The sequence below is a fragment of the Vipera berus genome (assembly GCF_964194415.1).
Source record: "Vipera berus genome assembly, chromosome: 6".
NCBI classification, from domain to species: domain Eukaryota; kingdom Metazoa; phylum Chordata; class Lepidosauria; order Squamata; family Viperidae; genus Vipera; species Vipera berus.
The window spans coordinates 45,258,435-45,380,330 of record NC_138208.1 but is presented as its reverse complement, the minus strand read 5'-3'; the positions used below and the strand labels follow the sequence as shown (position 1 = coordinate 45,380,330).

Here is a 121,896-nt window from a genome sequence, read left to right as displayed (position 1 = left end):
CCAATAGACCAACTTGCCTCTGAAGATGCCAGGCACGATTACCAGGAGGAAATCTGTCTGGACTACAATCATAACCCTGAAACTTAACACTGCCCAGCAGATATTGGCTGTAAAAATCTACACGTTTATACTAAGAGAAAGTTTGTATTATTTCTTCTGATGGAAAAAGAAACCTTACAAACTTCATTTTGCAGTTAAATTACAAGAAGAATAGAGAATATTCTGGAATTGCCGCGAAATATGTCTGAGAATTAAAGCACTAAATGATCCTTCTGGACTTATTGCAAATTTTATTACAAATTACATGTTTAAAACATCAGTAGAAAAAAACAACAGTATTTACAATCAGCAGAAATTTACATATTTACAGATCACAAATTTAAACAGATATGAGCTGGAAATAGAAATCTAGTAATTAAAGCAACATGAAACTACATGCCTTATTTTCATATTTGAGTATGATTTCACTATAAAGATAAATAATTCTATATTTACATATTGTGTTTTAAAATCTTCTCTGAAATGATTTTTAATATTTCCAAATTATGCTTGAATTATTTTTAAGCAATTTAACAATATTATGCATTGTATTCTGATTTATGTTATCTGCTATTTAGTTTTAATATTAAAGTAATTCTTAAATGGTTTTATTTCACTTTTTAAATTTGTATAGAAATGTAAATGCAGTCACAAGAGAAAATTTACATATTACCAAACCACTGTGAAAAAATTAAATAAAATAGTAAGATATGTTTTCAAGAATTGGCAGATGATCTCTAATTTGACATGGTTTGAAGAATAGACTTCCAGCTCCAGGCTTCACTGTTTCAAAATATAAGATTTTATAACTTATGACCACAATTAAGCCCAAAACTTCCTTTGCTAAGCAAGAGTTATTAAGTGAGTCATGCCCCATTTAATGACTTTTGCCATAGGTGTTGAGTTACTGCAGTTATTAAGTGAATCATGTGGTCATTAAGTGAATCTGGCTTCCCCCAGAGACTTTGCTTGTTGGAAACTGGCTGGAAAAATTACAAATGGTTATCACATGACTCTGGGACACTACAACTGTCATAAACACATGCCAGTTGCCAAGCAACTGAACATGACCATGGTGATGCTGCAACAATTGTTAACTGTGAAAACCAATCATATCACTTTCTTTCAGTGTTGTAACTTTGGACGGTCACTAAAGGAATGGTTATAGGTTGAGGACTATCCATATTATTCTGGTCCAAAGCTGTTTTTTTAATGCTGTTGTAACTTTGAATGGTCGCTAAATAAAGCAGTTGGTTATAGAGGGTTACCTATATGTAGGATTTTTTGCCGTATTATTCCCTCTCTAGTTTCAGTAGTTGAGTGGAAGTTTCATTACAACAAAAATATCCCCAGAAGGAAACTTTCCTTAGAATTTGCTTTCCTCCTCCTCCTCCTCCTCCTTGCTCCCTTTGCAAAATTCAGAGTCAATTGCATAAATGCTACCAGCCTTTCGAATTTTTCAGGATACTAAATGATAACCAGCATGTGCATTTTTCAAAAACCAGGTAATATTTGGTATGTACTGAAATTTCACAATTTCAGTTTTATTTCCTATAAAGTAAGAGTAGTTGGTTGCTTCTCTCTTTATAAACAATACATGCACATTCATCTATTTTTTAATATTTTTTTTGTAAACCTCACCAATACCTCTGAAATGAAGTTAGTGGCATGGGACAAATGTGATAGATGAAAGGTTGCAGCTTTCACTTAATTGGCAGGATGATGGCACTACTGGATTGCTGGGAACAACATCATATGATATTCTGGCACTTGCAAAGGTTACTAGAGCTTGGGTTGAATTACATGACTGTTTCTCTGCATCCTCTGAATTGACAGAGAGCAAACTAGCATGTTTCGATGTTTTCCATCCAAATGACTGCTTTTGAAAGCTTCCCAGGTCTTTCCTGAAATGAGGATTAAAAAGTATGTAGAGAAGTGGGTTTAGACATGCAGGAAGGGGAACAATCACTAAAAGTATAGGTTTGATGACTTCTGGGCCAATAAAATGCAGGTTTAATAATGATGAAAATGATAAGATGGCCACAGGACAATAGAGAATGCAGTTAATAAAAAGTAATAAGGCTATGTGTTTGATCATGGAACAATCCAAAATACTGTCCACTTCTCCCTTGTCCAGACTACAGTAGAGTTTTGTGTATGCTACTGTCATTATAAGAAAACAAAAAGAGTTCATTAAGACCATTGCTACTGTATAACCGACACCTGATGGTCTTCCAAAAGGTAGTGGTATGCATAAGGGAGAACCTCCATATTCACTCTCACTGAGCACTGGAATCACAGCAACTATTAAAGCCAGTACAAAACAAAAGATGATGGCTATTTTTATGTTAGTTAGAGTGTGTTTGGTTTCAAATTTTGTTCTATATTTCACAGAGAACACACGCTCAACAGTTGCTAAGGTGAGCAAGAAAATAGAAGCCTCTGAAGCAAAGACAGAGATAATTCCAATGATATGACAAACAATTCCATCTTCCCACCAAGTTCCATATTGAGCAAAGACTCCAGAGGTTAATGCATCCACACTAGCAAGCACACTGCTAGACACAACCATAAGAGTATTTACAATAGCTATTAGTCCAATTATAAACTTTATGGAGGAGATGAACAATGGAACTTGGAAGATTGTTGCAATCACCAATATATTACAAATAAAGGCTAAAATTATTAAGGTCCAAACTCCAACTCTGATCAGCCAACTACCAAAGAGGCAATCACAGGGCTTGAAAGGTCCTACAAAGAAAATACAGAAAAAGTAAAGTCATGGTAAGCTTAGCTATGTCTAGTTTTCATTACGTTTTGTGGCAACTGCACTGACAAATACACTATAGTGAAGGTAATCAGTGAGACAGAAACAACACTGTTCACACTTGTCAATGATCTTTTGTAAGAGCGGGATGGGGTAGTGTATCCATACTTACTCTCCTTGACCTGTCAGAGGCCTTCAGATATCTTTTGGGGTCGGCTGTGAGATCTGGTGCTGGGCAGCACAGTCTTTCACCAGTTTGTCCCCTTTCCCCAAGGCTGGTCCAAATGGTACTGATAGGGAGTAAGAGGCTGTTCTTTTGTGGTGTACCACAAAAGCTCAGTACTCTCTCCACTCCTTTTTAACATCTATATGAAGCTTCTGGGTGAAATCATCCACTATCATAGGATGAGGTACCATCAGTATGCTGATGATACTCAACTTTATATCTCCATCCCTGGTGACCCAATAATATGTCACTGCTCTTCTATGGTACCTGAAGACTGTGGGAGTCTGGATGGGGGACAATAGGCTTTGGATGAACCCTGATAAGACTGAGTGGCTTTGGGTGAATGTGGTTTCAGGATCTGGAACTTTAACATCTTTAGTTCTGGATTGGTGGCACTGCCCCAGGCAGACTCTGAGGGCAATTTGTGGGTTTCTTAGATTGTTACTCAATGAGCTGGTGGCAGTCGTGGCTAGGAGCTTTTGCACAACTTCATCTTTTTTACGTTTATATTTGTATATCTTGTGAGCCAGTTGCCCCCCTTCCTTGATCTTATGCTCAGTCATTCAGGCCCTGGTCATGTCATGTCTGGACTACTGCAATATGGTCTACATGGGGCTACCCTTGAAGACTATTTAGAAGCTTCAGCTGACACAGTATGCAGCTATGTGCATAGTTCTTGGGGCCCACAATGTGGTCCATGTAACACCACTGTTGTGCAAGGTGCACTGGTTGCTAATTTGCTTCTGGGTCAAAGTCAAGGAGTTGGTCATTACCTTTGAAGCCCTTTATGGCAACAGTCCAGGTTACTGAGGAACCATCTTACTCCAATGGGATTGGCCTGCTGCACACACACCAGCAGAAGGAGAATGGTGCAGACCCCATCAGTCAAGGAATTGAATGGTGGGATCCAGGAGAAGAATCTTTTCTGCTGTGGCTCCTGCTCTCTGGAATATTATTCCCCTCAAGGTGACATACCACACTCTTACCTTCCATAGGGGCATTAAAATCTGGCTCTGCCATTTGTCCTGGGGACACTATGGGAGCATGTCATACTGGTGGTGGTTAATGGATAGAGAGAAGATTGTATCTCTACCTCATTTGCACCTTGCTTCTTTCTGTGCTTCTTTGTTAATTTTGTTAATATTTATTATCTTAATATTTTATATTTTCTCTTGTTTTTTCAAGCATCCTAGAGTCACCTCTAGGTGACAAACAGTTTCAAGCTTTATTCTCCCCATACGTTTTTTGGCTGAATTATATATCAAAACCATATATCACGAAACAAACCAAATAAATTACAATTAAAAGTAAAATAAATTACCGGTAGATGAAGAATCATTAGATATTTAATAATATTCTAAATCCAGCACAGCTGGTTTGCTGAAATAGCAGTAGATCTATTTCCCTCCCCGCCCCATTATTTGAGACTCTAAATTGAAGTTAAGTTCTTAGACGTAAAACTTGTTCTTTTTCATCTTTTGCTATTTTCTTCCTTTTGAGAATGTTTCTTGAACGGGAATAGCATAGGTGATGCTTTTATTTTATTCCTTACAATGTACTAAAGGCAAACTAATCTTATCTTTACACTGCTTTCAAGTAGATACTAGGAAAAGGTTAGGTAATAGTTGTCCAGGAATTCAGTTGTCCCAAAATATCAAGCACTGTACTTTGGACATTCTGACTATAATTCCCTGGTGGTCAAATTTCCAGATAGTAAAAGTTGCAGTACTGGACTAGGTTTTCAATGGTACATGAAGACTTTTTAAATTATTTTCAGCTATTTAATTCTCTGGAACTTCTGTTTCTATATTCATTTTTAAGTACAGTGTTGTTTTTTTAATTTTGGCTTTTAAATTCATTTTAATTTATGCTTTATGTCATTATGTTTTGGTTTGCTTTATATATAGCCTAGACAAATAATATTTCCCAAGGAATTAATCATTTTTTTAAAAAAATAAATGAATAAGAAATGAGTATATGTCCTGTACTACAGAGGCATACCCAGGTACTCCATGTAGCTTCTAAAAGGTTTTTTCTCCTTAGAAAGTATAATAAAATTTCACAGGATTTTCCCCCCCCCATAAATACACACTCACAATTCTACTGAAACAATTTTATTATTACCTGGAGAAGGAGAACACTGAATTAAATGATGAGTTTTCAGATCATCATTGAAGTCAAGAGAAAAATCCTCAAAATCATATTCATCTATAGGAAGGAAAATCACCGTATTTAATCACTAATTTTGATAACAATATTTAATATGTAGTTATAGTGAGAATTAAGAGCTTTTAAACCTTAATTAAACATCAAATTTGTCTTCTTCATAAGTACTTAGAATTATAGAATTTCAAGAGTCATTTAAGATAACTCTTTTATTATCAAGCCATGGAAACATTGCAGGAAATGTAAATTTTTTACAAGTTTTTTGCAACCTGATTACAATAAAAAAGATATAGATTTACAGGGATTAATGACATGTTATATTGATATTCAGGCACTAAAATGGTAAAATTAGAAAAGACATATATTTATTTGATCATCAATTATGATAGCCTAATTCTAAACAAATCCTTTTTAAAAAATATGCTTTAGTGCATGTTTACAGTGCTTACCGTTTGTATGGAATCTGCTACTGTCTTTCTTTTGAAATTCATCAGCACTGCCATTCTCAGCTTTGTTCAATTGATTTTGGATTTTATAGTAGTTGTCATGTGCTCTAAAGGCACAGCATTGATAAGGATAAGGCATTTCTATCACTCTAAAGAATAACCGACATGTCTGGTTATACACATTCATTTTGTTATTTTGATGTAGACCAAACTGTTTACATATATAAGCCTATCTCAGTACACACTAATCATTTTTGTTAAACTAGTATTTAATATTACAGTGAATCAATATCAACTCAGGATTCTTGACAGATATATTAAATTTAGTTAACTCATTCTTCCAAAACCGTCTATGCTTCAGAACATTGTGTATATGTTGTCATTATTCTTTTCATTTTTGGTGCTAGTGTTGTGAGTGTTCTTTTTCTCACACAGGATGAAGGTGTCCCGGGTTTGAGAGAATCACAAGATTTAATGCTATACAGAGATTGTTTAAAAGAAAAAAGTGAAGTGGGAGTTTGGTCCAATGAGAAATAACTGCACTGCATTATCATTTGCTGACTGTTAAGAACAGCATATTTTCTGATGATCACACAGTATTGTGATGTTTGGCATCCATTACCCAATATTTATGAACACATTTCCTTTGATGATGATAGATGTTATGGCAGATGTACAAAGCACCTTTCCATGCTAGCTAAATATCCATCATTGGTTCTGGATGAAGGTACACTGTAATGCTTTGGGATCCTGTGTCTTTATTGACAGTTCTAAAATATAGCTATTTGTTATATATTCTTAGATTCCAGCAGCCTGCCCAAAATAACAGAGCATGAACAATCTCTGTGACTGTTGATTGAATTATGACAGTTTTGTTTTTCATTAAGTGAATATGACAAAGTATTTTACTTCTAAGAGTGATGTAACTATATAAGAAAGTCAGTTTGATCTAATGGTTAAGGCACCAGGCTAAAAACTAGGAGACTGAGAATTCTAGTCCTGCCTGCTGGATGACTTTGGGTCAGTCACTCTCCCTTAGCCATCTTGTCCAATTTCTGTTACAACCAATGGATCAACACTGTTGATCTGAAAAAGTGGGCCCTGCACTTTCAGGAAAATGATAGGAAGAAAGTAAAGAAAAAAACGAGCTAACTATATAAGCCCTTTTCCCCTCCCCCCCCCCGCATTGCTATATTTCTTCCACTCTAAAATATTTGTAGTTTATGAAACAACATTTAAGAAAGAGGAAGCATTCCAGTATACAATATAATATATACAAAGTATTTGCAAGTATAAATATATTCAGAAGTACTGCTGAAAAACAGGTGTATTTTAGAATGAGCAGCTATCAAGATGTTCAAAAGCAATTACATTTTTTCAAGATAAACAAGAATATTTTGCGGCTATAATTTTTACCATATATATCTTAGTTTGACTGTTGCGTTTCAAAGACTTTGAATAAGAAGTAGCACACATTATACAGTCACACTCCTTCAATTGCACATGAGAACAACTGTGCCCTATTAATTTTAATGAGGTACTCACTTGAGTTCTGGAAAGTTTTCAGATGATATTAAACTTTGGAATGGATAATTTCCTGTTAATTTTAAATGAGTTAAGCCACGTAGACCAGTTATAGGAAAAGAAGACAAAAGGTTGGATGACAGATCCCTGCAAAATAACAAAGTAACAACAACAAAAAAACAGCTTACAATGCTACAACAGGATTTTCCCCCCATATGTGAATATTTTTTATCTTTTTAAACCAACAGAAATATTATTCCAGACAAATATATATTCCACTTTCAGAAAAATTTATCTGGACTCAGTGAAAATCTCTCTCTCTCTCTCCTCCCATACCTGGGTTTACGGTTAAAGTTGTTTCACAACAATGTATAGCCATGCCTTTACAAGGTCCACTGCAAATAACAGAATCCAAGGAAATAGCAGATTTTTTTTTTAGTTTTCATATGCAACAGTTTTTATAACACTTGGGGCACTTTAAAGTAATACTTTCTTAAGAGACAGACAGTTCTGTCCCCAGTTTCTATGCCATTATATTCCTAAAGACCCTAAGCTTCAATAAGCCTTTTCTCCCAGATCAAACTCCCAGATCAAACAATAAGCCTTCTCTCCCAAATCAAATACAAATATAATAAAATAAAATAAATAAATAAACTGCAGACTCAGTGTCAGAGGCATCCAGGCTCTGAGACATATAAGGCTTTAAAAGGTGATAAACAGCACATTTAATAACACCCAGAAGCTTAGTGGAAGCAAATGCTTCCTTAATAAAGGATATTATTTTGCAAATATTTATTTATTTATTTATTTATTTATTTATTTATTGAATTTATATACCGCCCTATTCCCGAAGGACTCAGGGCAGTTCACAGGGCAATTAAAACAGTACAAAAAGAATAAAATAGAATTAAATTACTAAAGCCCACAATTCCTAATAACAATAAAATTTAAAATTAAAAATTAATTTAATATAATTTAATTAAATACTTTAAAATTTAAAATCCATCAGTCCAGGCCAGACAATTCGAACAACCAGGTTTTAAAGTCCCGGCAAAAAGAGCGAAGGTCGGGGGCAGTCCGAAGCTCCATCGGCAGTTCGTTCCAAAGGGCGGGCGCACTCACAGAGAACGCCCTCACCCTGGGAATCACCCACCGGCAATCTCTAACCGGCAGAACCCTAAGGAGCCCCTCCCTGTGGGCGCGCACAGGACGATGGGATATATAATATAGCCCATGATTACTTAGGCCACTGCAGTACTGACCCAACTGAAACTTCCAAATAGTCTTTCACATAGTGGACATTGAAACTGTACACAAGTTGCAGTAATGCAAAGATCTTCCCAGCCAATGCCTCCATCTATTCTTCAAGATAAATCTTACTGCATTTTTTGACAAGGTGACAAAATTAGTGGACCAGAGGAATGCTGTGGATATAATTTACTTGGACTTCAGTAAGGCATTTGGTAAAGTAGACCACAACCTACTACTTGATAAGATAGAAAAATGTGGGTTAGACAGCATTACCACCAAATGGATTCGTAACTGGCTGAACAACTACACTCAACGTGTAGTCCTCAATGGAACTGTATCTACATGGAGGGAAGTATGCAGTGGGGCACCCCAAGGCTCTGTTTTAGACCCAGTATTCTTCAATATCTTCATCAATGATTTGGATAGATGGGAACTCATCAAATTTGCAGATACCAAGCTGACAGGAATAGCCAACACTCTAGAAGATAGGCTTAAGATACAGAAGGTTCTTGACAGACTTGAACATTGGACGCAATCTAACAAAATGAAATTCAATGGTGAAAAAGGTAAGGTTCTATATTTAGGCAAAATAACCCAAATACACTGGTATAGTATAAGTGGTACCTTACTCAATAGTAGCAACTGTGAGAGGGATCTTGAAGCCCTACTGGACAATCACTTAAATATGAGCCACCAGTATGCTGCAGCTGCCACTTTATGTATGGTTGTTTTCAGTTTGATGATGACAAAATACTTAGTTCTTTGGTTAAAATTTTATACCGCCACTTTTGGCAGGAATAGCAGTTTTCAAATATTTCCTTTTGCTAGCTTACAATCAATTCTTGCTTTCTTATTTTCAGCCCCCCCCCCAACTTTGCAGAACTTTTCTAGCTCAGAATAAAGGTTTTGAATGGCCTTCACAGCCCCCAAATTTGAATATGAGAGGAATATAAGAATATAAGATAAGATAATCTTTATTGTCATTTTTTACTTTGGGCACAATGGCACACATTATTATTATTATTATTATTATTATTATTATTATTATTATTATTATTATTATTATTATTATTATTATTATTAATTTGACTTGTCCTATTCCCATAGGACTCAGGGCGATTTACAGGGCAATTAAAACCATACAATACAAAAGTTAAAATAAATTTAAAATAATTAAATTTAAGCCCAAAAGTTAAAACTTTAAAACCCAATTAAAAACCCCTCAGTCTAGGCCAGACAGCTCAAAGAGCCAAGTTTTTAGGTCCCGGCGAAATGAACGGAGGTCGGGGGCAGTCCTAAGTTCCATAGGAAGTTGGTTCCAAAGGGCAGGCGCACCCAGAGAGAAGGCCCTCTCTCTGGGAGTCACCCACCGGCAATCCTTCACTGGCGGTACCCTAAGAAGGCCCTCCCTGTGGGAGCGCACAGGACGATGGGGAGTTAAAGTCGGCAGCAGGTGTTCCCTCAGATAATCCGGACCAAAGCCATTTAGGGCTTTATAGGTCATCACCAGCAAAAATGAAATTTAGTTGCCTACTCTCAAAGTGAAACACATACATGACACACACCTAAATCATACTATGAACAACATATGTGTAGACCCACACCCCTACATATACATAACAATAAAATATTAAATATTGGCCAACTTGAATATATAACGGAAGGAGGAATCCTGAGAGTTCACAAGGTTACTGCTGTATGGAATGAAACTATGGCTGAATCTGGATGTTCTGCTACAGATACCATGAAGCCTCCTCCCAGAAGGTAACAAGGAAAACAGGTTGTGAAGAGGATGAGTAGTGTCCCAGATAATCTTACGGATCCTGTTCAAACAACGCTTCTGTGCTATGTCCTGGATGGGAGGGAAGGAACTGCCAATGATCTTTTCGGCCATCCTCACCACTCTGCACCGCCTTCCTGTCTGAAGCAGTGATGCTTCCAAACCAGACTGTGATGCTGTATGATGTGAGGAAATTTAAAACATACAATACATCAGAGTTCTCCAACCTTTCCGGCTTTGTGGATCGGTGAGGTGGGGAAGGGGATGGTTCTGCGCGAGCGGCGGGCAAGCACACATGTGCATGCAGCTCCATTTGCACAAGCAACGTGCACTTGTGCCCACCAGGTCTTGAATGCTCTGTGGAAGGTTAGAGTGGGGACCTGTCAGCCCCCCAGGAGGGAGTATTCCAGAGGGCAGGGGGATGTAACAGAAAAGGCATGCTTTTTCATATCAAGCTACCAATCCGTTTGTTCTGTTCCTATTCCAAATCTGATAAAATTGTTCTATTGTGCTTCCAGTGTGGACTCAGTAATTTGTTCGCAAGCAACATTATTCATTTTGAAGATTCTAGGTTATTAACCTCTTTGACAGAGGGGTGTAGACAACTTTTACTCCAAAGGGCATGGCTTATTTTGTTATTTCTTTAACTTATTTGTCTTACTGATGCTAGGCGGAAACTAATAGTATTCTGAAATGCTTTGTTTTTGTACTTCAGCGTAAGATTTCTAGAGGTAAAAAAGCATGGACTGGCCAATGTTCACTTCACAGATATTAAGAAAACTAAGAATCTAAACCCCAAGGTTGGGCACTTGTTTTACCCCAAAGGAAAATTCTTCCTCTGCAGCATCTAGTGAGAACTATAGGACTACAGCTGAAATAGATAGCATAGCCAGAATAAAACTGTAGACCGAAAGAAACTGAATTGTATCATTGTTGCACTTAAGATTCTGCTTTCAAAATATTAAGTACTGTAGTGTGACTTCCTGCAATGTATCTGGGCTTTTTGCAAAGGGAAAAGATTTACATTTTCATTTGTTCTAGTGCCTAGAAATACACATCTGAACAGAAATGATATCATCTCATGTCCATACAATTACATGCTTACATAATGTCTAATACAAATATATAAACTGAGGCATTTAGAAGATGCAATTATGCACACGTAGTCAATCTCCCTGCACTGAAGATATCCATGAATATACTAAACCAAGGGAATGTTACATGTTCAGATGCAAGGTGACCTGTTATGTAGACCACAGGCAATTGAGCAGGGCAGCACTACAATGTGGCTGTATATCTGATGAGATTGTGGATACTTGAAAATTCTTTTCATTTTCAGGAAGTTTAGAATTGTTGTGCAGTCTTTGCATTGAAGTAAAAATGTGAGGGAACAAATAAGATATGTTTTCTTGCTTCTGAGAGCTTCCAGTCATGTACTTGTTAGAAAACATTCTCCCCATAGAGGTGAACAATATACTAGTGTAATGCATATGTTGGTGGTGTCTTTAAGGACATTTTTTTATATACATGTGGTAGTGTTTACTTGATCAGCACATTAGTGAAGACCAATCACCTGCACTAAACTGAAACAAGCTCAGCTAAAGACCAATCAGAAGTCAGGTCATCTGCTTATAAAGATAGGAGAATCTGTCTCTGCTCAGTTGCCCAATAGACCAACTTGCCTCTGAAGATGCCAGGCACGATTACCAGGAGGAAATCTGTCTGGACTACAATCATAACCCTGAACCTTAACACTGCCCAGCAGATATTGGCTGTAAAAATCTACACGTTTATACTAAGAGAAAGTTTGTATTATTTCTTCTGATGGAAAAAGAAACCTTACAAACTTCATTTTGCAGTTAAATTACAAGAAGAATAGAGAATATTCTGGAATTGCTGCGAAATATGTCTGAGAATTAAAGCACTAAATGATCCTTCTGGAGTTATTGCAAATTTTATTACAAATTACATGTTTAAAACATCAGTAGAAAAAAACAACAGTATTTACAATCAGCAGAAATTTACATATTTACAGATCACAAATTTAAACAGATATGAGCTGGAAATAGAAATCTAGTAATTAAAGCAACATGAAACTACATGCCTTATTTTCATATTTGAGTATGATTTCACTATAAAGATAAATAATTCTATATTTACATATTGTGTTTTAAAATCTTCTCTGAAATGATTTTTAATATTTCCAAATTATACTTGAATTATTTTTAAGCAATTTAACAATATTATGCATTGTATTCTGATTCATGTTATCTGCTATTTATTTTTAATATTAAAGTAATTCTTAAATGGTTTTATTTCACTTTTTAAATTTGTATAGAAATGCAAATGCAGTCACAAGAGAAAATTTACATATTACCAAACCACTGTGAAAAAATTAAATAAAATAGTAAGATATGTTTTCAAGAATTGGCAGATGATCTCTAATTTGACATGGTTTGAAGAATAGACTTCCAGCTCCAGGCTTCACTGTTTCAAAATATAAGATTTTATAACTTATGACCACAATTAAGCCCAAAACCTCCTTTGCTAAGCAAGAGTTATTAAGTGAGTCATGCCCCATTTAATGACTTTTGCCATAGGTGTTGAGTTACTGCAGTTATTAAGTGAATCATGTGGTCATTAAGTGAATCTGGCTTCCCCCAGAGACTTTGCTTGTTGGAAACTGGCTGGAAAAATTACAAATGGTTATCACATGACTCTGGGACACTACAACTGTCATAAACACATGCCAGTTGCCAAGCAACTGAACATGACCATGGTGATGCTGCAACAATTGTTAACTGTGAAAACCAATCATATCACTTTCTTTCAGTGTTGTAACTTTGGACGGTCACTAAAGGAATGGTTATAAGTTGAGGACTATCCATATTATTCTGGTCCAAAGCTGTTTTTTTAATGCTGTTGTAACTTTGAATGGTCGCTAAATAAAGCAGTTGGTTATAGAGGGTTACCTATATGTAGGATTTTTTGCCGTATTATTCCCTCTCTAGTTTCAGTAGTTGAGTGGAAGTTTCATTACAACAAAAATATCCCCAGAAGGAAACTTTCTTTAGAATTTGCTTTCCTCCTCCTCCTCCTTGCTCCCTTTGCAAAATTCAGAGTCAATTGCATAAATGCTACCAGCCTTTTGAATTTTTCAGGATACTAAATGATAACCAGCATGTGCATTTTTCAAAAACCAGGTAATATTTGGTACATACTGAAATTTCACAATTTCAGTTTTATTTCCTATAAAGTAAGAGTAGTTGGTTGCTTCTCTCTTTATAAGCAATACATGCACATTCATCTATTTTGTAATTATTTTTTTTGTAAACCTCACCAATACCTCTGAAATGAAGTTAGTGGCATGGGACAAATGTGATAGATGAAAGGTTGCAGCTTTCACTTAATTGGCAGGATGATGGCACTACTGGATTGCTGGGAACAACATCATATGATATTCTGGCACTTGCAAAGGTTACTAGAGCTTGGGTTGAATTACATGACTGTTTCTCTGCATCTTCTGAATTGACAGAGAGCAAACTAGCATGTTTTGATGTTTTCCATCCAAATGACTGCTTTTGAAAGCTTCCCAGGTCTTTCCTGAAATGAGGATTAAAAAGTATGTAGAGAAGTGGGTTTAGACATGCAGGAAGGGGAACAATCACTAAAAGTATAGGTTTGATGACTTCTGGGCCAATAAAATGCAGGTTTAATAATGATGAAAATGATAAGATGGCCACAGGACAATAGAGAATGCAGTTAATAAAAAGTAATAAGGCTATGTGTTTGATCATGGAACAATCCAAAATACTGTCCACTTCTCCCTTGTCCAGACTACAGTAGAGTTTTGTGTATGCTACTGTCATTATAAGAAAACAAAAAGAGTTCATTAAGACCATTGCTACTGTATAACCGACACCTGATGGTCTTCCAAAAGGTAGTGGTATGCATAAGGGAGAACCTCCATATTCACTCTCACTGAGCACTGGAATCACAGCAACTATTAAAGCCAGTACAAAACAAAAGATGATGGCTATTTTTATGTTAGTTAGAGTGTGTTTGGTTTCAAATTTTGTTCTATATTTCACAGAGAACACGCGCTCAACAGTTGCTAAGGTGAGCAAGAAAATAGAAGCCTCTGAAGCAAAGACAGAGATAATTCCAATGATATGACAAACAATTCCATCTTCCCACCAAGTTCCATATTGAGCAAAGACTCCAGAGGTTAATGCATCCACACTAGCAAGCACACTGCTAGACACAACCATAAGAGTATTTACAATAGCTATTAGTCCAATTATAAACTTTATGGAGGAGATGAACAATGGAACTTGGAAGATTGTTGCAATCACCAATATATTACAAATAAAGGCTAAAATTATTAAGGTCCAAACTCCAACTCTGATCAGCCAACTACCAAAGAGGCAATCACAGGGCTTGAAAGGTCCTACAAAGAAAATACAGAAAAAGTAAAGTCATGGTAAGCTTAGCTATGTCTAGTTTTCATTACGTTTTGTGGCAACTGCACTGACAAATACACTATAGTGAAGGTAATCAGTGAGACAGAAACAACACTGTTCACACTTGTCAATGATCTTTTGTAAGAGCGGGATGGGGTAGTGTATCCATACTTACTCTCCTTGACCTGTCAGAGGCCTTCAGATATCTTTTGGGGTCGGCTGTGAGATCTGGTGCTGGGCAGCACAGTCTTTCACCAGTTTGTCCCCTTTCCCCAAGGCTGGTCCAAATGGTACTGATAGGGAGTAAGAGGCTGTTCTTTTGTGGTGTACCACAAAAGCTCAGTACTCTCTCCACTCCTTTTTAACATCTATATGAAGCTTCTGGGTGAAATCATCCACTATCATAGGATGAGGTACCATCAGTATGCTGATGATACTCAACTTTATATCTCCATCCCTGGTGACCCAATAATATGTCACTGCTCTTCTATGGTACCTGAAGACTGTGGGAGTCTGGATGGGGGACAATAGGCTTTGGATGAACCCTGATAAGACTGAGTGGCTTTGGGTGAATGTGGTTTCAGGATCTGGAACTTTAACATCTTTAGTTCTGGATTGGTGGCACTGCCCCAGGCAGACTCTGAGGGCAATTTGTGGGTTTCTTAGATTGTTACTCAATGAGCTGGTGGCAGTCGTGGCTAGGAGCTTTTGCACAACTTCATCTTTTTTACGTTTATATTTGTATATCTTGTGAGCCAGTTGCCCCCCTTCCTTGATCTTATGCTCAGTCATTCAGGCCCTGGTCATGTCATGTCTGGACTACTGCAATATGGTCTACATGGGGCTACCCTTGAAGACTATTTAGAAGCTTCAGCTGACACAGTATGCAGCTATGTGCATAGTTCTTGGGGCCCACAATGTGGTCCATGTAACACCACTGTTGTGCAAGGTGCACTGGTTGCTAATTTGCTTCTGGGTCAAAGTCAAGGAGTTGGTCATTACCTTTGAAGCCCTTTATGGCAACAGTCCAGGTTACTGAGGAACCATCTTACTCCAATGGGATTGGCCTGCTGCACACACACCAGCAGAAGGAGAATGGTGCAGACCCCATCAGTCAAGGAATTGAATGGTGGGATCCAGGAGAAGAATCTTTTCTGCTGTGGCTCCTGCTCTCTGGAATATTATTCCCCTCAAGGTGACATACCACACTCTTACCTTCCATAGGGGCATTAAAATCTGGCTCTGCCATTTGTCCTGGGGACCCTATGGGAGCATGTCATACTGGTGGTGGTTAATGGATAGAGAGAAGATTGTATCTCTACCTCATTTGCACCTTTCTTTCTGTGCTTCTTTGTTAATTTTGTTAATATTTATTATCTTAATATTTTATATTTTCTCTTGTTTTTTCAAGCATCCTAGAGTCACCTCTAGGTGACAAACAGTTTCAAGCTTTATTCTCCCCATACGTTTTTTGGCTGAATTATATATCAAAACCATATATCACGAAACAAACCAAATAAATTACAATTAAAAGTAAAATAAATTAGATGAAGAATCATTAGATATTTAATAATATTCTAAATCCAGCACAGCTGGTTTGCTGAAATAGCAGTAGATCTATTTCCCTCCCCGCCCCATTATTTGAGACTCTAAATTGAAGTTAAGTTCTTAGACGTAAAACTTGTTCTTTTTCATCTTTTGCTATTTTCTTCCTTTTGAGAATGTTTCTTGAACGGGAATAGCATAGGTGATGCTTTTATTTTATTCCTTACAATGTACTAAAGGCAAACTAATCTTATCTTTACACTGCTTTCAAGTAGATACTAGGAAAAGGTTAGGTAATAGTTGTCCAGGAATTCAGTTGTCCTGAACATTCTGACTATAATTCCCTGGTGGTCAAATTTCCAGATAGTAAAAGTTGCAGTACTGGACTAGGTTTTCAATGGTACATGAAGACTTTTTAAATTATTTTCAGCTATTTAATTCTCTGGAACTTCTGTTTCTATATTCATTTTTAAGTACAGTGTTGTTTTTTTAATTTTGGCTTTTAAATTCATTTTAATTTATGCTTTATGTCATTATGTTTTGGTTTGCTTTATATATAGCCTAGACAAATAATATTTCCCAAGGAATTAATCATTTTTTTAAAAAAATAAATGAATAAGAAATGAGTATATGTCCTGTACTACAGAGGCATACCCAGGTACTCCATGTAGCTTCTAAAAGGTTTTTTCCCCTTAAAAGGTAAAGGTAAAGGTTCCCCCGCACATGCGTGCTAGTCGTTTCCAACTCTAGGGGCCGGTGCTCATCTCCGTTTCAAAGCCGAAGAGCCAGCGCTTGTCCGAGGACGTCTCCGTGGTCATGTGGCCGGCATGACTAGACGCCAAAGGCGCACGGAACGCTGTTACCTTCCCACCGGAGCGGTCCCTATTTTTCTACTTGCATTTTTACGTGCTTTCGAACTGCTAGGTTGGCAGAAGCTGGGACGAGTAACAGGCGCTCACTCTGTTACGCGGCACTCGGGATTCGACCCGCCAAACTGCCGACCTTCTGATCGACAAGCTCAGCGTCCTAACCCACTGAGCCACCGCGTCCCTTTTTTCCCCTTAGAAAGTATAATAAAATTTCACAGGATTTTTCCCCCCCATAAGTACACACTCACAATTCTACTGAAACAATTTTATTATTACCTGGAGAAGGAGAACACTGAATTAAATGATGAGTTTTCAGATCATCATTGAAGTCAAGAGAAAAATCCTCAAAATCATATTCATCTATAGGAAGGAAAATCACCGTATTTAATCACTAATTTTGATAACAATATTTAATATGTAGTTATAGTGAGAATTAAGAGCTTTTAAACCTTAATTAAACATCAAATTTGTCTTCTTCATAAGTACTTAGAATTATAGAATTTCAAGAGTCATTTAAGATAACTCTTTTATTATCAAGCCATGGAAACATTGCAGGAAATGTAAATTTTTTACAAGTTTTTTGCAACCTGATTACAATAAAAAAGATATAGATTTACAGGGATTAATGACATGTTATATTGATATTCAGGCACTAAAATGGTAAAATTAGAAAAGACATATATTTATTTGATCATCAATTATGATAGCCTAATTCTAAACAAATCCTTTTTAAAAAATATGCTTTAGTGCATGTTTACAGTGCTTACCGTTTGTATGGAATCTGCTACTGTCTTTCTTTTGAAATTCATCAGCACTGCCATTCTCAGCTTTGTTCAATTGATTTTGGATTTTATAGTAGTTGTCATGTGCTCTAAAGGCACAGCATTGATAAGGATAAGGCATTTCTATCACTCTAAAGAATAACCGACATGTCTGGTTACACACATTCATTTTGTTATTTTGATGTAGACCAAACTGTTTACATATATAAGCCTATCTCAGTACACACTAATCATTTTTGTTAAACTGGTATTTAATATTACAGTGAATCAATATCAACTCAGGATTCTTGACAGATATATTAAATTTAGTTAACTCATTCTTCCAAAACCGTCTATGCTTCAGAACATTGTGTATATGTTGTCATTATTCTTTTCATTTTTGGTGCTAGTGTTGTGAGTGTTCTTTTTCTCACACAGGATGAAGGTGTCCCGGGTTTGAGAGAATCACAAGATTTAATGCTATACAGAGATTGTTTAAAAGAAAAAAGTGAAGTGGGAGTTTGGTCCAATGAGAAATAACTGCACTGCATTATCATTTGCTGACTGTTAAGAACAGCATATTTTCTGATGATCACACAGTATTGTGATGTTTGGCATCCATTACCCAATATTTATGAACACATTTCCTTTGATGATGATAGATGTTATGGCAGATGTACAAAGCACCTTTCCATGCTAGCTAAATATCCATCATTGGTTCTGGATGAAGGTACACTGTAATGCTTTGGGATCCTGTGTCTTTATTGACAGTTCTAAAATATAGCTATTTGTTATATATTCTTAGATTCCAGCAGCCTGCCCAAAATAACAGAGCATGAACAATCTCTGTGACTGTTGATTGAATTATGACAGTTTTGTTTTTCATTAAGTGAATATGACAAAGTATTTTACTTCTAAGAGTGATGTAACTATATAAGAAAGTCAGTTTGATCTAATGGTTAAGGCACCAGGCTAAAAACTAGGAGACTGAGAATTCTAGTCCTGCCTGCTGGATGACTTTGGGTCAGTCACTCTCCCTTAGCCATCTTGTCCAATTTCTGTTACAACCAATGGATCAACACTGTTGATCTGAAAAAGTGGGCCCTGCACTTTCAGGAAAATGATAGGAAGAAAGTAAAGAAAAAAACGAGCTAACTATATAAGCCCTTTTCCCCTCCCCCCCCCGCATTGCTATATTTCTTCCACTCTAAAATATTTGTAGTTTATGAAACAACATTTAAGAAAGAGGAAGCATTCCAGTATACAATATAATATATACAAAGTATTTGCAAGTATAAATATATTCAGAAGTACTGCTGAAAAACAGGTGTATTTTAGAATGAGCAGCTATCAAGATGTTCAAAAGCAATTACATTTTTTCAAGATAAACAAGAATATTTTACGGCTATAATTTTTACCATATATATCTTAGTTTGACTGTTGTGTTTCAAAGACTTTGAATAAGAAGTAGCACACATTATACAGTCACACTCCTTCAATTGCACATGAGAACAACTGTGCCCTATTAATTTTAATGAGGTACTCACTTGAGTTCTGGAAAGTTTTCAGATGATATTAAACTTTGGAATGGATAATTTCCTGTTAATTTTAAATGAGTTAAGCCACGTAGACCAGTTATAGGAAAAGAAGACAAAAGGTTGGATGACAGATCCCTGCAAAATAACAAAGTAACAACAACAAAAAAACAGCTTACAATGCTACAACAGGATTTTCCCCCCATATGTGAATATTTTTTATCTTTTTAAACCAACAGAAATATTATTCCAGACAAATATATATTCCACTTTCAGAAAAATTTATCTGGACTCAGTGAAAATCTCTCTCTCTCTCTCCTCCCATACCTGGGTTTACGGTTAAAGTTGTTTCACAACAATGTATAGCCATGCCTTTACAAGGTCCACTGCAAATAACAGAATCCAAGGAAATAGCAGATTTTTTTTTTTAGTTTTCATATGCAACAGTTTTTATAACACTTGGGACACTTTAAAGTAATACTTTCTTAAGAGACAGACAGTTCTGTCCCCAGTTTCTATGCCATTATATTCCTAAAGACCCTAAGCTTCAATAAGCCTTTTCTCCCAGATCAAACTCCCAGATCAAACAATAAGCCTTCTCTCCCAAATCAAATACAAATATAATAAAATAAAATAAATAAATAAACTGCAGACTCAGTGTCAGAGGCATCCAGGCTCTGAGACATATAAGGCTTTAAAAGGTGATAAACAGCACATTTAATAACACCCAGAAGCTTAGTGGAAGCAAATGCTTCCTTAATAAAGGATATTATTTTGCAAATATTTATTTATTTATTTATTTATTTATTTATTTATTTATTTATTTATTTATTTATTTATTTATTTATTTATTGAATTTATATACCGCCCTATTCCCGAAGGACTCAGGGCAGTTCACAGGGCAATTAAAACAGTACAAAAAGAATAAAATAGAATTAAATTACTAAAGCCCACAATTCCTAATAACAATAAAATTTAAAATTAAAAATTAATTTAATATAATTTAATTAAATACTTTAAAATTTAAAATCCATCAGTCCAGGCCAGACAATTCGAACAACCAGGTTTTAAAGTCCCGGCAAAAAGAGCGAAGGTCGGGGGCAGTCCGAAGCTCCATCGGCAGTTCGTTCCAAAGGGCGGGCGCACTCACAGAGAACGCCCTCCCCCTGGGAATCACCCGCCGGCAATCTCTAACCGGCAGAACCCTAAGGAGCCCCTCCCTGTGGGCGCGCACAGGACGATGGGATATATAATATAGCCCATGATTACTTAGGCCACTGCAGTACTGACCCAACTGAAACTTCCAAATAGTCTTTCACATAGTGGACATTGAAACTGTACACAAGTTGCAGTAATGCAAAGATCTTCCCAGCCAACGCCTCCATCTATTCTTCAAGATAAATCTTACTGCATTTTTTGACAAGGTGACAAAATTAGTGGACCAGAGGAATGCTGTGGATATAATTTACTTGGACTTCAGTAAGGCATTTGGTAAAGTAGACCACAACCTACTACTTGATAAGATAGAAAAATGTGGGTTAGACAGCATTACCACCAAATGGATTCGTAACTGGCTGAACAACTACACTCAACGTGTAGTCCTCAATGGAACTGTATCTACATGTTGGGAAGTATGCAGTGGGGCACCCCAAGGCTCTGTTTTAGACCCAGTATTCTTCAATATCTTCATCAATGATTTGGATAGATGGGAACTCATCAAATTTGCAGATACCAAGCTGACAGGAATAGCCAACACTCTAGAAGATAGGCTTAAGATACAGAAGGTTCTTGACAGACTTGAACATTGGACGCAATCTAACAAAATGAAATTCAATGGTGAAAAAGGTAAGGTTCTATATTTAGGCAAAATAACCCAAATACACTGGTATAGTATAAGTGGTACCTTACTCAATAGTAGCAACTGTGAGAGGGATCTTGAAGCCCTACTGGACAATCACTTAAATATGAGCCACCAGTATGCTGCAGCTGCCAAAAAAGCCAATACAGTTCTAGGCTGAGGGATAGAATCAAGATCATGTGAAGTGTTAATACCACTTTACAATGCTTTGGTAAGGCCACACTTGGAATACTGCATCCACTTTTGGTCACCACGATGTAAAAAACATGTTGAGACTCTAGAAAGAGTGCAGAGAAGAGCAAGAAAGATGATTAGGGGACTGGAGGCTAAAACATATTAAAATACTGGAACACTGATATAATGAATGGTTGCTGGGATTGGGTATGTCTAGTTTAATGAAAAGGAAGACTGGGGTGACATGATAGCAGTGTTCCAATATCTCAGGGGTTGCCACAAAGGGGTCAGGTTATTCTCCAAAGCACCTGAGGGCAGGAAAAAGAAGCAATGGATGGAAACTAATCAAGGAGAAAAGCAACCTAGAACTAAGAAGAAATTTCCTGACAGTTAGAACAAATAACCAGTGCAACATCCTGCCTCCAGAAGTTGTGAATGGTCCAACACTGGAAGTTTTCAAGAAGAGATTGGACAACCATTTGTCTGAAATGGTATAGGTTTTTCCAGGGCTTTTTTGTCATAGAATGCTCAGAACAGAGTTCCGGCACCTTTTTTGGATGGAACCTTGTAGGGTAGGCAAGGCGGGTTGTATGACTTGTGTGAGTTCCGGCACCTTTTTCTTTTACAAAAAAAGCACTGGGATTTTCTGCCTGACCAGGGGGTTGGACTAGAAGACCTCCAAGGTCCCTTCCAACTCTGTTATTCTATTCTATTCTAAGAAGGAGCCACAAGTCCAGAGGGGCAAGTTCCGTTATGGACTAAAGATGGAGTGTATATCTAGAATTAATCATCTTGCTAGGATTCAACCTGAATCTATTTTTCTTTATCCAGACCTAAAAACCTCCAGACACCATGTAATACAACTTCCTATGCAAAATTCTGATTTGCATGGAGAAGGAAACCGAGGGACCGTGATGATCTGCTGAGAAAACCCTTCCCATCAACCAATTTCTTTTTTTATTTTCTAAAGGCTCCGAAAGAAATAGCAACCCTGTGAAAGATACTCTACACAGCTGCTATAGCTACCAGTAACCTCTGCTGCTTAATTTTATTCCTTTCTAGCAAGCTTCCTTCCACATTTGCTGGACAGAAGAGAAAATAGCAAGATTTCTTCCCCATTCCAGTAAGCCTCCATTCTTGCAAGATAGATGAAAACTATACTAGAGATTCTTCACCTTTCTTCCTTCTCTCCTCTCCCAAACTTTGCCCTTACTGTAATGCTTGCTTTACGGCTCACAGCTCCACCTTCATGTCAGGGCAATAATTGGGCTGGGTTTTGCACAGCAAGAACAATGTAGGACCGGTGATTCTTAAAACTGTGTACTTTCCTCCAGACTTGAGAAGAGTTTTAAATCTTAAGAAACATAAAGTTCCAATGTATTTGTTTGTTGGATTTATGTCACACCTTTCTTCCACATTAGTGATACATGACATGCCTTCCTCCAGATTTTTCTCCCCAACAACTACATGAGTATGATTGGGCAGAGCGAGTGAATGACTGTTCCCCAAATCACCTAGTGAGCTTAATGGCTGAGGGTGGACTAAAAATGTATTCTTCCTGGTTCTTGTTCAATATTTTAACCAGTACATGTTTGAGCACTCATAGGAAGGAAATGTTTATGCATTCCACCTATACTATTAAATAGTCGATTATAAGATATAAAATATCTCTACCATTAGCAGGGAGATTCTAACACAAAGAGGAAGGAAATTTTTGGAAACAACCTCTTGTTTGACTATAAAAGATTTCATTTAATTTAAAGCATTTCAGTTTTGCCCTATTACAGAGGTCCCCAATCCTCAGTTCGTGGACTGGCACCGGACCGCAGCATGCCAGAAACCAGTCCGTGCAAACAAGCAAAGCCCCATCTGCGGGATGCAGGCAGTACATGAAACCATGCCCCCTCCGGTTGGCAGAAAAACCTCTCTTCATGGAACCGGTCCTAAGATTCCTCCCATTTAATCTTCATAAGGAGGGTACCAATTTAATTACAACTCACAATGACAATTTAAACATAAAAATAGCAAGTTGATGTCGACACTTTCTGATGTAGGATTCTGTTGCAGCACTGCAGTGTAGAACTATAAATTTATTGTTCAGTTAGAAAGAAAGAACTGATTACTTTTTATATTGTTCTTCTATTTTACAGTTATTTAGATTTTTCTACTTTACCTCTACCCATATTTCTATGATCATAGAATCAAACATTAAAATAAGTAATATAATCAGATACTTACATTGTAATAAGGGATAGTAAAGAAGAAAATGCATTGGCATGAATAATAGAGATTTTATTCCAAGCTAAATCCCTACAAGAAATAAAATGTCATATGCTTAGTAATGCATAGTGTTGAATCTTTTTATTAAAATAGAAAAATGTGCCTAAATTAATGATGAAATGGTTTGAAAGTCACAAAAGTTGGTGAGAACAGATTTTAAAGGCACTGATTTACAAAGATATCACTATTCCAGAATAAGTGAAATAGTGAACACGTCTGAATCCATGCTAATTAATTAATTAATTGATTAATATTTCTATGCTGCCCATTTTCTCGTGATGCTGCAGCTCTTCAAAATTTGTGGAATTATGTTTCCCCATTTTTCATTTCATTTTTCTGTTCCTGGGTTTCAACCACTAAAGCAGGTTATTCTAATAGAAATATAGCTTGACTGCAAATGAAATGAAAATATGGATGAACAATGTTCATGCATGTAAGCAGTTTGTTTTCATTTTGCTTTGAGTGAATGTGAGTGTGTGTTTATTGCGTAGCAACTTGGGGCAAGGCAGTAATCTTTGTGCTTTGTTCTTTCCTCAGCTTTGCTACATTAATGGCAGCAGAGAGTCTCAGATCTACCTTTGAGTTTCAGTCTTAAACTACTTTTGAAGCACTGAAAGCAGAAACAGTAACAGTATGAAAGTCCCCTTAATCTTTAAATGAGGTAAAGCCGTTTCCCCCTGAGTAAGAATTTATTAATGTCAAATTTAATATTTTCAACCAAATTTTAAGCTGGTCAATCAAATGTATGCATTCTTTCCCTATTTTATTCCCTCCCTACCAAATCAGGAATTGATGGGCAATGTCTGCCCTAACTGCAATATGGTGATACTGTTCCTATAAATCATGTAGAGCAGGGGTGTCAAACTGCCGGCCTGCAGTCTGGTTTCATCATACCAAAACCACACCCACCCCATTATTGGCAATGCAAAAAACGTCATGATATGTAGCAACATGTCATGTGAGGTGGCGAGTTTGACACCCATGACATATCATTTTCCTTTCATCTCTCACACATCCATGCTCATAGAACACTTCTTATCTACTAAATCACCTTTCTCTCTGAACTGGAAATGTCTTTTAAGTACTGCTTACTTATCTGACTTGGTAGTCAGAATCAAGATTATGATCTGCAATTATGGTTCACAGCTAGTATTATCTTTACTAAACTGTGCAAGAGAATCAGTGACAGACAGAGGTGCACGCCTGCATGTGACTGTATTTCAATAAGCCAGTTCTACTGTTTCTGTTTCTCATTTTGGTCCATCTGTTTCTCTGTCTATCCCTACCAATTTTGTCCAATCTGCTCCTATTTGCAACATTTTCTCTCACATTTTTTGGCCCTACCTCTATTATATACCTGCTTATTTGCAGCACATACATTATTATAGGCATACAGTGGACATAAAAAGTCTACACACACTGTTAAAATGCCAGGGTTCAGAGATGTAAAAAAAATCACTTCAGAATATTTTCCCTCTTTAATATAACATGTAAGCTGTATAATTCAATTGAAAAACAAACTGAAATAATTTACAGAGAAAAATAATAAAAAACTTACAATACAAAGTCTAGTCATTCTTCTGCAATTTTGTAATCTATTCATTAGATTCAAAATCTATTCAAAAGGTTTTATACATGAATAATTTAAACTGTTTATTCTTCAATGGTGTCTGTAAGAGAAATCTACTTCAAGGATGCTTTTTCTCTGGATGCATGGCTGTGTGAATTCATTACTGCAAACTGTCAATGTCAGAATCTTTGTTTCCTTTTTGCAAATCAAATGCAGCAATTTGAACAATCAAACAGAAAAAAAACACAAAACTTTTAAGCTTCCATGCCTCTCAATATCAAGTACTGTAAAGAACTATTTTTATGGTGATACTCACAGAGAACGGAGGGCTACCAGCTGTTGAAATGTACCCACATGGATTTCGTATATTTCATTGTGATGTAAAGCACTGAAATGGCAAAAAATGAATTTATAGACAAAAACTTTAGGAAAATTTCTATTGATGCCCCAAATTCAAGAGTAAGTTTCAGGACTACTGAACATTTTAGCATACTGCAATCTTGTTTTTTAAAATTTGCCTCAGGTAAGGTAAAAAGAATAATTCCAATATTAAACTCCGGCACTTTCTCAAACACTTTTCTGCCATAAAGCTCAAAACGTTGTTGTTGTTTTTCCTCACAGAGCTTATACTCAACTATACATGCCCAAGCAGTGAACAGTTTGGTAGGATATTTTAATTTTAAAAACATCAAATTCTGAATAAAAGTAAACATCCACATATAAATTCTTTGTACTGGAAAAGATAGGGAATCTTGCTCTTTCTGGGCACAGATACAAAGCATTGAAGAAATCTTACATTTTCTGAAGTTTTTCACAAGCTGTGAAACAGGGCAATTCTTCTAGATGATTATATGAAAGATCTCTGAAAAACAAATGTAGAAATCCAAAAAGGCATATGGTTCTGCTAAAAATTAAAAACTTATTTTACAACTTCTTTTGCAGAAAGATTGTTATTAGAAGAATACTAGATCGTTTTCTTATAAAACATATTTTTTTTTAAAAAATGGTTTATATAATCTACTTCTTTTGTTTTAGGACAATCCCATATTTTTAGCAGCAACCAAAGTGAAATTTAATAAGCTTCCCAGACTACACTTTAAATTAAGCAATCTTGCATCTGACCTTTAGAACGGCTATATCTTGAGTAGTGAAAAGTTCTTTGGGAACTAGAAGTCACTTTGAAAATCAATCATAACAAGGGGGAAAAGCCCTTCAAATGTTCTGAGCCAAAACCTAACAGATTACAGAATAACTGAAACATCTGGACTCATTTATAGTATAATATAACTAATCAAAAACAACCCATGGTAATTTTCAAAAATTGTAAAAAGGAAAAGGGGAAATGGATTTGTATCCTGTATTCCTTTGTGTAGGGTAATCTTCTATCACTTTATAAGACTTTCGTCTCTGTAAACAACGAGAGTCCATTGTTTCCTTTTAAAGCCATAAATAGTAAGATTTTAATCCTATACTAATTTTTAAAAAGATAAATATGGTTTTTCATACTTCAAATTCTTTAGATAAACATTGTTAAACAGCAGTTATTTTTATACAAATGAAAACATTTTACATTTCCCTTCCTTTCCAATAAGATCCAGGAAAAGACTAATGAAAGAGACTTACTTAATGAGTTGAAAGTGAAAATAAAAAACCAAACCAAACCCCCAAAATCCATACTTATAGAGCCCTGCAAACTTTCATACAGATAAATATTTCAGAAGCATGAAGCCATAAAGAAACACCTGGAGAATGCAATCCAAGGTCAGTTACAAAAATGATCCAATGCAGTAAAACTGGAAAGTGGATTAAAGAAAGGAACACCTATTATTGTATCTCTATATCTTGGTAGGAAAGATTTGAGGAAGGATGTGGTTCAGAGCAAGGAACAATCTGAGATGATGCATCTTAGTTCACAGAGAAAGCCAGTCCACATCTATTAATTGAGACTTGGCTATCTTGTTGACTAAGGGACAGGTGAATAGGAAGGAGTAACTCCAATCAATACATTAGACAGATAAATGTGTAACATGTACAAATGGCTGACCTCTCTCTCTTTCTCTCTCTCATGTCTGCCTGCCTGCCTGCCTGCCTACTTATCTATCTATCTATCTATCTATCTATCTATCTATCTATCTATCTATCTATCTATCTATCTATCTATCTATCTATCTATCTATCTATCTATCTACCTTTCAAATCAGTTTAGATTAATGGTATTAGATATTTGCAAAGAGGCATTTCAATAATACAGAGACATCTGACTAACTATAATTAATGTAGTTCCAGTAAATTATTTTCTTTTCTTAGAATTGTAGCTACTTTGTAACATACTTTGGGTGTATGTTATAATTAGTGTAGCTAGAATGTTCACTGAGCAGACTAGTACCAGATACATTCATCATGATGTAATGGTATACGGAAAATATAGTTGGCTGATTCACAAAGAATGAGACAGAATTATTTTGATAGTGATTAAACTACTTCCATAGAGTTCTTGAAAGTTACAACAATATACTGGTTAATCATTATAAGAAAAGAGCTTTCTCAGAGCTACTATTCAATGTTCAAACTGAAAAAATGTAAGAGAGAAAAAACGTTACAGAACATTATGTTGCAAATGTGGACTCCTTAATAGCATATCTAAGTAAGAACATAGTGTGTACTCTGTTTCAGTGTAAATATGTATTAACATGTAAAGAAAACATATTTCAGTAAAACATCCTGTCCTGTAGAAAGATTTTGAAGTCTGAATTTGATATAAGGTGAAGAAAATAGGATATTCCTGTCATCCAGGGTGCTTTCCAAAAACTGATGACTTTTAAAAATAATTTGAAATACTGTATAGGAAGAAATGTAAATAACTGGTTAAAATTATGATTGTACACATTCTTAAAATTTTCCCCTTAAAACACTTATAAATCAGTTCTGATCTGTTTACAGTATTGTTTATCTTGATCTACCAGACTTATCCAATTCTAGTAATATTTTCTTCTACCCTATAATATTAACTTGATTTTTAAAAGCATCTCATCCTAAAATAACACCATCCAAATGGGTAAAGTTTCCTGGGAATTTCCAAGAGTTATGATGTGTCACATCTTGTCAGGCTTATTAGGCAGATCACATAGAAGGCAGGACAAGCTAAGCTAGTTCTACCTCATTGTAAAGATACATTAACAGAATCTTGCAAGTCTGAAAGTATAATTTTCCTGCTGACTGATAAACTTGAGTGAGTCCCTGTCCACTCTCCAGCTGTAGCCTATGCTATCTCTTATCTGTCTGTTCCCAAGGCAGCACCTCTTCCCCCCATTTTATAAGGTCTTTCCCAATACCAATACACATCTGGACAGTACAAAGTTAGGGAGCATTGTTTCTAGATTCTTTATTCAAATTAATATAGTAAATGTATGGCTAATTTCAACCCAGATTTCCCTTTCTAAGAAGTCATTATACTATTGATGATTTATCATTTAGAGAGTTGTAAACCTCCCTGTAATCAATATTCTATGTATTCTCTGAATCAGTGGTATGATTTTACATCCTCTTTCTACTATACTTACAGTATTTGGAGATTAGGGAGATGCTCACAAATTGATTCTGGAAGAGTTGTGATCTGAGCTCCTGTAAGGATCCTATTAAGATAAGAAATTTCAAATAGTTAATAATTACAATAGCAATAGTCCATAGCAGATTAATCTGAAGTCCTATTTGGTGCTATTAGTCTAATTCATAAGAATTAAGAATTAAGAAGTGTTAATTCTCTCACTGTTGAAGAACAGCATATCCGAATCTGTAATCAATATTATGTGCATACATTTAAGAGGATTACTACAAGGATAAGGCTGAGTGATAAAAGAAAATCATATCAGGAACCTATAGATTCACCTGATTCTCCACTATGCAATCAGTGAGTAAGTCAGCCAGCCAAAAAGCTTAACAGCTCAATAAGCATATATACATTAGATCGTAAGCTAATTCAAATCCATCACAAAATTAGGATTAATGATTTTGTACACTGGGCTACAAATAAATTACTGATTGAAGGACAGTTCCTTTAAAGAAACTGGACATCTAAAATAACTGCAAACTGTAGATCCAATACTTACAAGCTTTCCAGGCTTGTAGTCCCAGTCAAATCAGGAAATTCTGTCATCTCTGAAACACCATTTAATGTTCTATAATTACAAACACAACATATTAATGTTATGGTTTAAGGAGTGAAAGAATTTTTGTTTGGAGCTCATGTGCTTTTAAAGGTATAAATACATACAGGGTTCTGAGTTCAGGTAAATGGTGAAAAGCAGACTTTCCCACAATCTGGATAGGATTATCATAAAAATGGCTGTGAAGAAAATGAATTTAACACTGTAAGATTTAATTCTTGAAATTCTGATGCAATTTACTGGATATTCTCATAAAAAGATTTATGACCTTACCGGCAATCTTTTTACTGAATGCCTATCTCCAGAACTATTTGCTTCTCAAATTATAGATACTAAATCATTTTTTAAAAATAAACATGAGCAAACATCTCTCTTAATGTTCAGGTCCAAAATCTTAATCTAGGTTAATTTTTCCCCCCAATCTATTGTTAGGCATCCTTTAAGGATTTCTCTTGCCTCCAGGGGAATAGAAAACCACTCCCTTTTTACTGTTCTGGCTCCCAGAACTAAAATGCTTTGTGGTTCTAGATTCCAGACAGTTTAACTCAACGAAAATAATTGTAAAACAAATATTTATTGTCCAGGAATTTTAAGCAAAGACTTACATTTTGCAGTAAAGACATCTGGTCGTGAAAACATATTCATATTACATATTTGTTCATTCTTGTAGAATAAAAAGGGAGTGATTTTCTCCATCTCAGCTAAGCACTGCTAAGCATTGTTACAGATGCTGATCGATGTATGCAGCATGGTTGATTAAAACAACAGGCTTTGCAACCTGGCATGTAGCCAGGATGTCCTGCAATAAACTTTGAAACTCCTCCCACTGACTAGATAAGATTTAGGACTAACAGCTAGACTACATTTCCCAGAAGCCATCTCTTAAGGAAACGGTGTTTAACCCTGTAAATGCTAAATGTTCTTACATACAGTTCTCTCAATGATACAACATTAACCCTGTAAATGCTAAATACTCTAACACAGTTCTTAATTCCTAAGCTAGCTATAATAATGGACCAGCTGATTATATACTGGTCCAGCACAAGGATTATCATAAAAATGGCTGTGAAGAAAATGAATTTAACACTGTAAGATTTAATTCTTGAAATTCTGATGCAATTTACTAGATATTTTCATAAAAGGATTTATGACCTTGCTGGCAATCTTTTTACTGAATGCCTATCTCCAGAACTATTTGCTTCCCAAATTATAGATACTAAATCATTTTTAAAAATAAAACTGAGCAAACATCTCTCTTAATCTTCAGGTCCAAAATCTTAATCTAGGTTAAGTTTTATTTTTTCCCATCTATTGTTAGGCATCCTTTAAGGATTTCTCTTGCCTCCAGGGGAATAGAAAATAGAGGCAAGAAGTATAACTGTCTATGAAATAGATAACTTTTTTACCCAGAATTTGAATGACTTTATATAGTAGTTTCATATAAATGTAAAAAAGCATAAGTGGCTTCTGCAGCATTGATTATCCACAAAGTTGAACACTAATTTGAGTGAATCCAAATAATCAGTTCTTTCTGTAATATACTAACATAAAAAAACAGCCAGTAAAAAAAATGTAATCTGGGGACCAAAAAGTTTATGCACATTCTAGCTTAGTAAAATGAAATATGTTACAGTTATATCAGGAATTTTTATAAGCGTTTGCGTTCAAAGTTAAGTTCAGTGTAAAAGAGTATTACATAGATACATGCCAATGGTTAGAACAGAAAACCTATGCTCATCAGGCCTCGCTGGAACAAATGTAATTGTTACCTCAGCTGGCAATGTGGTAAGACGAGTACAGAATGGCTTATCAAACTAAGGAATATGGAAACTAGAAAATGGCAGATGGCACCAATGAGTAGATTCATATTAAAGATTCAATACAGCATATATAAAGGAAGGTAGAATTTAATAATATTTGAGAAACAACATATCATTTAAAATATTAAAAAAATTAATCTATAATGAAATAAAGTAGTTAATAGAAAAAGAAATAAAAGTTTCTAAAAAAAGTAAACTTTTATAACTTACATTGCTGTAAGTGATGGGTTGCCCATAAATGCCTGTTCAGGTATTGACCTAATGTTGTTATTATGAAATCCGCTAGATAGGAAATAACAGAAATAGAGTACATGCCCACAATATATAGAAACAAAAAATTGTTTAGAGTTACCCAAAGACAAAGTTATTCTAAATAAATTAGGTTATAGAAAGGGAGCAGCTATCACAATATAGGAGATGTTTAGTTCTCAACAAGTTCCTCAAAGGTACTATAGGGATAAAGTAAAATCTCCTTTGAATCAAATTTGGTTCCTGGAGAGTTCATGGATATACTCATGTACCTTTTTGGGCAAATGGAATTGATTTACCAATACATCTTTGCAGGGCTTTTTTTCTCATAGAACGCTCAGAACAGAGTTCCGGCACCTTTTTTGGATGGAACCTTGTAGGGTAGGCAAGGCGGGTTGTATAACATGTGTGAGTTCCGGCACCTTTTTCTTTTACAAAAAAAGCACTGCATCTTTGTAAATAGTTTTTGTTTTCATTTTACTTTCAATATACTCCGGTACACTTGAAACTCTGGTATTCCAGGATGTATTTCCTCCAAGTTCTAAACAGGCCCAACTCTGCTTAGCTTCCCAGCCCAATCAGATGCTGTCAACTGACAAGATCAGTAAATGAATGCTTAGATTAATAAAAGTAATTTTTAGCAATATTATCATTTTTTCAAATGTTTCATATAATATGCAAAAATTAATTTACTTACAACATTATTACTTCTCCCCAATAACCACAATCAAACCAAATAATAACACTTCCAAGTACATTAATGTATATGAACAGATGTACAAGTCTCAAGGCATATGGTTTTTCATAACATTCCCATATGAGAGTTTTGTTAAATGATAATGTAAATATTGTCATTTAAGAAGTAAGCAAATTATTTCCAAATTAACTGAAGTATATTATTTACTTGCATAACAATCTAGAACTAGAACAAAAGAAGGACTAAAGTTTTAACAAAAATAACAATGATTGCATGGGAAATATTTGTTTTTCCACTGAGGTACAAATGAAGTCACTCAAGTTTTAATTGAAATATTGCATGGTTCACTAAACTTTTTTCATTGTTTGGGCTGCTATTAGTGACTATATAATGTCTGTCTCTGGAAATTGATTGCCTAAGAAACAATGTATTTGTAGGAAAACAAAGTGAAAATGAACAATGAAACAGTACAAGGCTGTCAGCATTTGCAGAAACTTATACATATTTTTAAAATGCTATTATTATCAGTTTCCTATTCATTTCCTATTGATTTTGACAATATAAAAAAAATCAAGTTTTACCCAAGATATCTTTTTCACCTAGACAAATTTACCATCTTTCTTGCTTTTTCTTTCTAACCTCACAAATATGCATTTCTCCCTATATATGTATTTATGTGGAAGTGTATAGCTATTTAAACTTTTTCCCCCTTAACAGATTTTGTGTGAATGAAAAAAACCTGGACATTATTTCAACAATCTCAAACTCAGGCCCTTGCATAGCAGAGACTTTGTAAGCATTGCCAGTCACACACAACTGTCGTGTTTCCCCGAAAGTAAACCTGCCCCCCAAAGTAAGCCCCAGCTGCTTTTTGGGGGAGAGTGGATGTAATATAAGCTGTCTCCCAAAAGTAAGCCGTACTCAAGGGCCTGCACGGACAGCCTGCCTGTGATGAGGCGAAGCCGATGGGGAAGGGGGGGATCTGACCCACGGTACCAGTATACTGGTTCCTTACCGCCACCTGCAGCATTGGGCAGGTGTTGGCAAATGGCTGTTTTTGGTGCGATGCAGCCATTTGCTGCCGTCCGCGGTCGTTTGCTGCCTCATGTGTCGCACCCAATGCTGTTACCATGAGGCCTGGCAGATCCTCTCCCCTTCTGAGCCACGTGCCATTATACTGGTTCCCTTCCTCTGCCCAGCTTGTTCTGTGGCCCCATGGGTGCAGCATTGGGCATGACGCACGAGGCGGCCAATGGCCAGTTTTGGTGCCCAACTTTGTGAGATTTGTGGGTTTTTTTGCAAGAAGTTGGAATTGATTGATCCTTCCCCCCCGCCCGCCCCAAAAACTTTGTTTCCCTGCATGCAGCAGTGGTGGATCGCGAAAGAGAAATGGCACGGGGCTGGGAGTCAGATAAGTAAAGGAAGGCAATTCCTGGGGGAAGTGAGGATTTCTTTCCTTACTTGCCCAACTTGTTCCGAGGCCGCTTTCCGCTGAACCGTGTTGCTCTTGCCAATGGCCCGACCATTCACTTCAGTACCCTCCCTCCCCGAGCCTCTAACGCTCCACCTGCTGCTTTGGTCGGCCTGCTGGCCCCCACCTCAGCATCCTGTCCGCCACCGCGCAGATGCCCTCGCCCCCCCAAGCATCCATTTCTCTGTTTGCTTTTCAGCCTTTGCCATGTATTTGTGGGACTACCAGTAAAAAAAAAGTTCAAACAGACTTTCTAACTTGAGATCTCACGAGAAGATAGAAAGTCTGATTGTACTTTTTTTTTTGCCCCACAAACATGGGGTGAAGGCTGAGAAGCGAACAGAGAAGCAGAATGCAGCTGAAAGGCAGGTTAGTAAGAAAACGCTTGGGGGAGGCGATGGCATCTGGCCAGGGGCAGGCACGGCAACCTTACTCTGCGCGATTTCGGCAGGTGTCTGGTAGGGGTAGGGAAGCAACTGGTCCGCCACCACGCTCTCACCATTGTGTTGCTTCTCCAACCCATGCACAGTTCCCACCCCACCCCCCATGCGCTCACAACCTACTGGTGCTGGTAGCAGCAAAAAGTAAGCCCTCCCTGAAAGTAAAACACTGTGCTTACTTCAGAGCTCAAAAGAAAATAATAGAGTGTCTTACTTTTGGGAAAACACGGTAGGCTAATGGAAATACTATGTTTACTCTTCCCCTGCTCTCGATAGAAAAAAGGAACCCTGCTCTATTGCCCACCACATTTAGCAGGACATTTTGGTATATATTGTAAGTAATGACATGGGGAAGAAGAGGTAGGGGAACCAATTTGGCCATCCCCAGATATTATAAAGCAGATTCGGTTGGCAAAATATAATTTATCTTTCAAACTACAAACCATAACAGAGAAACAAATATGTTTAACAATGTACATTTCTCTAGAAATGATGTTTTTACTGTTTAATCTACTTATATTATTTAATGAACTTATTTCAAGACTTTAATATTTAACAATAATCTAATTTAATATTTGTAAGGATATTGCATTACAATTCTAAAATTGTACTAGGACATTAAGCAAATATTCCACTATTACAGATAGCCTCAATGTATCAGAGTATGCTGCTTTTTTATAATTTATCCCTGCATTTTCATTTCAGACAACTAGAATTACCAATTTAAAAAACTATCTACAAAAGCTGAAATGAAATGTATATTCTGAAAAATAGGCAGTGATTTTTGCTGTAGAACTGCAATAATAAATATGTCAGGACTTAAATGAATCAAAATGAACACTGGAAACTGAGGAGCTAAAGATCAATTCTGTACTCACAGTTCTTTCAGGTTTCTGAGGACATTGATAGAAGTGGGAAATTCATTTAGATGGTTGTAATTTAAATCTCTGAATTGGGAAAAAAACAGCCCTTGTCAGATGCTACCCAGAGACATGACCCTGCCAACAAAAGTGCAAATAGTCAAGCCCATGGTTTTCCCAGTTCCAATGTATGGCTGTGAAAGTTGGACCATAAGAAAGGCTGAGCGCCAAAGAATTGAGGGCTTTGAACTATGGTGCTGGAGAAGACTCCTGTGAGACCCTTGGACTGCAAGGCTATCAAACTGGTCAGTCCTAGAGGAGATCAACCCTGACTGCTCTTTAGAAGGCCAGATCATGAAGCTGAAGCTCAAATACTTTCGCCACCTAATGAGAAGGAAGGACTCACTGGAGAAGAGCCTAATGCTGGGAAAGATTGAGGGCAATAGAAGAAGGGGATGACAGAGAATGAGGTGGCTGGATGGAGTCACTGAAGCAGTAGGCGTGAACCTAAATGAACTCCAGAAGATGGTAGAGGACAGGAAGGCCTGGAGGAACGTTGTCCATGGGGTAGCGATGGGTCAGACGTGACTTCGCAACTAACAACAAAATCTTCATATTTGAAAGAGCTTATTTGTTTTGTACTACACTTTTAGATTTATACTGTACATTAAGAACTTTCTTTTTTTATAAAATGTATTTGCCACACATCTCGTACCCAACAACTCTGAAAAACATTAATATCATCCATTGTAAGAACACAGCAGATAAAAACATTAGATAAAATGTTGGACAGATAAAATTATGGACACAAGCTGGCAAAGAAGGGAGCAGGACACACGGGAAAGGGAAGGCGGTTGAATTTAAATTAATCAACCACCTCCAGTATGAAGATTTCCCATTGGATGTCCAAGACATCTGACAGAGTGAGGTCTTAAGGCTCTTACAAAACGTTAGGAGGGTGGGAACCAGTCTCATCTCAGGGGATAAGATGTTCCAAACTGGCTGACAGGATTCATGGTATGCCTCCTCTGCCATCATGGGTTGGATGGGCCAGTCTCATTGGGGTGACATGGTTCCTCAAGTAGATTGGACCCATGGCCATTAATGAATTTTTATAAATATAATTGATATTTGCATTTACTTAATATTTTGTTATATTCTCCTTGATAAATCTGCCCTCCTCAACTTTAGATCTCTATTTTTGATTAAGTTGATCAGAGTAAGTTATGCTCTATCATCCTTAAAGTTCATGTCAGTTTACTAAATTAACCTTAAAGGAAAAATAAGAAAAATGTTTTTACTACATAAGTGAAACTTGTTTTTGCAAATATGAACAAAACTATAGTTTAATCTGGGCCAAATTTTTCAAAGATTGATCAAAAATTTAATTAACCAACAGAGAGATATTGATTATTCTCTTAGTGCATATTCATTAGCTTTTTCAAATGCCCATTGTCTACAAAATAAAAAAGCTAATACATAGCAAAGCAATCCTATAAATTAAAGGAAAATAAAATGAGAAAAACTGGCTTCCATTTAAGCGTGGGTTGGATTGCATCCTTAAGAATTTAACAATAGAGTCAATATTAGGAACTTTTCTAAATCTTTATTTAGGCTTTTTAAAAAAATGTTTTGCAGAATGTCAGTGGAAACACTGGAAAAGGCATACTCACAAAGTCTCTAGGCTATGGAGGCCGTCGAAGCATTTCTTTCCCAAGAAGTTGATTCTATTGTTATGGAGATGCCTGAAGCAGACCATTCATAATATGAGGAAAAAATTATGTATAGAAAAGGAACAAAGGAAAACATTTAATAGTTACCCCTACTCTCCCATCATTTGTGAAAGTTATTTTACAAACATCTGGATAGTACAGAATACATTCTACCAATTGCTCATCTATTTGCATTTTCATTTGGCTCCTAATCTGCTTAAATAAACAAGTTCTATTTTCATGACTTCTCTTCTTATATTGCTCATGTTCTTTTCTTACCTACACCTCAACATATGATTAAATGCTTTCTTGCTCTTTTTAAAGTTAATTTAGGTGCTCTTCAGTGAAGACCAAATCCCATTCTGTGTACAGATGCTTACATTACTTATCTATAGTAACATTTCAGTAATCTCTATCTTCCTGTCTATGCACTTTAATGTTCTTTTATATTTCTTTTAGGTTTGTCAAGGTAAAATATTTTCTAGCTCATCATCTGATCATACTACTTGCCCAAAATATGTGAGTTTTTATTTGCTGATCACCACTTCAAGAAAACAGTTTTTATTAGTTCCTCTTGTAGATACTATTACTCTACTACAAATCCGTAATGTGATGATAGCACTGTTTTGCAGCTTTAGCATAGCCATGCTATAATCTTCAAATGTACTCATGGAAACTTCATCCTCATCCTTACAGTGCTTTTCAACCTTGAAGTTTTATCAGCACCCATAACTGTCTAAATGTTATAGTCACACGTCCAATTAGTAATAGCAACACAAAAATGGCTTGCCATTGCTTTCCTTGGCTCTGGTTTTAGAATATTTTCCAAGGTATGGTTGTTTCTCTCAAACTTGTAAAGCATCGTTAGCATTAATTCCCCCTATCGATTACTCTTAGTTTTACCCTTTTGACTGTACTTGCAAGGATGACTCTACCACAAGCTCAGATTTCTTCCAGTGCCATTCTCATGGTAATAAGAACTACTTAGCACTCCCCCAAATCAAAGTGGCTACCCCACAGAAACGTGTTATCCTTATCCATCCCCAAATTACTTATTTCAGAAGTATGATTTGTTATGGTCCCTTGAAACATACTAAAAGCCAATGAAACAAAGACCACCAGGACACTTCCCTCCAGTTAGGTACCTTAGAAATGGCGTATCATATAGGAGGTTGACAGCAAAGGAAACCAGACATTATCATTGATTATTTTGCAAATAGCTAAATATCTGGCTATGGGGATCACCAAGTGCCTGAATGTGAACCACCTGGACATACCGTTATTAAATAACAAATATTTCTTTATACATTTACTTTTAAAAATATTTCTTATATCCTACACCTCAAATGAGAACGTTTTAAAGAAAGTATCACATAAGGGATCCTATTACTTATAAGAATCTATTTTTGTATTTTTGAACCAATATGAGATATGAAATCAGAATCATGTCTTATCACACATATCACCCTGTGTCCCTTTATATTAACCTTAGCAAGATAGAGTGGCTGTCAATATTTGGATCCTCCAGAGACAAGGTTCTTCTATCTTTAGTTCCAGATGGAGTTGTACTACCTCCGAAACCGGGTACACAAGCTGGGAGTCCGTCTAAACTCTCAGCTCCTGCTTGAAGAACAAGTGGCAGCCTTGGCTAGAGGAGCCTTTGTGCTCCTTCAGGTGGTATGTCAGTTGCATCGATTCTTTGATCAGGAGGCCTTATCCACAGTAATTCGTACCATTCGTACCATTGTAATCTCTTGTTTAGATCATTACAATACATTTTATATGGGGCAGCCTCTGAAGAGCATTTGAAAACTTCAGCTGGCGTAGAATGCAGCTGCATGGATAGTCAATGTGCTAGATATACAGCACAAGTAACCCTATTTCTGTGTGAGCTGCATTGGCTATTGATTTGTTTCTGGGTGCAATTCAAGATGTTGGTTGATACCTTTTAAAGCCCTACATGGCTTAGGTTACCTGAGGGGTTACCTGGGGATCACATTTTTCCCCATGACTCTCTACACGTCCAAATCGATCTAGCAGAATAGGTATGCTGCAAATCTCATCAGTTAAAGAGTGTCAGCTGGTGGGAACTACAAGACAGGCTTTTCTGCAGTGACTCCTGCTCTGTAGAACATCCTCCCATCAGAGATTAGAATTGCCCCAATCTTGTTAGTCTTTTGTACGGCTCTAAAAACCTGGCTGTGTTCCCAAGCCTGGGGTACTGAATGTATGAAGTGCTCCATATTGCTAACCGGCCAAGTATCTAAGCTGCTATGAATATTTATTTTGAATGTTTTGCACTGTTTTAAAATGTTATTGTTTTAATTGTAATATAGTTTTTGAACTGCAGTTATAGAAATTGAATGAATGAAAGAATGAATGAATGAACTTTGATTTTTATACAAGACTATGTACCGCAGATCCAATGCATGTAGATTCAGGCAGCATGATGAAATACTACATAACCCTGGCATGCAGAGATTACACAAGTAAGTTGTGTAAAACGTAACGTAAAAAGTCTTCAATACCATACTTGATTCTTATAATAATCCTCACGTTTCTTCAATATTTTAAGTTTCTACTTAGTTTTACAATTTATGTATATCCCCCTTTCTGCCAGTAAAGTAGAACTGCTGTAAAATTATAAATTTTTATGCAACAGAAGGGTAAATCTTTAAATACATGGAGCGAAATCATGGTTACTTGTTGTTGTTGTTGTTAGTTGCGAAGTCGTGTCCGACCCATCGCGACCCTATGGACAATGTTCCTCCAGGCCTTCCTGTCCTCTACCATCTTCTGGAGTCCATTTAAGCTCACGCCTACTGCTTCAGTGACTCCATCCAGCCACCTTATTCTCTGTCATCCCCTTCTTCTATTGCCCTCAATCTTTCCCAGCATTAGGCTCTTCTCCAGTGAGTCTTTCCTTCTCATTAGGTGGCCAAAGTATTTGAGTTTTAGCTTCAGGATCTGGCCTTCTAAAGAGCAGTCAGGGTTGATCTCCTCTAGGACTGACCGGTTTGATCGCCTTGCAGTCCAAGGGACTCGCAGGAGTCTTCTCCAGCACCAGAGTTCAAAGGCTTCAATTCTTTGGCGCTCAGCCTTTCTTATGGTCCAGCTTTCACTGCCATACATTGCAACTGGGAAGACCATAGCGTTGACTATACGCACTTTTGTTGACAGGGTGATGTCTCTGCTTTTTAGTGTGCTGTCTAGATTTGCCATGGCTTTCCTCCCAAGGAGCAAGCGTCTTTTAATTTCTTGGCTACAGTCCCCATCTGCAGTGATCTTGGAGCCCAGAAAAATAAAATCTGTCACTACCTCCATTTCTTCCCCATCTATTTGCCAGGAATTGAGAGGGCCAGATGCCATGATCTTGGTTTTATTAATGTTTAGTTTCAACCCAACTTTTGCACTCTCCTTCTTCACTCGCAACAAGAGGCTCTTTAGTTCCTCTTCACTTTCTGCCATTAGAGTGGTATCATCTGCATATCTTAGGTTGTTGATGTTTCTTCCGGCAATCTTAATTCCAACTTTTGATTCATCTAGCCCTGCCTTTCTCATGATGTGCTCTGCATATAAGTTAAATAGGCAAGGCGACAGTATACAGCCTTGCCGGACTCCTTTCCCAATTTTGAACCAATCAGTGGTTCCGTGTCCAGTTCTCACTGTTGCTTCTTGGCCCGCATATAGGTTTCTCAAGAGACAAATAAGATGGTCTGGTATCCCCATCTCTTTAAGGACTTGCCACAGTTTGTTATGATCCACACAATCAAAGGCTTTAGCATAGTCAATGAAGCAGAAGTAGATGTTTTTCTGGAACTCTCTAGCTTTCTCCATGATCCAGCGTATGTTAGCAATTTGATCTCTAGTTCCTCTGCCTCTTCGAAATCCTGCCTGTACTTCTGGTAGTTCTCGATCCACATATTGCTGGAGTCTAGCTTGTAGAATTTTAAGCATAACTTTACTAGCATGTGAAATGAGTGCAATGGTGCGATAGTTTGAACATTCTTTGGCACTGCCTTTCTTTGGAATTGGAATGTAAACTGATCTTTTCCAATCCTGTGGCCACTTTTGAGTTTTCCAAATTTGCTGGCAAATTGAGTGTAACACTTTTACTGCATCGTCTTTTAAGATTTTGAATAGCTCAGCTGGAATACTGTCACCTCCACTAGCTTTGTTGTTGCTCAGCTTTTCTAAGGCCCACTTCACTTCACATTCTAGGATGTCTGGCTCGAGGTCAGTGACCACCTCATTGTGATTGTCAGGGATGTTAAGCTCATTCTTGTATAGTTCTTCTGTGTAATTTTGCCATCTCTTCTTAATCTCTTCTGCCTCTATTAGGTCCCTGCCATTTTGGTCCTTTATCATGCCCATTTTTGCATGAAACGTTCCTTTCATCTCTCCAATTTTCTTGAAAAGATCTCTGGTCCTCCCTATTCTATTGTTTTCTTCTATTTCTTTGCATTGTTCATTTAAGAAGGCATTCTTATCTCTTCTAGCTATTCTTTGGAATTCTGCATTTAATTGGGCATATCTTTCTTTTTCTCCCTTGCCTTTCGCTTCCCTCCTTTCCTCAGCTATTTGCAAAGCTTCCTCAGACAGCCATTTTGCTTTCTTGCATTTCTTTTTCTTTGGGATGGTTTTGGTTGCTACCTGTTGTACAATGTTGCGAACCTCTGTCCATAGTTCTTCAGGCACTCTGTCTATCATATCTAATTCCTTAAATCTATTTGTCACCTCTACTGTATATTGAACAGGGATATGATTTAATTCATACCTGACTGGCCTAGCGCTTTTCCCTACTTTCTTTAATTTAAGCCTAAACTTTGCAACAAGAAGCTCATGGTCTGAGCCACAGTCAGCTCCTGGTCTTGTTTTTACTGACTGTATAGAGCTTCTCCATCTTTGGCTGCAGAGCATATAGTCAATCTGATTTCTGTGTTGACCGTCTGGTGATGTCCATGTGTAAAGCCGTCTCTTGGGTTGTTGGAAAAGGGTGTTTGCTATGACCATCGTATTCTCTTGACAAAATTCTATCAGCCTGTGCCCTGCTTCATTTTGTACTCCAAGGCCAAACTTGCCTGTTATTCCAGTTATCTTTTGGCTTCCTACTTTAGCATTCCAATCCCCCATGACGATAAGGACATCATTTTTGGGTGTTAGTTCTATAAGGTGCTGTAGGGCTTCATAGAACCAGTCAATTTCATCCTCTTCAGCACTGGTGGTTGGGGCATGGTTACTATACTTAATATATTTTCATTTTAACTAATTCATTTTAACTTTTCTCCCATTCTCACTTTTTTTTAATATGCGGACAGGACAGTCCACTAAAAAAATGTTAATATCCCTGCCCCAAGCCAATGCAGCAAACCAACCTAACTACCATGGGGAGTGGGAGGATCACATCAATTTCAATACATTTAACAGTTGGAATTCTTCCATTCTCCACATTTACGTTAACTTTTTGGTAGGGTACAATTATTTTGAAATAAGGTAGAAAAATGGCAAAACTACTGTACCCCAAAATATTTACTTTCTAATGCAACTGGACTACTGCAATGCTCTTTACATGGGGCTTCCCTTGAAGACCACTCGGAGGCTCCAACTGGTACAGAATGCGGCCGCAAGAGTTGTCTTGGGAGTTTCCCGGTACTCCCATGTTACACCTTTGCTCCGCGAGCTGCATTGGTTACCAATTGTCTTCCGGGTGAGATTCAAGGTTCTGGTAATGGTCTTTAAGTCCCTACATGCCATGGGTCCGGAGTACCTCGGGGACCACCTGCTGCCCGCGTCAACTTCCCTCCGCCCTGTGCGTTCCCACAGAGAGGGCCTCCTCAGGGTGCCTCCGGTCAGAGAATGTCGGCTGGTGGCCCCCAGGGGGAGGGCCTTCTCTGTGGGCGCTCCGGCTTTATGGAACCAGCTGCCGGTCGAGCTCCGGACGGCACCGGACCTTCGCTCCTTCCGACGCGGTCTGAAGACCCATTTATTTGAACAAGCTGGCCTGGCCTGATGGGGGATGTTAGGGTTTTTAATGGGTTTTTATATTGTTATTGTTTTATCTGGGCGATTATTTAATTTTTTTTTAATTTTTGTATTTTCTATTTATATGTGCCCTGTTCACCACCCTGAGTCCCTCGGGAGAAGGGCGGTATACAAATTTAATTAATAATAATAATAATAATAATAATAATAATAATAATAATAATAATAACAACAACAACAACAACAACAACAACAACAACAACTAATCTCAGGATTAAACTGCAAGAAAGCTTTTTTTTATAAACATATTGCCAAAATAAAATATACAAAAATAGAATACAAAGATAAACCTCAGCATTTTCAGCTTCAGGATTTCTTTTACCTCATATTAGCATTCAATTGGCTTCATTAACTAGGTTTTGGACTTAAATATTTGTGCTTTACTAAAAGAACTAGGTTTATATTAAACACATACTTTCATGAAGTCAGTAGCTGAAGTTCTTGAAAATTAATTAAATTTTATGTCTAAAGTCAAATAGAAACTTACAGCACTACTAAGTTGGAGAGATTTCCAAAAGCATAATCTGGGATGTAGTAGATTTTGTTGAGTGCGAGAGTCATTGCTTGCAGTGCTGGCAAACTTCTAAAAGCTTGCACTGGAATTTCAGTCAAAGAGTTATCATCTAGCCACAGGTATCTGAGTGACACCAAGCCATTGAAACAGTTGGGAGGTATGAAGCTAATATGGTTAGCATCAAGCCGTCTAAGAGAAAACATAAACATAAAATGTCATTAAAAATAAATGGACTTAGAAAGACAAAAGTAGTATTTTCTGCATTTTATAAAAATATCTTAATTATAATGAGTTCTACTGAATCTTTTTTTTTACATAGTCTAATTTCAATTTCTGTTTCTGTAACTTCTTTTTAATTCTGTGGTCATTCTCACTCTATTGTATACTGTAGATCTGGTTATTCATTGTATTAGGTCATGGTTTGTTTAACCATGATTCATTCATAAACTATAACTCGTTGAATGCACATAATAGTCTAATCCATAAATCAAACCAAAGGATGGCTTCACATGACATGATAAACCACAAACATATTTTGGTTTAATATGGTGTATAATTGTGGATTTCTGCCAACCTAGCAGTTCGAAAGCACGTAAAAATGCAAGTAGAAAAATAGGGACCACTACGGTGGGAAGGTAACAGCGTTCCGTGCACCTTTGGCGTCTAGTCATGCCGGCCACATGACCACGGAGACGTCCTCGGACAAGCGCTGGCTCTTCGGCTTTGAAATGGAGATGAGCACTGGCCCCTAGAGTTGGAAACGACTAGCACGCATGTGCAGGGGAACCTTTACCTTTACCTTTATAATTGTGGATAGCATAGCTTTTTTATATTATATGTTACCGTACTTGATGCTTGCTTCCTAATACATCATCTAACATTAAACCATCTGAGGATTATGCCATTAGAAGAAGTTAATATCATGTTGCTTCAGAATTCTACAAGATTTAAAAGAAATGTATAGCACAAAGACTTGAGTATACCTATTCTTTTGCAGAATTCAGTCATCAAAGGAGCTGTAACCTCTCAGTACGGTAAGAAGCAGATGACACAAACACTTTAACAGAACGGAAAACTAGAATTTGGCATGGTTGTGTACAGGTCCCATGGCCTTTTCATTCAAATTTTAGCATCTTTTGCTACCATTATTTACAAAAAATTCCTGCACTATTATACAGGATAAAGACACGATCAGGAATTCCAATCCTGTACTGGCATTATAGCCCATTTAGGCCAAGTGAATATAATGGTCCAAAAATTTCATGAAAACTAAAGGTGATGCTCAACCAAAAGCTCATTTGATGAACAATAATTGTAATGCTATTATTGTTAGTAATATTCATTGTAGTTTGAATTAAAGGGTGAACAAAGCTGAAATTGAACCAATTAAAAATCGAGAAACTTCATGTTTCTTTGCTTCAAAATAAAAACAATAAAAAGAGTGAAGATGTTTTGAAGACAGTGACTGATTGACAGTATAGCCACAATATTGGTTTAGATATAACAATTCTGAAACTTTGTAGATTAATTTTATTAACTTAAATTGTGCAGAGAAAAGGATAATTTACAAATATGTTTAAATGTTCATTTCACTGAATTAAAAAGTAACAAATACATGCAAGCATTTTATGAGGAATTCTGCAGAAAGCAAACTATCTGAGAGAAAATGGACTTTGAGACAAGCATGTTGACTTCTTTACTTAAAGCAGATTCTTTATTCGTAAACACATAAATGCTAGGTCTTTTGCTACAGTTTTTTTTAGCATTGCACAAGGCAAATAACCATGTGCTAGAATGGCAAATAACTGAGACAAGGTCAGTTGGAACAAATTCATAAAGTTCAGTGTCAAAGCATTTTTAACTAATTTTTCAATATAATAACTGACATGACAAGCCACAGGGACACAGCTCCAAAATAATTCACATTTTGTCAACAAATTGGAAAAGCTGGAAATGTTTAGAAATATCCAGCCTGAATCTTTCCTTTCAAATAAAGGAATATATTTTGTGCTGTGCTTTCAAATAAAATATACTTAAAAAGAAAATGTGGAGTTCCTTGTGTTTAGTCAGAAATAAATTTCTTGTCTGTGTGATGTTTCTGTGTAAACCAAGGATTTTAGAGTTGCATTAGCTTGACAGTTACACTGATTAAAGCTTTTTTTGATTTTGTTTTGTTTTCTTCTTTAATCAGTTCACATGTTTTTCTTCCTCCAGCAAGATTAAAAACTGCCTTGTATGTGACCTAGATCTTGCCATTCTTTCTTTTATAATTTCAGGGTTGTTGCTGATAAAAGATACAATGAACACGGACATAGTCCACACAATATATTTGGGAAAAATAATAATGGCATAATCTATAGCATGGATTGAATTATGAAAAATCAATTTTATAATCTAAGATTAGATAATAAACTAAGGAATGTCTGCATCTTGCGTGAACTTGTTCCAGCATATCCCTAGGCTAGATTATAGGACTACTTTATTGATACTGGCTATAATGACAGACTCTTGCAAATCTGATTTTGTTGTATCTTCCCCTCTTTTTTATTTATTTGTATCCCATCTTTATTATTTAATTAATTTAATTTAATTTAATTTAACTGGGTTTTAGATTTACTCTTGGGGCTTGAATTTAATTTAATTGTTTTATTTGTTTTTAATTTTTTGTATTCATGGTTTTAACTGCCCTGTAAACCGCCCTGAGTCCTACAGGAATAGTGCGGTATACAAATCCAATAAAATAAATAAATAAATAAATTATTTTTACAAATAACTCAAGGCAGCAAACATAACCAAAACATCTTCCTCCTCATATTTTCCCCACAATAGCCCTTTGAGGTGAGTTGGGCTAATTTCTACAATTTCCTACTGGCCATCCATTTAACTAACCTGTAAGCATTACTCCGAGTTGCTCTCCAGAGTTTCATTGATTAACAACTGAGTCTTCCTCCTCAGAAATATATATAATGGACAGCCAGCTATACTGGAAAACAGTATGCCTTAGCTGCCAAAGTTGCTGAAAGTCCTCCCTTCTCACAGCTCTGCAATTTAAAACTGTACTTGGACTAGATAACCATTCAAGCAGATAGCTTTCTGCTACAAAGTAGAATGATAAAGAACATGTCACATAGAAACCCCATATATTTCTACCTTTCAAGCACTGTTTTTTAGTTTAATTGCAAGAGCACTCTCCCTCTGATCTAGAGAAGGGTCTGGGTAAACAACTAATCTGTCCAAGGCAGAGCACTGAAAACTTGGGTGTTTTGCTTCAAGTATCGGAGGTAACACAATCTGCTCTGAAACTGAAAGTTGAACCCTGCAAGGGACCGTTTTTGAAGCAATTGTCTTCTACCTATACAAGACATTATTTATTGAGGGGTCCTTGGTCATTACTTATTTAGGATTTATTTATTATCTTTTTATACTACTACTAACAGGAAGACTCTAATGCTATTTTTGATTAACTTTGGACAATTACCGTAGTTTCCGGCGTATAAGACGACTTTTTAACCCATGAAAATCTTCTCAAAAGTCAGGGGTCGTCTTATACGCGGGGTGCTGAAACTTTAGGGACAGGGCTGGCTGAAAAACCTGGAGCGGATCTTCCATTTAGTCTGCGCAGGGAAAGCGGGACCAATTGGAGTAGAAGCTGCAGTCTGTGATTTTTTACAGGCTGGGGTCTGGGCTTCTTTCATTCTAAAGTTGAAGAGCAGCTGTAGGCAGGTGGGGAATGCAAGAGCAACTTGAAAGGCAGGTGGGGAATGCTTAGCCAGAGCAGCAGCTTAGCTCTAAGGACACATTTGACTCAGGAATTGGGCGGGCTGGTTGGAAAACCTGGAGCGGATCTCCCATTTGGTCTTTTTTTTAAAATCCCATTTATATCCCGCCCTTCTCCGAAGACTCAGGGCGGCTTACAATTTAAAGCACAAATCAATGTGCTTAGCAATAGCCTTCATTCTATGTATATGCCTGCTTATTAGAGCTTTCACCCCCCTCCACAAGCAGCATTATTACAAAGTCAGCTTATTGCTCCCAACAATCTGAGTCCTCATTTTACCTACCTCGGAAGGATGGAAGGCTGACTCAACATTGAGCCTGGTGGGATGAGAACCTGCACTAATTGCAGGCAGCTGGTGTTACTTAAGGCTCTGTGCAGGGAAAGCTTTAGAGTGAATTAGGAAAAGTGAAAAAGTGAATTAGGAAAATAGGAAACGGTTGCTGGAATTGGGTATGTGTAGTTTAACGAAGAAAAGGGTGAGGGTTGACATGATAGCAGTGATCCAATATCTCAGGGGCTGCCACAAAGAAGAGGGAGCCAAGCTATTCTCCAAAGCACCTGAAAGCAGGACAAGAAGCAATGGATGGAAACTAGTCAAGGAGAGAAGCAACCTAGAACTAAGGAGAAACTTCCTGACAGTTAGAACAATTAACCAGTGGAACAACCTGCCTCCAGAAGTGGTGAATGCTCCAACACTGGAAGTTTTTAAGAAGAGACTGGACAGCCATTTCTCCGAAATGGTATAGGGTTTCCTGCCTTAGCAGGGGGTTGGACTAGATGACCTCCAAGGTCCCTTCCAACTTATTATTATTATTATTATTATTATTATTATTATTATTATTATTAAAGTTTAATCCACTTGCACTGTTTTATGTTTACATGTTTGATGACAAACAGCCTTATGTTTATAAGTGACAGTTTTTCTACTAAGTACCTGCATGTCATAAGCATTTGAATTAAAATCAAATCTGATGTTTTTTAATTTTTATTTGGTGTGTGTTGGAAGAGGGGTAGTCTTATACGGCGAGTATAGCCCAAACCCTATAATTTAACAGGAAATGTAGGGGGTCGTCTTATACGCCCAGTCGTCTTATACGCTGGAAAATACGGTAATTCATAGAAGAATCAGGAAAGTAAGTTCCCATCAAGATCCTCTACAGCACGGGTGTCAAACCCGATCGTGTCATGTGATGCATTGTGATATATTGTGATGGTTTTTGCCCTTGCCGAGGTGGGCGTGGCCTGTGCGTGGCACATCCAGCCCATGGGCCGCCAGTTTGACACCCCTGCTCTACAGGAATAGGGACATAACTAGAATCCCACAATAACAACCATGACCAAGCTTATGCTTTCAGTAATATTTGTAGAGCAGGTCTAAGAACAATTTTCTTTTTTGGTGCTTTTAAGTCAGTTTTGCTTTTTACAACAAACTGGACAAGTCCCTGCAGTTGTCTCGGCAAGATTTCAGAAGTGGTTTCCCATTGCCTGCTTCTTAGAGATGAGAGTGTGTGACTGGCCCAAGGTTACTCAGCTGTATTTGTTGTGAAGGAAGGACCAGAACAATCTTCCAGTTTTTAGCCTGATGCCTTAATGCTATATCAAACTGTTCTAAGAACATTTACACAAATGCCCCACTGTATTCAAATGAGCTCACTGTTATGTACTGGGCTCTTGAGGAATACCACGTGGGTTGCTGGAGCAGCTAATGGCTCTCCAGCAACCCAGACTACAAGTCTCCTGTGCTCCAGGTGGCAATGGTTGATTCAAACCTATTGGCTGCCGCCTAAGGGCTAGACTATATATTGCGGCTAGTTGCAGCCATTTCCCCAGTACAGTTTCTGCACAAAATAAACTATGAGTTACTTTGTAGGATGGGATCCTGCTTCACTGAATAAAGAGTTGACGTCTACGAGGGAAAGGCAGTGCACGCCAGAGGGAAAAGGCATTCCCCCCCCCCTCTCAAGGTTGGCTAGCAAGCTACGCTAGCGACCTCGTGCTCAGTGGACTCATTCCCTGAGCCTGGAAGCAGGATTCAGAAGAACGCAGGAACCAGCAAGAGAATGCCAAAGGTCGAAAAACTGCGAGAATTCAATGTGAAACACCTGGAGGAATGGCCATCATATTTATCGCAAGTAGAAAACTACCTCAGGGCCAATCAGATCATGGAAGAAGGACAAGGCCGCAACGCTACTCTGCGTGTGCAGCCCAGCAACTTTTGATTTGGCCGAGAACCTTTTAGCGCTGACACCAATTGAAGCGCTCTCCTATGCAGATCTCAAAAAGAAGCTAACCGGGCATTTCCAGCCCAAGATGTCTGAAATGGCTTGGCGGTTCAAGTTTGACCAAAGAGTGCAGCTACCCAGTGAATCAGCTTCGGAATTCATAGCGGGCCTAAGGCAGGCTGCACGCCTATGCAAATTTTCAAATTTAGAAGAGTGACTATGAGACCAGCTCGTCTGCGGCCTATGGGACAGAACGCTTCAGCAGAGACTCTTTGCTAGGCCAAACTTAACATTTTCTGAAGCACAAGACGAGGTGATGGCTGATGAAGCTGCCGGGGGTGCAGTTAAACAGTACAGCCCACCAAATCGACAAAATTTGAAGAAACAGTCCACCGTGAGGATGCCAAACGCACCGAAGAATCTTCTGAGGAAGAAGAACCTGAAATCAACCGACTCCAAAAGCAACCCAACGTGCAACACCGCAAGCAGCAAGAGGACAGTTACAAGGCAGTTCTCTTACTGAGATGTAAGGGGTGCGGCGGCAACCATTTTTGCACCAATTGCAGATTTTGATCAGCCACGTACAGAGCTTGCGGAAGGACAGGCCACATTGCAGTGGTTTGCAGAGCCCGCCAGAGAGACCGACCACCCAAACACCAGTCGGAATAACTGACTAGGAGAGGTACTGGGGCCCAGTTAGTGTGGGGTTTTTCAGAAGCTGCAGAAGCTTATGCCATACTGGGGCTCCACGCCCCCTCAAACTCAAACTTAAGCTCATGGTAGAGCTACAAGGAGTTCCATGTAAGATGGGATTGGACTCTGGCTCTGCAGTCTCAATTATTTCGCAAGACACTTTTAACTTGTGTGTAGGCACAGTAACAATTGGGCCAAACTAAGACCCTCAGATATAATCCTAACGGACTTTCAAAATGCTAACGTTAAAATTAAGGGAGAAGCCACTTTGTTGGTAAAGTTTAAAGGGTTTTGGGGGCACCTGGATGTAATAGTAGTAGGGAGCCAGAGAATGAGTCTCATTGGACTTGATTGGTTTGATGCCTTAGGTATTCAGATTACTGGCATAAACCAGACACAAACTGCAGACCTCGCGTCAGTATGCGAAGAATATGCAGATGTTTTTGATTCAACCCTAGGAACATACACAGGCCCGCCTATCTCTTTTAAGCTAGATCCCAACGTAGCTTAACATAAAATTGATTCCAAAATCGATAAGCTTGTAGAACAGGACATACCTGAATTTCCCTTCCATGCAGGGGACATTGCTGCTGAAACTGCCACAGATAAAATACTTAGTAGAGTGTTGTTATGGGTATACACGGGCTGGTTGGATAAAAGTCCAGGCTCAGAATTTCAGAGCTATTTTGTCAGGAGGCATGAGTTTTCTGCCCCATAAAGTCTGCATTTTATGGGGAAACAGAGTCATAATTCCCACTTCCGTAAGAGACAGGGTTTTACAATCATTACATGAAGGCCATCCAGGCATTGTCAGAATGAAATCTTTAGCTAGAAGCTACCTCTGGTGGCCTGGCCTTGATAAGGCCATTGAGGCTCAAGTTCATGGTTGTTATACATGCCAGCAATCTAGGCCTGAAATGCCACAGGCTCCAGTTCACAGGTGGGAGGAAACGCACAAACCCTGGTCTAGGGTTCACATAGACTACGCTGGGCCCTTTCAGGGACAGCTCTTCCATATAGTAGTGGATAGCCACTCCAAATGGCTGGAAGTAATTCCAGTTCCTAACATGACTACTGCTAAGACCATCCAGGTGCTGAGAAAACTCTTTGCCACACATGGGTTGCCAGATGTCTTAGTTTCAGACAATGGGGCCCAATTCACTGCTGCTGAATTTCAGGCCTTCCTTAGAGCTAATCTCATCAGACATGCAACGTCCGTGCCTTTTCATCCATCTTCTAATGGTCAAGCTGAACGCATGGTGAGGACAATGAAGGAAGCACTCAAGCGCATTGTCACAGGTGACTGGCATCACAGACTGGCAGATTTTTTACCCTGCCAGCATTCTACGCCCTGCATTGCTACGCCCTGCACTGCTACGTTGGGGGAGGCGTTTGATCACTAAACTGGACAGGTTGCATCCAGATAGAGTGGCAGCAGAAGCCTCTCGACCAAAACCCTCGAGGGGGCTGCACATGGGCGATTGGGTTTGGGCCAGGAACTATGGTCATGGGAATCTGTGGGTTCCTGGTCAAATTACCAAGGCATCCGAACCCCTATCTTATGAAGTGGGGTTGAAGGGAGGGCGAGTTGTCAGATGACACATTGATCAGCTCAGGAAATGGTTTCCAGAACGGCCACTAAGTGAGGACTGCATCGTAAGTCCCTCCCAAGGTCCTCAAACTTGCAGCCAAGCCAGTCCTTACATGGACTACCAGGACTTTTCCTTCTTAACTGAGGTGGGGAGCCCTGGAATGCAACATGGATCCCCTGAAGGAGCAAGCCAACCAAACTTCAGCAACCACTGTGCCTACTCTGCCGAACAGTCTGACTCTGGGGTGGGCCAACCTGGTGAGGCCAGCCAAAGCACATCAAATCCCCTTGACTCAGGAGCACAAAGGGACACAAGTCTACCCAGCCCACTGGGTAAGCTGGTAGACCACAAAGTGATGGGAACTCCGAGACGTTCCTCTAGGGCACACAAGACTCCTTCATATCTTGCAGATTACGTTGTAAAATAAAGGGCTATATATTGTTGTAAAACCTGTTGCCACTAAACTACAGAAACTAGTGCTATGGTATAACTGCATAATAGTGCAAATTGTGGAGCCTGTTCATTGAGACGTTGCTTAATCTCATTGTAACCCACATTGTTTTTTCATTATTATTTTTATTATTATCACTTTTACTTTAGTGTGCTTGGATAATGAGTCTTGACAATTGTTGAAACTAATTGGTGTTATTATGGTCTGTTCTAAGAGAGGAGGGGTGTTATGTACTGGGCTCTTGAGGAATACCATGTGGGTTGCTGGAGCAGCTAATGGCTCTCCAACAACCCAGACTACAAGTCTCCTGTGCTACAATTGGCTATCTCCAGGCAGCAATGGTTGATTCAAACCTATTGGCTGCCGCCTAAAGGCTAGACTATATATTGCGGCTAGTTGCAGCCATTTCCCCAGTACAGTTTCTGCACAAAATAAACTATGAGTTACTTTGTACTCAGTTCCGCGTCTTCATTCCTGCACCAAAGAACCCGCTATTTAACACTCACTCTCCTAAATTAGCCAATATTATCTGAATTAGGATCTTAGTTTAGAATTCCTTACACATGATATGAAGTATTTATAGATTTTAAATTGTTTGTCTACAAATCTAAAAAAAGACAGGAAAAAGTTTAGATCTGTATACAATTGTTTTAAATTAATATTCATGATGTTCATCTTTTAAATTTAAAAAAACAGTATATGACAAATATATACTGTACTTCAATAAAAATTTAGGTCCACAACAGAGTTCTCTGGCTGAGTCACTGTAACAACCAGGTCATCTGCGAATGCTCTCAATCTATAATCCTGATCTCTAATTTGTATCCCCTTAATTTTTTCCGAATTCCGTATTTTAATCAATAATATCTCTAATGTTAACACAAATAACAAGGGCGATAACGGACACCCTTGCCTTGTGCCCTTCTCAATATTACATGCTTCTGTCAAACTATTATTAACTATAATTCGGGCAGTTTGTTTTTGATATAATGCCCTGATCGGTTGCACAAAATTTTCCCCAAAATCCATTTTGTCTAAAACTTTCAACAAAAATTGCCAATTCAATTGATCAAAAGCTTTTTCGGCATCTAAAAAAATTAGCGCCGCAGAGATCTGGTTGTTCCTTTCCAAAAACTCTAACACATCAACTATATGCCTCACATTATTTTTCATTTGCCTACCACTAATAAATCCTGTTTGGTCCCCATGAACCACCTGTTGCAGAACCCTCATCAGTCTATTAGCCAAAACCTTAGCAAATATCTTGTAATCTGTATTTAAAAGCGATATCGGTCTGTAATTTTTAACTTGAGTAGCATCTTGGTCTTCCTTTGGAATCAAGGAAATAAAAGCTGTTCTCCAAGACGGTGGCACCTTTCCCCCCCTCTGGATTGTCTGGAACAGTTCCTTTAACGGTTTTATCATCTCTAATTGTAAATTTTTGTAATAGGCCGCAGTCAAACCATCCGTACCTGGTGCTTTATCCACCTTCAGTTCCTTAATTGCTGTAAAAATTTCTTCTTCTGTAATCAATTGATTAATCCCCTCTTTTTGTACTTGCGTAAGAACCGGGATGCTAGCATTCTCCAAATATACATCAATGTCTTTTTCATTAATTTTCTCCTTAGCATATAATTTAGAATAAAAATCCACAAAAGCGTCCTTGATAAGGTCCTGTTGAAACACAACCCTTCCTTTATGCTCAATCTTATCTATATTAGAAGCCCTTTGTTTTTTCCTCAATCTATAAGCTAACCATCTACCTGGTTTATTAGCGTTACAAAAAGTATTATGCCTGGCAAACCGCAGATTGGTTGCCACTTGGTCAGCCATTAATTTATCAAATTGTCCTCTTAACAGTTTAATAGCCTCCTTAGTCTTCACATCCTCTGAGTTCAAAATCAAAGCCTTTTCTTTTTCCTTTATTTCATTCTCCAGTTCTTTCCTCCTAGCTTCCACAGCACGTCTATGTTTATTATTCATATATATCAACACCCCTCTCATGTAGGCCTTGCTAGCATCCCACACCATATCCATAGAGGTACCCTTGTTCATATTGATTTCAAAAAAATCCTTCATCCGCTGTTTGCATTCCTCCACATTTCTCTGACTTCTAAACAAATTCTCATTGACGCGCCACGAGCGCCTATCCCTTTTCTCCTTATCAATCTCTAACCAAACTGGACTATGATCAGAGATAGTTCTTGCGCAAATCTTCACCTTTTTAGTCCTCAAAAAAAATCATTAGTCAACAAAATAAAATCAATCCTCGAAAAAGATTGATGTCTATCAGAATAAAAAGTGTAGTCCTTTTCCTGCAAGTGTCTCTCACGCCAAATATCTCGCAATTCCAAGTCATCCTTCATTTCAAAAAAAGATTTAGGCAGTCTAGCATGACTTGGAATGCGCTTAAAAGCTCCAGCCTTGTCCATCTGTACATCCAAAACACCATTCCAATCCCCCATAAAAATAAAAGATTTATAATCCAACTGGGTAAGCTTTGTGTGAAGTAAACTAAAAAAGTCAGCTTGTTGTTGATTAGGTGCATATAGTCCAACTAAAAGCGTCTTTTTACCTTCTAACAGCAGCTCTATCATAACGTATCTTCCAAGCTTATCTGCTTCAATTAAGTCTGCTGTTAAGGCACTTTTAACATAAACAACCACTCCATTTTTCTTATTCATTGCAGAAGCGACAAATTGCATACCCAACCTTGAATTCGATAAATACTTTTGATCCAAAACTCTAATATGCGTTTCTTGCAAACATATAACATCTATCTTGAATTGTTTTAAATATTGAAAAACTTTCTTCCTCTTCTGTGGTGAATTTAGTCCATTAACGTTCCAAGTTAAAAATTTAGTTGCCATGCATATCCTCCCAAAGCTCTTGGAGCACTGCTTTGACAGGACTATCTTCTTTAGGCCGTGCTCCTCCCACTGCTTGGCTGTAAGTACGTTGTGAAAGTTCCAAAAACTTTTGCTGGTCTTGTTCTTTTATTTTCTTTGCTCGTTTTAAAGCAGCACGCGTTACCCTTTGCTCTCTAGGATCATCCAAAGAAGTTATAGCTTGATCTCCTCCAGCACCGTTTTCCTCTATTTCAACCTCTTGATGTTCTCCTTCTCCAGATCCCTTTGCAGCTTCCAGAAGTGTTAATGGGGTTGCTTTTAAAACGTTATTGTAGAAGTCACGCGCTTGCTTCACAGTAGTCAGCCGATACCTTTTACCTTCATGCATCACCATCAGCCCCTCTGGAATCTCCCATCTGAACCTTATATCTCGTTGCTTGAGCTCTTGCACAAGAAATGTAAAGTCCTTCCTTCTCCTTAAAATCTTTGGAGGAATTTCTTTTAAAACCAAAACTTCTTGATCAGCAATCACAACTTTAGCATCATAGGCAGCTTGTATAACTTCATCTCTAATTTCTCTTTTAGCAAAGTAAACCACCACATCTCTAGGCAACTTTCTCTGTCTAGCAATCCATGAGTTCACACAAAACACTTTATCCATACCTTCTCTTATTTCAGATGCTGACTGATTCAGTAGCACTTCAAGAGCCTCAGAAACCAGCTGCTTTAGATCTTCCTTAGTATTCTCTTTTAAGCCTCTAATTCTAACAGCAAACTGCATCTGGTGATATTGAGCAAGACTTAATTCTCTTTCCATTTTATCTCTTAAATCTTCATTCTCCCGTACTTTTGCTTCTAATATGGCATTCTTTTGGATCAAATCATCCACTTTTTCATCCAAATCTTCCACACATTCCGCCACTTTATGCACTTTGGACAAAATGTCTACCTTCATCACGCTGCACTTCTGTTCCATCCTCTCTTCTATTCTCTCCTCCAGTTTCTCCAATTTCTCCTCCATCTGTGCAAATTTATCACCCATTGATTGATTAATTGATTCCAAAAGTACCTGGGCATGTTTATCCAGAGCATCTCGTAAATCCTTCGGTGTCAATACATCAGGAGGATGCAACGCCTGTAATGATGATTGTTGCACCGGAGAAGATCCACCACTCCGAAGAGTTTTAGGGGGAGGTTTAGTCGCCATCTTTAACTTTCAATTGTGACGCACTTTCACTTAAAGTTTAAAAAGTCCATCAAGCTCGAGAGTAAAATAAAATAATCCTCTTCACCTTTTCCTCTTGTACCGCTCTGCCTGCTCCTTTTAATCCATAGTCCTTTCTTCAGGCAGGGGTGGTCGCAGACGCCTGGCTCTGCTCCAAGAAATCCGGAGCAGAGACGCTGGCCAGCTGGGAGCAACCCAGGCTTCGGGGGAGTTCAATCCTTCAGCCGCCCAAGCTCCAAGCTCAGGCGGCCCCGGAGAACTCAACCCCTACCTGGGGCCTCACCCCCTCCTCTTCTCCCGAGGAGGGGGCTTCAAATTCGCCCAAACAGCTGATCGGCACTGTTTCGGGCGAAAAAACACTCAGCTGAGCCGCGGGCAGCCCGGGAAGGCTGTCTCCGGCGCCGCGCAGCCACCGGAACGTGATGGAGATAATAACACAATATGGGAAGGTTTCTGGATTTAAAGTTAATACACAGAAAACCAAGATTTTGGCCAGAAATATGACAGTTTCGCAAAAGGCTCCCTTAGAAGGACTAACTGGATTTGAGATTGTTAAAAGGGTTAAATATTTGGGGGTGCTTTTGTCGCCCTCTAATACAAAGTTATATAAAAATAATTATGAAAAACTATGGGGGAGAATTCAAAAAGAATTGGAGAGTTGGGAAAAATTGCAATTGTCTTTGTTGGGACGGATTGCAGCAGTGAAAATGAATGTCCTGCCTAAATTTTTATTTTTATTTCAAATGATACCGATTCTTAAGAAAGATTCTAATTTGGAGGAATGGCAGCGAGGTATCAATAAATTTGTGTGGGCAGGGAAAAAGCCACGAGTTAAACTTAAGATTATGCAGGATACTCGTGAGAGAGGTGGGCTTAAAATGCCCAATTTTAAATTATATTATGAAGCTGCTGCATTAGCAGGAATAAATGATTGGATTAATTTGACACAAGAGAGATTATTAAATCTTGAGGGCCATGATTTGTTGTTTGGCTGGCATGCATATTTGTTGTATGATAAGAAGGTAGACAATGTGTTTAGAGTGCATATTTTAAGACAGGCATTGCTGAGAGTCTGGAAGAAGTATAGACATAAGTTAGATTGCAAGATACCACTGTGGGCAATTCCAAAACACGCAATAGAAAATATACATGCTGGTTTCAAACATGATGTGACTACGTACAAGGAGATCCTAAGTTTGGAAAGAAATGTCTGGTGTTTGAAATCATATAGCCTCTTGCGAGAAGAGAAGGTTGTTCAAAACTGGTTTCAATATACTCAGCTACGGGCCAGGTGGAAAGAAGACCAGAAAAATGGTTTTACAATGACTGATGAAAATTTGATAAAGCAAATTAGAAATCAGGGACCCGCACATATTAAACGGATATATCTTGCGTTGATAGAGATTGATTCGGAAACAGAACTTGTTAAGGATTGTATGATAAAATGGGCCCAAAACATCCAGGAAGTTATCACAATGGACACGTGGGAAAAGATTTGGGTGAGGAACGTAAAATTCACACAAGCTCAAAATCTAAGAGAGAACTTTTACAAAATGTTTTATAGATGGCATCTAGATCCTAAAAAGCTTGCAAGTATGTATCCGAATTATCAGCCTAAATGTTGGAGGTGCGGTGATGAAGACGCAACATATTTTCACATATGGTGGACTTGTAAAAAGGTTAAGGCTTTTTGGATAAAAGTCTGGTGGAACATGCAGAAGATTTTTAAACAGAGGATAAAGTTTTGTCCGCAACTTTTTTTGTTGGGAATAATTACAGATGCTACAGTTGTGGACACTAAGTTGATGTTGAATTTTATTACGGCAGCAAGACTTTTGATAGGTCAGTATTTGAAGAAAGAGGAACTGCCGACCATAGATGAGTGGACTTTAAAGGTTTCCGACCTGGCAGAGATGGCGAAGATTTCGGCCTATTTGAAAGATCACTCGCAAGAACGCTATATTATGGAATGGAGAAAATGGATTGAGTTTATCCAGAACAAGTATAGGGTTAAGAAGTTTTATGTAGCATTTGAATAAGTCTTCTTTCTTTTTTTCTTTTTTTCTTTTAGTTTTTTTATATATATTCAATATTACTAAGGTTTGTTTTATCCTATATAGGCTAGAGAGTGATGGATTTTAGAGTTTATAGTTGTTAGTATATGGTTGTTTATGATTGTTTTTTTTTATATACCTTGTATTTAGCTCTGGGAAGTTGGGGGGGAGGGGTGAGGGGGGAGAGGTAGGGGGGAGGGAGAAGGGAGGGGGAGGGGGGGTTTTAAAGGAAAATTGTATGTTAAAACTTTTCAATAAAAAAAAATTAATAAAGTTAACATTTGTTGAAATCTAGCAGTTAATATTCAAAATACCAAGCTAAGAAGTTACAGTAGAATGTATTATAGAATACATAACTCAGTTAAAGAGTTTATAAAGTACTCTTAAAATCTACTGCCACAAAAGTTTCCTATCTGATCTTTTATTTTATTCTTAAGAGCCATTATTCAATTTGTAGATAGTAAAATATATAATTAGTGATTGTGCTTCCTATCATAATGTAAATAAAGCATGCCAATCTCTAACGCATGCAATGGAATCTTAAGTTTTCTTTCAGTTATTTTAGCTGAGTTGATCAAAGTTTTGGCACTTTCAAAACTAAATCCATTAACTCATAAACAATACATTATATGCAATTTATAATACATGGCTAACATCTGGATAGTTTAAAAGCTGTGTTATGCTCCAAAGACAAGCAATTCAAGAATCCAAAAATATTTTATTTTGTTCTATAGATAGCATATAAAAGGGAATATTACATGAAGTCACTTAAAATGCCCATATCATTCAAGAAAAAGTCATGCAATTTAAGGAATGTAATCCAGCATAATATTAATAACATATTGTGCATGTTTTGACCATATATTCTATAGCTTACTAAAATATATCCCTGAACAGTTAGTACAAGATCAGTATTTTAATTATAGATATGAATATTGTATCTAAGTTTAAAATACTGATATATTGTACTACAGCATTGCAATGCTTGTATGGGCCACAATCATGAAAGTAAGACACTATAAAACAGTGAATAATATGTCATAATGGTAATATGTGTTCTCAAAAGAGGAGTTGTTCTTAGCTGATATCTAAGACTTTTGTATTGTCCAAAATAATGTAGTATACAGGTAGTCCTCAAGAAATGACAGGCCTCTTCATGATAGTTCAAAGTTATGACCAACACTCAAAAACTACATACTACTCTATTTCAAAGTGATGTCAGTTTAGTAGCCTTGGGATCATTCACCCTTACAGCAGAACAAAGGGGGGATGCTGCAGTGCCTTCCTGCCTCTTCTCTTCCTCCCACCCTGACGGGACTACAGTGCTCAGGCCTGTTCTCCATGCCTCCTAGAAGCAGCTGCCATTTTCAGGCCCCAACCATTCCTTGCGCACATGGTCACTGCTGTCAGAGCTTTCTGTGCCAATCGGCTGGTCACTGACCGGCTGACCATTGGAAAGCTGCAAACCTCTCCTGCCTCTGGCAAGGTTTTGGGAAGGTGCGCCCTGGCATGAAATGTGGTAGCTTCAGGATAAGCTTCCCAGAACCTTTCCCTTACTTAACCTACCCCTCCCTCCCCCAGAAAGCCACATTTCTTCAATAAACAAAATTTTTAAAAGCTGCAAGAGACAGACTTGTTGATCTTCCCTTCTCCCCCACCCCAATTAGCTGCTAAACTAAATTCTTCACCTTTAATCTCCAATCTCTATCCCTTCCGAAACCTTACTTTGACTTCAGGCTGAAGTGTAGAAGGAAAGAAGACCTTTCTGCAGCTTTTCCTTTGAACTGGGAAAAACAAAAATCATCTCCAAAAATTAGCTGTACTGTAGAAACTTGTGCAACAAAATGGAGGATGCTGGGTCTTTGTAAGCATTAGCTGTCTAACTTCCTGAAGAGCTCAGTTAGCACTTAAAAGCTAGACCAGTGATGGCGAACCTTTTAGAGACCGAGTGCCCAAAGTGCAACACAAAACCCACTTATTTATTGCCGGGTGCCGGGTGGGTGTGGCTGTGGTGGTCATGGCAGATTGGGTGGGTGTGGTCACCTCAATGTTGCTCGTGGAGAGGAACGCCTGAGGGGGGGTGGGCAGGGTTGGGGGAGATCCAGGGGGTCTCTGGCTGGTGGGGCAGTAGGCAGGAGGCTCCTCCTGTGGGGTGAGGTGAGGCAGGGAAGGGGTGCCATTGCCATGGGGCAAGGCAAGGGCTGGGGCGGCACCTGCCTGGTACCATCAGCCCCCCCACACAGAGGCCAGTGAGCACATGGGGGCCGACGGTGTCTGTCAGCAGCCACAGCCTGCTGGCCCCTCAACCAGCATACTCTGGGGCTCCGCAGCCCGCCGCCTGCAGTTCAAAGAAGCTGCCTCTGAGCTGGATGGCCAGCCAACACTGAGGAGGCGATGCAGTGGGTTGTGCCTGGGAAAAGGAGAGCATGCAAAGCCAGGAGGGATGGGAAATCAGCCATGCTGGGATCCATCTGGCCACATGGGGCCTCGGCGAGTTAGCCGGTGGCTGGTTGAAGAGGGACAGTTGCCATCTCCGGGGCATGGCGCACGTACCCACAGAAAGGGCTCTGAGTGCCGCCTCTGGCATGCGTGCCATATGTTTGCCACCACTGAGCTAGACTGTAGATTGTACAGTAGTTTGGAGATGAAGGATTTTTTTCCCCAGTTCAAGGGGGAAAGCTGCAAAAAGGTTTTTTTTCCTTCTTGCTTCCATTCCTCTACTCTACAACCTGGAGTCAAGATGGCTTTTGTGGGGGGAGGGAGGAAGGGGTTAAGCAAGTTTTGGGAAGTTCTTCCTGAAGCTATTGTTTGAGTCATTAAATTTTCTATCTATGTCTGATAAATATTTCTTCCACTTATGAGTAAAAGGTTTTATGCATTTAACTAGATACAAATGAGCAAAACATGTCCTTTCATTTTATAGATGGAAAATTTATTTTAAGTACAATATATCTGAGTTTCTTCTGTTTTGGCTGCAGCAACAGAAAAAAAACACAGTTTATTTATTTCCTCATTTGGTGCAAGCAGAGGCAAGATGTGTCATAACCCCACTAAAGGTTACAGCTATCCCTATGGAACCTGGTGGTATGCCCTAAATTCTATGGCAGTGACCATAATACAAAAGTACCATAATAATTATGGCTCTGTTTTGACAGTATGTTAATACAGTCTGAAGAAGGCTTTTAGATGAAGATGGAGCAGAGCTATGCATGCAGAATTTTATTGTTGCAGTACAGCCCGGGCAGAAGAAAATAATACTGAAAACAATACTAGACATTAAAATTATTTTTATTTTCATTAAGAAATAATATTAAATATACACTGATATCTTCGTGTTCTGCTGAGTTGTACTAAGATTCCTGTAATGTAGTAATATGACACAAATATGAAATGAAAGTAAACTGCAGCATCCTCAGTGATGTTAAAAAAAAGTCAAGATGGCAGTTGTGGCAGTGTGACAGAAACTACTCTACTCCTTTTGTACGTGCATAAATGTTGCACACCAATACTAAAGGTGCTGCTACAACTGGTATGTTGATTTTTGACATGTTTCTTTTGTTTATAAGAACACACATTTATTATTGTTGGAAGAAATTACCAAAATTATGGTCTTAAAACATACAAATTACCTCAAAAGCAAAGAAAGTATGCTTGTTGCTTTAGAATGTTTTTTAAAGCCATGTTTCATTTCAGTTAAAAGACAATAAGCAGACTAGTGAACATGATAACCAATTACAATTCTTTGTAGACTGGGTTGCAGACTGAATGAAAATAAACAGCTTGACAACCATTGCATATACCACATTAAGCAAAATTCTTCTGAGAGAGCATCAGGTGGCTTGGGCTTTTACATGCAAACTGGCCTTATTTGTACTAGATGCAGAATCTATGCAGCTACCGCCCACAATCTGTTAGGACGTGTTACTGGATGACTGCATATTTCCACCATGATAGCATTACAGCAGTCTGAAGCTGGAAAACTCAAGGTATAAAAACAATTTGTTTCATGCTATACAACAAATTAATTTGGAAGTAAATAGTTTCAGGGGAAAAAAGATATATTTACACTAGAAAGAATAATGAGAAAGCTAGGGAGTTCCAGAAAAACATCTACTTCTGTTTCATTGACTATGCTAAAGCCTTTGATTGTGTGGATCATAACAAACTGTGGCAAGTTCTTAAAGAGATGGGAGTACCAGACCATCTTATTTGTCTCTTGAGAAACCTATATGTGGGTCAAGAAGCAACAGTGAGAACTGGACACGGAACCACTGATTGGTTCAAAATTGGGAAAGGAGTCTGGCAAGGCTGTATACTGTCACCCTGCCTATTTAACTTATATGCAGAGCACAACATGAGAAAGGCAGGGCTAGATGAATCAAAAGTTGGAATTAAGATTACCGGGTGAAATATCAACAACCTAAGATATGTAGATGATACCACTCTAATGGCAGAAAGTGAAGAGGAACTAAAGAGCCTCTTGTTGTGGGTGAAGAAGGAGAGTGCAAAAGTTGGCTTGAAACTTAAGATTAAGAAAACCAAGATCATAGCATCCGGCCCTCTCAATTCCTGGCAAATAGATGTGGAAGAAATGGAGGTAGTGACAGAATTTATTTTCCTGGGCTCCAAGATCACCGCAGATGGGGACTGCAGCCAAGAAATTAAAAGACGCTTGCTCCTGGGAAGGAAAGCCATGGCAAATCTAGACAGCACACTAAAAGGCAGAGACATCATCCTGCCAACAAAAATGAGTATAGTCAAGGCTATGGTCTTCCCAGTTGTAATGTATGGCTGTGAAAGTTGGACCATAAGAAAGGCTGAGCGCCAAAGAATTGAGGGCTTTGAACTATGGTGCTGGAGAAGATTCCTGCAAGTCCCTTGGACTGTAAGGCGATCAAACTGGTCAGTCCTAAAGGAGATCAACCCTGACTGCTCTTTAGAAGGCCAGATCCTGAAGTTGAAACTCAAATACTTTGGCCACCTAATGAGAAAGAAGGACTCCCTGGAGAAGAGCCTAATGCTGGGAAAGATTGAGGGCAATAGAAGAAGAGGACGACAGAGAATGAGGTGGCTGGATGGAGTCACTGAAGCAATAGGCGTGAGCTTAAGTGGACTCCAGAAAATGGTAGAGGACAGGAGGGCCTGGAGGAATGTTGTCCAGGGGGTCGTGATGGGTCGGACATGACTTCGCAACTAACAACAAAAGCAAGAAGACATCAGTAAATTCATTTATCACTAAGTTAGAAAAACTGGCTAACAATATTCAGATCAAATTAATACTAATTGTGAAGGTTATTTCTTAAATTTTTTTTTATTTTGTAAATTGATCTAATTACTTTTTATACAACTGCTTTTTCTCCATAGTTTCAAAGTTGAAAATTAAAAAAGAGGAACAAAAGTTTGAATTACTTTTTAAATAGAAAACCAAGACTAGAAGCAGACTATGGAAAGAAAATTACTAGCTATACAGAATAAGAAATAGAATCTGAACAGACCTTTTTCAGACTCATTTACAACAAAATAAATGGTTCTAACTCTTTTGTTGAAGAGGTGCATTTGCCCACTATCTTCTTTCCAATGGATAGTAGCTATTTTGTACATGAATGTATTACTTTATCTACAGCCTGACCACTCTCATTCTCTTTTTATTTTAATACTGTTACCAAATACCAGTGCTTAACTAGGGTCCCCAACTCCTCTGTTTTCTTACTTACTTATTTCCCTTTTCTACCTTTTTGGAAAGATATTTAAACCAAGAATAAAGAACAGTAGTTATTTAGAAATGGAATTGAAGTTTTATGTATCTCTGCCTCAATAAAGGACCCATTGTTTATATGAGCTATCATTACTATAGTCCATTTTCTTCTAGTGGCAAATGTTAGACTTTGACGTTTTCTGTCATAAATAATCAAAATTTCCACTTCATAATTAATAGAATTAAGTTTCATTTTTATTTTAGTATTTTCTTGCGCAATCTTTTCAGATTCAGATAGTACCTTCCTTTAAAAAATTAAATTTGATAATAAAGGCTTGACATCACATATAAACATCCATAACTGTGATTTTTAGCCATCCACAGATTATTTTAAATGTAAAAGTGTTATTTTTAAACTCAGAAACAAAATATTAAAATACTAAAATAATTACACATACTATTCTCAATTTGATGATTTAAAATTATAAAAGCAGGAGTTTTCCAGAAAATGACGTGCTGAGCACCAGGGTGATCTTTTTCTCCTGCCAACAAACAGCTGACTTTACTGCCAAAGCCAGTCCTTTGGCAGCAGGCTCCCCAGATTTGAATGGGAGTAACTGGGACCATAAAAAAGGCTGAGCGCCAAAGAATTGAGGCCTTTGAACTCTGGTGCTGGAGAAGACTCCTGCGAGTTCCTTGGACTGCAAGGCGATCAAACCGGTCAGTCCTAGAGGAGATCAACCCTGACTGCTCTTTAGAAGGCCAGATCCTGAAGCTAAAACTCAAATACTTTGGCCACCTAAATGAGAAGGAAGGACTCACTGGAGAAGAGCCTAATGCTGGGAAAGATTGAGGGCAATAGAAGAAGGGGATGACAGAGAATGAGGTGGCTGGATGGAGTTACTGAAGCAGTAGGCGTGAGCTTGAATGGACTCCAGAAGATGGTAGAGGACAGGAAAGCCTGGAGGAACGTTGTCCATAGGGTTGCGATGGGTCGGATACGACTTCGCAACTAACAACAACAACTAGGATTGACCCAAGTTGATCCTCAGATAACTATGTACTTGCCAGGGAAGAGAAATCTAGATGATTGCAATTCTTGATATGAGCAGTTGGAAGACTGAGTCTCTGTCTTTTCCTGTCACTTTTTTTTTGTGTGCACCTCAGTTTTAAACATCAGCGTTTGAACATTTGTTTGTTTGTTTGTTTGTTTGTTTGCTTTTGACTTACATCTTTAATTCATTGTCTTGTTGAATGCCGATTTATTTTATACCCCTTTGCTGGATATAAAATGTAATTTTTTTCTTTCTTTTTTTACTGTTTTGCTTTGGAATTATGAAGCACTTTTGCTTTTGCTGCATAGACACCAACAGTGCAAAAATTTTCTCCTTGGTAATGAAAATGATTTGATTTGATTTACATTTGAGTCAGATTTCTACTGCAAGGATTTTGTATTTTCCTAGCTTTTAAAAGAACTTTGCCATTTTATTTTTCTTTTGTATGCAACTCTGGTCTTTTTTCTTTTTCTTTCTAAAGAGATTGGAATTTTCCCTTTCTTTTCTATTTACTTCCCATCATGGGAAATATTATTTTAATTTTTACTGTGGTCATTTTGTTTTGGAACATCTACTTTTGTCCTTGAAAGGAATTGCCTATGTTTTGTTGTGAAAGTCAGGCTATAAAAGAAATATGGTTTATATTGAAAATGAAAATAATAAATTAAGTATATTTAACATTACACATTATATACTCTTTACAATGCGCACAAAAAAGAGACGTAAAAAGCTAGAGCCAGATCAATTTAATATAAAAGGTTTGATGATTTAAGAACAATTATAAATCAACCTAAGGATGACATTCAGATACAAGTAACAGCAGCTAAATCAGACTTGCAATTGGGTGGATTGGAAGTTAATTTGTTGCTGATAGTATTGAAGGAGAAGGAGATTTGTTTGAGAACTGCAGGCTTGTTGGAGAAGGCTGAAAGGGGCATGAATTTAAAAAGCTTAGATGGCAGCATGGATGAGTGATGAGCAGGACTTTATTAAGAAAACTGATGGAGACTGTGGAATAGACTTATATTCAGTCAGAAGACAACTGTTAAGAGATGTGGTTCAACTTGTACAAAAACCTTCTGAAAACAACTGCTGCAGGGATATTCACAACAGAGATCTATGACTTTGAGAAATTAGATGCAATTGTTTGGAAAGATCCCAGTTATAATTTTAAAGAAAAGTTTTATTAATCAAAGATATTTGATCCTGGACAGATCAGAAATAATGACTGCAATAGTTTATTGCAGTAGATTAGAAGCCATTGTGGACTTTCTGTGTGTGAAATACAATACTAGATTGTTAATAGAGGGCTTTGAAGTTTTGTATTGTGGTTGGGTTTTTAATTTTTTTTTTACAGTAGGTAGATGGTAGGTCAAATTAGCTGGGCAACTAGAACTGTAGAAGTTAATAGATTGTAGAACTGTTTTGCAAGGGGGAAAATTATTATTGTTGAAATATATTTATTAGTGTTCAACTTGGGCACTTCATGTGTATGTTTTTTTATGGATATTTTTTCTCTTGTTTTGTTTTTGTTTCCCTTTTTTCTATTGAAGTTTGTATTTTAACTTTGTAAATAAAAATAAAATTTATTAAAAGTGTACATGCATAGGCATCTATAGTGGCAACAGGGGGGCACACTACACACACACAGAGTAGTGGTCACTACATTTAAATGAAAGGATTTACCATATTGAAAAAAATTATATCTGTTACAGGTCAAAATATTGAGAAAAATAAATTTTTATTTATTTATTTATTTAATATTTATTTAATTTTACATTATTTAAGTAATAAGCATAGTTCTGGGAGAAAAATATACCCCTTATAGTTCAGATGAAATTTATATTTTTACCATTTCAGATGAAATTTTGTTTATTGAGTTGAATTATTAGCGCTCTAGCTCCAATGTTATATTTTTTGCAATTTCTTGACTCTACAGCTGCAACTGTAAGACTTACAGTAGATTCTCAAAGAAGAAATCCAATTAATACCTCCAACTTTCTATCCCACCCAGTCTTCCTTGTGGCAGAAATGCCACGATTAAGGGAAGTCAAAGAAGAGATATAACAGGATTCTTCTGCAACTGGTGTCTAAACAATTCTCCTACCCTGCCCTATACCTCCCCAGCTCTCTGATCTTTCCTAGATTCGAATGATATTTATTTAAGGTAAAGGTTCCCCCGCACATGCGTGCTAGTCGTTTCTGACTCATCTCCGTTTCAAAGCCGAAGAGCCAGCATTTGTCCAAGGACATCTCCGTGGTCATGTGGCCGGCATGACTAGATGCCAAAGGCGCACAGAACGCTGTTACCTTCCCACCGTAGTGGTCCCTATTTTTCTACTTGCATTTTTACATGCTTTCGAACTGCTAGGTTGGCAGAAGCTGGGATGAGTAACAGGCGCTCACTCTGTTACACGGCACTCGGGATTTGACCCGCCAAACTGCCGACCATCTGGTCCACAAGCTCAGCATCGTAACCCACTGAGCCACCGCAGTATTTAGCCTGCAGTAAAATGGTCTCTTTATAGGTATTGCATTAGGACACAACACCCACATGTATAAAGTGAGGCAGCTGAATAAAGTTATGGAGTCAGAGTGGTTCCGCAAACTGAAGCAGCAAAGCTCTGTCAGTGATAACTCTATTGCTGGACTAAACATAGAACAGATATCTTTCCTTTTGTTGTAATGAGAGGGAACAAAACCAAGGCTAAACAAAAAGCCAGGAAGAAGGTAGAGCATCACAAATATTTCTTTGTGTTTATATATTTCCTGCTATTGTCGGCAGAAAATAGTCAGAATTTCAAGGATCCAAATGTAACTTTTTGCCACCTGAGCACTTTTCAAATATGTCAAATGGAGGCTCCAGTTCTGAAGATAGCTTGAATAATATTATATTTTGGGATTAATTCTAAAAAATACAAGTTGGCATAACAAATATGTGTATACTTACAGAGACTGGAGAGAGTGTAGGTTCTGAAGTGCTTCAGAAGGAACTTGTCTTAAAAGGTTGTTCTGAAGCATTCTACATTAGCACATAGAATAGGAGAACAAAAAAGTTAATTTTGCTGTCTTATGCTAATTAGAACTACAAATATAAATTACATTAATCTTTCCACAGAAAGATCTTGTTAATTACTGCCATCCAAACCTGAATTTTAGATACAATAACTGTTTTTTATATTACACAAGTGTCAATGTTATGTAAACTTTATTCAAGAATTAGAATATTAGAAACCTAGGTTTTAAGTTTCCACTGTCATGAAACTATTTAAAAAATTGCATCTGCTTTATCCTTCAATTTAACTTATCCTACAAAGCTGTAAGATTTTAATTAGGTACCTTTCCATTAGCTGGCTATGCTGGGTATACAACAAGACTGTAATTACTCAACTGGTTTCTCAGCATAGTATTTACCTAGGCTAGAAGGCTGATGGTCAGACAAAGTGATCCATAAAAATATTACCTTGCTGACCAGGGAAACTTGAGGCAGGCTATAATGGCATTTTGCCCAGCTAGAAAACAGAACCTAGTTTTTTTAAATCCAATTTTTATTTTACTCAAAAGATTAAAATAAACACTCCAAAAGAAAACAAAAAAAACCTAGACAAAACCATTGCCTCTTTATTGTTATCCACCCAGAAAATTGAATATTGGTCCCTTCAAAGATCTGCTATGATAGATTTGTGAGATAGATCTGAATGCTGCATTTGATATAGCATTTACCAAGTATCAAATTCATTATATAATGCAATTTATGGGATAATCTTTAGTAATGCAAGATGCTTGTAATTGTTAGGTCTGCATGATTTTTCTTCCCCTATTGTGTTAGTTTAGGTTCATACATAAACTAAATTATGACAATCCTAGGAAAGTGAAAAACATATTCTGTAGCTTTAAGCAAAAATATTTTTTTCTAGATTGATTGCATCTATAAAGAGAAAAAAGATACATCTAAATATTAATAGTAACTATGTTTATAGTAATTAATGTGTTCATTTTTTATTTTCCTCAGCAAAAATGAAACTAGAAATAAAAATGTTTTCATCAGTAGAATTATCAATAGAATTTTCTTTGGGAACTAAAACATATCCTTTGTTAGAAGTTAAAGAAGCATTTATATAAAATCAAATTTTCTCTGACATTGTGCAAAGTTGCTAATGTCATGAGTAAATTGGTTTTGGGAAATTCTTTAAGAAAGTGAAGATATCTTTTATTATAAAGAATTATATCAAAATAAATTATAGTTTTAAATACAATGTGCTTTAATTAGCATAAATTCCCAGATTTTAAAACATAGCCTAAAATGTATAAAACAATACTATAATTTACTTACAATACTTTAAGTCTAAATTGTCCAGCAAATGCTCCTCTGGGGATATATGTCAAGCTATTTCCTGCCAAACGCCTACAGGGTTAAAAGATAAAAGATAAACAGATTTCATCTCATGTGGAATTAATTTGGATGTTAAAATGTTCAAGACAGCAGTGTTGGAACCACCAGAGCGCCAGAAGTAGTTGTTTAAGAGCTCTGTTTTGTCATAATTAATGTTCTGTGCAAAACATCCTGTAACTATACAGTCCATTTACAAGCAGCTGGGCAAATGTAGTTTGCCTCAATAAATCTAGTTTATGTAATTGTTCAATCTGTTCTGCTTCAGTAGCAAATAATTAAACATTCTAGGCTGTCGATGGTTTACTAGATGTATATCATTATGATAACTTTATAGTTCTTCCACAAAACACAAACATAGTCACAGGTAGCACTTTTTCTGAAGTAGAAACTTCACCAGCTTTGAATTAACATAAGCAAATGAGCTGCAACCAATATATAAATATCTCCTATCTAATAGGCAGATAGAGATAAAATTAAAAATAATCTGATTTTAAAACCTCACAATCAGCTCTTGTGTTGTCTTTTTTATGTAAACAACGCTGCTTTGGATTTGGATTGCCATTCATCTTACAGCTGTTCCTTCATAATTCCCTAGTTGTTTCCTTTGCTAGAAAATAGAACTCTGGTTTGCAACCTGCCCCCTTGGCCTGTCTTATTTCCAAATGCCTATTCCTACAGTTGATGTAACATTAATCTAGTTATCTCATTGGCTTATCTATGTCAAAAGGAGAGCCTCTGGGAGGAGACTTCATGGTATCCGTAGCAGAACATCCAGATTCAGCCGTAGTTTCATTCCATACAGCATTAACCTTGTGAACTCTCAAGCATTAACCTTGTGAACTCTCTTCTTCCGTTATATATTCAAGATGGACAGTATTTAATATTTATTTGTTATGTATATGTAGGGGTGTGGGTCTATACATATGTTGTATATAGTATGTTTAGGTGTGTCATGTAAGTGTTTCACTTTGAGAGCGGGCAACTAAATTTCATTTTTGATGTGTGCCTTTGTGCCCACAGTAAAAAAATGACAATAAAGGTTATCTTATATTCTTCATGTCTACTCTTCAGAGCTTTATGCACCCAGAAACATTTTGGATGCACTGGAATTTATGCCAGAATGTTTCCAAATTTATTGGAATAAACTTGATCTCTGCATAACCCTTGAATGGTTAAGTATGATTTCACAATCCAGAGGTTGCCATAGTTGTTATAAGAATAATGGTAAGAGTCTCTAACCTGATGAGTTTTGAGATGGATTCATTTAAAGGCCACATTATCAGGAATGATGGCACAGGATCCCAGCACTTATTAGTTAATTTTGTATAGCTGTCAAATAATATGTATTGTTCACATAATTTTCAAGTATTATGAGAAACATAATGGTTGACTTTCATTCAAATTAAAATGCATTTTGATTGAACTCACAAGTTTCATTGAAGCCATAATTAGCTTTAAACATGCTTTATTAAGTTATAAATGGCGGGGTTCTCACAATCCAAAAAGTCATAAGTAATTCTTTAGAAAACAATGAATTACCGGTATGTAAAACCAAATCACACTGAACTACATCTTTAAAGTTCTCTATTGATTATTCAGTAAATGTACCATATTATACAAATCTTTATTAGATTTATATCCATTTTTTTGTTTCAGAGCTCAATACAGATTACATGGAGATCTCCCTTCATTTGGTTCCAACCTCTCTGTGATATACTGAGATTTTATACTGAACATCCATGCTTTAATTTCTATGTCCCTATGCAACCTTGAATGGATTATTTACAATATAGTCCTATTTATTTGTTGAATTCATTATTATATAGCAAGTATTCAGAATGACTTTTACACTCTCTTGAATAAAATTTCATTAACTTTTTAATGTTTTAAACAATGTCATAGTGCCCTTATTTGCATTATCAAGTCTGACATATTTAGAATGTGCTATTGCCTGCTTGGCTTGGGTCAGACAATATAAGTGCACTTTAACATACAACCAAATATTCTGTACTATATACATTCTTTGTAAACCAGAACAGAAATAATACTACAGAGAAAAATATAGAGTATTTTGAGAATGTGTTGACAAAATCTGGTATCTGCATTAAAACCGCGGTTATATATAAAAATAGACTCGCATTATATGCTGCATATTAATTTAATCATGTTGAAATGAGAATAATTGTTTTTAATTCATGGTAAAGTTTCCCAAGGTCAAAATTGAACTAGCACCTGTTTGATCAAATGACATTAGTTAATTTTAAAAGCTGAGCTCCTTTTTTCTCCCCTATCTGTGCACTGCATCAAAAGAAGGCTTGCCTTCCCCCCCACCTTTTGCACTGCTGGAGTTTGTAGTAATCCATTATTCTGTTGCTGGGAATTCTTACCTGTCCAGGCTATTGAGATCAAGCAAGCCATTCATTTTAAAGCAGTCACTGAAAACACTACAGCAGCCTGGAGCTTTTTATCCCCATTAATCTTTGTCAAAAAGAAGGGAGAAACAGACAGAATGCTTCTCATTTTCACCTCTGCTCTTTTACTGTGGGCTGATGTGCACCAAACAGGACTTACAAAGATCTGAAAAACTCCCAAACAGCCTGGATCAATCCTAGATATATTTTAATGTTGAATTCCTGGAATCTGTCTGCATAGTTTAGAGCTTTTTTCCTTCTCCCACACTCTGCCAAGCAGAATATCATGGTTACAGGACAGCACTTGCCATTACAACCTTATTTCATATGTTATAATTACAGACTGAGATACCTTTAAATGCAATATAAGGAAGATGGCAAGCCAGCTGGAACCAGACTTTTTTCCACAATGATACATTTCTTCCATTTTCAAAGTGGCAGTTTATGAAATCACAATTAAATAAAACGTAATATATTTTTTTAATTTTCAGTATTTATAAACCAGCATTTTTCTTTATTTGGAAATTGTAATCGTCTATTTTACTTAACCTAGTACTTCGCTACAAAATGTTGTATAATATAAAGTTTTTTCTCAGTGATGGTCAAAGAAATGTTAAAAAGAACACAAGTTCTTAATCCCACTTTTTTTTAATGGCATGAAACTTAGTTATATCAACTACATTTTAAGGAACATTTGTCACTTTCTCTGCACAATGGTTGTTATCTGAAACCAGCTGCCAAATAATTCTTTTGGAAAAGGGGAGGAAAGAAAGAATAAATCTCTCCTCAAGTGAATTTATCTTTGTATTATTCTACTAATAGCACTTGTTGTAGTTACTGAATAATAGCAGTACCCAAAAAACTGTTTGGAGATTTGCCCATTCTGCTTTTGTTTGAGATGGTGATTTTTCAGCCTTAGAAAAGAAATCAGATATGTTTCTCTCAACAGTGCCTTGACTAGCTCCAATAACACTGCTGGCTTCCTCCTTCAAAACTGTAGAAATAATTGTGCTTGCAAGTTCTACAGTACATGGTATTCATATGCAATTGTAGGAGTGACTGGCAAGACTTTGCAGTATGATAGAATATATTAGGTTGAGATCCCTAAGGGTTCATAGAAGACAGTGAAGGTGTTGATGTATTTTAAAGATAAAAATGGTATTATAATGGGATTGTGTGCCTATTTAATACCAGCTGCTTAAGACTCCATTTGGAGAAAGATCCAAAACAAAACACCTAAAATGAGGGAAGGTAATTCCAATAGCACTCTTCTCTTAAGTGAATAAAAATTAATTCTGGCATTTTAAAAGGGAAATGAGAATATGATACATCTGTTTCTTATAAACAAGATTATATTTTTAAATTATAGATTTTTTTGTGACTCATCAGTAATTAGGGATCACAGACTATAGAATTGTGAAGAAACATGAGCTCAGGTCGAAACACTTTGGTTATTTATGTACAGTATTTATATTTGTTTATTTACAGCTCAAGACCAAGTCACAAAATTTAAAATACAGAACACCCTTAATGCATACATATATAACAAAACACACACACATGCACACACACACATTAAGGGAAGAAACCTTGTAAAATAAACAATTCATTGAAGACCACCAAACAGTTTATATAAACTAAGGCTATAAATAAAATTTCAGCAATACACACTGGATCTTCATATGGAAGTTTGGCATATTGACCAGCTATCTCCTAATAGGAACAGTATTTATATGGGCTACGAAGACATTTCTATGTACGGCATACAGAATTTTACAGAAGTAATTGGTGAATGTCCAAGGGTAGAGAAAAATTTGTGAGAGAGATGAGAAAATTTGGCTCTGTCTACTGAATTTATCCAGAATACTTGTGATATCATTTTCAAATTTCTAATTTTATGTTTGATTACTGTAACCAAATGTTATGTTTGTTGAGTGCTTTCCAACATTCCATTTGTGATGCTGTGTTTGATTAACTTGGTTTTAGAGCATTTTTTCATTTAAGTGAGCAAATCACTGAATGAGAAACCTAAGCTACACAGGGTGCTGTGATGCACAGTTAGCCTTGAGGGATGCTAAAAGCTAAAGTGTAAGGAAACAGTAATTAAAAGTGATTACAAGATGACTTAGTAGTCTGAAATATGAATGCAAGCGTCCTTGACAGTCAGTGGGCTTTGGTTTTGATTATAACTTTACTTGCCATTTTAATAAACATGAGCCAGCATTCAAACTTTTAATATCCTGCTGCTTAAGTATATCCAAATAGCAATTCGGTTTTTTAAACAACTGTTAACAAAATTAATTTGTGGAGCTCTGTCTTCACTTAAAAAAGTTGCAGCCTCATGGTAACATTTTACCCAGCATGGATAGGACTGGTAAGTGTATTTTAACTAAATGTTCCCTTATGTGTCAAAACTCACAGCTTTTTCATGTCATGTTAACTGATATTCAAAGTAAGTAGTAGAGAAAATCCCAGAAATATATTTAATTTTCAGCTATGCCAGTCAAGGATACAGTGGTACATACAGCTCTTCCAGGAAGCGAAGTTTATGCAGAGAGTTCAAGGACAGTTTAGAGATATTATTCATACTGAGGTCACTGCAAAGGAAAAAATAAAAAATATATAACTGCAATGTTTAGCTGATAAATAATACATCTTAAGGAATATGTAAATAACAATAAGTCCAAATATTTCTTGTCCCAGAACTGATAGTATTCAGTTGTTTATCCTAGATAACCTCAATGATTTCTCTGGAATATTATGCAAGCAAGTAGCTTAAATGTAATATTTTAAATATAAAATATAACATGCTAGAGCATTCCCTTTTAACTTGTTGTTTTTGTTATTATTATAAATATGTGTTATATTATTATAAATATATTTTGTTATATAATTATAGTAGAAATCATGGCAGGAAAAAGAAGACAAAAAGAAATTAAAATGCTAGCACAGGTAATTTCTTTGGGATAAGATATCTTAGGCTGATACTACTACTACATTCATGTAGGAAGCACTTCAAGGTGCTTCCAGGTTAAAAGGATTAGCCGGTGACATCACGTTACCCAGGGGATGCCCAAGGAACTCCTTTCACGTCCTTGGTATATTTCCACCAAAGTGGTACCTTTCAATTTACTTGCATTTGCATGCTGTCGAACTGCTAGGTTGGCAGGAGCTGGGACAAATTGACTGAAGCTCATTCCATCACGTAGCTCCTGTTCTCGGGTGTTAAGCTGCTGAGCTGTCAACCTCTCAATGGTCTTCTGATTTAGCATTCTAACCAAGTGAGCCACTGCAGGCACTATCTTAGACTGATTACCATAGAAGACAGATTTTGCATCATATTAAAGTATTTATTATATCTACATTTTAAGATAAAGTCAATTTCACCTAAGCAAGCTGTACTGTAACTACATATTTTGCTTTATCTTACTATTCCAATCTGTAAAAATAGTTCTTTGACATATACCACACTTCCTAGTGGGATTCTGCACAGTTCATGTCATAGAAAACCAATAACTTTTTCTATGTGACTCAGGTTTACTTGTAGGTAATATTTTGTCTAATTGATTTGTTAAGAATTTACTGCTTTTCCTACTCTATTTTAAGAAACAATTAAGTAGGTGTTGCCCATTTAGGGCAAGAATCCATGGGCACACAACTGAAGCAGCTTATTGGATGAAAAGTGAAACTTTTTCAAAGGAAAAAAAACAAAATCCATTTGGCTTTTGGAAAAAGCACCTTTGGGACAACCATGACCTGGATAATTGAGAATCTCCATAGACATGATGGGCACATAATGCTGCAAAATTCGGCCTTGTGCCTTTCATTTTGTTTGAGGAGAACTCTTCTAATGTTTTTTGCCTGATCAGTACAACTGAGTGATACAATGCAAAATAAAATACTGTTAAAAGTGTTTGTGTGGGTCCAGTTGTGTGTATGTATATGTGTATATGCATGTACAATAAACATGCATTTTTAACTACAAACTTGCATTCAGTTATTACCAACATTAAAAAATGGAAGTGTTCATTGAGGGTCCTAGCCCACCAAAAGAACCAATTGATCCACCATTTTATCTTACCTCTTAGCTTCTTGGTAAAGTAAATGTTAAATTTATTGGTATAAATAAGCAATATCTTCAGCAAGGTTTGATACTGCAGCCCCTATGTTATTCCTTCCATCACCATCACTGCATCATCTTAATCATTAGAGCATATCTGGAGCAATTCTTTACAGGAACAATAATTATATTGCGGGTGGCTGGAAATTATGGATGTGATAAATGGCTTTGCAGCTTTTTTAAAACCTTTTTCCCATTCTTTGATGCTAGTGATTTCATTGAAATCATTTCATTATTTTAGTGAATGAAGAAAGGAAATTCTAGTAGAATTTAGCAGCTGGGTTAATTATTTACATAACAATCATTTGTTTATAATATGACTTATCCCTGTCCCAATTTGGAGGGACTTCAGATGGGTTACAGAAATCAAAACATACTAAAAATAATAAGAATTGACAATAATAAATAACAATGCTTACAGTCCTGATGTGGCAGCAGTTATGCTCCATCCAGTGTTGGTAGTGAGATATTCTGATCAGGAAACAATTTTCTATGCCTTAATTATTTAAATCTTGTCTAGACTGTAGTGTGCTGTCCATAAAAGCATCTGGATTTTCCTTTCATACAAAATACAACAGCTGGGCTACAGACTGGTTTAGGGTGTCATGATCATATGATACTGAAAGAACTATATGGTTACTGCTAATTTTCTAAGCTTATTTCACGATTCTGATCATTTTAGAGCCCTTGACTTTTCTCTTTGACTTGTCTATCTGCTGTTAACAACATTTACACAAACAACATTTTGGTTTATAGCCTATTTGTCAAAATGTCAAAAGATAACATTTTAATTTTACACTTGAAAAATCATTTTAATATTTAAATATATATTACGATATTGTTTATCAAATTATTGTTTTTCTAATTCTGTATAGCTTAAAATAAATATAACAGATATTTTAAATATAACATATACCTTTTAAAAAAACAACAACCCAGGGTTCATGACAGTATCTTTGGGCTGGGAAGGAAATAATCTAAAATGTACTGCTTAACAAGGACTTTCATGTTTACAGAAAAACAAAATAGATACCTAAGAGAAAGCTAAATATAATGGAGCATCCTTGAAAAGGTCCTTATTGGTTAACTACTAGTTGTATATAAAATGAGGCAATTGTTCTAGTGGTAGCACTGAATCAGTTAGGAAATTATTAGGACACTTTATTTTTGGTGATGAAATTCTAAAGGTTAGTCTCCAAATGAAATGATAAAGGAGAATGATTTGGCCTTCAAGGCTTGGCAAGTTTGGATTTTATCAGTCATGATATCCTATTAGATTGAAAATTACATTCTGGAATTTCATATAGATGTATTGTGTCCTCCACATGTTTCATAATCTATAAGAAAGCACTAACACTAGTTGGATGCAACATTACGACAACATTGTTATATACTGACAATAGGAGTTCTATTTCTCATTGTCATCAGAATTAAATACGATCTGTGGCTGCTGGATCAGTACACAGAGGAAATATACTGTTGAATGAGGACAATAAACACAGAAAAAATCGAGACAAAATGGAAGTCCTTGGGATCTAGTTTTCAGAAGTAGGCAACCTATTCTGAAAAATGCTGCATGTTTCCTTAAAGTATGAGAATCATCACTCAAAAACAAGGTGGCTTCAGAAGCACAAACTGCCTTTGTTCAGCTATTAAATACATTGGCTACGTATTAACTAACAAAACCAATACATCGACTATGGCACTTCCTGGATTGGTATGCCTAATATGACCAGGAATAGAAAAAAATCAAAGGACTTAATATAGGGAGCAATAAATTGTCAAGAAAACTTAACAAAAGAAAATTCAAGTGTCAGACTTACATTGTATTTGGTCAATGGCCTGCGGGACATAAATCATGAATGGTGACAAGATTTAGTTTTGAGAAAAATATATAAATTAATTTTACATTCAGTGTATCTGATTTTTCAAATAAAGACTATATGATTGTTTAGTTGTAGTCCCACAGGTTGTAAGGGTTTGGAAAGATTTGGTCATAAGTGTATGTGCTGCCATTATTTCTGGAGGCACTTTAAGAACCCTTTATGTCACTACTCAGTCCTTCGAGAAACTAATTTTATACCTGTCTCCATTTTCCACAAAAGTTACCACAGGTAATCCTCTATTTACGACCACAATTGAGCCCAAAATTTATGTGGTTAAATGGTAGTTAAATGAATTTTACCCCATTTTACAACCTTTCTTGTCATAGTTGTTAAGTGAATCACTGCAGTTGTTCAGTTAGTAACAGGGTCGTTAAGTGAATCTGGCTTCCCCATTGACTTTGCTTGTCAGGAAGTCACAAAACCTGATTACATGACTCTGGGACATTGAAACCATCGTAAATATTAGCCAGTTACCAAGCATCTGAATTTCGATCATATGATCATGGGCCTGCTGCAATGGTCGTAAGTGTGAAAAATGGTCATAAGTCACTTTTTAGTGTTGTTGTAACTTTGAATGGTCACTAAATGAACTGTTGTAAGTAGAGAACTACTTACTACTTAATCCAAGCAGTTTTCAACTACAAGCTGATAGATTCAAAGTCTAGTTTATAACCAGGCACAAAAAAAACTAATAGTGCCAAGCCACTGTTGCTGTACAGCTGAAAACTAGGAAAAACATTTTAGCAGAAACATAGAACTGAGAAGAAGGAAGAAGTTTAAAGAAAAGTTAAGATTTAGCAGATCACCATCACACTGTCCTCATTTTCCATTCAAATGCTCATTATTCTATGAACTGAAAAGTTCAACAATTCCACTTTTAAGGACAGCTTTTGTGAAAGTATAAAAGAACATTGCCCAAACAATTTCAGGATGTTAACTTGTGAAAAATGTTATACACTCGATTATCCATAAAGAGAAATAAATGAAGTTTTCTGAAAAGGCAGAGGAACATGTAGTCAGTGAGTTAAATCTACGATGCAGAATGGAGAGAATAGGACAATATAAAAAAATTCTACTTAATTAAGTAGATCTAGTATGGTAGAAAGGGACACGGTGGCTCAGTGGGTTAGGAGGCTGAGCTTGTCGATCAGAAGGTCGGCAGTTTGGCGGGTCGAATCCCGAGTGCCGCGTAACAGAGTGAGCGCCTGTTACTCGTCCCAGCTTCTGCCCACCTAGCAGTTCGAAAGCACGTCAAAATGCAAGTAGAAAAATAGGGACCACTACGGTGGGAAGGTAACAGCGTTCCGTGCGCCTTTGGCGTCTAGTCATGCCGGCCACATGACCACGGAGATGTCCTCGGACAAACGCTGGCTCTTCGGCTATGAAACGGAGATGAGCACCGGCCCCTAGAGTCGGAAACGACTAGCACGCATGTGCGGGGGAACCTTTACCTTTTTAGTATGGTAGAAAAATGTATGAAACAAGAATGTATATATTGTTGCCACTTTACATAGAAAATATTTTATATGAATAGCGGAACTGGAAGAAATGACAGGCAGAATTACAATTGAAAGTCAAACACTAACAATTTAAGATATTAAAATAAAATCATTTTATATCTGTAAATAAAAAATGATTTTAAATAATTCAATATAAAATAGAAAGAAAAAGTGAAGAATTTAAATTAATATTTAATATTTAGAAAATAATTTACAGTTGATGGCTAACAATGAAGGTACTAGCAATCTTTTCTTAGCTATAGAATAGATTAAGATAGTGAGTGTGCAGGATAAATAAAGAAGGGAGTAATTTAGCAAAGGACCCATTGTGGTATAGGGGTTAAGGTGCTCTACTAAAAGGTAAAGGTAAAGGTTCCCCCGCACATGCGTGCTAGTCGTTTCCGACTCTAGGGGCCAGTGCTCATCTTCGTTTCAAAGCCGAAGAGCCAGCGTTTGTCCGAGGACATCTCCATGGTCATGTGGCCGGCATGACTAGACGCCAAAGGCGCACGGAACGCTGTTACCTTTCCACCGTAGTGGTCCCTATTTTTCTACTTGCATTTTTACGTGCTTTCGAACTGCTAGGTGGGCAGAAGCTGGGACGAGTAACAGGCGCTCACTCTGCTACGTGGCACTTGGGATTCGACCCGCCAAACTCCGACCTTCTGATCGACAAGCTCAGCGTCCTAACCCACTGAGCCACCGCGTCCCAGGTGCTCTACTAGAAGCATGGAAATTCTAGTCCTGCTTTAAGCCAGTCCCTCTCTTCAAAGCCCCCTAGGAAGACCTCATCCATATCCCAGCTTACCTTTGCTATTTATTAATCCAATTATTTCTCATTGCAATTATTGAAAATGTTTGGAAACTCAAAATAATAAGCATAACATAGAATCAAATTAAAAACTCATTTATTTCTGGGATGAAGATAATGTTGGAGACAGATAGATCCCCAACAAGAGGCTATTTCAGAGGACATTGCCCAAAATGACAAACAATGCTTCCAGGCTTTGCCCTCCCCACCAACCTCCCCAAAATGAGGGACAACTAGGTGCTTTTTCCAGCATAATCAAAATTGTTGAGCCAACTCTCTTGAGGAGATTTAGTCCTGCAGAAAACCCAGCAGTAGGCTGTAAAGGGCTGCATAGGCTAAAACTACAGTTAGTCCTGTCCTAATGACTAACAAGCAAAGTCAATGCGGAGCCAGCAGTTGTGGTCATGTGATACTATTTTAATGCTCATAGTGATTTACTTAATGACTGGCAAAAAAGGATGTAAAATCAAATGTGGTCATATGATGCCTCGCTTAACAATTGCACTACTTAATAATTACTTAATTTTCTGGTTCCTATTGAGAACATAAGTAAATTTGTAGCAGTCTAAATTGCATCCAAAAGCTAACAAGAAGCCAGGCCTAATATATGTCAATTGGTCCATTTATTTTAGCATTTTCAGCTCCTACATTAAAAACCTACATCAAAAAAGATTATTCAAAAGTTAACCAGGATACCAATCTTTTCTTAGCAACTATTCCACTCAGTTCACATTGTTACACAATAGTGGATTGGCAAAATCAGTTAAACAATGAATTTAAAAGGGAACTTACTCTCCCTTTTTCAAATCATATCATTTTAGTGTTTCAAATATGAAATGAAGCTATTGATGGATATGGATGAAATTGTCGGGGTGGGAAAAAAAGGAGGGAAGAGGAACAATAAATGAGATATTTTAGAGCTGCCCTTTCTATACTGGGGAAATGTTTCCTTTTAAATATTCAATGGGTTATTGATGGTTTTGAAATTTAAATGACATCTTCAATTATATGTGATATATCCAGGGCTTTTTTCCCCATAGAATGCTCAGAACGGCGTTCCAGCACCTTTGTTTGCACAAAAAAAAAAAAAAAAGCTGAAGGAAACTGTTCCAGAGAGCCAAATTTTCCTCAGGCAGCCAGGTTGCAGAGCAGCAGAAGGCATTGCAGCAACAGGCCTTCAGATGGCTCAAATCGAATGAAATGCAATCCGTACAGGCTAATTTAAAAGTGGGAGGGTAAGAAGGGCCAAGTGTGAACAGGTTGCTATACTTTTGGGGGCTATACTTAATTTAAAGGTAAAGGTAAAGGTTCCCCCGCACATGCGTGCTAGTCGTTTCCGACTGAGCTTGTCGATCGGAAGGTCGGCAGTTTGGCGGGTCGAATCCCGAGTGCCGCGTAACAGAGTGAGCGCCTGTTACTCATCCCAGCTTCTGCCAACCTAGCAGTTCGAAAGCACGTAAAAATGCAAGTAGAAAAATAGGGACCACTACGGTGGGAAGGTAACAGCGTTCCGTGCGCCTTTGGCGTCTAGTCATGCCGGCCACATGACCACGGAGACGTCCTCGGACAAGCGCTGGCTCTTCGGCTTTGAAACGGAGATGAGCACCGGCCCCTAGAGTCGGAAACGACTAGCACGCATGTGCGGGGGAACCTTTACCTTTACCTTTTTACTTAATTTAATTTAATTTAATTTTAATTTTATATTGTATTGTTTTTAAATTCTGCCCTATAAACCGCCCTGAGTCCTTCAGGAATAGGGTGGTATATAAACCGAATTAATAATAAATAAATAAACCTGCTTAAACAGTCTCTGTAACTTTCAGCTCCCAGTGCCTTGCCTTTTTTAAGCTGGGAAGTTGAAAAAAAGGCTAAAAAGAAGGCAATAGAGTGCTATCAAGGAAAATGTATAGATATAGCCAGCAGATGTTTAGGGACGTTTATTTCTCATACACTGTTCAAATTTTGTTTTAATGCCATGGTGATACACAATCAAATGTAGCCAGTCTTTTTTTTTAATCCCAAAGCATCTGTTTGTTAAATACAGTATAACAAAGTTTTGGATGATGAATTATTTTTTATATAAGTATAATTAATGATAACAGCTCTTAAATCTGTTATTTTGTTTTATTTTTGCACAAAAAATTGTATAATTTGCATTTACATTCATTTACAAACAGAATGTTGTTAAAATGTATTGGTATTGAAATAATTAGTGCACACATATACCTAAAACCAGTTTATTGCATTTGGCAATTGTACTAAAAAAAATCTCATTGTCAACCAATATAATTCATTTAATTTGAAATCAAGTGAAAAACTGATTTAAATTATTTTATTAAAACAAATTAATGGCAATTCTTTTCTAAGAAGTTGCCTCAAACAAAATGAGCTTGACGTGCCTGCTCTAGATAGTTGAATGCTCCAAAATAAATTCTAGACCAGGCCTGTACATGCAGCCTACCAAGCACCCTTGGACAGAGCACAGACTTTTTTTAAAAAAAAAAGTAATAAAATCACCACCACTGCCCTGAAAGTCATGTTGCCTAGTGCCTCCATGGAATTACCATGACCACGAGCTCCAACACTGTAGATGCTCCTCTAGTCACCAAATCATTGATTAGCCCACCACCATTCCTTTGCAGACCACAAAGATTTTTAATTTATCAGTGTGGACCTTTCCCTTGTACAAGTTGCACAGACCTCTTCTACATTTTCCTCTTGCCTTTCTGAGTTAACTCCTTGGTCTGTCATTGAGCAAGAATTGACTTCGTAGGGAAGCATATTATCATTTGATGTATATTTAACATATGTTCTACCTTTATTTACCGATTATATAATATTTGTATGCAATCCACATGGCGAGGTTTGGGGCAACTTACAATATTTTTAAAATCATAAGATTAAAACATAAAAGCAGGGCTTTTTTTCTCATAGAACGCTCAGAATGGCATTTTGCACACACACAAAAAAAGCTTTTGCACAAGCTATGCTACTCCCTCTATTGGCTTTCAAAAACCTATTGGCTTTCGAAAGCCAATAGGAACTGCTGCTGAACGTGCCAAAAGACCTGGCCGGCAAACATTGCACCGGAAAGTTGTCTGCAGCCAAGGCAAGTTGGCAGGAACTTTGCATCCCTCCCTGCTGCCCAACTACACCATCTCAACTAGGTAAGTAAGAGAGAAGGAGTGGGAGGTGGATCCATGTGCACTCCTTCCTTGTGCTCACCCATATCAGCCAGGCTGGTGGCCTACCTGGTGCTGGACCTGCACCACCATTGCCTCGGCCTGCACGCCTAAGTGGCCGCCCTGCATCACCTGGCCCGCCCTGCCTCCACCGCCCGCCCCGCACAGCCCCACCATATAGAGCGGGCCCCCCTGCTCCCACAGCACCAGCCATGCTGGCTCTGGCCCCAGTGGGCAGCCTGCCACCAACACCCCTCGCACCCATGATCACAGCAGCGCCCCCCCGCCTCCTGCGCCTGCCAAGATGAGAGTTGCAGCACCTTTTTATTTTTTAGAAAAAAAGCACTGTCAGTATATCATTTTTTTCTCAAATCATCCGTATCTTATTATTATTGTTGTTGTTATTGATGTTGTTGATGATGATCATTGCATAGTCAGTCAGATGATCATACTGGCATTGACATTTTTGTCGATCTATCAAGTCCTTACCAAGGACTTGGGATAGGCAGATGTAGATGTTTTTGATGGTGTTACAGATATCATTGCAGGATGGAAGCTGCTCCTTTTGCAATTGACTGATGACAAATTTGTCAATGCCAATTGTGCTCACTTGATGCTCCAGTTGTTTTGGGATTGCACCCAAGGCATCTATTACTATCGGTACTACCCTTACTTGCCTTTGTCACATTTGTTCTATTTCTATTTGTAGGTCTTTGTATTTTGTTATCTTCTCCAGTTCTTTCTCTTCTATTCTGCTGCCTCCAGGCACTGCCACATCAATTATCCAGATTTTTTTGTCTTTCTTATTGACAATTGTTAAGTCCAGGGTGTTATGTGGCAGGTGCATCTCTGTTTGAATTCTAAAGTTCCAGAGCAATTTAACTTCTTCATTTTCTTTCTCTATTTTATAGTTCCACCAGTTCTTGCCTGCAGGCAAATTATATATTTCTTGCAGATCTTGCAATGCACCATAGTTGCTACTTTATCATGCCGCTGCTTGTAATCAGTCTGAGCAATCTTGCAGTAGCTTACTAGGTGGTCTACTGTTTCTTCAGCTTTTTTGTATAGGTGGCACTTACTGTCTGTTGCTGTGTTCTCAATTCTGGCTTTGTATGCATTTCCCCCCATCTTTAAAATAGATTTTGAAAGCTATCTGAATGGGTTAAAATGTAATAATGGTTTACTTTACTGGTTACATTAACTTATTTGCCTTATTAAAATATGCTGGTCAAAATTATTTTGCATGTTCCTGCATATTTACTTTATTCATATTCATATTTAAATTATTAAAATACATGGCATTTAAAATAAAATTATTCAGAACAACGGATAGACAATTATAGTTTTGTTCCCAATAAAATATTAAAAGGTCTTATGTAGACTGATGCTTGCGTTTAAGTATTGTTACATTTCAAGTTTAATATAATTATTGTATATTCCATATTCAAAGATATCAGCATGAAGTTATTTTCTTTAATCCACCATCAAATAGAAGAAGAAGAAGAAGAAGAAGAAGAAGAAGAAGAAGAAGAAGAAGAAGAAGAAGAAGAAGAAGAAGAAGAAGAAGAAGAAGAAGAAGAAGAAGAAGAAGAAGAAGACGACGACCTTTAGCACTGGGAAAAAAAGTTTACTCTTGGCTGTCCCACTCATGACAACACATTAATCCTGCTAGCCAGAGAAACTTTGGTTGTTGATTTAAATCTAATGAGTTAAATGAATTTCCAAGACAGTCTACTAAGTTGTCTGGACTATAAACAAACAATACAGTTTGATTTTATTTATATCAGAAACATTTGTACTGAATTCACAGTGAAGTTTCAGAAAACAAAACTTAATGCATCATTTGATTGTATTTATACTGTTTTGGTATAAAACATTAAGTAAAAAGCCTATGACTCTATCTAGTAAGCACAGATATTAAAGAAGTACTGATAGTTAATAATATAGAAACTATAGACAACATTTGGGCAGAATGCAAAATTAAACTAATAAGTAAGCTGATATGAAGCTCAGAGATCTTTGAAGGATCTGAATATAGAGTGTAATCAGGCTAACTTTATTTATGCTAACCACAGCTCAGTGATTATGTAATTGTTGCATTTGTGGTATTTGCTTATCAAATTCATCAGCTACTCTGGGTGAGCCATGATTCTTCTTCTTTTCCTTTTCTGTTATAAATTAAGTTTGCAAATTCCCTGTTATTAATGAATGAGGATTAACTCAGTATTAGCATTTTTGATTTGTGATACATATACAATGCAATAGCATAATAGTGATGATGTGGATATTGATAAATGTAGTATATTTACAAATAAAACTTAAAAGAACAAAACAATATTTTGCTGCTGTTGTTACAGTAATTCGGATATAATAGAAACAAAAACTAAGATACCAAAATGTAATTTGCAATAAGGCTGCACTACTAATGATGCTTTTTATAGTACAATATCTCCATCACACCTAAAAACTATGGGTTGCATAAAAATAAATAACTATTGTTGTTTGTTAGTAGCTCATGCTTTGGGGGATAAAATACTTTTCCAACATTAATGTCATATAGGTTTTTAAAGTATTCCTGGGTGGTCTTAAGCTGGGGAGTTTGCTTTAGTGGAAAGGCATAAACTGAAAAATATGTTTTAACATGTGGCTGTCTGGTGGTGAAAAAGGTTTGCATTTCTTTTTCACTTTTGGAAAAACTATTATAGTCATTAAATTGGCTAAGATGAGATCACAGGTCAAAAAAAATAGTGTAAGAAATGTTGTGAAGAAATGTTTTTAGTCCTTCGTGTATAATAAAAATCAGAACTCTCAAGATTAAAAATTTGTGAATAGACAATTGTCTCCACTTGTCCCCATGATATGATTGGGAAGTACAGCAAGAACTACAGGGACAGGGGGCTTACATAATATGGCTATAGAAATTATACATGTGGATGGGATTAGATCTTCGGAATTATTTTTTTCTGTGGTTGTAAATTTTATAACACCTATTTTCGTATGTTTCCCAATTCAGAGCTATGAAAAGAAACTCAATGCGCCACATTTTTAAAATGAGAATGTGTGTACGTTTAAGACTGAATGTTATTCTGAGCCACAAGATGTTTATTTCTCATTTAAATTTTACTTTTCTTATAGTTTCTGTCTATCTTAAAAGTGAAAGTGAAATTTAAATGTACTTTGTTGTTTTATAAAAGCTTTCTTTCCATTCAATCCAATACTTCCATCTATCTGTCTTCTATTTATCAATCCATCCTTCTATCTTCGTTAATGGCACCATAGCAGATATTTTAGATTTCTATAAATATAAACTTCTCCATCTTAAGGAGGAGGCATATTTAATTAAGCCCCTCTGAAGGAGATGGGTGGTTAAGAAATATGGTAAACCAATCAGTCAATCAATCAATTTGCCAAGAGCAGAGAACAAAGAAGTCTGGGAATGCTTCTGACAAAGAAATCCAGTTAAGCAAATATTATATTATGTGTAGCTTAAGATGAATTATTTTTATTTAATTGGAAGCACCTTTCCCCTTTCCATTGCAGGTAAAATCTTAATATTCTCTGTATTTTATAGTATATAGTGAAAGTTGTAATCTATTACTTTATTCTGTATTTTTTTGCCTTCTTGGATAGTTGGGAAGCACAGTAGTTTTAAGATAATGAAATAAATTGACTACTTTTATTGGATTTAATGTAGTCCAACCTTTGTTCCATTTATTATGGCTGAAAACAACATAGTTTAATGTCCATGGAGATTCTCAGCCATCTAGGTCATGGTTGTCTCAAAGGTACTTTTTCAAAAGGCAACTGGACTTTGTTTTTCCTTGAAGACGTTTTGCTTCTCATCCAAGAACTTCTTGGATGGGAAGGGAAATGTCTTCAAGAAAAAACAAAGTCCAGTTGCCTTTTGAAAAAACACCTTTGGGACAATATAGTTTAATTAGAAAAGTGATACATTGATTAGTAGAAAGTTGATTTATGTTACATTTATGATAGCACATCCTTATTATGGTTCTTATGTCTTTGTTTTTTTTAATCTTTGCTAAGTTTGTGAAGTTTCTGAGAGCATGCAGGATTGGCAGAAGTAAAAAAAGAAAATCAATTTTGCAGATGATTAGAGAAGAGAGCACTATAGATTTATGGGAGAAGAAGAATCTGCATAGAAAAGAGATTCTTTATTAGAATCTAACTGTTTTTTGATCACCCATAATTAAACACAAGAATGGACCTGTAAACAATGATGAAAACTTCAGTTTGACTTTGTCTGCACAATTAGTTCTAAGATGAAGAATGACCTCCCCACATTTGTTTTGTACTTTTTTAAACTGGATCACAGATTAGGCTATGGACAATGCATTGTTTCAAGATATAAGGAAGGATCTGTGGGTAAGGATCTAAGTGTGTTATATGTGAACCAGATCAGGGCTGACAAAATATTCACTGGGCTCTTACATAATGCTAAGTCAGAATTTTATTTTTCTTCAGGCTTGCTGAATAAATAAAAAACAAACAGGATGAATCTTAGAGATAATCTTGACTTCTTTGGCTATTTCCTAGTTGGTTTCAAATTCTGATTTGTTGTAAAACAACAACACCCTTTTCCCCTCTAGGTATGGACTATTACTAAGTCAAAACCAAATGAAATATGGCTTAGTGTTATGTATAAACAAGGGAAGTAATATCAGTAACTATAAACAAAGGTGACCAGTTTAATCACATCATGTTGAATCCCATTGTATAAACATGGGTGAATATCCCACATGTGCTCTTAAGTGTAAAGTGAATGGGAAACCATCATATTTCTTAAGATTTATCTATAAAGATAAAAATGGTTTTTATATTACCTGGTATTTGCAAATATAACAGAAACAAATCTTCTAGCTCATGTCTATGAACTTTTTACTTCCTCTTGATCTCATAATAACAAACAAAACAACCCCCAAAACATATAAAAATGCTTAAGTTTGAATAGCATTTTACATGCTATATAATATGTCACAAGGGACGCAGTGGCTCAGTGGGTTAGGACGCTGAGCTTGTTGATCAGAAGGTCGGCAGTTTGGCGGGTTGAATCCCGAGTGCCGCGTAACAGAGTGAGTGCCTGTTACTCGTCCCAGCTTCTGCCAACCTAGCAGTTCGAAAGCACGTCAAAATGCAAGTAGAAAAATAGGGACCACTACGGTGGGAAGGTAGCAGCGTTCTGTGCGCCTTTAGCGTCTAGTCATGCCGGCCACATGACCACAGAGACGTCCTCGGACAAGCGCTGGCTCTTCGGCTTTGAAACGGAGATGAGCACCGGCCCCTAGAGTCGGAAACGACTAGCACGCATGTGCAGGGGAACCTTTACCTTTTTTTAAATATGTCACAAATCTTCAGAAACTGCAGTCCTATTAATATAAATCAGAAGTCAGTGTGCTATGATTGTAGCCTACAAACTCTCAGGAAATCAGACAATAACCTGGGTAATCTACTATTAACAAACTTAAATGCTGTATATATTCCGAATACATATCCCAGTTTAGTAATATAAATGAAACAACCACAATTCTTCACATATGCCATGTTGGAAATGGTGACAGAAAAGGCAGATAATTAAATGATCCTTATTAATGTCATCTTATATTCATAACACAGAAACATAGCACTTAACCATAGATGATACAGTGGTTTATTTTAGACATCATGGGAAATCATTACTTGTGCTAGTAACAATTTAGAACCAACATTATTTTTTATGGTTTCAGACATATAAACACTTAAGTATCATTTAAAGATGATTTTATTTTCTATTGTGTCAGTAATTTCATGTATTCATTTTCATAATGCAGAAACCTTTATAAACAGAATGATTCAGTAGTCCTAAGTATGATCTCATGTTAATGTTAATGTTAATGTCTGCAGTTAACACAAATCAAGGTATACATTAATAAGTAAGTTGTCTCAGGTACAGGATATTGGTACAACTGAAGAATACTTTTCTCAGTGTAAAAACAAATGAAGAGTTCTTAAACATACTTGCATATAAGACATCAGTAGATTAATAACTAAAGTGGCATAGCCCCACCTATTTCTAGCATTTTAAAATTTTGCTTATGGTAGATTTATAATCATTTATTATCATACATTAAATATGATTAATTCACGAGAGTATAAATGCCTCCAAAAAGATAACCAAAACAAAAAGTATTTTAAACACACACACACAATCCATTTTGAATGAAGGAACTTCACTATGCAAAACACTGCTATGCCTAACAGTGTTTCAAATGAATGTCAAAACTGGAATAGAAAATGGATAGAAGTCAAAATATATAATATGGTATATAATATCTAATATACTGTAGCAATATAGTAGTATGCATAATGTACAACACCATATAGCATTGCAACAGTCTTCTTTTTCCAAGCGTTTTCCCTCAAGTGAAGCGTCAGCATTTTTCCAGATCAACTGACTGTTGATCCATTTACTTGCGACAGAAATTGATCGACCAGTTTGTCACCCAAGCCTGACATGGGCTGAGAATGACTGACCCAAAGTCACCTAATTGGCTTTCATAGGTAAAGCAGGACTAGAACTCACAGCCTGGTTTCTAGCCTGGTGCCTTAATCATTAGACCAAACTGTCTCTTTTAGTAACAGTCCCACTCTGATGGGAATAAAATAAAATGTCTTGTAAATTTAGTTGAAAGAAAAGGCAAATTTATTAATTACTCCTATGATTTTAAATATATCAACAGATTTTAGTTATAAGGTATATTTTTTGTAATATAATCATAGTGACCAGCTTAAAAGTCAATGGGTTAAAATTCTCAAGGTAGAGTTACAGCACCCCCTTCTGGTTGGAAGATCAGCTTTCATGTATCTGCATGCTCTTGAAGGAGTCTCAAGAATCAAGGAGTTACAGTATATAATGATCATAAAATGTAACACTATCTTAGGTCTTTCTAACAGAAGTTTCTAACAGAATATACTCCACATCTCCTTCTGGAAAGATTGGGATTCATTATTCAGAGTTAGATAAAGTGAATCTTGAGGCCTATTGAATTTCACAGTATTAGCAAATACAATCCATCTGATGTTCCTTATTATTAATTTTACTCCATATAAGGCTAGGAAGTAAAAAAGAAAAAAAAACAGGAAAAGACGATGACAAATAAACTACAAGCAGATAGCTAATTTTAGGAGCTAAACTGATTAAGCCTCTTTAGTACTTGGATTAAGGAACACCAGGGTTATGGGTAGACTGGGAAGTTGAAAACCATCCTGAAAGGCAATAATAGCAAACCACTTCAGTACAGTTGCCAAGCAAATTTTAAAAAGATATATTCAAAATCATATATGAGTTTTTAGTATATGCTTGGGAAAGATTTCATGAGCTTTCAACATATAAATGTTACTCATAATGAATCCCATTAAATGATTGTATTTTACAAGGAGATCAAAGAGAGAAGATAACTATAATCTCTTGCATCTTTACTAGGGAGTAAATTTCACTAGTTTAAGGGTACTTTGTCCCAGATAATGTTGCAAACTGTAAAACCGCAGTCAGAACATCAGTGAAGAGGATTCATATAACTGATGCAAAAATGTGAAACCCACCTAATTAGTACAATGCTCTGTAGTTCCCAAATAAGTAAATTTTATGTCTTGTTACTTCAATCTTCATTTTTTCTAAAATATTTTTTGATCATGAGTTTATTCATACACTTAATAGATTCTACATAGTAGATCCAAAAAGGCTTCATTCCTGATTTTGTTTTCCTTACCCATTCATACTTCAGCAGCATTTATTCTCTTTTATATACACCTGTTCTATCATTCAAGATTAAAGATTAAATAATGTCATTCAAATACTTAACTTGGAAGGCCTAGTAAAGATAATATCCAGCAGGTGTAATCATGTTTATAGAACTGGTTATTTTTTTACATACTTTATATATTAGGCTTTCTCAAACTGGCACCCTCCATAAAAGTTGGAAGTAATTTCACACCAGAGGACACTAAACTGAAGAAAATTGCTATACATAAAATATGCTGGTTACTTATAAAAAGAATACTTCATATGTAATTTACATCTCAGTAAAGTCTGCAAATGGCTTTTATCCCATTTTTGATAAACAGATGACCAATTTTTTTTTGGAAAGTAATACATTACATAGACCTGAGGCAAGAAATTAATCCTCTTTCAATGAAGCTTATTTCAATTCTTTTTTTAAAAAAGTATTATGTGCTACCACCTAAATGTCCAGACATTAAGCTCTCAAATTTGTTTGCACAATACAATGAATATAGAAGGATTATCTAGTTACACATATCAAGATAATACTGCTGGTAGCAGTTTCTCACTAAATTGGCACTGACATGGATTTTGGCACTGCCAAGCAAATTAGAGAAATTTTAATATAGATTTTATATATATATATATATATATATATATATATATATATATATATATATATATATATATATATATATATATATATATATATATATATATATATATATATATATATATATATATATATATATATTTAACCAGGTTTCAGAACACCATTCCCTCCACGATCCTTCAGCAATATCAATTCTGAATATAAAAAAAACATAACCCAAATTAAGCAAATTTCTTCTCTAATTATTTAGTCTGAGATTGTCCCACTGAGTGTTATAGATCAGAGTTCAGCGATTCGATGGAATCATAGATATCCAGATTCTTCATACTTTCCATACATTGTTACTACACAATCTGTAGCAGAAAATCCCTTGGATCATATCTGGTACTTCCATACATGGTTTTGCTGCACAGTGTTTTAACTGTGTCTAGCCTACCAACTAGAGTCAGTTTATACCAGATGCAAAGACATAGATATATTTTATGCCCACTCCCCTCCCTCCTTGTTTACTTTTGCTAACACTCAATGCATGCAACAAGTCATGGATGATATGATCAAAAAGTACCAGATGAGACAGTAGAGGGATGCTGATTAGTGAACTAGCTATAACTTGTGCTGTGCTGATTAGTTTTGCTGGGTGGTGAATTTAGTTGACTATGAAGTTTCTATCCCAAGTTCCACCAACTGTTGCTTCTCCATCCTTCCCAACCAGCATATCCTTAATGGGATGATGGAGGAGTGTAGTCCAGGACATCCGAAGGAACTATGTTGGGGAAAGCATCTGCCCCTTATCTTGGCTTCAAAAAATAATTCTCCCTCTCCTTGCTCCCTTCTGAGCCAATCATACCATATTTTATAATATGGTTACCATATTATAAAAAGATGTAGAAATACTGGAAAGAGTGCAGAGAAGAGTAACAAAGATGATTAGGGGGCTTGAGCTAAAAACATATGAAGAACCCGTTGCAGGAATTGTGTTTGTCTAGTCTAGTGAAAAGAAGAATTAGGGGTGACATGATGGCAATGTTCCAATATTTGAGAGGCTACCACAAAGAAGAGGGGGTTAACCTATTTTCCAAAGCACCAGAAGGCAAGACGAGAAACAATGGATGGAAAGTAATCAAGGAGAAAAGCAACCTAGAACCAAGGAGAAATTTCCTATCAGTGAGAACAATTAACCAGCGGAACGGTTCAGACGTGGGTGCTCCATCACTGGAGACTTTTAAGAAAAGACTGGAGAGCCACTTGTCTGGAATGGTATAAGGTTTCCTGCCTGAGCAGGGGGTTGGACTAGAAGATCTCCAAGATCCCTTCCAACTCGGCTATTCTGTACTTACAGATAAGAGGTGAAGACGCTGAGGTTGGCGGGCACACTTGCGAGGCCCAGGTCGGCACAGTCCACCCGCAGAAGCATCCCGTCTAGTTCACAGTGACAGAAGGCCGGGCAGCTTCTTTGGCGCGTTCCCAGTCCGGACGGCAATCCGAGCAAGCTGAAGAAAAGCAACACGCGGGCAGGGACGGCGGCAACCGCGGCTGTGTCCATGGTGCCAAAGCAGCGCGGGGACAAAACGGCGACGGCTGCAAAATTGCTTTTCTATAAGTGGAAGGAGCTTTTGACATTCCACCCACCCCCACCCCCGCCTCCAACTAGCTAACCAGCCGGAGCGCGTGCCGACGCGGGAGGGCAGAGGGGGCGAAGGCGATGGGTCTGAAGCTTTTTCGGGACAAGCCTAACTCGAGCGCGAGGGCTGTCGGATCGCGCGCGTGCCAGCCCAGCTGTGGGTGAACTTGCGCTGGAAGGCCGCCCGCTGCCGTAGCCCAAACGACTCCTGGCGCGCGTGGCTCTCTATGGGAGCATCTCAGCTTACACGCCGTTTTTAAAGAGCTGGAGTCTAAACCGCGCGCCCCTACTGACGTAGCCCCACAGCGCTGCTCGCTGCTCGCTCGCAGCTCCCGCCGACGCTGGAGGTTGTGTTCCTTTCAGCCAGCGAAAACTCGCGAGCAGGGCTGGAGCCGGGAAGGGACAGGGGAGGGCTGCTGGCGCTCTCGCGGTTCGTGTCGCTGGCACCCGCGAAAACAAGTTGGGGACGCTGAGAGGCAGAGCGAGCAGGTTCCCTCCCTCCCTGGCGGCTTTTTGTGCCAAACGGGAAAAGGTCGGTTTGGCTGGCAGCAGCTCAAGGCTCTGAGGCGATGGCCATTTGCCCAATTAAGGCGGTTGAGATAAAAGCTTGTTTTCTTCCCGCTCCCCCACCCATCTCTGCAGCCACCTGGAGTAGTTTGGGCTTACTCGGATTGCCAAGTTTCCGAGCACACTCGATTAGAGGCGTTGCGTCTATGAACGTTGGAAGGTGGCGCGAATTCAGCAGGTGCACTACAGAAGAAGCCTGCTCTGTCATCCAAGAAGATCCAGGTTACAGAAGGCCACTAGCCACTAGCCGAATATTAGGAGACAATTCCTAAGGGTTCTCGATTGAATTTTTTTTTAATTTTTATTTTATTTTAATCCCATTTATATCCCACCCTTCTCCGAAGACTCAGGGCGGCTTACACAAATCAATGTGCTTAGCAATAGCCTTCATTCTATGTATATGCCTGCTTATTAGGGCTTTGGGGGGGGCAAGCGGCATTATTACAAAGTCAGCTTAATTGCCCCCAACAATCTGGGTCCTCATTTTACCTACCTCGGAAGGATGGAAGGCTGAGTCAACCTTGAGCCTGGTGGGATGTGAACCTGCACTAATTGCAGGCAGCTGGTGTTACTTAAGGAGGCATTAGCCCACTGCTCCACCAAGGCAGTGGAGCGGTAGACTTCCCCTTTACTGGCTGTGTTCAAAGCACACAGGCTGGATGCAGCCACTTGCATTCATTTTGATTCCTGACAGAACAAAAGGTTGAGTTCTATGGCCTAACTTGCTCTTTTTAGTCTCAATACTTTTATGAACCTTTCCGAATTGCTGAGTTGAAGTGTTTTCCACTACATAGCTGACATGGAAATTTGTTGTGGCTATTTAAACAGTTTTAGTTAATTAGGAATTATAGTTTGAAGCCTGAAAATACTGCTTCATTTTAATTGATACTGTATTGGCTAAAATGCGTCTTAATCTTTCATATTACACTGTTTATTTACCACATATATGTTTTTTTCTGGAATTCAACATGGTTCTTTATCTTTATTTACACAATATTTTGGGATACATTAGGTAGAATAACTGGTCAAAGATGAAATTCATAGTTGAGTGACACTTTGAATGCAGATATCCTCTGTTTATCATTGGTGATTAAATTGAAATATCTTATTTAACTTTCTTCAGCTTCCATAAATCTACATATTACCAAAACACGTATGTAACCTTTATCTGGGCAAAACAATGCACCACAGGATGAAATGATTCCAACCAAGGTACCTCAAATGGGCTACCTTACAGAATGCTGTGACTCCTGTGGAAATGAAATTTTGGAAAGTTCTTGCCATTTCAGTACCACAGCTGCCCTGCCGTGATCATCTGATCCTCAGTTACAGCATTCCCTGACATCTTCTTACAAGCTATCCTTGATGATAATGATAATAATAATAATAATAATAATAATAATAATAATAATAATAATAATAATAATAATAATAATAATAATAATAATATAATGTTGGAAGGGACCTTGGAGGTTATCTAGTCCAACCCCCTGCTTAGGCAGGAAACCCTATACCATTTCAGACAAATGGCTGTCCAGTCTCTTCTTAAAAACTTCCAGTGTTAGAGCATTCACCACCTCTGGAGGCAGGTTGTTCCACTGGTTAATTGTTCTGTCAGGAAGTTTCTCCTTAGTTCTAGGTTGCTTCTCTCCTTGATCAGTTTCCATCCGTTGCTTCTTGTCCTGCCTTTCAGTGCTTTGGAGAATAGCTTGACTCCCTCTTCTTTGTGGCAGCCCCTGAGATATTGGAACACTGCTATCATGTCACCCCTCACCCTTCTCTTCATTAAACTACACATACCCAATTCCAGCAGCCATTCCTTATATGTTTTAGCCTCCAGTCCTTGAGAAGAATCCAATCAAAAATATCTAGCAGAGTATGGGTAAACAATAACAATAACAACAAAGATGTAGTTTTAAGTAACATATCCACAGGGTTTTTTTTACTAAGGAAATAATGAGTTAATGTGTATATCTTTACTTCCTTTTGATAAATGTTTGATTAATGTTTGAGAGATAGGAAAATATATTTTTTTTGAACATTATTTATTTTGCATGCATATGTTTGATTAGCTAGGAGGCCAGTATGAAATATTAACATGATGTTATTTAATTGCCACTAATATAAATATTAGCCCTAGAATTTAAGCACTGTGTTTGTTTTTATCTTATTAGAAGCAGGATATGTTTGGATTTGAATTATTTATTTTGTGCTGCATGTCAAATATCTGTATTTTAACCTAGACCCCTCAAGTTATTTGAGAATTTCATTTATGTAAGATCTCTCAACACATTCTATATATGAAATCACAATTACTACTCTAAAATAGGACATTGGGCTAGATCCAAATTTAGGCATGTGCAACAGAGCTTTAGGAAAAAAAACTAGTCCGTCCCTCCCTTCCTCTCCATGGCAGCTCCTGGAATATGCTGTATGAATGAATAGGGACACTGATTCGTGGCCTAAGAACTTAACAGAGGAACTTAAATGTGACCATTCTTGTATATTTTGAATTTTTATGCTTAATATTACCCAAAAAACATTGACTCAGACTTTCCACTATGATTGTACTTTTGTTTTGGTTATAAGGTGGACTTGCTAGAAAAAGCTTTGGGAATTATTTTGGTTCGTATGGTCTCTCTACCTCTGTACATAATTAAGGAGACACGTGTACCTTCCTCTGTTCATTGATGGGAAAAGGAACAGTAGAAATTTCTGCTTCATCTCTAATTAAGAGTCACACTTTGCCAATAAACTTATGAACCTTCAAACTGTCTGATCTACAGCCCTGTTGTGGAAAAGAATCCAACTGTGAAGCATGAACAGTATCCAAACTGGCAAAGAATTTTATGGTATCATTTGACTACTGTTGCAATACACAAGTATTTCTTTTGTCTTTAGCAAGATGTCCTTTTTAAAGGAAAAAATAATAACTTTTCTAGACAAGGAGACTGCTAAATAGATCAAGAAAAAAAATTAATTGTGCCGAGGCTCTGAAATTAGGAATTTAAAAACCAGAGTAATTATAGTAGAGATAAAATAGGTTGAATGGGATCTCACAGAAATAAAAAGAATCTTGGATTGCTTTTATGTCTGAATGTGTGTGAGAATGAGATAGAGAAAGATCGATGTGCAAATAGGCTGCAAAAACAGAAAGAAAAGCCAAGAAGAGGGACCAGTGTTTAAATTTAAGGCAGTTACGGGCTTTCTAAAAGATGTGTCCTGAATGATGAAAAGAAACTTGGAGTTAACTTGATTGTTTACATAACTATTTAATGATGTTCTAGATCAGGCCCACACAGACCTGAATCAATTCATCACACATAACTGTTAGCTCTAAGACTAAAGAGCAACACTGATTAAATATCAACAAGCAACTCAGAAATTAATGTTCTATTTTTCTTTTTTAAGGGTATATTCATCAAGAATTGTGTGACAGTTCAAAAGCAGATCCAAATGTTATCCATGACACTGACTGTGTTTAAGAACTGATCAAATTTATTTATTGCTCAACGGTGGAATACTTTGGTGAGAAGTAAAACTAGAAATAAGAGCCCCATCCCTCCATTCAGAGGATCTCATGACTCAGTGTGCTTCCTGGCCCCTAGTCTTTCAATATAGCTTGAGGATTTCCAATTGTCTCTCTTAGGAACTGCTAGAACTCTTTTGTATATGATCACACAGATGCACACAAAGGAATAAGCATGCAGAACATTTATGAATGCAAGTAATCATTTCTTTTTTGCATGTATTGGGATTGAGGAGATTCGTGTTTCTGAAGGACCTGCAGCAGCCCAGGATAGAAAAGGGTGTTTTCCATTTGCTCTGTGTTTCTGCAGTATCAGGAGTGAAGGCAATCATGGATCATCTTCAAACTGTTTTTCAGGAAATAAAGAATGGGAATTGCGACAGTATGGAAATAGCTTATTGATTTTAACTCCATGCTCCCTATTTCCCAATAACTACATTTCCCACAAGTCTCATCCAAATTTCTGCTGCTCCCTAATATCTTCCATTTCATCTTTGTCAAGATTACTTCACTTCTGTCATTTCTTTAATTTATTTTATCTAAGTCCTCAGGCAGCCTCTGGACCGCTGCAACATTTTGACAGTTGCTGAAAATGAGCATTCTGAGGCCAGAGTTCTACAAAACATGAAAGTAATTGAAGACATAATCTTATATTTACAGTTCAGACCTGAATAAAACAAAGTTCCCAAACCTGGAACTTCTTCCAAAATCCTAGCCCTGATCACATATGTAACATAGCCATGCCCCTTATGTATGATGCACCATCAGTTGCAGCTTCTACCTTTCCTTATGTTGCTTAGCATTTGGCAACCAAAAGTTTGCCTACTTTTGACACAGAGCCCCTACATTTAATATACTGACCCACATATTAAGTGATAGAAAAATAAACCAGTTTTAACTCTGCATAGTGGGAAATGAGGAACTAATTTCCATTTTCCTATTTGCTTGAGTGGATGGGCTGGTCTCAGCTGCCAGCCTTAGACCTGAGCTGTTTAAAAAAGAGGAACAGCCACTACCACATGCTTCTCCCAGAAGAAGGAAGCTGAAGCCACAAGCCTGATGATGACGGATGGGATTCCGTCGAAACGTTGCTCCTACACCTTTAGTTCTACGCGGGGAAAAACCCGAATAACCAAAGAACTATATCTATCTCTATCTATCTATCTATCTATCTATCTATCTATCTATATATATATATATATATATATATATATATATATATATATATATATGTATATATATATATATGTATATATATATATACATATACATATATATACATATATACACATACTATATATATATATATATATATATATATATATATATATATATATATATATACACACTATATATATATACACTATGTATATATACTGTATATATATATATATACACACACACTATATATATATATATATATATATATATATATATATATATATATATACATACATATATATATACTATATATATATATACTGTATATATATATACTGTATATATATATACTGTATACACACACACACACACACACATATATCTGTTCTCATAATTTGACAATTTTGAATGAAATATTTATCTAATTCCCAGAATTATCTGTCTTCACAAAGCAGATACATCAGATATTAAGTAAGCTCCAAATTAAAAATGCCCACTCCTCAAATCCTTTAATATAGAAGCTCTTCCCCCCACCCATTTAAGTGATATGGCACTATCTCCTTCACATCATTTTAAAAAATGTTGTAGTATAAGTAGTGAGTTACCAAAAGATAGCCTATCTGGCTGAAGAAAATGAAATTCCATCATGTTAAAAAGTTTCACGATCAATGAATTTCACAACCTGAGAATGTGAACCTGTTATCCAGAAGACTGATACATTTGATTATACACTTTATTTAATGATTTTATATAACACAGTACCAACACTGATATCAGAATTAGGCTCTTAAACAAAGTGACTGATTCATTGAGTTATTCCATGAGTCATTCTATTTCCTGCTCAAGCAAGATTATCACTTCAAGCTGGTAAGGCTATTTGGGGTAATGCCAAATAATATGGTCAGTGATATAGTTAAGAAGTTGGGCTTTGGTTTAAGATATCCTTCTTTGATATATAAAGAACAACTTGTCTTATAAAGTACTAGAAATAAAATAAATCAAGAAACTGCATGCTTAATTGCAAATGTATATATATATGTGTGTGTGCGCGTGCGTGTGTGTGTGTATGTGTATATGTATAAAAAGGTAAAGGTTTCCCTGCACATGCGTGCTAGTCGTTTCCGACTCTAGGGGCTGGTGCTCATCTCCGTTTCAAAGCCAAAGAGCCAGCGCTTGTCTGAGGACGTCTCCGTGGTCATGTGGCCAGCATGACTAGACACCAAAGGCGCACGGAACACTGTTACCTTCCCACCGTAGTGGTCCCTATTTTTCTACTTGCATTTTTACGTGCTTTCGAACTGCTAGGTTGGCAGAAGCTGGGATGAGTAACAGGCACTCACTCTGTTATGCGGCACTCGGGATTTGACCCGCCAAACTGCCGACCCTCTGATCAACAAGCTCAGCGTCCTAACCCACTGAGCCACCGCGTCCCTATATATGTATATGCTACTGTAACAAATATAGAAATAAGTTATCTTCGTTGATCTCTGTCTCAGTGTATCTTGATTATTTTATCAAATTAACTAAAAAATTCATCAAATAAGCTGAGAAAATAAGGGAACAGACTCTTTGAAAGCCAGGATGAATGAAGGTTTGGAATCTGGCCATCTGTTGACACTTTTTCCCAACCATGATTCTCCAACCCAAAGTTTACTGAGGAAATATAGATGATGAAATGTGCAGGCAGCCATACATAGAGTGTTGGTGGCATAAGTCACAAAATAAACATGACCAAGCACTACTTAGAACTCATTAGAGCATGTTTCTGCTGGAAATTACCTAGGAAAATATTTTAAGAACTGAAGCAGCCTGTGGGACTGGTCTTCTAGTGCTATAGGTAGCAACATTTATGAACTTTTTAACTTTTTTATAGATGAACCATTAGCAATGATAGTAGATAGGAAGCTGGCACACCTGTGGTTTTCCTGTGCTGCGGAAACAGTTTCAGCTTGTGCTTCTTGAGGATAAGGATAGATTATTTGGGCAAGTTTGTACTACTGCTCATCTTTAGATGCAGTTTCTTCTTGGCAGTACTGATTGAAAAGAATCAGTTGAGGGAGTTGTGGTATATCTCATCCTGAAGATACAGTACTATCTTTAGATCAATTTCTTTCTAATAAGTTTAGATCAATATCAGTATCAGAATTTTGAGAGCTACTATACTTAATGGTTAAAGGTAGCAGGTTATAAATCAGAAGGATGTGAATGATAATCCTGCTTAGGCACAAAGTCAGTGATTCTCTCTTAACTCTAGAAAGAGGAAAATGTCAAGTCACTTCTGAAAATATTTCCAAGAAAACTGAAGAGTCAAGAATGACTTGAAGGCAAAAAAAAATTACCATCATCAGAATTTTGATTCTTGGCCAAAGACTTTGAGAGGGTGGTGGCCAAATATTTGAAGTGCACCTGGATAAAACTAGTTTTTGTATCAATTTCAATTAGGTTTCTGGCTGGTCACCCCATAGAGGTAACATTGGTTGTTCTGATAGGCAAGCAATTGAAGAAGGACTATTGCCCTTACTAGTGCTTCTAGTGAAATCTCAACAGCTTTTGACGTCATTGACCACAGTGTCCTTTGAGACAGGTGATGGTTGAAAAGATTTCAACAAATGTGAATGTTCTCGATAAATTTTATATCTTTATATCTTTATTTTACATTTTTACATATAGATGTTGACCTCCCCTTTGATAAGGTCAGTTAACTAATCAATAAAAGTGAGTTATGCAGACTTAATGCAGACTTTGGGTAGAATATCTGAGACCTTTCAACGTATCCGAAATAGGACATGATGTTGAAATTCCTCATTCATATAGTAGTGTGTTTTGATTCTGAGGTTTCGTTTGGAGAAATGACAGCATTAGTCTTGTTATATCGAGAGAAAAAAATATAATAAATGCCCATAGGTTTTGAAGGGGTAGGTTGAAGATAAACCCCCAGAAAAAAATACATTAAATCCAAAAATGTGTACAGAATTCAAAATACATTAAATCCAAAAATGTGTACAGAATTCAGGGATTTCTGAGTTGTCCTTCTTTGTAATCAAGCTATTAAAATTCCTGTATCATTTGTACAAGTTTGTTCTAGTGGTTAATGCTCCAGACTAGAAAGCAGGGACCATGAGTTCAAGTCCTACCTTGGCCATGAAAGCCAGCTGGGTAATTTTTGGGCTAGTCACTCTCAGCCCAACTCATCTCATAGGGTGGTTGTTGTGGGAGAATAGGAGGAAGAAGGTGTGTTGGATATGTTTGCTGCCTTGAATTTGTAAAAACTCCACACGAAGTACATAGGTGTGAGGGGAGAAAATAGTTGATTATATTTCCTTTTAAAGTAGAGGGGGAAATTTGACGCAGTGCGGGGCTGGACAGTGATTTTTGGTTCTTCTCATTGTTTCTGGGTTAACAGAAGAAGAAGAAAAAAAACAGTAGCATGCCATCTTCAGGACCTGTTGGCATGAAAGTAGATTATGCTGTGGAAATGTCAAAAAACACCAAAAACAAGACAGTAGTGCAACTTGTAACACACTGGTACTCATTGGAATATGTTTTCCACGTGTAAAACTTAAATGGACTTTTTGTTGAAAGTAGATTGAATTGCTGATTTCTGGATTTGGGAACTTAAAAGGGCCAAAGAGGATGAGGAAAAGAATAAGGTGCTAGTTATCAATAGAAAGAAGGATGAAAAGCATAACTATATGCAGGGCTTTTTTTCTCATAGAATGCTCAGAACGGAGTTCCGGCACCTTTTTTGGATGGAACCTTGTAGGGTAGGCAAGGCGGGTTGTATGACATGTGTGAGTTCCAGCACCTTTTTTTTTTACAAAAAAAGCACTGACTATATGTTATGTATGCTTATTCAAGAAGCTTCTCATATTTTAACCATTTGTAAAATGCACTGTTCACTCAAACTTTCATTAACCTTTAACATTCATTTTTAATCATCCTTGCCTCTTTTTATGTTTTAAGGGAAGAGGAAGCAGAAAGAACATACTAGTTTATATTCTTTTGGATGATATGATAGCCTCTCTCTACAGTTATTGCAACATAAACCCTATAAAAGTCTGTGTTTCAAGACGATCTCTAAGTGTTTGCTTGAAAAAAAAGAGTAGTTATCATTTTCCAAGTTAAATTCAAGGCACTGCTTTTGGCTTTTAAATCCATTCCTTTATGAGACAATGTATTCCATTAAACCCTTCCAACATGGGCCTGCTAAATTTTTGTGATGTGCATCAAGCATTCCACTCACAGAATGAGCTACATCTATAAGTATCTGAAACAGTACATTTTTTGAAGGAACAACCTGATTTTGGAAATTTATCCTGAGTTTTAAGGTTACAGTTAAAGCCTCTTGTTCCTTTTTTGCCCGCCAAGAAGTTTTTGCCTGCCAGTGAATATTGAGTGCCAATTGATTGTATCTGCTTATTTTGGCTGCCTTGCACTTTTGTCCTCACCAAATGGCTTAGAGTTGTTGATCGATGGTTAACAGTTGCCTCTATGAATTTATTTATCCACAATCACAAGAAGGATGTTTGTTCAATCAAGTACATCCATGGTGGGGAAATATTTTTTGAATATGAGATTTTAACAAAACTGGCAGGCAAAAAAGAGACAACAATCTAATTAGAACTCTATAATTAATGTTTGAGTAGCCCAATGAACTGATTATTATTATCTGGACTTATTTATTTTTTGTCTATTTGCTTTTAAAATTTATTTCAATTTAATTACAGTTTCAATTTAACAATAATACTAATACTAATACTAATACTAATACTAATACTAATACTAATACTAATACTAATAATAACAACAACAATAATAATAAGTTGGAAGGGACCTTGGAGGTCATCTAGTCCAACCCCCTGCTCAGGCAGGAAACCCTATACCATTTCAGACAAATGGCTGTCCAGTCTCTGCTTAAAAACTTCCAGTGTTGGAGCATTCACCACTTCTGGAGGCAGGTTGTTCCACTGGTTAATTGTTCTAACTGTCAGGAAGTTTCTCCTTAGTTCTAGGTTGCTTCTCTCCTTGATTAGTTTCCATCCATTGCTTCTTGTCCTGCTTTCAGGTGCTTTGGAGAATAGCTTGACTCCCTCTTCTTTGTGGCAGCCCCTGAGATATTGGAACAGTGCTATCATGTCACCCCTCACCCTTCTCTTCGTTGAACTACACATACCCAATTCCAGCAACCGTTCCCTATATGTTTTAGCCTCCAGTCCCCCAATTGCAAAATCTCGAGCATTGATGAGGGAGATGATGGCTTCAGTTCAAACGTTTATTTAGCTCAGCCCGGACAGGGTGAAATGGAACAACGAGCCTTTATATAGGCAACTGTCAAACTAAACAACAAATCAGGGACGGGTGTTTTCCCGCTGAGGGGCCGTGCCCAATGATCAGCTGGCAGCTTTTGATATTTCCCTAGTGATAGCGCATGCGCCGCTGAGCCGGGGAACCCCGTCAGCTGGCTGGCGCTTCAGCTGGGAACCTGGGTAATCCTAGCCGGGTATTTGACAGCTAGCGGCTGTCAGTTGGCTGGTGGATCTGCGCTTGCGCGACTTTGACAGCTCGCGGCTGCTGCCGCTTTGACAGCTCGCGGCTGTTACTACGCATGCACGGCTTTTGACAGCTGTCAGTGTCAACGGTGGGGTGCGCATGTGTGTTGGGGCCGACGGCTTTCTGACAGCTGTCAGTGCGGCCACGTGGAGCGGCCTTTGACAGCTGTCATTCCAGCGAGGAATACACTACACCCCTTTCCCCCCCCTTGATAGAACCGTGGAACTGGGACATGTTTAACTACAACTGGTTGTTTGTCGGCGTGCCTCCGGCCCACTCGAAGTCTGTCAGGTATGCAGGGGGTCGTCGGGTCCTTTTGGAGCGACGGAGTGGTGGCTCTTTGTCTGCTGCGAAATTTCCCTCTGGGGGCAGGTTTTGTGGATCGGGGGGTGTTTGGGGGTTAACGGGGTGATCACTTTCAGGTTGGTTGGTTTCTTCTGATATCGGCCTCGGAGGGGTGTTGAGAGGTGCCCTGGGGCGCAGCTGATCTGTGTGTCTGCGAAGGGTGAGCCCCCCCGATGTTTATGGTGTAGGAGAGGGGGCCGGTTTGTTCTAGGATAACCCCCTGAGTCCATTTATCCCTTCCCCCATAGTTGCGGTCCCAGACATTTTGTCCCTGAGTGAAAGTCCTTGAAGGCGGATTGATGGTCTTTTCGGCTGCAGGTCTGTCAGGGTGGAGCCTGTCGAGTCGTGTCACTAGCCGGCGACCCCAGCGTAGTTCGGTGGGGGATTTACCAGTGGTAGATATGGGCGTGGTGTGGTGGGCGAGGAGAAAACGGGCGAGTCGAAGGTGCCAGTCTCCGGAGATGAGTCTTCGGAGGGAGTCCTTGGTGGTCTTCACCATGACCTCTGCCAGGCCATTGGTCGACGGGTGGAAGGGGGCCGACGTGGCGTGTCTAATACAATTGTTCGTCGTGAAGATCTGTAATTCACGGGAGGTAAATTGAGGCCCGTTGTCAGTGATTATCACGTCGGGAAGACCGTGTGTCGCGAAAACCCCCCTTAGAGCCTGGATGGTGGCACTTGTCGTGGTGCTAGAAACCAGGAGAACCTCCAACCACTTAGAGAAACTGTCAACAATAATGAGAAAGACTTGTCCCTGGAAGGGGCCAGCGAAGTCGACGTGGATGCGGGACCAGGGGTTTTTTGTAGTTTCCCATTTATGAATAGGGGCGTGGGGAGGGGCTGGGCTGGTTTGCTGGCACAGGTAGCAGCCAGCTACGTGTGCCTCGATGTCTTTGTCAATTGATGGCCACCAAACGTAGCTACGTGCTAAGGCTTTCATTTTTATGATGCCAGGGTGTCCGTCATGCAAGGTTTGGAGGACCTTGGGTCTGTGACATGGTGGCACTATCACCCTGCAGCCCCATAGTATACAGCCTAAATGGGTGGTAAGTTCGTGACGTTTTACGAAATAAGGTTGGAAGGTGGGGCCGGGGCACATAGATTGCCAGCCTGATGATGCCCATGCTAGAATTCTGCTGAGTATCGGGTCCCTGCCAGTGGCGGACGCGATGTCCTTAGCTGTCACCGGGCATTCTGAGAGTTCCTGAATGGCTAGGATGTGACCTGCTGGGTCTGGGTCTGGGTCTATTTGGGGCAGGGGCAGCCTGCTGAGGCTGTCTGCATTGGACATGTCTTTGCCTGGTTTATAGATCAGTTGGTAGGAATATGCGGAGAGAAAAGTAGTCCATCGCAGCATGCGAGGGGACAATATTTGGGGAGTTTGGCGGTCCCACGTGAACAGCCCAAGGAGAGGCTTGTGGTCCATGTAAATGGTGAAGGGCCTGCCATAATCGTGGAATTTTTTAATTCCAGCTACTATGGCCAGTGCCTCTTTATCTATTTGGGCATAGTTGCGTTCTGCCTTCGCGAGGGTCCTTGAGTAATATGCTACAGGGGCTTGTGTGCCGTCGTTAGATATATGGCTTAGTACCGCTCCGATTCCATATGGGGATGCATCGCAAGCGATGCATAGGGGTTTGTTCTCATTATAGTGCGAAATGGTGGTATTGCTTGACAGTAATTGTTTAAGTTTTGTAAAGCTGTCATTGTGAGCAGCGGTCCACTGCCAGGATGCTCCCTTATCCAGCAATCTATGGAGGGGCTCTGCGATCATCGCCTTTCCGGGCAGGAAAGCGTGATAAAAGTTCAGGAGCCCCAGGAATGCCTGGAGCTCTGTTTTATTCTTGGGTGTGGGGGCGGCCCTGATGGCTTGGAGTTTCGAATTTGTAGGGTGAATGCCTTTGCAGTCTATCCTATATCCTAAAAATTCAGTAGAGGGGACCCCGATAGAGCATTTTTCCCGTTTTAGCTTTAATCCGGCTGCACGGAACCTACTCAGAACTTCGTGCAGCCTGGCTGCCAGCATACCTTTGGAGTCTCCTGCGATGAGCATGTCATCGAAGTATGGGCATACTCCGGGAATCCCTTTTAAGGTTCGTTCCATGACCTCCTGGAAAATTCCAGGTGCCACAGATATGCCAAATTGGAGGCGGTTCACTTTGAACGCCCCACGATGGGTGACTATAGTTTGGGCGTCTGCAGTCTCTCTGCTGACAGGGAGCTGCAGGAATGCATGCGCTAGGTCTAATTTCGCGAAAATGGAGCCTGAACTGATTTCTGACAGGACGTCCCTGACAGCGGGGACGGGGTACGCGTGGGGGTTCAGTGCGCGGTTGAGGGTGGCCTTATAATCCACGCAGATCCTCACGTCCCCATTTGGTTTGACAGGCGTCACTATGGGAGTTTCCCATGTTCCGCTGTCAGTGGGTTCTAGGACTCCTAGGGCGACTAGGCGATCTAATTCTTTATCTATTTTTTGCTTTAGCATGAAGGGGACCCTTCTAGCCTTGATTCTGATTGGCCCGACCTCTGGTTTGAGTTTGAGGTCGACAGGCGGGCCGGTATATCTGCCTAAAGTTCCATCGAAGACATCTGCAAAGATTTTGCAGATGCCCTCTAACGACTGGGGTTGAATGCGGTTTGTCCCCTCTAGGCGGATGTCTAATGCTTCAAACCAGTCCAACCCGATAAGGCTGGTCCGGGGGTGCTCGGTTATCTGGGCTAAAAGGTTCCCTTTGAATTTCTTGAATTTTTAGGTTGGCCTGTCCCTTTAATTCTATAGGAGCGCCCTGGAAATCTGCTAGCAGGACCTTTGATGGTTGCAAAGGGATGCAGCGTTTGCTTTTAGATGCTATTTTTTGGAGTGTGTCCCATGATAGGATGGAGACGGAAGACCCTGAGTCGACCTCCATCTCGCAAGGGACCCCCTGAAATTTGACCCAGGCCTTGACCTTAGCACGAATGAAGTGTGTGGCGGTGGGTTTGGTTTGGGAGAGTAGGGACCCTACAGACCCTTGGGGATGGCGGGGGGACTTGGTCCTACCTGCGGGGATCTCGTCAAGCTTGTGGAGGGTCTCCCGGTTTTGACTGCGGCATGCTGAACGGATGTGGCCGGTCTTTCCACAACCATGGCACTTCGCGTTCCTGAATCGACAGGTGGCTCTCGTGTGGCCCCCGCCACAGCTTGCGCATCTGGCCCTGTTGCCTTCCGGGGGTTTTTTCATGCTGGGGCCCACTGGTCTGTTCTGTCCGCGGTTTCCTTCCCGACCAGTGGCCATCCGATTGAATCGGGAGAGGATTGCGTCTACTCTGGAGCCGGTCTCCGGGGGTCCTTGGTCAGCTTCGCAGGCTTGATGGACCAAGGCGCCGGGGTTGTCACTGAACGCCGGGGGGTCTTCTTGGTGGCTGTCCTCATAGGCCATTATCTCGAGCGTGAGCTCCGCGAGGTCCATTGTGGGTCTTGCCACAAGTTTCCTCTGGAGGCGTTCGTTCTGGAGGCCGGCGATGACCTGATCCCGGATGCGGTCCTCCAGGTCCGGGAAATGGCATTTTTGAGCGGTGTGCCAGACCCCGGCGATGAACGCAGTGGAAGGTTCACCCGGTTACTGGCGATGGCGGGCGAAATGGAGTCGCCAATACAGCTCTGATCGCCTGGGCATGAAATGTTTGCTGAGGCAATCTGTTAGCTCAGCGTACGACACTGTGGCAATCGGGTCCGGGCTGCAGAGTCCCACGGCGATATCATACACTGCCGGCCCGCTGAGGCATAGGAGCGCGGCGGCCTTGTGACGGTCCTCGGTGATTTTATTCACAATGAGGTACCCCTCGACTTGGCCCCAATGCGACTCCCAGCCTTCAGGGTGGCGGACGTCGAATTCTCTAACATGCCCGAGATTTGCCATGTTGGATCAGCGGTACCGTGGCACTAAGAAGGTTGTCCTGCCCTCAGCCAGTGACTTAGCCCGTGACTTCAGCGATATCGAGCAGCTGGGACGGAGTTCCTTCTTGGCCGTGACTTCAGCTCAGTTGTACCGCAATCCCACCCTCGTCACCAAGTGCACAATCTCGAGCATTGATGAGGGAGACGATGGCTTCAGTTCAAACGTTTATTTAGCTCAGCCCGGACAGGGTGAAATGGAACAACGAGCCTTTATATAGGCAACTGTCAAACTAAACAACAAATCAGGGACGGGTGTTTTCCCGCCGAGGGGCCGCGCCCAATGATCAGCTGGCAGCTTTTGATATTTCCCTAGTGATAGCGCATGCGCCGCTGAGCCGGGGAACCCCGTCAGCTGGCTGGCGCTTCAGCTGGGAACCCGGGTAATCCTAGCTGGGTATTTGACAGCTAGCGGCTGTCAGTTGGCTGGTGGATCTGCGCTTGCGCGACTTTGACAGCTCGTGGCTGCTGCCGCTTTGACAGCTCGCAGCTGTTACTACGCATGCGCGGCTTTTGACAGCTGTCAGTGTCAACGGTGGGGTGCGCATGTGTGTTGGGGCCGACGGCTTTCTGACAGCTGTCAGTGCGGCCATGTGAAGTGGCCTTTGACAGCTGTTATTCCAGCGAGGAATACACTACACCAATCATCTTTATTGCTCTTCTCTGTACCCTTTCTAGAGTCTCGACATCTTTTTTACATCGTTCCATTGAGGACCACACGCTGAGTACGGCCTGTCAGCCAGCTACGAATCCATCTGGTGATGATACCATCTAACCCACATTTTTCTATCTTATCAAGTAGTAGGTTGTGATCTACTTTATCAAATGCCTTACTGAAGTCCAAGTAAATTATATCTACAGCATTCCTCTGGTCCACTAATTTTGTCACTTGGTCAAATAATGCAATAAGATTTGTCTGGCATGATTTGTTTTTGACAAACCCATGTTGACTTTTAGCGATGACTTTGTTTGCATCAAGGTGTTCACTGATTTGTTGTTTGATTATCTTTTCCAGAATCTTCCCAGGTATTGAGGTCAGGCTGATAGGTCTGTAGTTCCCTGGATCTATTTTTTCCCCTTTTTTGAAGATGGGAACTACATCAGCTCTCTTCCAGTCCTCTGGTAGTTCCCCAGTGCTCCAGGATCTTTGAAAAATGTAATTCAGTGGTTCTGAGATCACGTCTGCCAGTTCCTTGAGAACTTTGGGGTGTAATCCATCTGGTCCTGGTGATTTGAACTCATCTAGGCTGGACAGGTGTTCACTTACCATTTTTTTGCCTATCTTAACTTGCATTTCTATTCCGTTTTTTATGGCACTGGTTTTGGTAGGTTGGACTGTTTTTTCCCTTTGTGTAAAGACAAATGCAAAAAACGAGTTAAATAGTTCTGCTTTCTCCCTATTGTAATTGTATTATATTTTTTAAATATTACATGATTTTGACACCTGCAGTGGTAGAAGCATGAATAAAAAAAATGAATATCTTCCTTCCATAGACTTGAGGTCACAAAGGTTAAACTCATCTTTAAAACATATTATCTTCTGGAGCAAAATTGCTCACTATGAAGCTACATGACATTTTAACTACAACATATCAGAGGCCCATCTTTAGGAGTTTTATATCATCAATTAATTTTAACATGTTCTTATCAGGTTTGAGACAGATTATTCTGGAAAAGATTTATCTAATTGGGAATCAACACTGGTTTGGTGGTTCTTCTTCTTCTTCTTCTTCTTCTTCTTCTTCTTCTTCTTCTTCTCCTTCTCTTCTCTCCTCCTCCTCCTCCTCCTCCTCCTCCTCCTCCTCCTCCTCCTCTTCCTTCTTCTCCTTCCTTCTCCTCCTCCTCCTCCTCCTCCTCCTCCTCCTCCTCCTCCTCCTCCTCCTCCCTCTTCCTCTTCCTCCAGTGGTCTGTCTTTTAAACTGCTAGAATAATATTTATTGTATTTTTTACTATTGCCTTTTCTTACTTAAAAATGATGATTTTAATTTATTGCAAATGTACCACTTTGTACTTAGCCGCTTTATGACTTTAAGTAGAAGAGGGGGGTCAAATTATTTTCCAAAGCACTAGAGGGCAGGATAAGAAACAATGGTTGGAAACTGATCAAAGAGAGAAGCAATCTGGAATTAAGGAGAAACTTCCTAACAGTGAGGACAATTAACCAGTGGGTGCTCCATTACTGGAGGTTTTTAAGAAGAGATTGGACAGTCATTTGCCTGAGATGGTATAAGTTCTCCTCCTTGAGAGGGGGGCTGGACTAGAAGACCTCCAAGGTCCCTTCCCTATTCTATTCTATTCTATTCTATTCTATTCTATTCTATTCTATTCTATTCTATTCTATTCTATTCTATTCTATTCTATTCTATTCTATTCTATTCATCTTTTTACATTCTTACTTGTGTTGATGCTAGGGCCTATAATATAGGCTTGCTATCCTTTAATTTAATGTAAAGGCAAAAACATCTATGCCTTTTTCCAGGATTACACAGCTGTTCTCTGTAATGTAACATAATTTGGTGAAAAAGACTTTGGTTTAAGAAGATGCAGACAGAGTTATGTTCTCATTCATGCATGTTCAAAGCAATATTTTTGCTTTTGAATCTAAAGCATAGTGTGTATAAAGTTGATGATATGCACTATTATGCTGGTACACAAACTTTTGGCACTAGAATGGAACAGCCTCAAATATGAAAATGATTTATTTATTATATATCCTGACACAACTCTAAGCAATATTCAAAATATGAAAAAACTATTTAAAACATCCATGACATGCACAAAGTAACCAAACATACCATAAAAAGATGGTGAAGTATGTGGAATGTAATTATATAGGGCTATTTTTTGTCAAAAGGAAATTATTATTGTCTTATCTTTTCTTACAATAGATACGCAAAACAAATAAGTGATAAAGCAATGAAAAAATGTAAATTAGAAGATTACTTTCTACTATTATTAACAACGATTTTTATAATTTCATCTGTTAAAAGAAAGTGGTGGGTTACAAGCAAAAATAGAAGCATCGAGTAAGAATAGAATTATTTTATCAATTCAAAAATCTGTTCCTTTTCAGCAGATGGCATTACAGTGCCCAACTATATGTAAAGAAGTTTCACTTCTAGCCACAGTGAAAATATTGGTACTCCGAAATGCATTTGAATAATATTCACAGTCCAGCACATATGTTACATTAATGTCTTCGGAAAACATTTTCCAAATTCACTGATGATTCAAACAAAGCAAAGATGCTTTGCCAGATCTGATAAATATATCAAATGGATATAGTCTAAAAGCATTACTGATCACTTTCCAAGGTGCAGTTGGTCTAGTACAAAATTATACATGTACTACATGTATTTGGGATTCTTCTTTAGCCTTATTTGAGCCTTGTGTCTGGTAAATATATACTTAATCTTCTCAAATGAGGCATTGTTATCATTGGAACAACAAACAAAATTCACTGAATGCCCCCATTTATTCTCAACAGGAATCTGGTGATAGTGGATAATCTTCAACTTTATGGAATAATTGGGAGATTATTTTTATTTATATGATGAAGGGTTTAATGATTGGAATTTTAATAATGTAAAAGGCATTTCTTAAGTGTGATATATGGAATATTCTGGAAGATGGCTGCAGAAGTTTGTCTTTTCTTTTATCTTGCTTGACATTCTGAAAAAGAACTATTTTCAAAGACCTTCCTATATACAACACATCACCTGGTTTTCATGCTATAAAAATACAAGGGTGAACTGTAGCATAATATTGCAGGAAAGAGAATAGTGTGTTCCAGTAAGCCGGCTCTCTTTAATGTCACATTCTGGTGGTCACTACAATGTTGCCTGGAGATATAATAATAATAAGAATAATAATAAGAAGTTGGAAGGGACCTTGGAGGTCATCTAGTCCAACCCCCTGCTCAGGCAGGAAACCCTATACCATTTCAGACAAATGGCTGGCCAGTCTCTTCTTAAAAACTTCCAGTGTTGGAGCATTCACCACTTCTGGAGGCAGGTTGTTCCACTGGTTAGTTGTTCTGTCAGGAAGTTTCTCCTTAGTTCTAGGTTGCTTCTCTCCTTGACTAGTTTCCATCCGTTGCTTCTTGTCCTGCTTTTAGGTGCTTTGGAGAATAGCTTGACTCTCTCTTCTTTGTGGCACCCCCTGAGATATTGGAACACTGCTATCATGTCACCCCTCACCCTTCTCTTCATTAAACTACACATACCCAATTCCAGCAACCGTTCCCTATATGTTTTAGCCTCCAGTCCCCCAATCATCTTTGTTGCTCTTCTCTGTACTCTTTCTAGAGTCTCAACATCTTTTTTACATCGTGGTGACCAAAACTGGATGCAGTATTCCAGGTGTGGCCTTACCAAAGCATTGTAAAGTGGTATTAACACTTCACATGATCTTGATTCTATCCCTCTGTTAATGCAGCCTAGCACTGTGTTGGCTTTTCTGGCAGCCGCAGCACACTGCTGGCTCATATTTAAGTGATTGTCCACTAGGACTCCGAGATATCAGTCTGTCTGACTCAGTCAATCTTTACCATGTGTAGGAGAAGAGCAAGAGGAGCTGAGGGGCAGAGTTCTACTCATCATCAGTTTAGATTCATAGCATTCCCACAAGTGTTCCAAGTCCAACCCCTCCTGAATTCTGTTGGCCCTTATCCAATTCCAATTTTGTGTTGAATTTTAGTGTATTATATTCTTGAGTGTAGGCCTGAAAAAGTCTTCTATGTTGCAAACTTACAAAAGGTCCTGATTCTTTGTGCACGACACCACTGAAACCAGTCCACATCCTTGTAGATTCCTGTCTGGGTAGCCAGCCCCATCTTACTTTTAAAAAAATGTTGGGAAACTGGAATACTGCAAAACAAAATACCCTTAACAATAAGACAGCTTTGCATGTCTACTAAGCATGTAAATTTTTTATTTTTTTCCTCTGTTTTTGAACTATTTCTGCAAATCTGAAATTTGCCTTCTTCTTTGTATTGCATTGCTTTAGATATATATATATCTATATATTATAAATACATATGGACTGCAAATTGAGGGAGTGATGGTACAAATCACTTAAGGATCAGTGGACTTATATTTGGCAAGGAAGGCAAAATTTTAAATACATCTAATTTATTTTATCATTATGTGCAAGGTTACTGAGTCCATCAGAATTCATATAATTATTAGGGTTAGTTAAATTTCTTTTTAGAAGGAATTTTAACATATGTGCTTCAAAGGCACTATTATATGTCATGAAAGGGAAAGATTTTAAAACACTATCTTAGAATCCAAATTAAAGAGCAGTGCAAGTTTATCGAATCATTTATGATACAATATTAAAATGCTATTTAGAAGAATTTTAACATTCTTGATTTAGGCTATAATCATATATTTATCAAACAGTAAATCAATAGAAATGTATTAACTAATTTGTATATAAAATTATTCTAGATGTTATTGCATTCTGATTAATTTGCAATATGCCCAAAGACTGCAATCTGGATGGAAATGTTGAGTGAGATCACCAGGATAGTGTCTCCAGTCCAGTCAATCCCCTAAAAGAAAAAATGGTGGGGAACCTTATTATATTTAACAATTACCTCCAAGCTAATGTATTTATTTAATGCATGGCATCTACAGAAGTCATGCAATCATTGATATACAAATTGCAAATATACAAAATACACTGATATACAAATATAAAAATCACTGATGTACAAATACAAGTTAAGAGAGTTAAGTTACATTACAGAGGACAAAATCAAAATAATTTCAACAGAACAAAACCGTGGTTATGAGTGTCAAGTCCTGCAACTGGATAGGGAAAGCTCCCATGTGTATATAAAGTTTTGAGGAAACTTGGCTTGACAGCAGTATGTGGAAAGGATTTCTGAGTACTAATGATGTTAAACTTGAGTGAGCACTATAATGTAAACAGCTAAAAAGGTCAATGCAATCTTTGGCTTCATTCAAAGAAGCACAGTGTCCAGACCACAGGATGATCATAAAGTCCCATTGTAGTCTGCACTGGCTAGATCATACATGGAGTATTGTGGCCAGCTCTGGTCACAATTCATTAAAAGGAACATGGACAAGCTGGAGCAAGATCAGAGCTACTAGGATGATAAGGAGTTTAGAAACCAAGCAGAAAGAAAACTAAAAAGAGATAGTAGTCTAAAACTGGGCTTTTCAACCTTTTCACCTATTGTACCACTTTTAGGATAAGACAAGATCCGAGTACCACCAGTCGCCCAGCAAGGTGTCAAAAGTTTAACCAAAAAAAGAGGAAAACAATGATAAAGTACAGGTAGTCCTTGACTTACAACAATTCGCTTAGTGACTTTTCGAAGTTACAACGGCACTGAAAAAAGTGACTTATGACCATTTTTCACAATTATGACTGTTGCAGCATCCCCAGGGTCATGTGATTTACATTCGGATGTTTGGCAACTGATTCATACTTACGACGTTCAGTGTCCCAGGGTCATGTGATCAACTTTTGCAACTTTTTGACAATGGCTGGGGGGGCATGGCCAACTCATCACTCAGGTTGCAGGGTGCCTGTGGGGGGAAGGAAATCCGTGGGTCTCTGGTGGAGGGGGATGGGACTGGGGTGGGTGTCTTCCTTCCCTCCCTCTCTCCCATTGTCCCTTCCTTCCTTCCTTCCTTCCTTCCTTCCTTCCTTCCTTCCTTCCTTCCTTCCTTCCTTCCTTCCTTCCTTCTTTCCTTCCCTCCCTCTCTGTCCCTTCCTCCTTTCCATTGTCCCTCCCTCCCTCCCTTCCATCTTTGTCCCTTCCTTCCTTCCCTCCCTCCCTCCCATTGTCCTGCGCTACGCTGCCCAGACCCCAGACTGGTTTTGGCAGGCAGCGGAGCATTCTCACCACATGGAGCGGCTGGGGGTTAAATGAACTGGCAACATCACGGCCCTGTCTGTGCGCGCACAGAGGCAGAGGAGAGCACATGCTTGGAGGTGGCTGCGCATGTGCCCCTCCTTTGCCCAGGGTTGCTGCTTGACCCACTGGGGCTGGGCGTGTAGCGTGGCTGGCAGTTTTGTGCAGTACTGCCAGGGCGGTGGACAGGCAAGGGGGGCTTCTTCCTCTGGAGGTGGGGGGAGAAAGACACATTCTCCAACCGGCTCTTCCGTCCCCTTCTCTGGACTGGGCTGCAATCTCGCCTGCTGCTTCTACGCCTCCTCCTTCCTCCTCCCCCCCTTGCAGGAAAAAAGAAGGCAAGCTGTGGAGCAGGGGTTTTCCCCATCCCAGAGGCTCCGAGAAGGGGTTTTTCTTCCTTGCCCACAGCCCCACCCTGGATTGCTGGCATCTTCTGCCGGAGAAATCCCTGTCTTTGCAAGAGAGGCAGAAGTGATCGCCCTTTTGCAAGCAGAAAATCTTGCATCTCCCCCCCACACACACTCCCCCCCCACACACACTCTTTCCCTGGCTTGCCCCGCATCTGAGGTTTTCTTCCTTGCGAGGAGACCCGCAAGATTTCCTGCTTGCAAAAGGGCGATCGCTTCTGCCTCTGTTGCAAAGACAGGGATTTCTCCGGCGGAACAAAGCAGAGAGGTGAAGAACGTGGAAGTATGGTAGGAAGGCAGTTCCTTAGCTTTGGTAACCGTGCCTGAAGCTGAATACTTCTCACTTCCATTTCCAGCAAGGAAAAGCAGCCAGCTGCCTCTCCGGCTTCTCACGAGGGGCGGAACTCTGGCCACTGTCAGTGCAGCCTGCAGGAGGCTGCAGGTATCCCTGGCGGTGCCTCTGTGGGCTGGCGCCAACCTCCTTGTTCTGGGCGGCTCTCTTGCCATGGTTAGAGGGAGAAGACGCTCATGCCTGGCTCTGTGTGAGGCCTGATCTCTGACTATAAGCACAACCGGAAAAAGAGGGGCCCATGTATTGGGCTCAGATGCAAGAGAGCAGGACTTTTTGGGCCACCTGTGTTTTGTGCTCAGAAGCTGCCCACGCGGAGCATTCAGAAGCCCCGAGCAGGGGGCTCGGAAGGCACTTGGAAGCCCTGCGCAGGGTGCTCGGAAGCTCCATGAGGGGGGATCGGAAGGCTTTTGGAAGCCCCGCGCGGGGTGCTCAGAAGCCTGGCATGGGGCTTCCAAGCGCTTTCCAAGCCCCCTGCATGGGGCTTCTGAGCATCTCCAAGCCCCCCTCGCGAGGCTTCCGAGCACCCCATGCAGGGCTTCCGAGATCCTTCTGAGCACCCGAAGCTCCGCTCAGAAGGCGCTTGGAAGCCCTATGTGGGGTGCTTGGAAGCCCTGCTTGGGGGGCTCGGAAAGCACTTGGAAGCCTTGTGTGGGGTGCTCTGATGGCGCTTGGAAGCCCTGTGCAGGGCGCTTGGAAGCCAGGCTCGGTATGTGCAGCTACAGCTGAGCTGTGCTCAGAAACCGCCCATGCGGGATGCTCAGAAGCCCTGAGTGGGGTTGTCAGAAGGCACTCAGAAGCCGCGAGCAGGGGGCTTGGAAGGCATTCAGAAGCTTTGTGCAGGGTGCTCAGAAGGTGCTCAGAAGCCCCGCATGTGGCGCTCGGAAGGCACTTCAAAGTCCCGAGTGTGGTACTTGGAAGGTGCTTGGAAGCCCTGTGCTCAGAAGGCACTCGGAATCTGTCCTGCTCACGCATGCAATCGGCCTCCGCACTCACAATCTGCCTGGCCTCCCCTCTGCCTGATTTGCGCAGCTCCTCCTGCCCCCCCTGCGCCCACCATTAACCCTCCTGTCACCATGCAGGGTAAGGTTGGTGCCCCCACCCAGATGCCCTCATCTCCCCCAAGTGTTGTTTTTACTAACCTGCTTTCAGCTGCATTCCGTTTCTCCGTTTGCTTCTCAGCCTTCGCCACGTGTTTGTGGGACTATCGGGAAAAAAGAAAAAAAGTTCCATGACACTTTCTAAGTTCTCGTGAGATCTCGCAAGAAGTTAGAAAGTCTCATGGAACTTTTTTTTTGTCCCACAAATGTGTGGCGAAGGCTGAGAAGTGAATGGAGAAACGGAATGCAGCTGAAAGTAGGTTAGTAAAAAAATGCTTTTTTACATTTTTTTACTTTTTTTACATTTTTTTTACAATGCTGTTCAACCTGTGCTACGCGTACCACCAGCTGGTACTTGTGTACCACTAGTGGTACGCGTACCACCAGTTGAAAAGCCCTGGTCTAAAATATGTTTAAAAAACCCCAAACAATTACATGCTAGAAGGAGCAACCTGTTTTCTGTAAAAGTTGTAAGCAGGGGATTTTCCGCTTTATTTGCAACACGATTACTACACTTCTTCAACAATAAATGCTGCTTATTTTACTTTCTTAAGAAATGAAAGAAGATCACAAGTTCCATAGTGTGACTTCTATCCAGTCCTGAGAAGCCATAGAAGTCCTGTGACCATATCAATGGCTTTTCTCTGAATTTAGAGGCATTTCAAGATTCCTAGGAGCAGACTAGGACAAATATAAGCCAGGGAGTGACTGAGAAGAAGGATACCGAATCTGACAGGAGAAGAAAAAAGACCCAAAATCTTTACCTTAGAAATTTGCTGAAACTATCCAGGTATTGCTCAATTCTCAGCACTCCCAACTAGTAATGAGGGATGCTGGAAGTTGCTGTTCCCTATCCTTGCTGAAAAGAGAATTGCTAACAGCCCAGACAACCCGTATTGTCGAGCCCCGCGGGCTTGACGTTCAGCAAGGGGTGGTGTGCCATGCCTGTGGGTCCCTGTTGTGATTCAGGGTCAGCCTGTGGGTTCGGCAGTTGGGTCGGACGATTCAGAGGAGGAGGAGGAGGAGGAGGAGGGGTTTGGAGACCCTGCAGAGGACAGTTCTGAGGCTTCGCAGAGCTCTCAGCCAGGCCCCTCCCATCTGGTTACTAATCAGACCCAGCTGTGTGAGCCTGACAGCATGGATGAAGATGACCCACAGCTGGCCCTGTTCAAGGACGCCCGACGCAGGAGGCAGTCAATCAGGAGTAAACAGAGGAAGGCAATAGGGCACCTCGGAAGGAGGCAGAGAGAAGCCACGTCTTGAACTGTTCAAAAGGGGAATGTGTGGGAGGGCTGGTTGGTGAAGGCAACCGTTTGAGCAGCTTCTGTTTTAGTGGTTCGTATTTTGTTTTGCTCAGTTTGCTCTGTTTTGGATCTGTTTTGTGTAAATAAATTTGGCGGGCGTACTTCCAGCCTGTTGCCTTTTGTAAAGGGGTTGTCCCTGCTTTTCTGCAGGGCCGGTAGTAGGCTGGAACAGAACAGTCCCCTTTGGCACACACACCCCTCCCAGCCACCCGACAAGTGGCTCCAACGGCCGAGGGAGCAGCCTGGCAGCCGCTGCCCTTCCCGGACAACCTACACGCTCCCAAGCTGCTCCAGACGGTTGCCGGCGTCCTCGAGCACCTCCAGGGACTGCGCCTGTGCTGGACGGTTGCCGGCGTATTCGGGCACGTCCAGAGACTGCGCCGGCGTGGAGAGGCCTGGCAGGCCGAAAGGCCGGTTTGCCTGCTACTCGGATTTCTCGTGTGGCCTCGGAGACCGTGCCTGCACAAAAGGACCCTGTGGACTGGGTTGCCGGCTGCTGCAAGGACTTTCAGCCGTCCACAGAAGTCACGCCTGCGCAGAACGGCCCTGCAGGGGGTTTTACTGGCAAGGAGACCGGCGCACGGTTGTCATTCCGGGCCTCCTTCTCCCGCCAACGGATGGACGCTTTGGACATAGGGGGGGATTCACACCCAATCCCTGCCTACACATGGCTTGCCACTGGGGCCTTTTGGCTGGGGGGTTAAGGGGACAATAATGGGCTGTTGGGGAGACCAAGACCTGGGGCCGCGAGGGGAACAGCCTTAGGTGAGGAACAGCTAGCATGGTGTAGGGTGGTGGGGCGGGGTGACTTTCAGGGTGGAGATGTTAAGGAGTACGTACCTGGAAGGACAGGGCATGCTGTGCATCGATGAACAGCAGAGGCAAAAAGGGAAAGAAAGGGGAGGAGTGGTGTACATATAGGGAGGTGGGCGGATGCTAGCTTGTTGGGCATGGTGTCGGTTACTGTGTTGGTTAGCTATATAAACAGCGTTGGGTGCAGTGAGCAGCCAACGCTGACTTTTTTCCTGCCTTGGTTTGCTGTATTTTGAATAAATTGCATTTCTTTTGTGGGTCGTCTCTCGTTCCTGCTGAGTTTTGTTACTTCATCATTTACAGGATGGGATTTTAACACGTATCATATTCTAAGGGAAAAGAGGCATATCTTTTGGGACAGGTGTTATCTGGGAATTTTATAAAGTGAAGAATGTGAAGTTTTATTTAGAATAGGGACTAATATATAGTTAGTCCTTGGCTTACAATAGTAATTGAGCTCAGAATTACAATCTTAAATCATTAAAATTATTAAGCATATTTGGCACAAGCATGCTAGTTATGCCAATGTTAGTAAGCAGTATTGCTACAACTCTGAGTCTTTTGCACTTTCCAGAAGATTGATGGATATTTAAAATTGCTAAATGAAGTGAAACAATTTAATTACCTCCATTTTTCATGACTCTTGACATGACCACACTCAATTTTAGGACCTTTTCTTTGCAGCAGTTGTTAAGAAAATGCTGTGCTGTCAGGGATCCACCCCTGGACCCTCTCCAGATGCAGATTTGGAGGAGGAGAATGAGTTTGAGTCATCAGAGGAAAGCATGGAGTTGCACAATGGCCCAGATCAGAGCTTGGAAAGTGCTAGGGTGACAGAGCAGGGCCCAGCTGGGTCAGTCGGATAAGTGACAGGCTGAGGCTGAGCGAGGTGAGCCACAGCTGCAGCAAGTTGACCAGGAGGTTCCAGGTGAGGATTAGGAGCATCTGCTGACAGCGAGGAGGAGGAGGAGGTGGAGTGCATACCTCCTCCCGATCTGAGGACACTAGGGTGGAGAGGAGACAGGTGCAACGCTGGTCAGCTAGACTATTTGCAAAGAGGCAACCTCACCCCTCATGAAGGTCCACCAATCATTGCCTACTTACCTTGAGGACTTGAGCATTGCTGGAGCAATGTGTCCAGTTCTCTCCCTTATATGCTTGTGCTGTGTATCTTGACCTGTTTGACTCATGGATTGTTTCCCTGGACTTCATATGTGCCTGTTGGACTTGGTTTACTCACTAACTCTTTTCATGCTGAGATCAGAATCCAAACCTGTGTAACGTGATGCTTTCTGAGGACCTGTTTGGGGGTTTGAACTCTCTCTCTCTCTCTCTCTCTCTCTCTCTCTCTCTCTCTCTCTCTCTCTCTCTCTCTCTCTCTCTCTCTCTCTCTCTCTCTGTGTGTGTGTGTGTGTGTGTATGAGTGAAAGAAAGAGGGAGAGAGGGAGAGCAGCAGGGCAGCACATGAGGTCTTTAAGTGAACACAATGGTTGCTAAGCAAATCTGTTTTATCCAATGGATGTTTTATGCCCAAAACTGAAAATAAACCAACACAAATTGTGGTTATGTGACTGCAGGTCACTGCAAATGGCTATAAAGATGGCCAGTTGCCAGTTGCCAACACTCATAATGCAATCACTTGACCATGAGGAGGGAGTGCTGCCATCAGAATTTTGAAATTGGGTTCAAAGTACTTTTTCTGGGGGTCCTAATTTCTCACTAGAGAATCTTATTGCATTTTCTAAAATAAATAATAATAATAATAATAATAATAATAATAATAATAATAATAATTATTATTATTATTATTATTATTATTATTATTATTATTTTATTTATATACCGCCCTTCTCCTGAAGGACTCAGGGCGGTGAACAGGGCAGATATATAAAAAATACAAAAATACAAAAGTTAAAAGAAAATTAAACATATGCCCAACTAAAAACAGTAAATACATATATTAAAAATGACAATAAAAACCCAACCCATCCCCCATCAGGCCAGGCCGGCTTGTTCAAATAAGAGTGTCTTCAGATACTCCCATTTTAATATTTCTACAAATTATTCAAAATTTTGTAGGCTAAACTTTTTGTAATATTTTGTAATATTGTCTTATTTTACAATCAATATATTTATTCTCAAATAGTTTAACTTTTAATAGTGAAATGTAATTAGCAAGTATTTTCCACCTCCTACAGATGATAGTTTTTGCTATAATGAAGGCTCAGTTCAGTTTTCAATTTGTATTCCTGCTCCTCAGTTGGGGAAAACTCTTGTCTGAAATACTGGAACAATTAATGGCAATCAGAGTGGATTTGTGCCAAGCTGGAAAGTCTAATGGCATGACTCAGTAAAACCAGCTCTCTGTGAAGTTGCCACTTCCTATCTCCTCATCCTACAGTACCAGGTAAGTCTAAGTAATATTTTTCAAATGATCTCAAAATTATAGCTAATAATGAAAATACAAATAATTCTGCACTGAGAAACTGTATGAAATAAATTTAACAGTGTGATATTGAAGCCTTTGTATAATATCAGTACTAGCAACTTTTGAAAACTGTTATAGAATATATAACAATATATTCTAAACAATATATAGATTAACGGTTTAGAAAACACTTGCATAAAGAACGTTAATAAAGACAAACAGATTATCATAAACATTGATGTCACATATTTGTATATCATTATGTGTACCAGAAATGAATACTCACAATTATGCAAGTCATATTCATACCAAAATAAACAAACATAGATTACATAGGAATTGCAGTTTTCTGTACAGGAACTTTCTTG

General features: G+C 38.5%; 1 protein-coding gene across 7 annotated transcripts; it reads right to left on the bottom strand.

The window, feature by feature from the left end:
• Positions 1-276: 276 nt before the first annotated feature.
• On the bottom strand, positions 277-94,477 carry LGR5 (leucine rich repeat containing G protein-coupled receptor 5). Of its 7 annotated transcripts, XR_014026764.1 has the most exons (23): positions 92,863-92,911; positions 88,483-88,522; positions 74,166-74,237; positions 69,170-69,241; positions 67,787-67,858; positions 43,196-43,411; positions 36,628-36,699; positions 34,973-35,041; positions 31,448-31,519; positions 29,525-29,596; positions 29,361-29,429; positions 28,815-28,886; positions 26,051-26,116; positions 25,571-25,642; positions 23,643-23,714; positions 19,385-19,510; positions 17,844-17,989; positions 17,353-17,436; positions 13,546-14,649; positions 7,190-7,315; positions 5,648-5,793; positions 5,157-5,240; positions 277-2,790 (listed from the first exon to the last, which is right to left on the bottom strand). XR_014026764.1 is itself a non-coding variant. In XM_081330187.1 (18 exons), the coding sequence occupies exons 1-18, from the start codon at positions 93,066-93,068 to the stop codon at positions 13,559-13,561; spliced, it is 2,721 nt and encodes a 906-aa protein (XP_081186313.1). In that variant the 5' UTR covers positions 93,069-94,477; the 3' UTR covers positions 12,141-13,558. The 7 variants fall into 7 exon arrangements, 1 of the variants encoding a protein (XP_081186313.1); XR_014026760.1 differs by lacking the exon at positions 88,483-88,522 and having other exon boundaries at positions 92,863-94,477; XR_014026761.1 differs by lacking the exon at positions 88,483-88,522 and having other exon boundaries at positions 5,648-5,751; positions 92,863-94,477.
• Between the last annotated feature and the right edge of the window lie 27,419 nt (positions 94,478-121,896).

Excerpts from the sequence above, each read along its gene's own strand:
- LGR5 (XM_081330187.1), bottom strand. The coding sequence starts at position 93,068 with ATGGACACAGCCGCGGTTGCCGCCGTCCCTGCCCGCGTGTTGCTTTTC. Across the intron at positions 74,238-92,862 it reads AGCGTCTTCACCTCTTATCT|TGACCTCAGTATGAATAATA; the intron begins GTAAGTACAGAA and ends TTTCCTTTGCAG. Across the intron at positions 36,700-43,195 it reads CTCTCCAACTTAGTAGTGCT|GCATCTCCATAACAATAGAA; the intron begins GTAAGTTTCTAT and ends GGTCTGCTTCAG.